The sequence below is a fragment of the Trifolium pratense genome, linkage group LG3 (assembly GCF_020283565.1).
Source record: "Trifolium pratense cultivar HEN17-A07 linkage group LG3, ARS_RC_1.1, whole genome shotgun sequence".
NCBI classification, from domain to species: Eukaryota; Viridiplantae; Streptophyta; class Magnoliopsida; order Fabales; family Fabaceae; genus Trifolium; species Trifolium pratense.
Window position 1 is genome coordinate 33,949,032 of NC_060061.1, and position 116,136 is coordinate 34,065,167.

The 116,136-nt window shown below is 33.9% G+C and overlaps 8 protein-coding genes and 1 long non-coding RNA gene across 16 annotated transcripts; 8 read left to right on the forward strand and 1 right to left on the reverse strand.

Moving 5' to 3' along the window:
* Nucleotides 1-22,575: 22,575 nt before the first annotated feature.
* LOC123916576 lies at nt 22,576-24,953 on the forward strand. Its single transcript, XR_006812208.1, has 3 exons — nt 22,576-22,856; nt 23,403-23,610; nt 24,713-24,953. It is a non-coding gene; the product is annotated as an uncharacterized LOC123916576 (long non-coding RNA).
* A 12,248-nt stretch (nt 24,954-37,201) lies between these two features.
* LOC123916238 (ethylene-responsive transcription factor ABR1-like) lies at nt 37,202-39,553 on the reverse strand. Its single transcript, XM_045967650.1, has 2 exons — nt 38,806-39,553; nt 37,202-38,256 (listed from the first exon to the last, which is right to left on the reverse strand). The coding sequence occupies exons 1-2, from the start codon at nt 39,200-39,202 to the stop codon at nt 37,562-37,564; spliced, it is 1,092 nt and encodes a 363-aa protein (XP_045823606.1). The 5' UTR covers nt 39,203-39,553; the 3' UTR covers nt 37,202-37,561.
* Nucleotides 39,554-46,194: 6,641 nt separating this feature from the next.
* LOC123916764 (protein LIKE COV 2-like) lies at nt 46,195-51,227 on the forward strand. Its single transcript, XM_045968294.1, has 7 exons — nt 46,195-46,621; nt 47,536-47,588; nt 47,680-47,789; nt 48,349-48,516; nt 50,096-50,193; nt 50,581-50,707; nt 50,958-51,227. The coding sequence occupies exons 1-7, from the start codon at nt 46,502-46,504 to the stop codon at nt 51,056-51,058; spliced, it is 777 nt and encodes a 258-aa protein (XP_045824250.1). The 5' UTR covers nt 46,195-46,501; the 3' UTR covers nt 51,059-51,227.
* A 3,533-nt stretch (nt 51,228-54,760) lies between these two features.
* LOC123913961 (RNA-binding protein 39-like) lies at nt 54,761-62,987 on the forward strand. Its single transcript, XM_045964904.1, has 13 exons — nt 54,761-55,587; nt 57,902-57,980; nt 58,072-58,128; nt 59,003-59,058; nt 59,895-60,123; nt 60,343-60,429; nt 60,513-60,587; nt 60,680-60,760; nt 61,444-61,508; nt 61,580-61,763; nt 61,848-61,936; nt 62,053-62,167; nt 62,761-62,987. The coding sequence occupies exons 1-13, from the start codon at nt 54,992-54,994 to the stop codon at nt 62,800-62,802; spliced, it is 1,755 nt and encodes a 584-aa protein (XP_045820860.1). The 5' UTR covers nt 54,761-54,991; the 3' UTR covers nt 62,803-62,987.
* Nucleotides 62,988-66,453: 3,466 nt separating this feature from the next.
* LOC123914987 lies at nt 66,454-67,089 on the forward strand. Its single transcript, XM_045966147.1, has one exon. The coding sequence runs from the start codon at nt 66,454-66,456 to the stop codon at nt 67,087-67,089; it is 636 nt and encodes a 211-aa protein (XP_045822103.1).
* Nucleotides 67,090-73,270: 6,181 nt separating this feature from the next.
* LOC123914437 (ribonuclease P protein subunit p25-like protein) lies at nt 73,271-76,605 on the forward strand. The gene is made up of 9 exons (XM_045965594.1): nt 73,271-73,446; nt 73,578-73,700; nt 73,951-74,031; nt 74,123-74,211; nt 74,562-74,636; nt 75,258-75,319; nt 75,410-75,472; nt 75,770-75,955; nt 76,317-76,605. Exons 2-9 carry the CDS (start codon nt 73,578-73,580, stop codon nt 76,382-76,384), a joined length of 747 nt encoding a protein of 248 aa, XP_045821550.1. The 5' UTR covers nt 73,271-73,446; the 3' UTR covers nt 76,385-76,605.
* Nucleotides 76,606-78,639: 2,034 nt separating this feature from the next.
* LOC123914436 (ribonuclease P protein subunit p25-like protein) lies at nt 78,640-82,281 on the forward strand. Of its 8 annotated transcripts, none has more exons than XM_045965590.1 (9): nt 78,640-78,721; nt 78,900-79,022; nt 80,115-80,195; nt 80,279-80,367; nt 80,461-80,535; nt 80,839-80,900; nt 81,001-81,063; nt 81,212-81,394; nt 81,839-82,281. In XM_045965590.1, exons 1-9 carry the CDS (start codon nt 78,671-78,673, stop codon nt 81,898-81,900), a joined length of 789 nt encoding a protein of 262 aa, XP_045821546.1. In that variant the 5' UTR covers nt 78,640-78,670; the 3' UTR covers nt 81,901-82,281. The 8 variants fall into 8 exon arrangements, with proteins under 8 accessions (XP_045821546.1, XP_045821541.1, XP_045821542.1 ...); XM_045965592.1 differs by having other exon boundaries at nt 78,691-78,785; XM_045965591.1 differs by having other exon boundaries at nt 78,694-78,785; nt 78,895-79,022.
* A 4,864-nt stretch (nt 82,282-87,145) lies between these two features.
* Nucleotides 87,146-91,236, forward strand: LOC123914438 (ribonuclease P protein subunit p25-like protein). The gene is made up of 9 exons (XM_045965595.1): nt 87,146-87,304; nt 87,420-87,542; nt 88,513-88,593; nt 88,683-88,771; nt 88,861-88,935; nt 89,978-90,039; nt 90,129-90,191; nt 90,378-90,548; nt 90,864-91,236. Exons 2-9 carry the CDS (start codon nt 87,420-87,422, stop codon nt 90,929-90,931), a joined length of 732 nt encoding a protein of 243 aa, XP_045821551.1. The 5' UTR covers nt 87,146-87,304; the 3' UTR covers nt 90,932-91,236.
* An 11,748-nt stretch (nt 91,237-102,984) lies between these two features.
* Nucleotides 102,985-105,031, forward strand: LOC123917366 (the record flags this gene model as incomplete). The annotated part of the gene is made up of 2 exons (XM_045969066.1): nt 102,985-104,469; nt 104,738-105,031. Coding segments are annotated over exons 1-2 (1,779 nt in total), but the record flags the coding sequence as incomplete, so codon positions are not given.
* Nucleotides 105,032-116,136: the final 11,105 nt, after the last annotated feature.

Here is a 116,136-nt window from a genome sequence, read left to right on the forward strand (position 1 = left end):
TTACAAACACACTAATCATATAGTTTCACGTCTTCTCGGACACTACCAAAGTGTTCATTTTATAGTCATGACAGACTCTACACTTGTTCATTTTATAGTCATGACGGACTCTGCTCACATACCAAGTCATGGCAACAATCACAGTATTAAACAATTAGTAAATACCAAAGCTTAACACATACGGAAAACACATTACAATCCAATCAGATATTGTCACATAACAATTATCAAATACATGTGCATTTACCCTAATGCATCTAATGTCAATTATCCAATGTCATGTCATCCCTAGACACGACTAATGCATGTGGTACCCATTTACATTGTTCAGATTTCAGTCATGACGGACTGTTCAGATTATAGTCATGCACGGACTGTTCAGATTATAGTCATGCACGGACTCTACATCAGTTTTACATCATGCAGGATGCTGGCCAACTTAGACCATCTCATTCAGTTTTACATCGTTGCTGGATGGTGTCAGTTTTAGATCATGCAGGATCATCATCAATACAGTTTGAAATCATGTCGGATCTCGGTTATCATCAACCATCTCACTCATAAAGAGGAGTCACACAGTTTTATATCATGTTTGGATATGGACTCCAGATCTCGGATAACATAATCCCATCTTCGGCCACTTTTCATAAACATAGTCCATTTTCATCAATTATTGGAATTCACATGATTCCCATAACACAATTATTCATGAATGCATGATTACTTTTAAACACATCAAATACATGACGCTATCTAGCTCGAAGCTATTCATTCACTGATGCGGAAACACAATTCCAACATCTAACACATTAGGATAACACAATATCCTATCACTCCAATCATAATTATTCACATGATAATTATCTGCATAACCATTTTTATACACATGAGGTTTCATTTACACTTATGTCATAAAACACACATTATTTCCTTAACATTGCAAATTAATGCTAAAACATCTCATTGCTCAATTTAAGCTACAACTTATTGCATACACGTTTATCAATCATATAACGATTAACAATAAGCATTAACAACATCAACATGTATCAACAAACATGTAAGGATACCCTTAAACCATGTTACAAGTGCCTAATTACACTTACAAACATTAACAAAAATTGCTGTCACAGAGGCCTTCGCTAAGCGAGGGCTTAGCGAGACATGGCGAACCTCACCAGGGGATCACCTTCTCATAGCGAGCTTCGGCGAGCTTCAGCGAACCTGTTCGCTACAGCGAACTCCTGGTCGCTTAGCGAACCTCACCAGAACAGAATATCTGTTCTTGAGTTATCTAAGGCGGTTTAACCTCAAATCAACTCAAAAATCCATCTAGACATGTTATAAATTCTTATAAACAGCTAATTCAAGCATATATGGTATCAAGGAACATTAATCATCCCTTCCAAACATCCAAATACATCAAACAATCAAAATCATGCCAATTTCTTGCAAAATAAGCAAAGTTGCATAAACATGCAAATCATTGATCAAACATCTACATATTCCCATTTTCAACTCCCCAAAGTTGTTTACCTCATCTATCATGAGTTCACTACACATGTTAGGATCAAAAGAATCCATTTTCCATTAAGAAAATCACCCACAAAACCCACAAGAAAATAGAGTGGAAAGAGTTTGGGAATGGAGGAATCGACATCCTCCCCTCTTTCGAATCACTCACGAATATGTAATCTAACTCTCGTACCTTAGCTCGACGAATCCACAAGCTTGCTCTTCTCTTTCTCTCCCACGAGCTCTACCTCTCCCTCATGAGCTCCTTGCCCTAGCTAAGCTCTCAATCTTCCTTTCTCATGAAACATAATTATGAGACTATTCATTGGTTTGACTTGCTACTTATAGAGCTCCCCTTGTCTCATGGATCCAAGCCCACTTGGCTTAGGCCCAATGCCTATCCCACGCCCAAAGGCCCAAACAACATAACTTCTCGCTCATTAACTTACGTTCTCGCTAAATGATTATTCGCCGCTTAATAATTTAATTATAAATCACGCCCTCGCGTAATAAAATAATTAAATAACGAATACTAAATTTTGGGTCGTTACACCGAGTCACAACAATTGGGCAGGTTATGGGCGCGTTAGAGGACCGACTGCATAGAAACCCAAATTCTAGGCATCAAAACAATTTATACAATAAATGAATACGATTTAAATAAGATTTTAGTTCTACCAATTATTGTGTTTATATGTTTAAGTCATATTAAGTTTTTTTTGCTTGAACTCAGTTTCTAAAAATTCAAAAGATGTTATTCTTTTAGTCTCTCCCGTTAATTTAAATCAAGTTTTATGATTTTGAGAGTTCTCTTAATACATTTCATTATTTTTTTTTTAATACACACGCATTTCTTCTAAAATATTATTGTTGCATCTACAAGAGTTTTTTATAATTATACTTGTTAAACCATAATTTGTATTGTGATCACTGTCGTTCCGTGATCAAAATAAATTCAAAATAATAGTAGTACAACGTGGTTAACCTTGGTCGTTCTCAAGGACTCACAATCAGTTTAACAATATTAGAACCAAATTAAAAACATCTGTTAACAATATATGCCTAAAAGCACTCGGATAATAAGAAAAACAAAACTAGAGATCAAGGAACAACCATATTGGCTAATGTATTCGCCAGCTAATTAGTTTTATGCTATCTTCCCAATCTAACTTCAACATACGACGAATCTTCTTAACAAGTGATCTCCTACGGTCTATAGGGATACAAAAACCAATATTTTTTTAAGTGTAAACTGAATATCCTCCGCACGCAACTTCAGAGATTAATCTTTCGCGTCTTGTGAGACTCAAATGAATGACAAACTCTCCCTAAAAGTTCTAACGCTATTGTATAACCAACAAGGCCCTAACACTAAGTTTCACTTTTACCCGCACAACTATCTCTAAACAACAAAGCGAATGCAAAACTATTCCTAAGCGAAACTAGTAATTCTGGCACAATCCATGTGGAGAACGATAACTTATCACTTTATTACTTGGTTGCGATTTTGTGCACTTGCAGATCCACCATCAATAATAAAAATACCTGAGTTATATTAGTAATTTCCCAATATATTATGAGCAAGAATTGAGCTCAATACTTTTAAAACACTCAACTCTCATAACACAAAAAAAAATTGTGTTAGTGAACTGAGGCGTTAAAAAATGATAGTCTCAATGGTGAAAGTTCAGCTGGTAGAGCTCACGGTTGATGGTGATTGGTGTGATTCCACCGTTTGGAGGGGAAAAGTACCTGCTAAAATGTTAACACTCTGACGCTCAAGTCAATATTTGAATGAGGTAAAGAAATGCTATATTGGAGGCGCATATATCATACATTGAAATTTGTGTATGAATGCTTATATAAAAGAATATTAGAGTTTAATTGTAGTAGGGCCCACCATGTGTAGAGGATCAGCCACACATATAATCTGGAGTGTCCAGCTGGGATAGCTTACAAACATATGCGGTGACTTTATGTGGTCGCCTTATAAATTTTGCAATTTTATCCATGCTAACACTAGTATGAGAGAAGTCAAAAATATATAAATATCGACGGCTATTTAAATGTAATAAATATTTTCCAACTAAAAAATAGTAACAATTATAATAATAATAATAATAATAAAAATAATATTCAATGTATCCTTGTAAAACAATAATATTTCAATGTATAATTCTTTTTTGTGTACATATTCGATGTAATATTACTATGATTCTCAATGTATTGCTATAACATTGAATATTTCAATGTAATATTACCAGTTACATAAATTTTATGTTATTCTCATATTTAGTAAAATCACCAATTAACTAGGTAGCTAAGATGCTGCCAAAATGCGTGTGTGTATATATATATATATGACCTAAAGTTAGCATATCCATATAGTATATTCAAGAGAAGAGGAAAAAAAATCATAGAGCTAGAACGTGCAAGTCTATATTGTTTTAAGATGGTTGCTACACAAAACAAATGCTTTCTTGTGATTTTTGTGTTCCTCTGCTTCTTCTCAATTCATATTCAAGTTAGAGGTATTTTTTGCTTCAAATGTCCATAGCTAAAAAAATATTATAACATTGGATTTCGAAAATTTAAAATTTGTTATTTCCTTGTTAATTAGTTTGTATTAAGTTTATTTATTTTTTTATGCAGCAAGAGTATTAAAAGAAAGAAGCAACCAAAGTAGCGAAGATGCCAACAAAGCTCAAGAACATAGTGAAGTACATGCTGAAATGTTTAAGATAAAAGTAGGGGAAGATAATTTGGATTCTGGATTTTTCTCCATAGATTATGCTCCAATATCAGCCGAACCACCGAGTCACAACAATTGGGCAGGTTATGGGCGCGTTAGAGGACCGACTGCATAGAAACCCAAATTATAGGCATCAAAACAATTTATACAATAAATGAATACGATTTAAATAAGATTTTAGTTCTACCAATTATTGTGTTTATATGTTTAAGTCATATTAAGTTTTTTTTGCTTGAACTCAGTTTCTCAAAATTCAAAAGATGTTATTCTTTTAGTCTCTCCCGTTAATTTAAATCAAGTTTTATGATTTTGAGAGTTCTCTTAATACATTTCATTATTTTTTTTTAATACACACGCATTTCTTCTAAAATATTATTGTTGCATCTACAAGAGTTTTTTATAATTATACTTGTTAAACCATTATTTGTATTGTGATCACCGTCGTTCCGTGATCAAAATAAATTCAAAATAATAGTAGTACAAGGTGGTTAACCTTGGTCGTTCTCAAGGACTCGCAATCAGTTTAACAATATTAGAACCAAATTAAAAACATCTGTTAACAATATATGCCTAAAAGCACTCGGATAATAAGAAAAACAAAACTAGAGATCAAGGAACAACCATATTGGCTAATGTATTCGCCAGCTAATTAGTTTTATGCTATCTTCCCAATCTAACTTCAACATACGACGAATCTTCTTAACAAGTGATCTCCTACGGTCTATAGGGATACAAAAACCAATATTTTTTTAAGTGTAAACTGAATATCCTCCGCACGCAACTTCAGAGATTAATCTTTCGCGTCTTGTGAGACTCAAATGAATGACAAACTCTCCCTAAAAGTTCTAACGCTATTGTATAACCAACAAGGCCCTAACACTAAGTTTCACTTTTACCCGCACAACTATCTCTAAACAACAAAGCGAATGCAAAACTATTCCTAAGCGAAACTAGTAATTCTGGCACAATCCATGTGGAGAACGATAACTTATCACTTTATTACTTGGTTGCGATTTTGTGCACTTGCAGATCCACCATCAATAATAAAAATACCTGAGTTATATTAGTAATTTCCCAATATATTATGAGCAAGAATTGAGCTCAATACTTTTAAAACACTCAACTCTCATAACACAAAAAAAAATTGTGTTAGTGAACTGAGGCGTTAAAAAATGATAGTCTCAATGGTGAAAGTTCAGCTGGTAGAGCTCACGGTTGATGGTGATTGGTGTGATTCCTCCGTTTGGAGGGGAAAAGTACCTGCTAAAATGTTAACACTCTGACGCCCAAGTCAATATTTGAATGAGGTAAAGAAATGCTAAATTGGAGGCGCATATATCATACATTGAAATTTGTGTATGAATGCTTATATAAAAGAATATTAGAGTTTAATTGTAGTAGGGCCCACCATGTGTAGAGGATCAGCCACACATATAATCTGGAGTGTCCAGCTGGGATAGCTTACAAACATATGCGGTGACTTTATGTGGTCGCCTTATAAATTTTGCAATTTTATCCATGCTAACACTAGTATGAGAGAAGTCAAAAATATATAAATATCGACGGCTATTTAAATGTAATAAATATTTTCCAACTAAAAAATAGTAACAATTATAATAATAATAATAATAATAAAAATAATATTCAATGTATCCTTGTAAAACAATAATATTTCAATGTATAATTCTTTTTTGTGTACATATTCGATGTAATATTACTATGATTCTCAATGTATTGCTATAACATTGAATATTTCAATGTAATATTACCAGTTACATAAATTTTATGTTATTCTCATATTTAGTAAAATCACCAATTAACTAGGTAGCTAAGATGCTGCCAAAATGCGTGTGTGTATATATATATATGACCTAAAGTTAGCATATCCATATAGTATATTCAAGACAAGAGGAAAAAAAATCATAGAGCTAGAACGTGCAAGTCTATATTGTTTTAAGATGGTTGCTACACAAAACAAATGCTTTCTTGTGATTTTTGTGTTCCTCTGCTTCTTCTCAATCCATATTCAAGTTAGAGGTATTTTTTGCTTCAAATGTCCATAGCTAAAAAAATATTATAACATTGGATTTCGAAAATTTAAAATTTGTTATTTCCTTGTTAATTAGTTTGTATTAAGTTTATTTATTTTTTTATGCAGCAAGAGTATTAAAAGAAATAAGCAACCAAAGTAGCGAAGATGCCAACAAAGCTCAAGAACATAGTGAAGTACATGCTGAAATGTTTAAGATAAAAGAAGGGGAAGATAATTTGGATTCTGGATTTTTCTCCATAGATTATGCTCCAATATCAGCCGAACCACCGAGTCACAACAATTGGGCAGGTTATGGGCGCGTTAGAGGACCGACTGCATAGAAACCCAAATTATAGGCATCAAAACAATTTATACAATAAATGAATACGATTTAAATAAGATTTTAGTTCTACCAATTATTGTGTTTATATGTTTAAGTCATATTAAGTTTTTTTTGCTTGAACTCAGTTTCTCAAAATTCAAAAGATGTTATTCTTTTAGTCTCTCCCGTTAATTTAAATCAAGTTTTATGATTTTGAGAGTTCTCTTAATACATTTCATTATTTTTTTTTTAATACACACGCATTTCTTCTAAAATATTATTGTTGCATCTACAAGAGTTTTTTATAATTATACTTGTTAAACCATTATTTGTATTGTGATCACCGTCGTTCCGTGATCAAAATAAATTCAAAATAATAGTAGTACAAGGTGGTTAACCTTGGTCGTTCTCAAGGACTCACAATCAGTTTAACAATATTAGAACCAAATTAAAAACATCTGTTAACAATATATGCCTAAAAGCACTCGGATAATAAGAAAAACAAAACTAGAGATCAAGGAACAACCATATTGGCTAAAGTATTCGCCAGCTAATTAGTTTTATGCTATCTTCCCAATCTAACTTCAACATACGACGAATCTTCTTAACAAGTGATCTCCTACAGTCTATAGGGATACAAAAACCAATATTTTTTTAAGTGTAAACTGAATATCCTCCGCACGCAACTTCAGAGATTAATCTTTCGCGTCTTGTGAGACTCAAATGAATGACAAACTCTCCCTAAAAGTTCTAACGCTATTGTATAACCAACAAGGCCCTAACACTATGTTTCACTTTTACCCGCACAACTATCTCTAAACAACAAAGCGAATGCAAAACTATTCCTAAGCGAAACTAGTAATTCTGGCACAATCCATGTGGAGAACGATAACTTATCACTTTATTACTTGGTTGCGATTTTGTGCACTTGCAGATCCACCATCAATAATAAAAATACCTGAGTTATATTAGTAATTTCCCAATATATTATGAGCAAGAATTGAGCTCAATACTTTTAAAACACTCAACTCTCATAACAAAAAAAAAATTGTGTTAGTGAACTGAGGCGTTATTAAATGATAGTCTCAATGGTGAAAGTTCAGCTGGTAGAGCTCACGGTTGATGATGATTGGTGTGATTCCTCCGTTTGGAGGGGAAAAGTACCTGCTAAAATGTTAATACTCCGACGCTCAAGTGAATATTTGAATGAGGTAAAGAAATGCTAAATTGGAGGCGCATATATCATACATTGAAATTTGTGTATGAATGCTTATATAAAAGAATATTAGAGTTTAATTGTAGTAGGGCCCACCATGTGTAGAGGATCAGCCACACATATAATCTGGAGTGTCCAGCTGGGATAGCTTACAAACTTATGCGGTGACTTTATGTGGTCGCCTTATAAATTTTGCAATTTTATCCATGCTAACACTAGTATGAGAGAAGTCAAAAATATATAAATATCGACGGCTATTTAAATGTAATAAATATTTTCCAACTAAAAAATAGTAACAATTATAATAATAATAATAATAATAAAAATAATATTCAATGTATCCTTGTAAAACAATAATATTTCAATGTATAATTCTTTTTTGTGTACATATTCGATGTAATATTACTATGATTCTCAATGTATTGCTATAACATTGAATATTTCAATGTAATATTACCAGTTACATAAATTTTATGTTATTCTCATATTTAGTAAAATCACCAATTAACTAGGTAGCTAAGATGCTGCCAAAATGCGTGTGTGTATATATATATATGACCTAAAGTTAGCATATCCATATAGTATATTCAAGACAAGAGGAAAAAAAATCATAGAGCTAGAACGTGCAAGTCTATATTGTTTTAAGATGGTTGCTACACAAAACAAATGCTTTCTTGTGATTTTTGTGTTCCTCTGCTTCTTCTCAATCCATATTCAAGTTAGAGGTATTTTTTGCTTCAAATGTCCATAGCTAAAAAAATATTATAACATTGGATTTCGAAAATTTAAAATTTGTTATTTCCTTGTTAATTAGTTTGTATTAAGTTTATTTATTTTTTTATGCAGCAAGAGTATTAAAAGAAATAAGCAACCAAAGTAGCGAAGATGCCAACAAAGCTCAAGAACATAGTGAAGTACATGCTGAAATGTTTAAGATAAAAGAAGGGGAAGATAATTTGGATTCTGGATTTTTCTCCATAGATTATGCTCCAATATCAGCCGAACCACCGAGTCACAACAATTGGGCAGGTTATGGGCGCGTTAGAGGACCGACTGCATAGAAACCCAAATTATAGGCATCAAAACAATTTATACAATAAATGAATACGATTTAAATAAGATTTTAGTTCTACCAATTATTGTGTTTATATGTTTAAGTCATATTAAGTTTTTTTTGCTTGAACTCAGTTTCTCAAAATTCAAAAGATGTTATTCTTTTAGTCTCTCCCGTTAATTTAAATCAAGTTTTATGATTTTGAGAGTTCTCTTAATACATTTCATTATTTTTTTTTTAATACACACGCATTTCTTCTAAAATATTATTGTTGCATCTACAAGAGTTTTTTATAATTATACTTGTTAAACCATTATTTGTATTGTGATCACCGTCGTTCCGTGATCAAAATAAATTCAAAATAATAGTAGTACAAGGTGGTTAACCTTGGTCGTTCTCAAGGACTCACAATCAGTTTAACAATATTAGAACCAAATTAAAAACATCTGTTAACAATATATGCCTAAAAGCACTCGGATAATAAGAAAAACAAAACTAGAGATCAAGGAACAACCATATTGGCTAAAGTATTCGCCAGCTAATTAGTTTTATGCTATCTTCCCAATCTAACTTCAACATACGACGAATCTTCTTAACAAGTGATCTCCTACAGTCTATAGGGATACAAAAACCAATATTTTTTTAAGTGTAAACTGAATATCCTCCGCACGCAACTTCAGAGATTAATCTTTCGCGTCTTGTGAGACTCAAATGAATGACAAACTCTCCCTAAAAGTTCTAACGCTATTGTATAACCAACAAGGCCCTAACACTATGTTTCACTTTTACCCGCACAACTATCTCTAAACAACAAAGCGAATGCAAAACTATTCCTAAGCGAAACTAGTAATTCTGGCACAATCCATGTGGAGAACGATAACTTATCACTTTATTACTTGGTTGCGATTTTGTGCACTTGCAGATCCACCATCAATAATAAAAATACCTGAGTTATATTAGTAATTTCCCAATATATTATGAGCAAGAATTGAGCTCAATACTTTTAAAACACTCAACTCTCATAACAAAAAAAAAATTGTGTTAGTGAACTGAGGCGTTATTAAATGATAGTCTCAATGGTGAAAGTTCAGCTGGTAGAGCTCACGGTTGATGATGATTGGTGTGATTCCTCCGTTTGGAGGGGAAAAGTACCTGCTAAAATGTTAATACTCCGACGCTCAAGTGAATATTTGAATGAGGTAAAGAAATGCTAAATTGGAGGCGCATATATCATACATTGAAATTTGTGTATGAATGCTTATATAAAAGAATATTAGAGTTTAATTGTAGTAGGGCCCCCCATGTGTAGAGGATCAGCCACACATATAATCCGGAGTGTCCAGCTGGGATAGCTTACAAACATATGCGGTGACTTTATGTGGTCGCCTTATAAATTTTGCAATTTTATGCATGCTAACACTAGTATGAGAGAAGTCAAAAATAGATAAATATCGACGGCTATTTAAATGTAATAAATATTTTCCAACTAAAAAATAGTAACAATTATAATAATAATAATAATAATAATAATAATAATAATAATAATAATAATAAAAATAATATTCACTGTATCCTTGTAAAACAATAATATTTCAATGTATAATTCTTTTTTGTGTACATATTCGATGTAATATTACTATGATTCTCAATGTATTGCTATAACATTGAATATTTCAATGTAATATCACGAGTTACATAAATTTCATGTTATTCTCATTTTTAGTAAAATCACCAATTAACTAGGTAGACAAACAAATTAAAAGTAGACAAACATGTTCTTCCAAATCCTTAACTTCACAAAACACAAACATTCCAACAAAGAAAATCACAAAAAATTGCAATTGAAAGAGCATAAAAAAGGATAAGGGTACATACCAAGCTTGTCCTTGACGCTGAAATGCATCAGCTTTAGAACCCAATTTCACACAAGCCATTTAGGAAACAAATTGTACTCAAAATTCAGTCTTGTACTGTATTGTATCTAACAATGTAACTCCTTTCAAAATCAATTTCAATTTCCCAAAAGTTAGAACCTTTAGAGAAATTCCCCGAAACCCACCTAAAAAAACAGCCCCAAATCCACCAAAATCAGATTCAATTCAACAAAACCACTTGAAAACCCTAGAACCACTCCATTGTTAAAACACAAAAAACAAAAACCACAACAAATGAAATAAATAAATGTCTACTACCTAATCAAACCAGTTTAGGTCACCAACCAAATTCTGTTCAATAAAACAATTGACAACTCACAAGGGTCGAAACAAAAACAAGTCTCATGTAAATAACAGTGTTGTTGTTAAACAAAAAGTCTCTGTCATGAAAATGATTTAATGGGACACAAGCATTGACTCTGCCTCTAATAAAAAAGAATGAATTTTTTGGGGGTTTTTTGTAATGGGTATTGAATGCATTAATTAGTTAATGGAATTGGCATCTAAAAACAGCACATGTGGGGTCATAGTAGTGAAACACACTCATTGCACTTTTCTCGAGTTAAGAATCTCTTTAATCACTAATCAAGCACACTACTACTAGTTTGGTTTTTGACTTTGGAAGAGAGAGAGAAGAGAGAGAAAAGGGAACAGAGTGGAATGGAAGGAATAGAAACGTAATAAGAAAAAGGAACAGTACACATGATCCATCGTCGTTTTTGTACTGTACTGTAATTTGTTTATTAAGATGAATTTTTGGATTGTTTAATGTTGGCTCGCTTTCTTCAATTTTTTTTTTATCTCTACATTTATCTCAACATATTTTAAAATATTCTCATTATAATATTTTTTTATTTTAGTATTTTTTTTTATCTTTTACTATATCCCATCAAACACAGTTCTGGTAAATTTTTTTTTTTTTGATATGTTAATTTTATCGGAACACTTTTTTAAAAGTCTTTCGGTATACAAAAAGTTTTTGGAATCGTTCTACTTTTTATCGGAACACTTTTTTAAAGTGTTCCGGTTTGTATCAGTGTTAAGTGTTCCGGTTTGTATTAGTGTTCCGGTTAATACTAGTTTCAGTACAATATATTTCACCATGTTTCATGTGTCTCCTTTGACCTCAAAGCTTATAGTTATCCAAACAGGTTGAAACCATCCTCAAGCTTCAAAACAACATCAACATCATCACCCTTCATCACCACACAACCTCCAATAATTCCACCACCACTACAATTCATCGCCACCAATCCAAACAAAACCAACATTACCTCCACCATCTTCAAACTAACACCATAGCCAATCTATCACAAAATCAATAACAATCACCATAACCATTCCTATTAACACGAAATCAATAACCACATAAACACTTCATCATCATTCATCATCACTATTTCCAAATCATAAACAAAAGACTAAGAATCTTCGATTATCTAAACTTATAACTCATTCCATCAAAACCAAAAATCATCAAACGGAGCAAGAGAAAAGGAAAAGAAGGGAGGAAGAATCTTTGCCACCACAAACAGAACACCACCGCAAATCCGGCCGCTGCCACCAAATCCGCCCCAACATAATCTCCGAACGACCTCTGCTCCATCCGGACCTCTACCCGTCGGCCTTCCACCTCTCTCTCTCTCTCTCTCTCTCTCTCTCTCTCTCTCTCTCTCTCTCTCTCTCAAATTATCTGATGAAGTTTGGACAGTAGAAATTATGTATTTGTGCTGGTTACACTAATCTTGTTGCATCATATGTTTAATAGACTTTGATTTAATTATGATAAAGGACATTATGACATAGAGTAGTTCATGTTGCCAACTTTGCCTAGTGAAAAAAGTTTATTTTGTTATTATATATTTGTGCTGGTTACAAGAATCCACATTGAAAGTTTATTGCACTACAACTCCCTTTGTCTGTTAAAATTATTGGACTTGTGTCTAGTAACATTTTTTTGACATAAGTGAAAAATGTAACACCCAAACCCGTTATTTAATTAACTCTGCCTTTATAAAATCTTTTTCGAATATACGCAGCGGAAAAATTGAAAATCTGATTTATAAAGCGCTGGTTTGAATATCACAAACTTCATTCAAAGATAATACTAATATATTTATCTAGTAAAATATTCGAATGAACTAAAAACAAAACCTCGCATCGAACGATGCGTTATTAGTTATACAAAACGGATACTTTTCAAATGAAAGCTTAAGACCAACAGAGTATACTAAGAGGACTACATGCATATACATATAAAAACCCCTTTTTCCCGTGTCTCAATCAGAGCAGAGCTTCACCATTGCACTCGGACGAGGCTAACACATAACCTGTCAACCTGGACCCCCAAAGGTCCAGCAATTAACACAAAGCAGAGAGTTAGAAAACATAAACATAAATATAAGTGTGAGTAGTATACTACACACTTCACACTCTATCATACATTTCTAACTCACGCACATACATCGTCAAATGCGACTACCAATTAATCATTCATTTACAAACACACCAATCATATAGTTTCACGTCTTCTCGGACACTACCAAAGTGTTCATTTTATAGTCATGACGGACTCTGCTCATATACCAAGACATGGCAACAATCACAGTATTAAACAATTAGTAAATACCAAAGCTTAACACATACGGAAAACACATTACAATCCAATCAGATATTGTCACATAACAATTATCAAATACATGTGCATTTACCCTAATGCATCTAATGCCAATTATCCAATGTCATGTCATCCCTAGACACGACTAATGCATGTGGTACCAATTGCCTTTTACCCCTCATGGATAAGTTAAACAGTTTTACATCTTGCCGGATTGTTCGGAACTTACCAAACCTTCATATCCCTCATGGATAAGTTAAACAGTTTTATATCCTGCTGGATAGCAGCTCTAGATCTTATGGATTCATCTAATCCGATCCTCGGCTTCCTTATGGACTCAAAAATCCATTTAAATCTATTGGAACCCTAGTTTCCAATTCAACATATATATACATGAATGCATGTATGTTTACACATATCATCAATATGATATTTCTCTAGCTCGAAGCTACTCTTTTATGAATGCAGGAACACAATTCCAACATTTAACACATTAGGATAACACAATATCCTATTACTCAGTTCATAATTATTCACATGATAAATATCTCTAACACATTAGGATAACACAATATCCTATCACTCAAATCATAATTATTCACATGATAATTATCTGCATAACCATTTTTATACACATAAGGTTTCATTTACACTTATGTCATAAAACACACATCATTTCCTTAACATTGCAAATTAATGCTAAAACATCTCATTGCTCACTTTAAGCTATAACTTATTGCATACACGTTTATTAATCATATAACGATTAACAATAAGCATTAACAACATCAACATGTATCAACAAACATGTAAGGATACCCTTAAACCATGTTACAAGTGCCTAATTACACTTACAAACATCAACAAAAATTGCTGTCACAGAGGCCTTCGCTAAGCGAAGCCTTAGCAAGACTTGGCGAACCTCATCAGGAAGTCACCTGCTCATAGCGAGCTTCGGCGAGATCCAGCGAACCTGTTCGCTACAGCGAACTCCTGGTCGCTTAGCGAACCACACCAGAACAGAATATCTGTTCTTGAGTTATCTAAGGCGGTTTAACCTCAAATCAACTCAAAAATTCATCTAGACATGTTATAAATTCTTATAAACAGCTAATTTAAGCATATATGGTATCAAGGAACATTAATCATCCCTTCCAAACATCCAAATACATCAAACAATCGAAATCATGCCAATTTCTTGCAAAATAAGCAAAGTTGCATAAACATGCAAATCATTGATCAAACATCTACATATTCCCATTTTCAACTCCCCAAAGTTGTTTACCTCATCTATCATGAGTTCACTACACATGTTAGGATCAAAAGAATCCATTTTCCATTAAGAAAATCACCCACAAAACCCACAAGAAAATAGAGTGGAAAGAGTTTGGGAATGGAGGAATCGACATCCTCCCCTCTTTCGAATCACTCACGAATATGTAATCTAACTCTCGTACCTTAGCTCGACGAATCCACAAGCTTGCTCTTCTCTTTCTCTCCCACAAGCTCTCCCTCTCCCTCATGAGCTCCTTGCCCTAGCTAAGCTCTTCAACTTCTCATGGATTGCAACTTATGAGACTATTCATTGGTTTGACTTGCTACTTATAGCTCTCTCTATTCTCATGGATAAAAGCCCAATTGGCTAAGCCCAATAACCACTTACACGCCCCAAGGCCCAATCAACATAACTTCTCGCTCATTAACTTACGTTCTCGCTAAATGATTATTCGCCGCTTAATCATCTAATTATAAATCACGCCCTCGCGTAATAAAATAATTAAATAACGAATACTAAATTTTGGGTCGTTACAATTCTCCCCCACTTAAAAAATATTTTCGCCCTCGAAAATGGCTCGACTAAGAACAACCTCGGATGAACTCTCTCATCCGACTTTCTAATTCCAACTTACACTCTAACCAATGGGTTTCCTCATACTACTTTAACCAAAACATACAAAACACTTCATGCAAATTCGCCCATGATGGCGGCAAAGCAATCCTATATGTCACTTTTCCGAATCATTTTACTTCCCTCGGTATTCCCTTATACCTTCTCCGGTCAAAATAACACTTATTCTGGATTCACACCAACAATCATTCAAATTCCAAACAAACCAAGTCTGACAAAATCAGTTTATTCCAATCTACACAATGAAGTTTACTACCAACAATAGATCAAGGATAGCTAATCCCTCGATTTGTCGGTAGATAGTCAACAATCGTGATGATGGCATAAACCATTCTCATCAAACTACTTAAAATTTTCAACTTAACCTCTTACGGTACTCACAGCACCGCCCCAAAAACAAATTCTACTCCGTCTAATGCACTCCGAAAAGACACCTCTGCTACATACTCCACAACTTTTCAAATTCCATAAGTTCTCAACTGCGTCGAACCTCACTCCAACCATTCATTCGGTAGCACAACTTCTACACTCCTTTGTTGTCCAACTTCTCAAAGTCCTTAACACATTCCAAAAATATATTATCTCCAACCGTCAAATTCCTTTTTCCTTGCAATTCCCCAAATCATTGCGTCGAACATTCAACCTAACTGTTTTATTTTCCAAATAATCTCTTATCCAATTTCTGACTCCCTTAACATGACCTTCCCGATATCATTTCCGTCGAAATATTCTTATCCAAAATATTACCTTAAGTCACTCGTCGACTAACTATCATTTCATCGTCCATGATGAAAATATCCAAAATATTTTATTTCCTTACCACATAGTATTACTATACTACTCCAACCTATACGATGTTCCCAACATCACTTAGTTTCCAATTGCTACAAAACATCTCTGATACTTACTCCAAGCATCACTTCCAAATTCTCAACACACATTTTCCAAACACAACAATCACTTATGTGTGAGATAGTCTTTTCCGCAAATTCTTACTTGACATAAGTCACTTTCTTACGTCTCTCTAATACTCGTGCTCGACACGTTTCCAAAGGCTAACTTTCTTATCCCCAAACATCCAAAGGTAACACTTCGCACTTAGCTTCTCAAATCCTTTCAAGAAATGACTACTCGGTTCAAACATACTCAACCTTTATAAACCCTTCCTAGGCTTTTCTTGATCACCTAGTAATTCTGTATTTAAATCTCAGCTACTATCAAAAGTTGATTTCCAAACAACCATGATCTCCGTCTTGTTGATTCCAACACAACTCTCATCAGATTCCTCTGAAAACTTTTCATCAACAAAGCTTCCATCTTTATCACTCTTCCTCCTCTTTGAGGATGAACCATCAAGTGAAAGACAACCAAACAATGGAACATTCTTGCTACGAGTTCCGCTAGAAACACCACCAGTCCCACTTATTGTAATCGGGTTTTCAGTTCCCTAACCACACCTTCAATCCTTAACATCAATCTCCCACTTAACTTAACCCTCAAGGTATCCATCATTCGCATACTCGTCGTATGATCATCACTAGGTTTTCTTACCCTTGACGCACACGTCTTCTCCGTTTCCCAGCAACGGTGTTCACTTAACATTCAATCTGCTCCATCGTTCCCCAATGGCCACATTCTCCCTACGGCTAAACAACTTCATTCCGACTCACTCCGAAATGATCATCTGATACTTCCTCCAAAGTATTCTCCAAATAAGAACTCCACTTCGAACAATGCTACTCAATCTTAAACAATCCACTTCAAGAACATCTCTATTCGTCCTTACTTCTCGCGTTCGAAACATCTTGGAGAGACAAAATCTTCTCCCCCACTTATCTCAAACCCACCTTTACACTTCCACTAGAACATCCGGTGTAAGCACCTAACCGTCCTATCGATTCCAAATTTATTCCTCCCAAGAGAAATCTAATACCGACAGCATTCACATGCATGTCGTATGCAAAGGGTAAACATAAGGTAAGATATCTAAGCATCTACTCAAAACCCCGGTGCAGTCCTCTTGACATACACACCACTACAAAATACATAAACACACTATTCCCATCTATGCTAATGTAACAACCTACGTAACAACTAGCATACATAATTACTACCACATGTCTATACATATATTTATAACTAAACTATATGTAAGACAATGAAACATCCATGTACACAAGACATCGAGTCAAGTACATGCATTACATTTCGTTTGTTCGCATACTTACAACATCTACTCAAACATGTATAAAACATAGCATGCTCTCAAACAAGTTCTCATCATGAGAATACATTCACATAGTTCAATTAAAGAACCACACTAAGTACTAGTAATCAATCTACCACATGTTATAAACAAACATATAACAACACACATTAGGATCTACTTACATCCTACTCCTTTCTCACTCTAGTGAGAAAATTCATTTTCACTTACTCAAAAGAAAATAATCTTATGTTTTCAACAAAATCTTCATCACATGCAGTTTTACATCATGCTGGATCATTAACAATACAGTTTTACATCATGTCGGATCATCAACTATTAGCAATAAGCATCTACAAACCAAAAGTTCAAACCACACAAATTTTTTTAAAACTTTAAGCATAAAAATACTCAACCACTACTTGACTTGATAACTTATAACAATGATAAGTATCAATCGCATCAAGTACACACCACAAGAAAAGACAGACACAACTGGCACACACGCTCACTCGATCTGACTGCACAGAACGGCTCTGATTGACACATAACCTCACAGTCCGAAGACAACTGCTCTGATACCACTTTGTAACACCCAAACCCGTTATTTAATTAACTCTGCCTTTATAAAATCTTTTTCGAATATACGCAGCGGAAAAATTGAAAATCTGATTTATAAAGCGCTGGTTTGAATATCACAAACTTCATTCAAAGATAATACTAATACATTTATCTAGTAAAATATTCGAATGAACTAAAAACAAAACCTCGCATCGAACGATGCGTTATTAGTTATACAAAACGGATACTTTTCAAATGAAAGCTTAAGACCAACAGAGTATACTAAGAGGACTACATGCATATACATATAAAAACCCCTTTTTCCCGTGTCTCAATCAGAGCAGAGCTTCACCATTGCACTCGGACGAGGCTAACACATAACCTGTCAACCTGGACCCCCAAAGGTCCAGCAATTAACACAAAGCAGAGAGTTAGAAAACATAAACATAAATATAAGTGTGAGTAGTATACTACACACTTCACACTCTATCATACATTTCTAACTCACGCACATACATCGTCAAATGCGACTACCAATTAATCATTCATTTACAAACACACCAATCATATAGTTTCACGTCTTCTCGGACACTACCAAAGTGTTCATTTTATAGTCATGACGGACTCTGCTCATATACCAAGACATGGCAACAATCACAGTATTAAACAATTAGTAAATACCAAAGCTTAACACATACGGAAAACACATTACAATCCAATCAGATATTGTCACATAACAATTATCAAATACATGTGCATTTACCCTAATGCATCTAATGCCAATTATCCAATGTCATGTCATCCCTAGACACGACTAATGCATGTGGTACCAATTGCCTTTTACCCCTCATGGATAAGTTAAACAGTTTTACATCTTGCCGGATTGTTCGGAACTTACCAAACCTTCATATCCCTCATGGATAAGTTAAACAGTTTTATATCCTGCTGGATAGCAGCTCTAGATCTTATGGATTCATCTAATCCGATCCTCGGCTTCCTTATGGACTCAAAAATCCATTTAAATCTATTGGAACCCTAGTTTCCAATTCAACATATATATACATGAATGCATGTATGTTTACACATATCATCAATATGATATTTCTCTAGCTCGAAGCTACTCTTTTATGAATGCAGGAACACAATTCCAACATTTAACACATTAGGATAACACAATATCCTATTACTCAGTTCATAATTATTCACATGATAAATATCTCTAACACATTAGGATAACACAATATCCTATCACTCAAATCATAATTATTCACATGATAATTATCTGCATAACCATTTTTATACACATAAGGTTTCATTTACACTTATGTCATAAAACACACATCATTTCCTTAACATTGCAAATTAATGCTAAAACATCTCATTGCTCACTTTAAGCTATAACTTATTGCATACACGTTTATTAATCATATAACGATTAACAATAAGCATTAACAACATCAACATGTATCAACAAACATGTAAGGATACCCTTAAACCATGTTACAAGTGCCTAATTACACTTACAAACATCAACAAAAATTGCTGTCACAGAGGCCTTCGCTAAGCGAAGCCTTAGCGAGACTTGGCGAACCTCATCAGGAAGTCACCTGCTCATAGCGAGCTTCGGCGAGATCCAGCGAACCTGTTCGCTACAGCGAACTCCTGGTCGCTTAGCGAACCACACCAGAACAGAATATCTGTTCTTGAGTTATCTAAGGCGGTTTAACCTCAAATCAACTCAAAAATTCATCTAGACATGTTATAAATTCTTATAAACAGCTAATTTAAGCATATATGGTATCAAGGAACATTAATCATCCCTTCCAAACATCCAAATACATCAAACAATCGAAATCATGCCAATTTCTTGCAAAATAAGCAAAGTTGCATAAACATGCAAATCATTGATCAAACATCTACATATTCCCATTTTCAACTCCCCAAAGTTGTTTACCTCATCTATCATGAGTTCACTACACATGTTAGGATCAAAAGAATCCATTTTCCATTAAGAAAATCACCCACAAAACCCACAAGAAAATAGAGTGGAAAGAGTTTGGGAATGGAGGAATCGACATCCTCCCCTCTTTCGAATCACTCACGAATATGTAATCTAACTCTCGTACCTTAGCTCGACGAATCCACAAGCTTGCTCTTCTCTTTCTCTCCCACAAGCTCTCCCTCTCCCTCATGAGCTCCTTGCCCTAGCTAAGCTCTTCAACTTCTCATGGATTGCAACTTATGAGACTATTCATTGGTTTGACTTGCTACTTATAGCTCTCTCTATTCTCATGGATAAAAGCCCAATTGGCTAAGCCCAATAACCACTTACACGCCCCAAGGCCCAATCAACATAACTTCTCGCTCATTAACTTACGTTCTCGCTAAATGATTATTCGCCGCTTAATCATCTAATTATAAATCACGCCCTCGCGTAATAAAATAATTAAATAACGAATACTAAATTTTGGGTCGTTACAAAAAATAAAATCATATTGTTATTGATGTTGGTCTCATATTGATGTTGGTCTATAGGGATACAAAAACCAATATTTTTTTAAGTGTAAACTGAATATCCTCCGCACGCAACTTCAGAGATTAATCTTTCGCGTCTTGTGAGACTCAAATGGATGACAAACTCTCCATAAAAGTTCTAACGCTATTGTATAACCAACAAGGCCCTAACACTATGTTTCACTTTTACCCGCACAACTATCTCTAAACAACAAAGCGAATGCAAAACTATTCCTAAGCGAAACTAGTAATTTTGACACAATCCATGTGGAGAACGATAACTTATCACTTTATTACTTGGTTGTAATTTTGTGCACTTGCAGATCAACCATCAATAATAAAAATACCTGAGTTATATTAGTAATTTCCCAATATATTATGAGCAAGAATTGAGCTCAATACTTTTAAAACACTCAACTCTCATAACAAAAAAAAAATTGTGTTAGTGAACTGAGGCGTTAAAAAATGATAGTCTCAATGGTGAAAGTTCAGCCGGTAGAGGTCACGGTTGATGATGATTGGTGTGATTCCTCCGTTTGGAGGGGAAAAGTACCTGCTAAAATGTTAACACTCCGACGCCCAAGTCAATATTTGAATGAGGTAAAGAAATGCTAAATTGGAGGCGCATATATCATACACTGAAATTGGTGTATGAATGATTATATAAAAGAATATTAGAGTTTAATTGTAGTAGAGCCCCATATGTAGAGGATCAGCCACATATCATCCGGAGTGTCAAGCTGGGATAGCTTACAAACATATGCGGTGACTTTGTATGGTCGCCTTATAAGTTTTGCAATTTTATCCATGCTAACACTAGTATGAGAGAAGTCAAAAATAGATAAATATCGACGGCTATTTAAATGTAATAAATATTTTCCAACTAATAAATAGTAACAATAATAATATCCTTGTAAAAAAAAAAATTTCAATGTATAATTCTTTTTTGTGTACATATTCGATGTAATATTACTATGATTCTCAATGTATTGCTATAACATTGAATATTTCATTGTAATATTACCAGTTACATAAATTTTATGTTATTCTCATTTTTAGTAAAATCACCAATTAACTAGGTAGCTATAGATGCTGCCAAAATGTGTGTGTATATATATATACCTAAAGTTAGCATATCCATATAGATATAGTATATTCAAGACAAGAGGAAAAAAAAATCATAGAGCTAGAACGTGCAAGTCTATATTGTATTAAGATGGTTTCTACACAAAACAAATGCTTTCTTGTGATTTTTGTGTTCCTTTGCTTCTTCTCAATCCATATTCAAGTTAGAGGTATTTTTTGCTTCAAATGTCCATAGCTAAAAAAATATTAGAACATTGGATTTCGAATATTTAATTGTTGTTTTTTCCTTGTTTATTAGTTTGTATTACGTTTATTTGATTTTTTTATGCAACAAGAGTATTAAAAGAAAGAAGCAACCAAAGTAGCGAAGATGCCAACAAAGCTCAAGAACATAGTGAAGTACATGCTGAAATGTTTAAGATAAAAGAAGGGGAAAATAATTTGGATTCTGGATTTTTCTCCATAGATTATGCTCCAATATCAGCCGAACCGCCGAGTCACAATAATTGGGCAGGTTATGGGCGCGTTAGAGGACCGACTGTATAAAACCCCAAATTCTAGGCATCAAAACAATTTATACAATAATATGAATACGATTTAAATATGATTTTAATTCTACCAATTATTGTTTTTTTATGTTTAAGTCATATTAAGTTTCTTATTATTATTAATATAATAATAGTGTTCATTAGACACTTCAACGAGAAGAGAAAAATAAGGCTTAATGAGTAATTGAAAGGTTTTGAAAAAAAGGGATACAAGCATACATTGGTAGTAAGTTGAAGGGCATAAAGGACAATTACCATTTTAAGAGGATGTATATACAGTATACGGTAACACAACTTACATAAGAACTCATCTTCCTCATTTTCTCTCTTCAACCCGCGCTCCCTTCTCTCCACACCATTGCCAAAACTCAAATTTTCCTTACAACTCCATTCCTTGTTGCATGCACCATTTCTACTCAAATCATGATCATTTGAACGCTAAGTTGTCAATGCAAAGCTTCAGTTCTCCCTCCATGTCCCTAAAATGGTTAAACCGCCCCAAACTCTCCATTTAAAAGATTCTGCAAATCTGGCCCTTGCATGATGAAATTCTACTTGGAATTGAGATACTAGATGTCCAGAAGTTTAAGGTAAGATGAATCAAACCTTTCCTCTGTGTTCTTTCTCTTTTGTACCAAACCCTAGGACCTTAAATGATGGAAAACGGGATTTTATAAGTTAAAATTGTCTGGTTTTATCATTAATGGACTTGTATACATGTTTGATTCCACAAGTGTACATGAAAGTAGTAGAAATTTCTGTCAAACCCGTATGGACCTATTGTTGGTAAATTAATCCTAAGTTTCGTTACATAAATCGTTTTGACACAAAACCGAAACCATTGGAAAGAAGACAGAAATTTACATGAAACAGTCACTGGAATTATGAAATTTCATCAAGTATAATAAGAGGAATTCTGCTTGCAAGATTGATAAATCATCCTTCCCTGTTTTTGTACCAGCACCCACACTTTTGTTAAACTGGACCAATTGGATGGTTAACTATCAAAACAAAAATTATATTTGTGATCTTGACATCCTTAGCTTTCCAAAGAGTGGTCGTTTACTCAAAATGAAGATCGTTTGATATTTTAATTAAATTGCAAAAGTTGAGGTACTGTTGGTATGTTTGTGCAGAAAAACTGGTTTCGGCTTTCGTTTGTTCTAGTTGAAGATTTCACTTTTCATCGAATCCCGGAACTGTTATTGACACATTGCAGCAGAGGATTTAGAATCGGAGTTGGAGTTGAAGGATCGGTATCGGAAAGGATAGAAGAATGAGGCTGGAACTAGAAGCTTGAAGTTGGGATTAGCGAATCACTACCATTTTATCGGCTAATTTGAGGTGGGTTCCTTTAGGTTAGCCTACCCATTTTAGGTTTGGCCAATTTAGAACTAATTGTTCACTATAGGTTTAGATACAATGACAAATTGGAGTATTAGATTCCCATTGTATTCCTAATGTTCTTCAAATGCTATTTTGAAGGATATTACACATGCATGATAATCTAGTTATCCCCAATTTTTATGCATGTGATAGAATCATTATGAGAAGTTGTGTATGATTAACTTTTCACCACAAAGCTCATTATTATGTTAAAATTATATTTAGAAGTGGTATTTTAATGATGTGATAGATTGGGGATGAATGAAATTGTTTTGAACTTGATAAAAATACTCTTTTTAAGTGTCATTCGATCCTCAACAAGTTTTGGAAAATGCCTACAACTTCTAGTTATAATTTTAGCATTTTATATGCACCTAAAATTTTTGGTTAGGCTAAGTAGCTAAGACTTGAGAATTAGTAAGCATAACTTATAGCAATGATGTGTGATTGATATGGTTACACAAGGGAAATATAAATAGTTCTCCCGATGATTAACATAGAAGGAATGAATTTAAAAAGACCAGCAAGCACTAAAGTAGCGACCTAAGTGGTTCATAATTCACAAGAGGTTTAGAAAACCTATAGAACTTAGACGGTTGATCTTATGGAATTGATTATGGGCCTTGTGCCATATCTAATTATGAAATGTTTTAGTGGGCTTTGGACCATGTTTATGAATAAAATGTTAAGTTATGATCCTAGTGATACCAGAGACTGCCTGATATAGGAGTTGGATAATTTGGTTGGTTTCCCAGAGGGAATTCCACATGACGACAAGATGAGTCAAGGAGTCGTGTTCTAGCCCTCGATAGGGAATTTGACCGACTAGGTAGACCTCCTGAGCCTAACTCACCTCAGTTTGTCTACATAAAAATGAACCTAGATAATTATTGTGTGATACACTTTATTATATGTTATGTTATGTATTGATATATGAATATGATAATGCTTATAAGATGATCAACTGACAGCCAGGTTTCCCCTATGACTACTGACACCCTAGGTGTAGTAGAAACTCGCTGAGGCATAGAGTCTCAACCCACTCCCTTTTTTTTTTCAGATAAACAGGTTGAACAGGACAAGGGTAAGAAGGAAACTGATGTTCGAGGCTGAGCTTGGATTATCTAAAGTTATTAATACTAGTTTCCTTCCTTGTTTTTGTATTAATTAGTTTAGTTTCCTTTATGCTTTTCCGCTATGATGTATTCGTTTACTACGTTGTAATTGTTGTACCTCATAAGTTGAACGATTTATTCTGTAATTTTAATGTATCCAGATTCAATTATATATGTCTCGACGAAATATTCTAGACAATTTAGTAGGGGTGTTACAGTTTCGCAAAATTCAAAAGATGTTATTCTTTTAGTCTCTCCCGTCAATTTAAATAAAGTTTATGATTTTGAGAGTTCTCTTAATCCATTTCATTGTTTTTTAATACACGCGCATATCTTCTAAAATAATATGGTTAAATAAGTTTTTTGTTCCTATAATTTTTCAGAATTTTCGTTTTAGTTCCTGAAGATTTTTTTTTGCACTTTTTAGTCCTTGAATTTTTTCCATCAAGGTTTTTAGTACTTACTTTTCATTCAACTCATGCATATCATTCGAAATTTTAAATTTTTTTCTGCGGTCATGTTTAGTACATTATATGAATCTCTCTTACAAAAGTTTAAATTTTTTTAACAAGAGATGAATTAAATATGAATTATTTAGTTTTTTGCACATAATAATTCATTTTATGTTAAAAAAATTTAATTTTTTTATCAGAGATGTTCTTATAATATTATAAACATGAATATAAAAGATCATTCAAAAATGTGAAAGTATACAATAGTTTGATTAAAAGTATGGACTAAAAAAAGAAAAAGTGGAAATTTTTTTTTTTTAAACAATATTATTGTTATACTTTGGTCGCTTAACTTACCTCCGTCCGTCAAATAAATTATTTTCCGTTAAAATTTTGACAAAACTCATCACTGTATTCATTACATTCAAACACTAAACCCAGAAACTCATACAAATTCATCACATCTATCATACCAAAAAAAAAACCAAAAAATCCAGAATAAAAAAATAAAAACTAGATGTGGCCGGTGACTTTGTTCCCTGTTCCTCTCTTTCTTCTAACAAGTTCATCTTTTTCTTTTCTCCTTCTAATCAACCTAGTTAACCATTCCAACCCCATCTTCTTTCTCTTCACAACTTCCATTCTTTTTTAACCCATTTCTCTTTCACGTAAAGAATCTTAATCAATCATGTGATGGAGGAATTTGGGGTAATTTTCTTGCGATTAGAATTCTGAATCGATTATGGTGATGGGGAAATTTGGGATAATTTTCTGGGTTTAGGGTAGAAAAAATAAATTGGGGAATTTGGGGGAGTATATAAAACCCAATGGCTGTGAATTTTTAGGAATGATTTCAAGGGTTTAAATTTGTAGAAAAATTAAGAGAATCTATGAAATCCAGCAGTTATGATGATTTTATGGGTTTGAATTAAGTGAAAGAATAAACATTGAAGTTTGAAGTTTTAAAATTTTTGGTTTTTTTTTTTTTTTGTAAATGTGATGAATTTGTATAAGTTTATGGGTTTGGTGTTTTTTTTTTTTTTGACATAAAGGTTGCTTATAGCATTTCATTCATAACTAAATCACGAATACATGTTGGTACATCAATGAAAATATTAGAGCTAGCTAGAGATGGGGCTACCCTTGCAAGAGCATGAGCTACCTCATTCGCTTGTCTCTTAGTAAACTCAACACAAGAGTTTTCAAAATATAAACTAAATAGACGTTTGCATTCCTCTACCACATCCCCCACCTCTGTTAAAACACTCCCTTCATTATGGAATTGATCAACAACATTTTTGGCATCCATAGCAAAGTCCACATTATCAATTTGCAGATTTTGAATCCACCGGATAGCATGCAAAAGACCGAGCGCCTCGCCTAAATCCACATTACATATCGGTGATTTCCATATGGTTTTTGCGAGCACAAATCTACCTTCGTCGTCGCGGATGCACATGCCAATACCGACTCGATTAAATTGAGTCGTGAACGACGCGTCAATGTTACACTTGTACCTCCCTTGTGTCGGTTTCTCCCACTTACACGCCATCAGCCCGGCCGTGCTTCTGCTGGATTCGGCCGAATTACCATGTTCTGTTGCTGCCATATCTGCAGAATTCGGTGTTAACATGTTACTGTTATTGGCCTGCACCCACGCATCAAGCAGTTGCATAGCTTTTTCTACTATTTGAGCACATGTCGCTGTAGTGTTTTGCCAGAGTTTGAGGTTTCTGTGTTTCCATAAACTCCACATGATTGCCGCCATCCGAGCACTTTCTTGCAAATTTAACTGCTGCAGTAGCAGAAAAATGGTTTCTGGTGCGGTACTAGTTGTGTTAGCAGCACCTTCAACTCTATTCCAGAGGCCACTCGCACTCCAAACTTGGATATACAAAGGACATGTGAATAAAATGTGAACAGTATCTTCATAATTATCGTCACACACAACACAGTTCGGTGGACATTGAACTCCTTTATCTCTAAGTCGCGCGCGAGTTGGGAAGCATCCCCGACAAATTCGCCACACAAGATTTTTAACCTTTGGAGGAACCTTCAATCTCCAAATGCTAGACCAACAGCCCGGTCTTTTAAGATGAGAGGTGTCTATAAGCTCCTCAACACAAAGACGATACGCACTTCTAACCGAGTAAATACCATTCTTCTCTGCTTTCCACACCAACTTATCCGAGTGAACTTGTTCAACAAGTGGTGTTTTAAAAATAGCCTCTGCTGTCACTTGATCAAATAAAGTATTAACTATATCACGGTTCCATTCTTTTGTTGAGCTATCAATAAGATACTCTACTGTTGCATGTTGGAGAAGCTGTACATTATTATTATTATTAGCTACTGAAATGCACTCTCCATTTTTTAGTCATGGTTCACCTAAAATAGGGATATCATCCCCTGGGCCTATGCACCATCGGGATCCAGCTCGAACAAGAAATTTAGCCTTATGAATACTCCTCCACACAAAGCTCGGATTATGTCCAACAGAAGATGCTAAAAAATTATTGTGAGGGAAATACCTGGCCTTAAACAAGCGAGAGACAAGACTATTGGGATTTGCATGAAATTTCCACCCTTGTTTACCCAGCATAGCAAGGTTGAACGTCGTAAGGTCCTTAAAACCCATCCCTCCGCTATTTTTATGAACCGATAACTTCTCCCAAGACAGCCAATGAATACCCCTATTATTTGCACCACCATGTCCCCACCAAAAAGAATTCATCATTTTTTCAATAGAATCGATGAGTGAAGTCGGAATAAGAAAAATGCTCATAACGTAAGAAGGGATAGCTTGCAAGACCGATTTAATGAGGATTTCACATCCCGCTTTTGAGAGACATTTACTGCTCCACGAGTTGATCTTCTGCCATACTCTATCCTTGATGAAGTTAAATGTGACCTTCTTGCTTCTACCGACCATAGAAGGTAGTCCAAGATATTTACATGTGCCTAACACAGCTTGCACACCTAAAATGTTGGTCATTCTGTTTTTGACTGTTTGCGGGACATTCCTGCTACAAAAAATTTTTGACTTAGGGAGGCTAATGGCTTGACCAGATGCTGCTTCGTAAGTTACCAGAATATTTTTCATTGTGTGAGCTTCATGTTCATTAGCCCTGAAGAACAAAAAACAGTCATCGGCAAATAAGAGGTGCGATATAATTGGTGCATTCGTGCAAATTTTAGTTCCATGTATGTTACCACGTCCTTCTGCCTCTCTAATAAGAGCTGAGAGCCCTTCTGCACATATAATAAAGAGATATGGAGATAGAGGGTCTCCCTGTCGAAGTCCACGTCCCGGAATGATAGGACCAACCATCTCTTCATTCACAATCACAGAGTAATACTGATTCGACACACATCATAACCCACCTAACCCATTGTTGAGAGAAGCCCATCTTAATCATCACCTCTTCAAGATATGTCCAATCAATACGGTCATAAGCTTTACTGATGTCAAGCTTTAGAGCAACATTACCTATCTTGCCTCTGGTTTTAGATTTCATGAAGTGTACAATTTCAATGGCAACCATCGCATTATCAAGGATGGACCTCTCCAGAACAAAGGCAGATTGGTTATCTGAAATACACTTGTTAAGAACTTTCTTAAGCCTATTAGCGAGAACTTTGGACACAATCTTGTAGATAACATTACAGAGGGAGATTGGTCTCCAATCTTTCATAGTTTTCTGTTCTTCTCCTTTAGGAATGAGGGCAATATTGGTCATGTTGAGGGTGGCAGGGAATTGACCTGTATTGAGCCAAGAACAACATTCTGTAAAGATATCATGGCTACATAAGTTCCAAAAGTGTTGATAGAATCCTGGATTAAAGCCATCGGGTCCAGGACACTTCTCCGGTTTCATAGAGAATAAAGCTTCTTTAAATTCTGCTATAGTAAACGGGGCTGTGAGATACTCGTTATCAGAGTCAAGAATGGTAGTGGGGATAACATCAATCACAGGGTCACGAACACTATGCTGCTTTTGAAATAAATTACTAAAATAATTTGTTGCCAATTCACACATACCGGAGCTATCACTAATTCTTCTCCCACTATCGTCCTCCAAGTACGACATGCGGTTTACCTTCTTCCTGGACGTGGCTGACGCATGAAAGAACCGAGTGTTCAGATCCCCATCTCTATACCAGTGTGTTTTAGCACGTTGACGCCAAAACATATCTTCTTGAACCAGCAGGTGTGTCATTCTTTTATGCAGCGCACCTATATAGTTAGCATTGTTATCTCCTCCCTGTTCCCTAACTTGCAGTAATTTTCTTCGGCACTCTTCGATCTCATATCTACGTTTATGGCAATGACTTCTGCTCCAATCAGAAAGCTCATCTGCGTAGGCTTCGAGTTTCGGCACAATGGTTTTATCGGAGTAGTTGTACCAGCAATGATATACAACATCGTCTAAACCAGACTCCAAGCACCACGCATTTTCAAATTTGAATTTGCGCTGCGGCCGGCATGATCTTACAGCAGGATCACGATCAAGAAGGATAGGATAATGATCTGAGGCAGGCGCCACTAAGTTCTCAACCTTAGCATAAGGAAACATTTGGAACTAAGAACCATTAGCTAAAGCTCGGTCTAGCTTTTCTTCCACTGCACGCGGCGTACCGAGACTCTTGAACCAAGTGAAGGGGTACCCTTCCATATGAACATCTGACAAACCAGCATCTATAATAGCTTTCCGAAAACCGTCTATTAGCCAATTAGGTCTCTCATTTCTACCCTTCTTCTCATTAACTGACAGGATATCGTTAAAGTCCCCAATAATGCACCAAGGGAGATGGGAATCCTGAGCTAATCTGCGAATAAAGTTCCAAGAGTCACGTCTCCGCGCTCCTTCTGGGTAGCCGTAGAATCCTGTGAGTCTCCACATACCTCTTTGAGTATCTGTAATTTCAACATTGATATGATTTGAAGAAAAATTTGTAATATTACATTGTATGGAGGACCGCCAAAGGAGTGCTAAACCACCTCCTTGACCTTCTCTATCAACAGCAAAACAGTTCTCAAAACCCAACAAATAACGTAATTCATCAATTTTATTCTTGTGGACTAGTGTCTCACATAAAAAGATAATATCCGGCTTATAATACCGGAGCAGGAATTTAAATTTTGGAACTGCGCTCAGGTTTCCCAGGCCTCGACAGTTCCAGCTTATAATACTCATTTCTCCCGGCAGGCCTGGTTTCCAGGTCCTGCCGATACAACAGAGACATATACAAAGGGTTATTTTTCAAATTCATTACAACATTCATCCCACTGTTTTCACTATCTGACTCATAATTCATAACATTTGTTCCTGCTTCCTCTATATGCATATGTGTGGCACTGTTGTTGCTTGGTGCTCCTTTTATACGTTTTCTTTTTTTCAGCTCCATACCATCATCCTCAGTAGCAGTAATTTCAGAAAATAGGCTTCCTTCAATAGTAAGCTGTTCCGGCCCATTGAGCAGCCCCACAGCTTTAGGTAATGCAGCTGGAGTCATGACATTGTTTTCTTTAATAATCAATGCCCCATTATGGTGTTGATTTCCCACAGTGATGATTGTGTCGTTATTCTTATTGGATGCATTGACACCAACTTTATTAGTTTCCATATTTGTTGTGCTATTCTGATTCTCGCCGTGATTTCTGCCTCCGCCATTAATGTCATTACTCTTTCTTTGTTGCGCCACCTGAGGTTCTTTCAGCCACCCATTCATGGCGGCTCCGCCTCTGCGTTTCTCCGGCTTGATGTCGTTACCCCATTCTCTCACTCCATCATCGACATCCAGCTCAAAAAGTTTGGAACATTTTTTGTCCGTGTGGCCAACAACACCACACATGAAGCAAAAGATGCCAAGTTTATCATATTTGAAATTGATGGTGACCCATCCTCCACCCATAGAACGAACCTTCCACTCCTTTTTCAGAGGAAGATTGACATCAATTCTCACCCTTAAGCGCATGAACTTACTATGGAGATCATTCTTTGCATCATATTCCATGAGGTCCCCCAAGTAACCACCAATAGTCTTACCAACTTTCTCCTGTATAAACCCAAAGGGAAGGTTATGGACTTGAATCCAGATTTCCATCTTGTTGAGAGCCACATCTTTCGGAACTGTACCCGGTGCAATCCGTTGGAGAATGATCATGTTGTTATCCAACGACCACGGCCCCTTATCAAGGACATCTTCCACATCTAGCTTGTGGTGGAATTGAAAGAGATACCTTCCTTGATCTAGAGGTTTGATTGCAACACCTCTGACTGGTCGCCAAAGGTACGCAATTCGCTCTTCAAAGACTTGAAATCGGATCTGCTTATCTGTCATAACTCTCCCAATTAAGCAGTGATCCAAAATCTTGATAGCATCAGCATCTGCTTCTAAATTGAGAGTCATTCCTTCCTCCTCAAGTGTAAGGCCTTCCATGTTTAGATCCATGATGCACAGAGATCCAATAAGGATTAAAATGAAAGTTTGGAGAGAAATAGCACTGTTATGGCTAAGCATAGAAGCACTTAGAGCAAACTAGATAGAAATTATGGTATAACCAAGTGAAGCCAGAAGGGGAAATAAATAGCAGAAAAAAATCAAAACGTTCAGGCCAGGTAAGCCCTAACCAAACGACACCAAGACACACTCACTAGGGTATGATGGCAGCTCAAGCCCTAGGAGAGACAGCAAATTAACACTAAAATTCCAATAGTTATGTTTCAACCAGCAGACATGTAGATTGAGCATACAGGGGTTTCAGCACCAAGACAAGCCCTCAGCACCACAACTCCACCGTTCATATACTCTGTCAAAACCGGTCCCTAACCGAGGGCGCCTCCGTTGCCGGAGGAACCGGGCTAGGACTTTAAACTCTCGTTTGACTAAGCTACGAACAATGAAGTACAGGCTGTGAGGAAAGAACAGAGAAACCTTGTTTTACGCTGCTGAAATAGACCAGATAGATGGAATCTCAACATTACTAACACTCTGACCAAACAATAACGATCTGAATAGCTGCCAAAACGAGTGGACGAGACACATCTTTCCTGGGAGAATTATCCACCTTAACATTCATCTAATTCATCAATTACATAGTAAGAATCAAAGGAACAAACCGATTGGCGAATTGGGATGGAGCGTTTCAATCAGGAAAGGGCTTTTTGATTAATGAAACCCAAATCGAGTGAAACTTTCAGATTGGACTTTTTCCCCGAGCGCCATCGGAGCCGTCGTTCCAGCTTGAAACTTTTTCCGAGTAGATATTCTGAAATTTGAGAAAAATCAAATTCATAAAGCTTCGGGGTTTGGTGTTGAATGTGATGAATAATAGCGATGAAGATTAACGGTTTTGTCAAAATATAATGGAAAATGATTTATTTGACAGACGGGGATAAGTTAAGGGACGTAAGTGTAACAATAAATAGTTAATGGACTAAAATGAAACCAATAAATAAATTAAGACCAAATATATAATTAATTAATACATGACATGTACCCAAAAAAATTAATAAATGACATGGAATTTTAAAAATAAATATAAAATGAATTTTTTTCATGTGTACAAGCTATGTCAGCAAATTTGCACAGTCAGATGTCCTGCTGTACACTTAGGGGGGTAAATGACAGAATCTATTTTTTGCAAGGGGGTAAACAGAAAAAAAATCTGAATAGGTGGGGAAACGAAAATTCTCTTATTTTGCAGGGGTAAACGATCATTTACCCAAAAATAATTTAAAAGGTCCAAATAAAATGGTTAAGCTTCAGGAAAAACATAAAATGAACAAAGAAAAATTTAATATGAAGTTTTGTTTGATGAGTTTACTTCAAAAACGGCTAGAAGTGATGTATTATTTTTACGTAGTTAGTTTTTTTTTTTTTTACGAGAAATGTATTTTGTTGTTACTGATTAAAATATAAATATTTTATATGTTAGTTATAGGAATGATAATTTTTTATATTATTAATGTTATTTAGAATTTAAATAAGGATTTTTCATTTTAAGTTTTTTGCATCTTTTTTAATTAAGGCGTCTATTCTTAATATTTGGAGTCGGGCCTCCAAATAATCAGGACGGCCTTGGTTAAAACATTATTTGTGTTGCTAATGCTATAACACCATGATTCTCAATGTATTGCTATAATACTGAATATTTCAATGTAATATTACCAATTATATAGATTTTATGTTATTCTCATTTCCAGTAAAATCACTTATTAACTAGGTAGCTATAGTCTATAGATGCTGCCAAAATGTGTATATATCAATTGTGTACGAGTATTTTGCGGCGGGGGGCATTGAGTCTTTCATCTAGAGGTACATAGTGAATCTGACCTAAAATAATTTTTTATTACAATAAGGGTACTCTAAGCTCAAAAAGAAAATTTATACTAAAACACCTAATGCCTAAAAGCACTAGGACAATAAGAAAAACATAACTAGAGATCAAAAGAACAACTATATTGGCTAATATATTTGCCACCTAATTAGCTTTACGCTATCTAGATGCATCGCCACTCTAACTTCAACATACGACGAATCTTCTCAACAAGTGATCTCCTACAGTTTATAGTGATACAAAAACCAATATTTTTTTGTATGTAAACTGAATATCCTCCGCACGCAACTTTCACTACAAGAATTTCTTGCGATTATGACGAATAGGGACGGAGGCGGGCAGCAAGTTATGTGGGCACCTGCCTGCACAAACTTTTTGAGAATTTTTTTTTCATATACTACTCCCTCACATTCACCCATCATCAATTAGTAATTTTTACTTTTTATTGTCGATATTTTAACTGGTCCCCACATTCACCCATCATCAATTGAAAAGTAATTAGGCTGAATTCAACTCATCGCATACAACACACTTACACACATTACATATAAAAGCCAATATTACTAGTTGATTGGTAATACAAATGAGTTAGTTTATAATTTTGAGTTCGTTTGGAATAGTTATTTTTAAGTTTATGTAAAACTTAAAAAACTTATTTATTTGAATAAGTTGTTTTGCATGAGCTCAGAAGAAAAAATTATTCCAAACGAACCCATAAGCTTGTTTGATAAAATAAAATTGTGTTTGGCAAAATAAAATTTCTTTCATGCTTATAATTTTTTCTATGTTATTTCAAGTGACATTTGAGCTTATAGTTTATAACTTTTTATCTTTTATTCCAATTTTAACCTTAAGCACTTGATGAATGTGAAAGTATAAATTTGGATCTATCTATAAAAGAAATATTTTTTTAATTATATAGTTAACGTTACAAATTAATATATTTGGTGCCCCTACTATTGAAAAATCCTGGCTTTGTCACTGATGACGAACATTTCCTACGAAAATTGGATTTGTAGGTGAACAGTGTCATTTATGAGCATTTTCTGAGAGGTGCAGCTTTCAATGAACATTTCCTATGAGCTATTTCGTCGAAAATGTACTTTGACCGTTGAATTGTGACACTTCTGAGCAGAGCTACTTCCAAGAAACATTTCCTATACAAATGATTTCGTCAAAATTGTTTTATTTTAAAAAAATATATTAAAAATTGTAACAGTCATTTGCTTCTTAACAGGAAAAGAAAGAATTGTTTATAATATATGACACACGAATTCCTAGAAATATTATCTACCAATTTAAATATTAACTTTTTTTTTTTTGAATTATATCTTGAATATTATGATAAAATCTATTCAATAATTTTATATATTTTATTTTCAATTTAATTTAATTTTTTCGTTTTCAATTAAAATATTTTATTTTAATTTTGCTGAAAATAACTATTTTTATTTTTAAAAAATATCAAATACAATTCCTACGAAAATTTCGTAGGTAATGTGCCGACACATTTCGTAGGTAATGTGCTAACTCGCGTTTCCTACGAAGTTTGTCGGAATGTTGTAAAAATAGTCAGCTTTTTATCTACAAAGCTCTCAGTCGAAAATGTCGTCGAAAATGTTACATTTTCTACGAAAATAGGCTCTACTCCCACGAATTTTTTTGTAGGTAATGCGGAGGATTCTTGTAGTGTTTAGAGATTAATCTATCGCATCTCGTGAGACTCAAGTAGATGACAAACTCTCCTTAAAAGTTCTAACGCTATTGCAAAATAATTGAGCGTATCTTGAATGTAAATGTTTCAAAGAAAATAATTTAAAAGGTCAAAATAAGACCATGCATGCAACCATTCTTAAACGCAAGTTTTAAATTATATTAAGGGATTGAGTCAATGGTCATGTATTATGGATTAAACTTGAAAGTTTATTATTTGTTACTTGCACAACATCATTTGCTTTTCGATAATTTTACACGCCACTAAGCTATTTTAAGTGTGGACAAGTAGCTTAAGTGTGCGGTGCACTTTCTGCCATGCTCATTTGAATAGGACGTGTAAAGGCCTAAAGGAAGCTTTAAAGGGAATATTTGTTCTCTAGTTACGTTTCTCCAACGAAAAGAACAATTATGTTCAAAGATGCCTTGAACCTATGAGAGCCTTTCATTTAGTGCTTTTTTTTTTTGTTGAGAAAGTGCATTTTGGTTCTATGGTTAAAAAAAAGGATTTTGAATGAATTGACTGTAAGTTTAGTTTTACCGTGAGCAAAATTGGTTTTGTAGAATTGACGACAAAAATTGAGTGAAAATAAAGTGATTTATGTTTAGGCTAAATTATATTTTTGATTTTTTAATTTTTTCAAATTTGTAATTTTGACCTCTTGAGTTTCTAATAGTATTTTTGGCCTCTAACTTTAGCCTTTTTTGTAAAAGACTAACTTTCATTGATTTTGACTAAATCAATGCATCCGTGAATAGTGACTCATTTGTCATGTCAGCATGTCTTGCCACATGGACAATGACTCACATGTCACGTCACATCATCATATGTGACAAGACATGCTAATGTGTCATGTGAGTCAATGTCTACATATACGTTGACTTAGTCAAAATAAGTGGAATCAGTCTTTTGCAAAGATGGCTAAAGTTAAGGAGCCAAAAATGTTATTATGAAAGTTACCAGACTAAAATTGCAAGTTTGTGAAAGTTAGAAGATCAAAAATACAATTTAGTGTTACTTGATCAACAAAAATGAAAGTTATCAGACTAAAATTGCACGTTTGTGAAAGTTAGAAGATCAAAAATACAATTTAGTGTTACTTAATCAACAAAAGCAAATCGAATAATTGTCTCATAAAATAGTTCAATTGATAGCACATTATTAAAAAAATCAGAGTTCAGATTTTGAAAGTGAGTAATTAAATTACTTGACCAACAAAAGAATATGTATAAAACCAACTTCAGAGTTAAAATTTACAATTTCTAACCTCAAGTATACTCAATTCTACTCAAGGCATCTTTTTAGAGTTATTAATTGATATTTGGGACCGGGCTTAATTAACTTGGGACCTTAAATTGACAACTCTAATATCAAAAGTGAAACCAAACACAAATTTATTCGTTCTCTGTTACTTTATATTGTTAGCCTCCCTCCTTTATGAAGTAGCGAGCCATGTTTGAACAAATCACCATGTCAACCTATCTATCTGTTTAAAGTCAAATTCTTATGTTGAACCTTTAAATTGTCGTTCGTGGTTCATTTTCAACCTTAATTGTACGAGTAGTTTGCGGGAACATTTTGACAATCTTTCATCTAGTAGTTTGAAATTAGATTCTATAATAATAAATGCACCGAATATTGTTTGAATTATAAGATGTGATAAGGACTAAGATGATAAAAAAATGACATGAAAATAATCAAAAGAGGAGGAAGGAAGAAGATGTCGTTACATGAATACAAATGGTCAAATGCATTATTCTCTTGTCATGTTATGATGCCACTTTTTTAATTACAAAAACTAATGTAACATACTTCATATTTTGCTAGCTAACGCCAATTACTCCAATTAGTAAGGAATCCAATTCCTTTTTTTAATATTGAGTAATCTAACAAAGAAAAAGTCAATTTGTTTATTTCATAAACGTTATCACCATAAAAATATCATGAATTGGATTAACATATAGTCTAAAGGAAGAAAAAAATGTAATAAACTAACAAATTTGAGTCTCAATCTTCATCCGCGCGCCACTACAGAGGCTCTGTGTGATGGCCACAAAAGTTGTTGATGGTTTAAAATTTAAATCCAAGAAAATTACACCATATAAAAAGGACACAACAAGTAATACTGACACTTCTGATCAAAGGTATATCGTAACACCGACATACTTCCAATTTTGGATATTATTACTTGTGTCCACCGTTACTTCTGGTTTTGCATATTAGTACTGATGTCCACTGTTGTATCTGATGTTCATGTCTGTGTCGGCAATTTATAGAAAATGGATCATCTAGAGGAAGAAGAGCTATGATCCGAAGCCGACCACGGAGGCAACTGGGTAGAATAAAACGAAGAAACCGAAGTATTAGCCTGCATAGAAGAAGCAAATGCAGAAGGAGATGACAAAGAAGAAGCTGATGACGACGAAGATTGAAGATGGGAAGCCATTGTAGACGTCAAAATCACATTATCATCATAAACATTCCTTGTAGAAGGAATACCCGGAAACTGAAACCGATCATAAAAATTAGTTGAAGGTTGAGAAGAAGAAGTAAAAGGCCTAGTATGAACAACAGGGTCAGTGGAAGTTGTAATAGAAACAATTGAATTTAGAGAATTCGAATTCAAAACATTCGATTGATTAGTACTACTAGTTGTTGGAGGTTGACGAAGAGTAACATTTTCAGGGAAATTGAGTTTAGCTTTGTTGCCTCGAAAACGAAGAGCAGCTTCATCATATGCTCTAGCAGCTGCTTCAGCAGTTTCAAATGTACCTAACCAAACTCTTGCTGCTTTGAATGGATCTCTTATCTCTGCAGCCCATTTTCCCCATGGTCTCTGTCTTACTCCTCTGTATTTTCTCTTCTCTTCTCCTTCTCTTACTACATTCTCTGTTCTTTTATATTCATATACTGCATTTCCCATTTCTCTTGCTGTTGTTACTCTCGTTGTTGTTGTCCTATTTCTTGAACTTTCTGCATCTGTAACAATTACAACATGAATAATAAGAATAATTAGCTTTGTATTTAATGGACACATCACGGAACCATAAATATATCCACTTCGAACTACTCCCTCTGGTCTCCTATATAAGAAAAGATTCATTTTTCAGATTTATTGAATAACTGATGAATATTAATGATTATGAAAAAAGAATCAGGGAGTATTTTTTTCTATGATCCTAACTTGTAGGATGTTATAGGTTTTTTGTCTTAACCCTCCTATTTTGAGGGAAAACAATTCTATAATTCAGAGTTCGACAAGAAAACCTTGAGAGAAAAAAATTCTATAATTCAAAGTTCAGTAGGAAGATAAGAAAGTCGAATTAGTCATTGTTGCTTTATAATATGTTTCAAACATAGATAGACTTACATATCTAAAGTAATCCGAATCCAAATTACTATAATTGAAATAATTTTTTATTAGACTTTATTTATCTTCTGTCGTGAAGGCAGAAGGTCGGTCATGAAGACAAAAGGTTAAGACAAAAAAAAATTAAAGAAAGAGGACAAAGTTAATTTGGTGCTTACTTGTTGGCAAAGCAGGGGAGTAACCACCTTGGAGCAAGAATTGATCACCAAAGGATCTATCTTCATCTTCATCCCTAGTTCTCTTAAGAGAAGAATTAGTAACATAATTAGATGAAGAAGACAAAGAAGGAGTTGTAGAAGAGGAAGACATGTTGATGTTTGTTGTAAAACCAAGCCTTTCATCAATTGCATTATAATGAATATTATTATCACCAACGTTTGTGTTTGGAACATCTCCAGAGACAATATGAGTCAAAGCTGAGATCATTGCAGACATTTCTCTATCTCTATTCAAACCTGGAAATATCATTTCAGTTGACAATGTGGGAGAATCATTTATATTTTCCCTTTTGATAACAACTTTGTCTCTTGAATTCGCCACCTTTAACATACACATGAAAAATATTCAAAGCTTTGTATAGTTTATGTTCCTTTGTGTTTTTTTGTTATGCATGCAAAAAATATATATGTTTCAATCGCTAACATAACATTAATAGAATTGTTCTTGTATTTATATAGTAAGAATTGAAAGGTTCAAATTGGGTGTGTGTGTGTGTATGTAGCCGCCATAGAGAAGAGTCAGTCGGTGATTTAATGAAATTGAGTAGAGAACTTTTGCACGAAGTAATTGAATAATATTATTATTAACTAAATAAATAGTAAGCGTTTTTGAAATATTCATTTTTTTGTAATTATCTTACCCTTTGTAATTAATTTTACTATTTAATAATAGTAGTATAGAGATGCAGGAATGAGTATGGTACTAACAATTAATTGTGTTGTAAGATTAGGAAAAGAATGAAAGTAATTAAATAAGAATATAGGATTAGAGAGAGTGGAGGTGTGTGTGAAGGCAGCTGGCTTGCCGGCAAAAATGTGTGTGGAGAGAACTTACATGACGGTTGGCAGCTCGTTGAAGCCAAATGCCAATTTTAGTCGGTGAAAAAAGAAACAGAGTTAGCCACTAGGTAGGAGCCGACTTTAAATAAATGACTAATAAAATAAATTGTACTGTCTCCGTTAGCTCAGTTAGTAGAGACATCGCACTATATGTGCAAGAGTCCAGGTTCGAATCCAGAACACTCGACTTATTAACCTTTAAAATGAATTTTCTAGTTACTAGGCAACTTGACAAAAAAAAATTGTACTACTTAACAAAAAATAAATAAAGTGTACTACCGGTAACTAGTGAGTAATATAAAATGTGTGAAATAAGATTGTTCTAGACTGGGCCAAGAAGCCCAAAAGTTGGGGAACTGTTAGGTGGATCGTCGAGCAAGGCTCAATAAGAAGCAGCCACGAAGACCCGCGACGATTCAACGGTCATAATACATCTGCGTATTATAACGGACGACCACATGATGAGCATTAACTGTTCATCATGGTTTTTCAACCGTTTTACGGCAGCCGCTTGATGGTCATCGATGCGATCAAGAGTCTTGACCTAGCGCTTGGGCTATATAAACAACCTTCACAAACTTCACAAAGATACATTATCTTTCTCTCTGAAAACCTCTGCTTCACACTCGAACTGACTTGAACGTTGGAGCACCTGTAGCCTATAGATACACAACCCTCTCCACAACGTCGGACGCGATCACTCTTCTAATCAGGTAAGATCAAAGATTAATAGCAATATATGATATATTATAAGTTTTTTCTACACTATTCTTTAAAAATTTGAGAATATACATGAGAAGTATAAGGTGGTTAAAAGTTAATTGTTGGTACACATGCAAAGTAGGATGACTAGGTTCGAATCATGGTTCCATATATATATAATATAATGTCTCTGCCAACTAAGCTATGTTCATGGCACATTGCACTCTCTAGTATATTATTTTTACACCATCACTTATATTTATTTATGTAATATGGAGAGAAAAGACTAATAAAAAAACGAACACGTATTTAACACCATATATAAAAATACGGCCTTTGGAGAAACAAACTTATCCAAATAACATTACTCTAAAATTTATATAGGTATTTCTAGTCACACATATAAACCAAGTGGATATAGAATAATTCCAAAATACATACTGTATCAATCAAATTTTGAATAAAACTCATCAATCATTGAAACGGATAAAATATAGAGGATTTTTTTTTCCTTCTTTTCATTATTGTTCATTTTTTACGGTGCTGCAAATAATAGGTGATGATTATGGGATGTGAATATAGTTGGGATGTCATAGTTATTATGTGATGTCTATGCACGCTAATGTTTTATATATATATATATATATATATATATATATATATATATATATATATATATATATATATATATATATATATATATATATATATATATATATATATTAATGTTTATTCAAATTTCGGAGTTCAATCACAAGGTACATATAGTGAGTTTGAGTTCTTCCAAATGATTCGTCTTTTGATGAAACTTATTAACCACTTTAACCTAGCTAGTAACTTGGCCGTATAAATAGAAATTTGAATAAACATTAATATATATATATATATATATATATATATATATATATATATATATATATATATATATATATATATATATATATATATATATATATATTAATGTTTATTCAAATTTCTATTTATACGGCCAAGTTACTAGCTAGGTTAAAGTGGTTAATAAGTTTCATCAAAAGACGAATCATTTGGAAGAACTCAAACTCACTATATGTACCTTGTGATTGAACTCCGAAATGTTAGAAAAAACAAAAATCACCACTTCTACAACTCAATAACAAATTCATTCGTTCTCAATTTCTTAGTTAGTTGACCATATCATAAAACATTGAATTTCACCTCAATAATCCAACACTTTTAAGCATGAAGGATGTTCTGTTCAAATCAAGAGATTCATAACCAGATTTGGTAAGACCGACTTCACTTGGTGCAACTGAATGGGATCAATGAACTTAGATACAAAGTGAGTGTAAAACCAACCTAGGGACCCATGTTATATACAATTGATACAGTACTGTTTTTACTTATATATTTTACTAAACAAAGTGGCATATAATATATCGATTGTCGACATCTTTTATTCATGTTGAAAAAGTTATTAGTTCATGTGTCACCATTTTACTGTTCATTAATGGACAAAATGAGCAAGATAAGAAGTCATGATTTTAAAATTGTTATTGGGATTTGGGATTAGACATTAGGTATTAAGAAATTCGACAAAAACTAAAATTATTTTTTACACTGAAAATTACATAATAATTTTTTGTCCTCTACACAAATTTTAAAAATATCAAAATAACTTTTTATCTACTAAACATTGTAAAAGATATGCAAAATTTGTTATATACTTTTTTCCTATGTTATCATATTATGTATTATTCTGTCCTGTATTTATATTTTACGAATCAAATAAATCTTAGTTATTCATTAATGGATTTTTGTTTCACATATCCTATAATTATTGAGACTAATTTTTTTATAATGTAGAATTATATTAATTTGATTCGATGGGGTAACATTACTCATTTGAACAAAAAAGAATGAATTTCAAAATAATAGGTTTACATTTGATCAATGAAATTTGAGAAAAAAAATTGTAACAATATTTTTAGTCTAAATTAGCAATGTCACATTATCAAATGTAAATCCAATTCATTAATACAGTTCATAAAAAGTACAGTAAGTCTCAACTTGAGTTGTGAAAAAATAAAATCTTGAAACTTGTAAAAATCTTTATTCTTGATGAAGCATAATTTTTTTGTTGGACTTTATTTATCCTTCAGTCGAACTCTGAATTATCGGTCTCTTTAAAAAAAAATAGTATTTGAAAGTTAATCTAATTAATAATGGTTTGACTTGTATTTTTAGGACGACGTTAGTTTAATTCCCGTTATGACTTATGAACCTGACAATTTCATTAATCACTTATTGGAAGCAATATCTAGAGAAAAGATTCAATGTTCAAAAGAATTTATAATGGTATTTTACTTATTAATGAGATTTTCATATTGATAACGAGAATTAAACTAACGTCGTGGTAGAAATATACTCCCTCCGGTCCTTTTTATAAGGAACACTTTGGAAAAAAAAATTGGTCCTTTTTATAAGAAACTTTGACCAATTTTCAAATATTTTAAATGTTCAATTTCACTTATGCTCTTATTTATTATGAGAGAGAATTTAAAAATAAGTAAGTTAAAGAGTAATTAATTAAGGGTATACATGGAATAAATTTAAATTTGTAAGAGTATTAAATGAAAATAACTATGTTAAATGTGTTTCATTGGTCTGTGTGATTTTTTCAAAGTGTTCCTTATAAAAAGGACCGGAGGGAGTAAGTCAAATCACTATTAACTAGATTGACTTTCATTAATTAATCAATTACAGTTGGTATAGATGGTTGAATCTTCAGTCCATAGCTACGGTAATTTGGATTTCAATGTGAAATTATTATAAACGATGAAAGTTAGTACTTTTTTTTTTTTGGTACATTGAAAGTTAGTATTTCTTCCTCACATGCACGGAGAAAAAGTCTATAAAAAGAACGTTAGTAATTCACCAAGTCTACATAAAGAGCTTGTCAAAAACAAAAAAAAAAAAAGAGTCAAAGAGTCTACATAAAGGAGACAAACAGATTGTGTTTGTAAACTTTGTATTTATTTATTCATTTATTTTAAGTTCCATAAAAGAGCCGGTAATTAAGCTACCAAGATTTAACGTTATTTTAAGTCCAAAAAAAAAAAGATTTAACGTTATTTTAAAAGTTAAAATACATATATTGAAAATTTGGGCAGCACTATGGTCTATGGATGCCATTTGCTCAATTTACTCATGGTTTTGTCCTGAAAATAACTAAAGTCCATGCCATAATAATAATAATAATAATAATAATAATAATAATAATAATAATAATAATAATGATATACAGGGCAAAGTCAAAGTCAACGCACTAACAGAATGGTGATGGTCGATGGCAAGTTTGAATAAATAATTAACGTTTATATTTATGTAAATGACCCAAAAATGTACTTCAACTTCAACCCATACCTTGTTTAATTTTGCACTCCACATTTGGAGGAACTCTACCCATAGTTTTCAATAGTCAAATTAAGGGAAAGGATTATCTCCTCTCACATTTTAGTTGATTTTCAGGGTTAAGAATTTTTTGAAGAAAATCTTTTCCCATCAATAATACCAACAAATAAAGATTGATCTAGTAGAAAAGACTAATATATCTTCAATAAAATATTTAGATAAAGTGTAAATTATTATTAGAAAAAAGTGTCTACATTTGATTTTTTTTTTACACTAAGTGTTTACATTTGATGTCTAATCATGTTTCTAACTTTCTATCTTTCACAGGGACGGAGTTTGTAAGGCACCGGCAGATGTCATGGTCCCCCCTAAATTTTTTATAAAATATTTTATATTAGTATATTATTTGTTTAATTTTATTTTTGGTCATCTATTTTATTTTATTTTATTTTTTTTGGTTACATGGTCCTCTATTTTATTAAACTCACTAAAATAATCTCCTTTTTTAATTTAACTTTTTAAACTCTATTTATACATTTGTTGTAAGTTTGATCTCATCGGATGATTTCCTCCTTAAAAATTCTATGTTTGTACCAAAAAGCACTAATATTCAATTTAATGACAAAATATCTCTTTTAAGACTAAAATTCATCTTCTTTTTTTTACGCAAAAGTCACAATTTTTATGAAAAAATGCATGAGTTGAGATGAAAATTTCAATAAATGTGAAAATTGAAGGGCTGAAGCAGTGGGACTTTAGTAAAATCACTAATTTATTTTCACATGATGTAGCAGAAGAGATACTAGCAGTACCGCTCTAATTAGAGAAGTGCAGGATAGGTTAGTATGGCAAGAAGAACAAAACGGTGAATATACGGTAAAGTTTGGTTATAGAATATTGATGAAAGCAAAGGAAGAAGGGAGACGGCGAGGAATGGAAGGTAGCTGGAAGTGTTTATGGCAGATACGCACACCACCGAGAAGAGAACTCAGTTAAGACAGCACTATGTACAATGCCCCTTAGTCTGTGAGTTGTGTAGCAGAGAGAGTGAGGATACTTGGCACATGCTTTTCGATTGTGAGATGAGTTGAAACTGCTGGGCTGCTGCGGGATTACAGGTTGTTATCACACCTCGCCTGAATGTTTATAATAATGCAAAAAAGGTTATCTTTGACATCTGCAGCAAGGAAGCTAAGGAGCAGATAGAGTGGCAACAATGATATGGTTGTTATGGAACAATAGAAACCAATGGCTTTGGAATAATGAGAAGAGAGATGCAACACAATTGGGTGTTCAAGCTTTTCATTTGTGGGAAGATTGGTATAAGGTACAAAAGTTTAATAATAATATTTCAGATGATGTACAGGAACAGCAGCATCAACAATGGGTACCGCCAAGACAAGGGTGGCTCAAATGTAACGTAGATGCCGGAATCCTCAACGGTGGAAGAATTATCAGTGACAGTTGGTGCATTCGCGATGAGAACCTGCAAACAAGCTATTTCCAAATTGATGTGGCGCACCTTCTTCTAGGATATAGAAGTGGCACAAATAGTGTGAAACTTTGTTCATCAAATTGATGATTAATTGTTGATTGCAGTAGGTGAAAGTGAATTTTGAAATTGAAGATGAAAGTTAGCACAAATTCAATGCATCTAGCTAGGATGAAGTGATGAACACATTATATGTAATTCTATTTATATAATGTGATAAATTCACACATGGGCACATGGCATTGACATGATGGTGAAGAATTAACAACGGATCAGTATAATAGACTCAACTCGCAAACAATTTATTTAATCACGAAACATTCTGAACTTTGCCCATATGTGTTTGACTAGATCTGCTTGCAATTCGTGATGTACATTTGAATCACGCATCACAGATCTAGCACGGACATGATCCGTAAATGCAGGTAGCACCTCGGTCGAAAATGGCTCTGGTGTACTAGACCCACTTGCCTCAGATTGATCATAATTTGTCCAATGTTGAGCATATGTATCTCGTTCATCCTCAACAATCATATTATGCAATATGATACATGACCCATGATGAGAGCCAAATCGGCTATGTCCCACAAACGGGCTAGTTCACAAATAATTAGTAGAATTTTGGGTGTTAAAAGGGTTATTGTTGGGATCCATTTCACTAAAAATATGTTTAGAGCTATAAACAAGAGTTTATTGAAGGCTAAATAGAAAAATTAGAAGGAAAAATTCATTTTTTTATGTGTCCAAATCAAATGAACCAAGTCTCTATTTATAGAAAAAAAAAATGTTGGGGGATCCATTTCTTGTTTTTTTTTTCAAAAAATAAATAATTAAATATCCTTTTTTGACTGAATTAATTAAATATCCATAAATAAACATAAACATTGAAATAAAAAAGATGAAGAAGCAAAAAGGGTCCCATCACATAGTCCAAAACCACGTTAGCCAGCCAGCGGTGACATTAACATAGCATTGCTTGCTTGGTTTGGACTTTGAGTTGGGTGGATTAGATAGATAGATAGATTAATGCTAATTATCAGGTGAGGATGAGAGTGATCAACTCTTGCTTAATATCCAAGACTAATTATACAGTAACGTAGATTAATCTTCTAAGATCTCCCAATTTCACTTCATACTAATTAAATTAATTAATTAATTAATACTACAAAAAACTCAAGTGTGTGAATAGCAAAGAAGAAGAAGAAGAAGAAGATGGCAGAAGAAAAAGAATCAACGTCAATTCCTCTGAGTCAAGCTGACAATGTCTCTTGCGAAGATCCCGAAGATCCAGCCAAGTCTCCACCAACCTCTCCCAATTCTTCAACTCGCAGGGTGGGTACCCTAATTCCTTTTCCCTTTTCAATTTCCCTATTATTATTATTATTTCCTCATACTCCAAATTAGGGTTTAGTCTTCGATCTTGTTTGTTGCACTGTTTTTTATTAGCTTATTTATAAGTCAACCATTCGTCTTCACTACCATAATGAAATTAGAAACATGCTTCGACTGAAATTGACTTTACGAGCTCAACTTTGAGAATTTGCAATGAAATTTGAGTGATAACTCCATTATCACTTGAGTAATGCATAATATAGGTATTTTTTTTTTTTTTGAAAACTCCGTTTCTAGGATAAAGACCGACTAATTCAAGGGACACCATCTACTAGCGGGGCACAATTGATACCAGAGGTATCAAAGTGGCACGGGAGGATTTGAACCTGAGAACTTGAGAGGAGCACACTCCTAGCTCCCAGGCTATTTGAGTGGTCCCGATTCAGTAATTATATGATTTGTTAAAAAACTGTGTGGGTTTTGCTTGTTCTTTGCTCAGATGAGCCAGAATGATTACTGTGTTGTTTTGCTTAATTGTCCTTACCTAGAAAAATTACTGAGTTTGTTAAAATAGTACACTGAAATATATGGTAAAGTCATAAAATTTGAAGTGTGGGGTTATAATTGAGCCACCAAAGCCTGTTTCCCTGCATTCTATAGACCTTAGAAAGAGGCCTGTTAGCTGCTGGATGTTGGAATTCAAGGATCATTATGTGAGCCTTTCGTCGTATAAAAATAGCCATCTTGCTTTTTATGATACAAGTTCTAAATGATGAAGATGAAGTTTATAGAAATTCAATTGTTGCCCAATATGCATCTGTTTGGCATGATATATAATTTTCCGAGTTTCATATTATTGCAAAATAAAATTCATCTATGGCTCACTAATGACTCATTATGTGCATTTATGTCAGGCTTGCTGCTTTGTTCTTCAGAGTTGGGTCTCAAAGAAATTTATGACTGGATGGTAAATTTATGACTGGATGTCAGACTTATCAAGATGGCTTATTGTTGCCATATTCAGTGACCTAATTATCCATTTATTTTTGTACTTGCAGTGTGGTTCTATTCCCAGTTGCAGTTACCTTTTTTATTACATGGTGGTTTATTCAGTTTGTTGACGGTTTCTTTAGTCCACTATACTCCAGTTTTGGCATTGAAATATTTGGTGAGTAATTTATTTTTCCTCCAACAAACATGGCTTGACAATTATATTTGCTCCCTTGAGAAGTTACAAATGACGGGAATTTTTCATTGTTCTAGATGTCATAGATCCAAAACATAAAAAAGGAAAGGAAATGAACATAGTGCATAAATTCAAAGATAAATAGGTTACTCTTTTGTTTTACCAATTGAGCAGGAAGGTATTTTACTTTCTTCTCAGAGTTTAGTGGCTAATATGGGAACATACAAAGCAAAGCAAATGATAATAATGCATAAACTGGTAAATTCAAAGATAACATGTTATTTTATTGTTAAAACAATTGAGAAAAAGGGCATACTGTTTTTCATCTGAGTTTATTTAAATTGTAGTCTAAATGTTTCAGAGGATATGGTATCCTCACCTTTTTTGTACTTCTCCAGTTTTGTCTAATAAAGTTATTTTCTATCAAAACTCTCATGCGTGGTCATTATTGGTTGCGGAAGCATCTTGTATATTCTTTCTTTATTTTTAATCCCTCTCAATGTGATGTATTAAGTTTAAATGCTCTTGGTTTGTGGTGCAGGACTTGGTTTTATTACATCGCTTGCTTTTGTATTTGTTATTGGTGTTTTTGTTTCATCATGGATGGGTGCCACTGTCTTCTGGGTTGGAGAATGGTTAATAAAGCAAATGCCCCTAGTTAGACATATATACTCTGCATCGAAGCAGATTAGTGCTGCAATTTCTCCAGGTATGCTCTTCATAACAATATAGTCCTATTAAATTAACCCAAACAAAGATTTAAGTCTGGTTAGATAGTTGAATCTGAATTCACATAGAGATGAGCAGTTATGTTATTTGCATCTTAGTTAGTGTTAGTTAGTGTTGTTGCCTTTAAATAAAAAAACGGTGTTTAGAGCTAGGATGTTAATAGCGGCGCTATAGCGTAGCGTTTTACCACCTCTCTGCTATGCTATAAGACTGCTTTCCGCTATTTAGAGAAGCGGAAATAGCGGCCGCTATTTGCAGGAAAATAGCATTTTGTTAGCGGTGGCGTAGCGTTTTGGTAGCGCTATTTGGCCGCTTTAGCGTTTTGGAGGGAAAAAAATTGATGAAAATCTTTATTTTTGAAATAAATCATAAGTGAGGGGTATTTTGGACTTTTCTGCACATCAAAAAGCAACCAACACATCACAACACGTGATTTACTTTTCTATTTGAGTTGTTTCTTCTTTCTTTTCTCACATCACGCTCTTCTCCTCTTCTCCTTCAACGGACTCCTTCACCAAATCACCTCTTCTCCTTCAACATCTCCTTCACCAAATCGACTCCTCTGTTTCCTTTCTCTAAATCAACTGTTCTTCTCCTCTTCTTACAAGGTTTGTTCCTTTCTCAAACCTTAATGTGGTGGACCTTAGAAGTGAAGATGAGGCAGAAGCAGATGTGGTCTCAAGGGCTTCAAAAGATTAATGGCTTGTCATTATTTTGTTTACTTTTAGAACTTGCTTATGCATTTTAATGGGATGTCATTTTGAGTACTTCTAGAATTTTAATGGGATGTCATTTTGAGTACTTCTAGAACTTCATGGAATGTTATTAGTCTTTATTTTTAGAACCTATTTTGATGGTAAATGACAATATTTAGTATAATTATTAAGTAAGAAAGTCCTTTTAATTTTGTGTATTTTTCTATTTTAGTATTTATGTATGTTGTTGGAATTTATGTTTAATTTGTACATGACCGCTATACCGCTATAGCGCTACCCGCTATACCGCAATAGCATTTTTGAGGTTCGGCGCTACGCGCCGCTATCCGAGATTAACAACATAGGTTTAGAGGAAGATGTTTTGTACTCTCGTTAGTTTAAGAGAGTTGGGGCCTTTGGGCATAGGGAGGTTTGTCGACTCTTGAAGATCTGCATTCTAATATATGGTCAGGGGACTCCTTCCCCAAATCTTCTAATAAAATACTTCCTTCCTATCAAAGGCTGGCTTGTTGAAAGAAAACGTTTTACTGTTTTGAATAGATCTTATTAGCTTTGACTTTGACAAGTTAAATGGTTTGGTAATTGATAAATAGGATCAGTTGGACTCTTCATTTATGAATTCACGGTATACTTCAAACAGTTTTTCCCTGTCATTTTAGCTGTCGGTGATTTCTTTTTAGCTTGCATACTTTGCAATCAATAAATTTTAACTATCCTATATAGTTTTATTTTGGACCAAACTATCCTATATAGTTGAGGCATGATATATTGACCGTTTTCAAATATTGGTTACAAGGATGCAATGATTTGTTGTAATTATTATTTTCGAATTCTTCTTTACAGATCAAAATACCACTGCCTTTAAAGAGGTAGCAATTATCCGTCATCCACGCGTTGGCGAATATGCTTTTGGCTTCATTACATCAACTGTTACTCTACAGGTACTTTGAACACGCTGTATTTACTCAACAGCTTTTTAGGGTTCCCTTTTTGAAAGTTGATTAGTAAACTAACGACTTTTGTCTAACTAGAAGTAAAATAGGATATATAGAATACTGGTTTAGCGGGGGATACACAAACGTTAGCTTAGATGCGAAAGTTGAAAAAAATACTATACTAGACACAAATGTTAGCGGGGGAGAGTTAATTTACTGTCAAAAATTTGGGGCTTGCGTTTTCATCTGATAGTTGCTTCATCAATAATCTCAATATGTTTGTGTATCCTCTCCAATGAATTCTGTTATTTTCTGAGGAAACTACTAATGTCAATTATTTGTTATATATATATATATTTAACTTTTGATTTTATCCTTTTTTTTCCATCCCAGAAAGAAAATGAAGATGAAGAGCTATGTAGTGTTTTTATCCCTACAAACCATCTGTATATTGGCGATATAATTTTGGTTAACTCCAAAGATGTTATAAGACCAAATCTTTCCATTCGAGAAGGCATAGGTAGGTTCTCTTTTTTTTTTGTTTTGGTAGGTTCTCTTTTTTATGATTGATTGGAAAGTACACCGTGTGAGTGTTTGTTATGCCTGTTCAACCCGTCTATTAAGAAGAAATTGTTGTTATATGATGTTCTTTCTACATCATCAGTTGCAAATGTGAACTTTTCCATTTTACATTATTCTTGATGTAGAAATTCTTAAACTATTGCCATTTTTTTTATAATGGTGAAACATGTATGTTCATGCTAATGCAGAAATCATTGTTTCTGGAGGAATGACAATGCCACAGTTGATATCTCCCATCGAAAGAGCTGCTCGACCGAATGAGAGAATATCTTTGAACAGAATTGGATAAAGGAATGAACGCACGGCTTAAAATATATGACTTGTAGTTATCATCCATTATATTATGCATGATTCATATGGTGATGAGAATTGTATTCTGAACCTCCTTGTGATGGAATATGTATACGAAAGTTGTTGTTTAATATTTACAGTTTTTATTGAAGTTGAAAAAAGAGCAAGATACGTTATAGTTATTGCAATATTTGTATCCTTTTATTTTAGTTCTACTTCTCTTTTTCATCCTTCATGCATTATCAGTTATCACACCGACACAAACGAGATAAGGGGGTTAAGCATTTCTTTTGGTCACTCGTCATAGCTCATTTCATTTTTGCATGGTGTAAAGTTTATTTTTGTAAAGATGCTAACAAAAGAAAACAAAGAAAGAGACGCAAAAAAGAACTAAGCTCTTGGGTAAGGCACCCTTAGAGCATCAGACAACAAAAGATCATGTATATTCAATGGGGGAGACTCTCATATAGAAAGCTTCGCATCATTTGTTGAGCCTAATTTGGCGAGAAAATCGGCACAAGAGTTCCCTTCCCTCAAGGAACGAAAATAAAGAGACTTCTCAGCTTCAAAGGGTCCTTGAAACTCTCAAAACTGTGTTTGTCACTCAACTCACCCCTTCAACTTTGCTTCCCCACCCCCCATTTATGCCCACCTCCTCCCTTGGTTGACACGGCCCTTGCCACTCTTGCTCCATTATCGACACAATCCAGAGTCTGTCAGCCTCTTTTTCTCTTTTGTTGATTATCGTACCATCGTTAGATCCAAACGCAAAATCATTTACTCTCTCGTCACTATCCTTTGTTGTCACTTTTCTTGACTGTTATGCGTGCTTTTTGTTGTTGCACTTCACCTGCTAAACTATTTATCCCACTATCATTCTTGTGCAATTCTCTCTCATCATAGAGGGATGGTTTTGGGTCATTATCCGAAATCACCCCTCTTCGTCGTTTTTCTCATTGTTTTTCTAAATAAATGTTATTCACATATATTTGAATTTTATTTTTATGTTTTGGTCGCCTAAGTGCGGTGTTGTTGGTTTGTTAGTCGTTTTGTGACGGTTTTTTGTTGTTCCGTCTTTGTGCGGTGTTTTGTTTGTTCGGAGTGACAGATAAGTTTTGACTCATTAAGGTTCAAACAATGATATTCAGAGGCATAGATACTATAGTTCAAGTAAAGGGCTTATGGCGGCTATCACTAAGGTCAATTTTCTCTCAATCGATCTTGCAAATATATTGTCGGTATATGGCAGAATCGGTTATCTCGGAGACCAAATATAGTAATTTTTTTGCGCGAACACATGCAAATATCTTTTTTCTGAAGTTGGATGCCATCAAAGACGGTGGATCTCAAATTACTATTGACCTTTGGTCATATGTTGAAGAATTTAGTCTGATTGTTAAGATTTAGATTTTGGTTTGTTTACGCTATACTGTCGGATGAAAGTTTTAAACATATCTTTAATGGGTATTTAGCTATCTTCATCTCTTGTATTGTTGCTATTTTAACATATGACTGAATGAATTTTATTTTATTATAAAAAAAACATAATTGATAAGCAAATGGATGACAACAACACAATTTACTTGCTTAAAAAAAACACAATTTACCAATGTGTCACCTAATCTATATAAGAAAGTTAATTATTCCGGAAAACTCACAAATAATTTTGCTTCAAATGCTGCCATGTGTCTAAAGTAAGGGTACTTGATGTCCAAAATTTGTGTAACTAAACTGATATTGCTGCAAACCGAGCCATATTGTGAGCCAACCAAGCCATTTTGTAAACTTGTGAGAGAAAAAATTGTTTTTTGGAAAGCCATGATTACATGGAAACTAATTTGGTTGCTTTTGAAACCAAGGCAACCAAACCATTTTTTATGCCAAATATTAAATGCAATTGTCACATGTCATTGCCATCTTTTCAGCTTTGTCATACACTTACCCAATGTGTCATACTCATATTCAACTATTTATTTTCCCACCAAAGAACAATTTGAAATTTGAATAACAAATTTCATGAATAATATCTATATAAGTTATAACTATCATATAAGGTTTAAACTATCATTGTCATTGATAAATATTTCAAAAAAAAATTATCATATGTGAAACAAATTTTAACTATTTTTTTTTTCAAAGAAACTATTTTACACGAAATAAGTTATAACTGACATAAATTTTAATTACCATATATGGGATAACTTTAATATCAAAATTTACATTAATCTATACTTAAATAATTATGTACTAAATGAATCAAACACTGTTGTACCAAAAAAAATAAAAAACTGGATAAAATATGCTATCAGATACGGGACAAATTATAACTGATAAAAAATTCAAAATAATTATCATATATACCAATTAAATCATACGCGGGACAAAATACGATACAGATTCAAATACGAAAAATTTTATTTATAATTACAAAATATATACATTGGTAAAAAATATGCTTTCGCATACGGGATAAATTATAACTTATAAAAATCTCAAAATTTCTATTATATATACTAAATAAATCATTAAATATTAATGAAAGTCTTCTGCTTTTTTTCAAATGACTGTTTTAATGCAATATTTTATTTTTTAATTTTAATTAGCAAAGTGTAACTTTAAAAAATATCTGTGTAACGTTACGACTCGTGAGATAGCACGAGTCTATTATTAGTTTTTTTTTAAAAAAGGTTTGGGCTTAAATGCAGTTTTACCCCCCTGTTTTGAAAAATGCGGAATTTTACCCTCCCTATTTTAAAATGCGGAATTTTACCCCCCCCCCCCCCTATTTTATAATTTGTTGGATTTTGCCCCCCCACCAAAATTCTACACAAAATCTGCTTCTGAGCCTCAAGTTCAAAGCTTCGCACAAAACTCAATTTGAATCAATAATTCACCAAAATGGTACCGAAACGACCGCAATCGAGTTAGTTTTCCATAGAATCAAACTCCACTAAATTTGGAGTTACAGAAAGAGATTAATTACCGTTTTAGTGAAGGTATGTTCAAATTAATTATCGTATGAAACTACTACTGGTATTTTCGTCATGCCTCTCACCATGTAGCTCATTTTTTAATACTATTTACATGTATGGAAAGCTAACGAAATTAACCTTGTTGGAATTTCAATTTCATCGAATTTGGAGTTACGATGCGTTCGGTAGACAATGTTGAATTTGAATGTCACAAGTAGATTTCTGCAGAATTAGTAATTAGACAGACCTTCATTAAAACGGTAATTAATCTCTCTATATAACACCAAATTTAGTGGGGTTTGATTATGTGGAAAGCTAACTCGATTACGGTCGTTTCGGTATCAGTTTTGTGAATTATTGATCAAAATTGAGTTATGTGCAAAACTCTGAACTTGAGGCTCAGAAGCATATTTTAAGCAAAATTTTGGTGGGGGCAAAATCCAACAAATTATAAAATAAGGGGGTAAAATTCCGCATTTTAAAAAAGGAGGGGTAAAATTCCGCATTTTTCAAAACAGAGAGGTAAAACTGCATTTAAGCCAAAAGTTTATGATTTGGTCGGTCACTTTTTAGTTTTTAATGCATCAAAATTGTGTGCGGTAAAATATTTGACACACTCATACAATTGGCAAATTTATGATGGTTGGATCAAAATCGTACGGTACAATTTTAATCCCAATATTTTGATATAGAATAAAAATTACGTGAATATTAATTCAGCAATAAACATACGTAAATACTTGATGTGTGACATCGTCAAATTTTGTTCGCAGTGAATCTGATTTACTATTTAACAAGTTTGATAGAGTACGAAGTGCGCACGAAGCATTTGTTTCATCTCTATATCTGAGTTTGAGGCAAAAGAAAAACCCCCAAAAGACAAAACCCTAGAAATTGAGAATTCTCAGTCTCAAATTCTCAATTTCATACATAGGGATTGATTGAGAGAACAATCAGAAATGGATTTCGACGAGTACGATTACTTGGAGAAGACAGTGGAGGAACAACAAGAAGACAGAGATTCTTCTAAGAAGAAGAGAGAAAGTAGCGACAAAACCGAAAAGAGTTACAGAAAGCGCGATGAGATCGAAGATGGAACCGAAGAGAAGCGGAGCAAGAGGTCCAGCGGCGGCGATGACGAGCATGTTTCCAGGAAGGATAGAGATCGTGATGATGACCGCGATAAGGAGCGTCATAGGAGTGGCAGAGATAGGGATAGGGATAGAGATAGAGAGAGTGAGAGGAGTAGCAGAGATAGAGACAGAGATAGGGAGAAGGATAGGGACAGAGAGAGAGATAGGGATAGGAGAGATAAGGACAAAGAGAGGGAGAGGAGGGATAGGGAGAGGGAGAAGGAGAAGGAAAGGGAGAGAGAAAGGTCCCGGAGGAGTAAGAGTCGTTCTGAGAGAGATAGAGAGATAGAACGAGAGGAGAAAGAGAGGTCTCGGAGAAGCATAAGTCGTTCTGAACGAGAAAGGGATCGAGAACGGGAGGAGAGAGAGAGGTCCAGGAGGAGCAGAAGTCGTTCTGAGCGCGATTTGGATAGAGATAGCCGGTAATGCACTTTTCCTCAACTTAATCTCCCTTATTTTTTGTTAATTCGTTTTTTTAACATGTGCTTTTTGCTCTGATTTTGATTAATTGTGCTTTTGCTAGTGTTTATAGCTTAGGCTTGGTTGTAGATTGTGGTGAAAATTGTTAAATTCGATTGCTAAATGAACAATTGTGTTATTTATCAGCTATGCAGAAACTAAAATTGACTGTTTATTTGATGCATACCCTTTGTAATGAGTTTTATCACTCTGCAAATTTACTCGGCTTAACAGGCTTTCTTTTTTCTCCCGGTTATTCAATTTTTTAATACAATTTTTTACAAGCATACCATTGATGAAAACCATCACCAGCCACCGCCCATAGGATTCCTGTGAAACTTTGTTTACTACTTTATCATTCTGGGAAAATGATACATCTGTTTACCAATTTCTGGAATAACAAAACCATACCACAAAAGATGGAAAAAGACCACATCCCATTTTTGTTTAACAATGCAGTGATATTTTTGCAAAATTATTCATACATAATCTACCTAAATAAACTAGTTTACAGTGATTTCATTTCATTAAATAGAAAAATTGATTCCATAGGCCCATTGGCTCTATAACCAACCACAGCTGATTTTAGGGTGTAGTGGTGTACCCTTGTTAAATGGACACACTTTCAAAATGATTTGTTATATCATGATAATAATCAATAGAGCACTAGTCATGCTCAAGTCATCACACTTAGTCTGAGGAATATGTATGGAAATGTGCAGTTCTGAAACAAAGATTGCAAACGGGGAATTTCAGCAGCTGTATTTGCCAAAATTCTGTACTCTGCTTCAGTAACCGTGCATTCAACGAAGGTCTGCTATTTGGACCACCAAGATACCTGATTTGGGCCAAAGTAAATGCCGGGTACTGAAGTTGATTACTAGTTATTCTGAGTTTGGGGCCCAGTCTGCATCACAATAAGCTTTAAGGACTGGCTGGCTCAAATCAGATGTCTGGTTTCTGCAGCAGCAGCAGCAATGCCCATGGCTGATAGTCCCTTTCAGATACCTTATGATGATTTATATTCTTGACTGCCTTCCTATGATTTTCCACCGGCTACATGAACTGATATGATTTGTTCACTGCAAACTGATCTCAGGCTGGGTTATAGACTTATAGTGGCATACTGTTAGGGCAATCACTCTTGACCTGTAGAAAGTAGGATCATGAAAATAGTTGGCTCCAAATCTGGACAAGTTTAGATTTGTTACCACTGGAAGGGAGGAAATTCCCTTTGAACCAGTCATGTGAGTTCCATCCAAGAAATCCTTGATATATTTAGTTCCAATGCCAAGTTTCGAACCAGGTACCTCTTGGTTGCAAAGTGACTTCTCAACCAAGTGGCTATTTAGTTTGAGATGGCAGAAGAGATCCGTCAAGCAGTCTCTTTATCAAGAAAGTAACAATTAGTATTTCAATTTTCAAAACAAACTCAGTGCAGTTCCGATATCTGTTTCTGTATAAAAGGGAGGTATCACCAGTGGTGATTGTTTTAACCACATAAATGAGATTAAAAATACAGCGAGAACCTTAATGTGAAGTGAACAAAGAGGGGTCACACTTGACTTGCTTGCCCATAAAACAGAAAACCAAGAAGGGCAATAAAAATTATCCCATACCAAGCTCTAAATGCTTGTTTGAGACCTTAGATAGCCTTGTGCATTCTACAAACCAGTGATTTATATATGCAGATTCAAAACCTGGTGGCGGACTCATAGATCTCTTCTAAAAGATGATCTAGGAATGATTTTTTAATATCCAGCTGCTGGTTGTGCCACTTTGAGATGGTAATGTTGAGAATATTCTAATAATATGTTTCACGACTGAGGGAAAGTTTCTGTAACCGTAAACCTTGTTGTTGATGAGCCGATAGCAACTAACCTGGCCGCATTAATGCTCTCATCAGGTTTTCTTTATTTTTGAAAACCCAACTCCAGCCTGAAGGTAGAGAAAACAGAAACCACGTCTGATTTTGAAGCAAAGTGTCATATTCTTCTTTCATGGCATAAACCTAAACCTACTTGGCTATAAACCGCACAATGTTTTCATTTCATTAACTGACTGAACAGATATACTCCAGTAAATGATATTGAGAGGCACAACTCTTACAGTTTTTATGAGAAATCACTTATGGTCTTATAATTAAGTATACTACATAAAATACTAAGCATGGATTATTGACAATTTTATGAATTATACAGTATGAATATTAGGTTCAAATTTATTGAACTTTTCTATGCATGTTTTATAGTGGCTGAATGTTAATGTGAATTGCAGGAGATTTAGGGACAAGAAAGAAGCAGCGGAGCCTGAGGCAGATCCAGAAAGGGATCAAAGAACTGTTTTTGCCTATCAGGTTAATTGATTGTCCTGTTATGTTTTTGTCTTGGATTATAATGATTTGGTGTCCTGTTCTGATTATTGCCAATGTGTTGCCATGATTACAGATGCCCTTAAAGGCAACAGAAAGGGATGTTTATGAATTCTTCTCAAAAGCTGGCAAGGTCAGTTGATTTTAATATTTGCATACAGTTTTGCATGATTTTTATTTTTACATTGATTTATTATATGTTTTACCATTTAAAACTATGGGGTTATGTTTCCATTGGAACTTCTGTCGCCCGAGTGTATATACTGTGTACTGTATACATATATTATTATTTTATGAATAATATGTGATTGAGTGTGATAACACGGCACTTCTGATTGAAGGTGTGTTGGTGTCCGGCATGTGATTACGTTCGTTTATTCATTTTCTGAAATTATTACTGGTGTCGATGAGTCAGTTTTGTGCCAACGCATGTGTCAGTGCTTCATAGATAATCTTCACCTGCTCTAGTTTCAAGTTATTTAGTGACTGTATTATGGGGAGTGCACCAGTGGTTATATTCAAATATTTACAACTCCTGATTCCTGAATGTATAGGCTACATTTTGCCTTTACTTATTCTGGCTTAAAAACTACTTTAAAATAAAAGCTAAGAATAAGAACATTAGAAATAAAGATAATTTGGTAATTATTGTTATTTTTTAGCTTAAAAGGTATTTTTTTGATAGAATGATAGAATGAGTTAAATTATTAAAAAATAGATAACATATCAAAGGTTTCCTACTTGATTTGAAAATCTCCTCTCAACTATTTTTTTAAAAGTTCTTCATGTCTAGTTTTTATTATACATAAAAGATAACCTCCGTTTTTAATTAAGATCTTTTTAATGTGTTTGGCCTAACTTCTTTTAAGGAGAAGTAAAAAATAAGTCAGGTCATACGGAGCTGCATGTAGTTGTTTGGTTCCTTAGTGTGAATGCGTTGTATCTTGACTTACTCTGTCAAGTGATATTTCCTCAGTTATATTTATTCTGATGCGCCTAATTTTCAGGTGAGAGATGTTCGTCTGATAATGGACAGGAACTCAAGACGATCTAAAGGAGTGGGGTATGCTCTTTATTGTAACGTATTTTATTTTATTCTTCATATGCGTGCACTATTGTGGTATTAGGATATCAACTTTCAAGAATCATGTTTAACTGTATTCTTAAATGGACTAGCAATGCGATAATGATGAGGGATGATGGGAATACCTTGCACCCATGTTTAATCAATTCATGCTGCGTACTCAAGGTAGATGACATAATCCTGGTTTTCTTATGCTGGTCCTTTCCCAATTTGCTTCCTCTATGTTGACATACACACACAGTGAGGATTTCTTTCTATGTTGTTGAGCCTTTTCAGTTTATATCACTTGAACTGGTTATGAGGTATATTATCTTGATAAATTTGCGTGGAGAAATTTTCTCCTGCATTCCTTTTTTCCTCCTCTTTTTTTGGGGTGGGTATAGCCAGTTGAATGAGATGCATGTGGACGTGGTTTGTTTGGCTCTTAGATTTGGTTTTGACCCGTGAGTCAGAGGCACTTCGTCAGCTTTAAGTTGGTTATGTTTCCTAAGAATTGATGTTTTTTTCTCTTTACGCATACACATAAGTGAAGATGAATTGTTGGTTGCCTAATCCTCCAAATGTCGATGGTTCCATGTAGTCCTTCCATGAAGATGAAATATATGTTTAATATATGTTTCAGTTTGTATTTTTACTATATCAGTCTAACATTTTCTTTATATGAGTCAGATACATGAAAAGATACTCTCTGGTTGAGCTGTCTGCACTAGAGTTTTTGTTTCCCTACATCTCTTTGCTATGCTTTGTAAGTTTTGAATGCAACTGTTTGTACATTGTCATTCTGAAGTTGATGCAAGTTTTTGATGAGGTTGCAGGTATATTGAATTTTATGATGCAATGTCGGTGCCAATGGCAATTGCTCTCTCCGGCCAACTTCTTCTTGGACAACCTGTAATGGTCAAACCTTCTGAGGCTGAAAAGAACCTAGTTCAATCTAATACTACTAGTGGAGCTGCTGGTGTGACAGGACCATATGGAGCTGTGGACAGAAAACTTTATGTGGGGAACCTTCACTTCAATATGACTGAGAGCCAGTTGAGGGAGGTATTTGGTTTTCTCTGTCCGCTGAGTCTTGTCACTTCCATCCATTGCTAGAAATATGAAATGACAAATTTAACATAATTTTTTTTTGAAAATATACCCTTTAAAACAACAATGTAGTTTTCTTCTGAATTGATTTAGCCTGCTGTTAATTAAAGTAGAATATTTGATTTGATAATTTGTCACTGATTTTCAGCTTCTGACATTTTTTATGTATTTTAGATTTTTGAGCCATTTGGTACTGTGGAGGTTGTGCAACTGCCTCTTGACCTTGAGACAGGACATTGCAAGGGTTTTGGGTTTATTCAAGTTCGTTACTGACACTTAACTTAAAAAATTGTTTCTGATAAAATACTGTTACTTACGTTTTTTCCATACCAATTCTTGGACAGTTTGCCCATCTAGAGCATGCCAAGGCTGCCCAGAGTTTAAATGGAAAATTGGAAATTGCTGGCCGAACTATCAAGGTAGATTTGTTCACTTTATTTTATAATTTACTTTTGTGTGTGGGTTTATTTGCTTGTCCTTATATTTGTAACTAATGCTGCTTATCGGTCAGGTTTCATCTGTAGCAGACCATGTTGGAAGCCAAGATACAACAGCAAAATCTGCAGACTTTGATGATGATGAAGGTGGACTGGTAGGTTTACATATATAAAACTAAATGAATAGCTTCCACATGACTAAATGAATAGCGTCCACAGAACAATGTGTCATTTAAATCTGTATCTCCTCAGACAATAGAATTAGTTAGGTGGAAGATTATTTACTCAGCTTGTTAGGTTGATTGCTAGTAGTTTTTTTTTTTTTTTTTTTTTTAATTTCAAATTTTCATTATAATTTTAGTTAACTCAATTCTAGCTTAGAAGTGTTTTCATAGATTTGAAAAGCGTATTGAAGTTTTAGTTCTATTGAGTGTTGACCATTTTTGCTCTTTTCTTAGTAAATAAGTTCTGAGAACTGAGAAGGCATCACATAATTGAAGATGCCAAACAAAACAAACTCATGGATGTTTATGGTGTTTATTTATTCTAGATTCACTGAACTTAGGTTAAACATTACAGCATTCCATATTTCACTCTTTCCTTATCTGGTTTGTGATCTGAAGGTTTTATTTCCCTGCTTCCACGCTTTATGCAGTCAGAAACTGCATTTTTTGCCCCCTATCTTGGGCCAGGTGTTTTGTATTTAATAACTACTATAATCCCCATTCCTATCCCCTTTTCCACTATTTTTGCAATAAATTATATCAATCAGTCAATTCTTTTCCTAGTTGAGTTTCTTGCTCATTTATTGTGCCTTTTCTTACTTTTATACAAACAGGCTTTAAATGCCCAATCAAGAGCATTGCTTATGCAGAAGCTGGATCGCTCTGGAATTGCTGCAAGGTCCGTCTAAATATTTTACTCTTATATTCATTAAATGTGTCCATTATCTTAACAGATTCCAAACTCTGCAGCATTGGTTTACCTATAAATGGGTCAGCTCCTGCTCCACAAGCATTTAGTTTGCCTATTAGTAATCCTGGATTAATACCAGCACTAGGTCTACCAAATCAAATTATGCCTACCCAAGTTGCCGAACCTGTCGGAACCCCCAGCAACTGTTTACTGTTGAAGAATATGTTTGATCCAACCACTGAGGTCAGGATTAACTGATTGATTACAGTTACTCTATATAGTCTTTCATTTAACTGAATTACTAATATCAATTATTACGATCTGCAGACAGAGCCAGATTTTGATCTAGACATTAAAGAAGATGTAGAAGAAGAGTGTTCTAAATATGGGCGGGTGAAGCATATCTATGTTGACAAGTAAGTTTATGAATGTGTAGCACTCATACATGTGTACTCCGTTCCATATTTTTTATTTCCGATATCACTTTCTACATATCTGCGATTTGGTTAATTGATTCATTTTTTGTATACAGAAACAGTGCTGGTTTTGTGTATTTGATGTTTGAAACGGTGGAAGCAGCAAGTGCTGCTCAGCGTGCAATGCACATGAGGTGGTTTGCACGCAAAATGATTTCAGCTATATACATGGTAAGCATAGGTCCTGAGGATCCTGCTGAATTTTTTGTTCTCGTCTTCTCGCTTTTGCAAATTTAACTAGAGTAAATTACTCTTAGATCCTTGTCTCAAATATGGGGAGGATTTGTGGCAGGAAAAGTGAACTGGGCATTGTTTGATGACATGATACATTGAGATCAATGTCCATCCAATTTGTAAAATAAGGACAACAGTGTGATTAAACAAATATACTGGCCTGTAGTAATATTCTAAATATATAAGTAATTCATATTTTAATGAAATAGAAAAAAAAAAAAAAAAAAAAAGAAGAAGAACTCAACGTAGTAATAATTATTGACCATGGGATACACATTCTTAACTTCATGCTAGACTAGAGATGCTCTATTATGTTACTACTGATAGTTGTTCCTTTCTGTGTAATACTGTACAAAATCATATTGTTAGTGCAGAATTAAGTTGTACGGGAGACTTTTGGCTTGTCAATTTAAATTAAAATGCTTTTTTGTGTATAAGTTTAAAAGTGGTGTGAATATATTGAGGAGTAACATGCCTTAACTTTTGCTTCCACACGTCTTTTCCTTTCAACAAAATTTTTTATTTTGCAGCAACCTCAGGTATATGAAGCCAAGTTTAAAGGGGAAGTTTGAAGAACTGCTTGCAGGCTTGTGGCTCTTAAAGACGACAATCTGCGTATTTTCTCATACTAGTTTCAGAGATCGAGTTTTAGTTTGTGAATTCTGATTCATGACTTGTATCATTAGATGTATAATTACAGAAATTCAACTGTGGTGATATTCATGATCAATAATTAACTATTTTGTAGCTTAATGTATTTTACCCGTTGTTACTCGTGGCTACTATACTCACTACCGATTTGGTAGTGTAATTTTTAATACTGGACAGCTAAGTTGTAAAATTCAACAGATATGTTTAATTGGCTTCAAAAATTGATTGAAAAGAGCTAAGAGGTTGAGAAAAGTGGTATCAACTACTAAATGAACGTGATGTTAACTGTTAAATAAGGTTTGGTTGTAATTTATCTCAAGTCAAGTATACTTTCTAGGTGTTAAAGGCAACATCCCTAATCAAATTGATACTTTTTTTTTTTTTTTTTTTCTAATTTAAAGTTCTGTAAAAAGCTTTTGAGAAAGTGTTACATTTGTAGCAAAATTTTATTTTTCAACATTTTTATTCTAAAATTAGTTTTTGAAATTTATTTAATTTTATTATTATGCAAGCCTTGCTGGTGGGATTTATTTTCTTATCACAATCTCACGAAAAAACATTAGAGGATGAAATGTTTGTTTTTTTTACATTTGAGAATTTCGGATTTGGATCCTTTTTTTTTTTTCTTCTCTCCAATGCTCTCTCCTTTGTTCTTTAATATGAGTGTGAAGAGAGAGAAATTAAAAATAAACAAGTGATGATGAGAGAGAAAGACACATAAAAAAAAGGGGAGAGAATTGGAGAGAAAAAATGAGAGGATCCAAATCCGAGAATTTCATTAGGAAGCTAAAATTTTAACTACAGCACCGCTATATCACACGACAACTAATTTCACGAAAACAAAGAAATTATGCGCGCTCACGAAAATAAAGAAATTATGCGCGTTCAGTATTTTTTCTTTATTGGTGTGGGCCAATATGTAGATTAATCTTACTTTTTTACTGATTTGCGAGTTGACTCGGTGTTTGACTCACCGCCTTAATTCTCATTCGCCTATTTTGGTGCCATCGTCACTACCTCTATCTATGCTTACTGTTTAATGTGCTCTAACAATCAGCTTATCATCATCAGTAAGCGTTATGTTGTCCTCAACAGTCAGCTTATCATATATATAACTCATCTTCATATTCTCTGATGTCTCAGAATTCAAAACTCAATAAAAGAAAATTATGAAAGAGGTGCCAAGAGCCCAAGACAGGATTGTAATAAGGAGGATATCAGTGGAATTGTGGAAGAGAAAGAGATTAAGATGACGGTGAAGCCAAGGAAAAAAAAAAGGGTTGACCAAGGTTTTACACTTTGAATGTCTATTCGTGGATTTCGTTGAAATGATATTCGTGGAATTAAGCATTTCTCTTTTAACTATTATGTTTTAAAGATTGCTTTTATGTTTTTATTTGATTTGATTGGCAAGGATTTGGTGGAAAGTAAAATAATTGTATTTTCAATAATTTAGATTTGGTTATTGAACAAATAAAAAATTACATGTGATGGTGGGTCAATCATAAAGGTTTTAATTTGTTTATGGTGACCCAATCCCCTATATTGTATGAAGTTGGGGGTTTTTATAATTAGAAATTCGACCTTAAAGTTGAATAAGTGAAGTGTTCGGGATTTGAATTTCGGCTCTACTCACATATAGTGTGATGTCTCTACCAAGCTCACGGGAACTTTCGATTCAATAGTTATAGTTTTTTCTTAGGAGAATATATTTTTTGTTAAGCAGCTTAGTGTCTAGAAATTACACTTTAAAAAGTGAATAATTGAAGTGTTTAGGTTTCGAATCCAACTCTTGCATATATAATGCGATGTTTCTATCAACTTAATTAAACTCACGAGACTCTCATGAGAATATTTTATTAATGGAACTTTCTATTCTACCTAATCAAGTATCTTAATAATGAAATTACTATTTTTATTTAATCCGCACTACATCTATTTAAATGAGATCCGAATATTTTAAAATGAGTAATTAACTTTAAAGTATAAAATGAGTAAATCTCGATCAACCATTAATTTATAAATCAAAAGTAGATATCGTAGATACATCATAATAAATAATTAATTTTTTTTGTTACATGAGAAAAGAAAATGAAAACTAAGTCCTTGAGAAGACACACCTAACACATCATCCAATAAAGCATATGATAAACATTGTGGGAGTTCATTGAACGTGACAAGATGATTTGAACTATTAGCTCGCAACTTAGCGAGAAAGTCTACACAAGAATTTTTCTCCTAGAGGATATGATGAATAGAAATTGTTCAATTCTTAATAAGATAATTTCATGAGTTCCAAAAGATTTGCATAATGATGAAACCACAGAGTGTTCATCTTCATCAATTGTACCACATTCAGCGAGTCAGAATAGCACATAAGTTTTCTATAGCCCACTTCTCAATATATTTTGATTCCTATACAAAGAGCTTGAATAGTATGGAGAACAATAGAGATCCCCGAGCTGGCACTGGCAAAGAAACCAAGTTGATAATTGCCATAGTGCATACAGATTAGACAATTATAACCCTCTTTTATTGGATTTATCAACACACTTGTATCAACCTTGAGAATCATGGTATCCTCATCTCATCTCATCTCCATGTTTGCTGTTAGACAATAAAGTATTGGGCTTTAGTTAGTGAGTCTTTATACTAGTAAGTTAGAGTCTATTAGGTATGATTATAAATTCTCTTGTAATCCTTATTTTATGTTAAGCTATTGGTATTCTATGAAACCCTAGCCGTGTTTATGTTTCTCTTTGCATTCTACTCTATTTAACATGGTATCAAAGAGCTTGATCGATTTCGCTATTATTTGAAAGAAACTTACTGAAGGACGACGAGAGCAATAATTATCGCTGTGATTGTTGCAGTTGTGGAAAATTAGATCGTTTCACAATTTCGGGTACTACTTTTTCTTTTCTTTGAATTTTGAATTCTTTGATTGATTGGATTTTGGATCGCTGCTGCTTGTTGAATATTGGGTACTATTGTTAGATAAGGAGGGCTAGTGCCACCGTTCTTTTGTTTTATTTTGGATTAGAGCAAACAAAAAAATTGGAATTTGAGACAAAAGGAGGGCCACGGTTTCCAATTGGTACTTGGTATTTGAGATAAAATATTTTGACATCCGGTAGTGTTTTTTGGTTGTTTCATAGTTGATAATAATGAATAATGATAAAGATGATTCTCTTCAATCTATAAGTGTTCAATTGAATGGAGAAAATTATCTTTATTGGAGCTATGTAATGAAGAATTTTTTGATAGGAAAAGATATGTGGAGTTATATTGATGGAACTTCTGTTAAGTCAATGGATAGAAAAGATGTTGATAAGTATGCGGAAGCTTTGAAAACATGGAATAAAAATAATTCAAAGGTTATTACTTGGATAAATAATTCAGTCTCTTAGTCGATAGGCATGCAGTTGGCAAAATTTGATACTGCTCAGGAGGTTTGGGAGCATTTGAAACGTTTGTATGAGCAGTCCAATTTTGCAAAACGGTATAAGCTGGAGAGTGATATCAGGGAGCTTAAGTAGAATAATATGACAATTCATGAATTTTATTCGGCCATGACTAATTTATGGGATCAGTTGGCTCTTATGGAATCACCTGAATTGAAAGTTGTTAAAGCATACAATGACCATAGAGAAGAACAATGTTTGGTTCCACTTTTGATGGCTCTTCGTGATGATTTTGAGGGACTTCGTGGAGCTATTTTGCATCGTATTCCTCTTCCTAAGGTTGATTCAGTGGTTAGTGAATTGTTGGCAGAAGAAACTAGGCTTAAGTCTCAGTCTAACCCACATCAAGCAAGAGGAATTATCTCGAATCCTTCATCTGTTTTTGCTGCTCCTTTTCACAAAGGAAAACCTCAAGGGAGGGCTGCTATTGGTTTTGATGAATGTTCATTTTGTAGGGGAAAAGGTCATTGGAAATCACAATGTCCAAAATTGTTAAAGGTAAGTAGAACGGATTTTAGGTCTCCTTCATCCAATGTTGTTGATATTGCTCCTACTATGGTGGGTTCTAGCATTGGTCACATATACTCACCCGAGACTATTTCACAAGCATTTGATCTTGTTGAGCAATTTCAAAAGTTTCTCTCTACCCAGCCTCGTGCTATGTCAGCCTCCTCTGTAAAAGGTTTGACTCTCCCAAATTCCTCGGGATCCACAATTCAGGAGGCTGATTGGGACATACCGTAGACATGAGGACTTTATGTCTTTGTTGAGCTAAGGAGTTCTGTTTATTGTGATTTGAATTTCTTTCTGGTTTGATTCTTCTGATTGATTGCATTGCACTTCTCCCTTCTATTGCACTTCTCTTCTGATTGTATTACACTTCTATTCTGATTGCATTGCATTTCTCCCTATTGCACTTCTCTTCTGATTGTATTGCATTTCTCTTCTGATTGCATTGCACTTCTCCCCCTATTACACTTCTCTTCCGATTGCATTGCACTTCTCCCTATTATTTCTTCTGATTGCATTGCACTTCTGATTGCATCTCTCTGTTGGTTGATTCTTTTGTTCGATTGGTTTTGTTTTGGTTAGCTTGGACTGGATTGGATGTTGGATTAATTTGTTTTGGTTTCTCCGTTGACTGTGAATTGCTCCTCTCTGTTGATCATGATTTTAATTGGTTTGGTTTGTTTTTGGGGTTTATTTATAACAAGCTTAAAGCTTAGTATGAAGGTGTGAAAACACAAGAAGGGGGGGTTGAATTGTGTTTTAAATATGTTAAAACTTTTTCAACTTTGAACACAAGTACTTAGCAGCGGATAAATAAATCAAACACACAAAGGGAATCAGAGAGAGAGAGAGAGAGAGAGAAACACACAGCAGATTTATATTGGTTCCTCTCACAAAACGAGAGTAGTCCAGTCCCCTTGCACTACCAAGGGATTTCACTATAATCACACAAGATTACAAATGCTCAAGCACTCAGCAAGAGACTTCTACACAATGTTCAAGCACACAGCAAGAGACTTCTCAAGCTTAAGAATGTAAATAAAGTTTGTTGAAAGTGTAATACAATACTCTTAAAGAACCTTAATGATAAAATACAATGAGTACACAAAGACTTCAAAGTATTTGAGTATGACTGAAATTCTCGGTTCAGAGGATGAGAGTTTGTATTCTTGGATTATAAGAATAATAGCTTGTACGTGCGTGTGTTGTATTTATGCAATCCACTTCATCTAGTATTTATATCACTAAGAGAAGTAGTCGTTGCATATGACCGTTGATGAAGATAAGCTTGTCTTCTTGCATATGTCTTGATGCAATTTGGGTGTAATCCAAAATAGAGTAAGAGTTTCAGTAACTTTGACCTGGTGCAGAGAAGACTTTCCATATTAAGCTAAGAGACCAGACAAGTCACGTTCTCTCCTAGAGACTAGGAAAAATGTAAGATGCTGTTCTGATCTTCTTGAGAGGTCGTTTTCTTCATTGGTAAAAGTGTTGACCTTCATGGACGAATCTTCACAGAAACCAAGATCAATTCAGAGTTTAGCTAGCTTCTGAGTTATCAAGTCCTGAAGTTCTCAACCTCTGATAGTCATAACTTCTGACGTTGATATCCTCTGAATCATTATGAACCTCTGAGTGTTCATCTTCTGGCCTTTCTTCAGAACTTGTCTTTAAGTTAGTTATGCACACTTAAAATAAATTTTTAGTATCTCCAATTGTACATTTAATACTTTGTTATCATCAAAACTTTAATAAGCTCAGGGGGAACATTTTTAAATCAATTTTGTTCCAACATAGTAAGCTTTAGCTTTAGGGATGATGTTAGAAGTTTATATTTTTTTGTATGTTAGAAGTTTATTTTTTTTAGTATGTTTTTCGTATTTTGTTTGACAAACTCATAATGCTTCTTGTTATGAGTTTGAGGATAGATGTTAGACAATAAAGTATTGGGCTTTAGTTACTGGGCCTTTATACTAGTAAGTTAGAGTCTATTAGGTGAATTTTTTTTTTCCTACCCCAACATTTATCTTTATACCCCAACATTTAAAATTGAAAGGACTAATATGTCCTCATATAGAAGGTAAAACTATAAAAAATAAAAAAAAATAAAAAATCTACCCATTTTAGAAAAAGTGTGCCGGTGTGAGAAAAGGAAAAAAAGAAAGTAAGTGTCAAAATGCATACCAGCACACTTTCATATGAGTGTTCCGGTTTAAAGTTGTTACCGGAAAACTCATACAAAAGTGTGCCGGTAACAATTTCAAACCGAAACACTCATATGAAAGTGTGCCGGTACGTTTTTTAGTTTTTAAATTAATTTGCATACCGGAACACTCCAAACCAACCATTCCGGTATGCAACTTTTCTGGGTTGTTTATATTTACCGGACAACTTTAGCCAAATGTTCCGGTTTGTTAATTGGTTTCCTTGAGTGTTTCTTCAACAACACCTCTGTTTCACAACATGTGCAACCATTTTAATTTTCACCTCTCGCTCAACACCACTTATTCTCTCTTCCCCCAATCCCATCCGCCTCAATCCTTCACTCATAACAACAACAAGACCGTCTTCTCCCACCACTCCACCACCACCATCTTCCTCCAAGTATTGCCGTCCGGTACGAAGCTCGCCACATAACTATCTCCCAACATCTCTTGTTTGCGAAATACATTCCTTAGCCTTCGAATCTGATTTCCGTCATTCAAACATTAAAGCCAATCATCATAAAGAAAACATCAACAAAACAAAAACTTTTAAAAACAAGCCCAACAATGGTGGTTGGAAACTTGGAACTTCCTTGATGCTTTCAAATATCTCTCAAAACACATCAAGCTCATAAAAGCCATGACAATCTTCACCTATGTTTTTTGACAAATCAAACTACTAAAAAATTTGACCCGGAATAAGAACAAGAAGAAGATGGTGGTGACATTAATGATGGTATCATAGATGAAAATTAAAATATTGGACATGATACTAAAGAAGAAAAAACAGAGGACAAAACAGAGGAGGAGGAAGTAGAAGTATAAGATGTTGTTTCATTTGAGAAGATAAAATGTAGTGACGTAAGAATGGAAAACTATGACAGCGACAAAAGTTGCAACTTGCAAACAAAGTTAATAAACCGGAATACTCCCTCCGGTCCTTATTATAAGAAACACTTTGAAAAAATCACATAGACCAATGAAGCACATTTAACATGGTGGTGTCTAAGGTGAGGGCTCAATTAAGTCCCTCACCGGTATACCACTCATTCTAACCACTAGATTAAATAATTCTACAGGATCTTATTAGACACTACCACACTAGATCTTGTACTCTCTTTCTCTCTCCTTTCAACTTTTGTATCTGGAAAAAAATGTCTTCATCATCCTCTGATTTAAATCCAACTTTCACAACTAAAACCAACCTGAAAGAAAGCATTAATTTGGTTTACTCAATTTCAATTTGATCTTGCCTGCGAAAAATTTTTGTTTGGAGAATTGTATGGATAATTTTTTCTTAAAATTTTTGTATTGACAATTTTTGCTTTCTTTCATGAGTAGTACATCGTTTCCTTATTCTCTAATCTCCCAGCAGCAACCCCTGCAAGGAGTGTAGGGAGTGAAGATTGGATTTTTTTCCTGACCATTAGAGTAAAAGAGTAAAATACAAAGTGTTAAATTCCGGTTTTACTCTCAAAACTCATTTCATGTTTCCCACAAATTCCTTTAAAACCAAAATCCAGTTTTTAATTTTGAAGAAAAAATTGTCCAAATAAAATACAAACCAAACCTATAATGTTTTTTTAAGATTGGATTTACATCCGAAGGTTGAATTCGGGGGACGGAGATAGAGTATGTTTCTTTGCCATTTGCCACGATGAAGAAGTTGAGAGGAGAGAGATAGATCAAGTGTGATAATGAATAATGAGATCATGTGGGATTATTTAATCCAATGGTCAAATTAAGTGGTACACCGGTGAGGGACTTAATTGACCCATCACCTTAGAAGCAACCATTTAACATAGTTATTTTCATTTAATACTCTTATAAATTTTAATTTATTCCATGTATACCCTTATTTAATTACTCTTTATTCAACTAACTTACTTATTTTTAAATTCTCTCTCATAATAAATAAGGGCATAAGTGAAATTGAACATTTAAAACATTTGAAAATTGGTCAAAGTTTCTTATAAAAAGGACCAAATTTTTTGCCCTAAGTGTTCCTTTTAAAAAGGACCGGAGGGAGTACTTGGTATAAGTGTTTCGGTAACTGTTTTTCTGGAAAGTGAACAACGAAAAAAAAACCGGAACACTTTTTTGAATAGTGTTCAGGTAAAATTAACATATCGGAAAAAAAATGTTCGGGTAAAATTTACTAGAGTAAAATAAGGGTAAAATAGGAATATTTTAAAATATGTTGGGGTAAAGAGATAAATGTAGGGGTAGAAAAAAAAATTCCCTATTAGGTATGATTATAAATTCTCTTGTAATCCTTATTTTATGTTAAGCTATTGGTATTCTATGAAACCCTAGCTGTCGTTTATGTTTCTCTTTGCATTCTACTCTATTTAACATTTGCTAGCTCACCATCATTGTAATATGGGCTTTGTCTAAGGTGAAAGAGTCACCTAAGTCTTGCACCGTGCAAGACTTGTTATGTTCGTTGGATCAAATTAATCTACAAGATTGTACATGTACCATAGTATATCATATTAATTAGTTTTTTATTAATTTTTTTGACACAGTTTTTATTAATTAGTTAAATAATTATTTTTTGGGTGATGTTAACCTGTGCCCTAAGGGTACATGTTAAGCTACCTAAAAATAGAAATATATCATTTAATAATACAAATAATTTAATATTTAGATAATTGAATACACCACAAGTTCAATAAATTTTTTTCACATTTATTTTCTTAACATGTGCCTTAAGAGCACAAGTTAACATTCTCCTTATTTTTTTCTTTCTCTCTCCTCTGTCACTTGAAAAGTCCACCTCTTCATCTGAAACTCTTGCTATTCTTTTACTAAAAAAAAATTAAAAACTTCTAAATCTTATATTCCTTCTTGATCATCATAGTTTGTCTGTGCCTTCAGAAAATTACAAACAAATTGGAAAGACATAGTCCAAATTATGACCAACATTAAAACAAATTAATTTTATACGTAGCCACGCGTGGGAAAACAGAAAATTAAAACAAATAATCCTTTTTTATTAAACAAACAAAACAAAATGATTCTTAAAATTTTGTTATCATTAATTTTACAATTGCAAGACAATATCACTTTGTAAAGTTCTAAGGAATTATTTGATGATCATGAAAACGCAGATCAAAACAATTTTCTTACTATTTTTCAAATTCAGTATGTATAAAATTGTAGTGTTGCGTCAAAATAAAATAAAAATGCAGTGTTACACACTGCTGGATCTATAGGAAAAGAGGATTTAAAATATTTTTTTCTTACTATGGAAGTTCTTGATGTGAAGGCATGATGGTGGTGAGAGGTGTTGTTTTGCAGGTGAGTGGAGGAGGCACAAAGATAGAGGTGCGGTTAATTGGATGAGAGAAAAAAAAATCAATTAGATGAGAGAGAAAGAAAAAATATTGGAAATTATTTGGTGTTGAGGCTGTAGGATATTCTGATAGATCTTAATGCATCCAACGAATTAAATAAAGTCTTGCACGGTGCAAGACTTGTGCTGCTCTTGCACAATAGACTTTGCGGTTAGTTCCAAATGCTTGATGAGTGAGTTGAAGTTGAGAATAAATAATTGCAATCATCGAGTGCATATTTATTTGGCTAGACGTTGTTAAAAACCAACTTGTTTGTTGTGCACAAAATATTCCACACAGTCAAAGTAGCAAGTATCCCAATCCCAATAGCACTAATTATTGAATGGATTATCTTATTATCCAAATAGCACTAACTATACTAAACATTAAACATATACTAAATCATTAATTTTTATAGTTCCCCCAACGACTTTTCTTTTTTGTTGTCATGATTTTGGTATGAAGTTTATATCGCCGTTATCGATGACTAATATTCGTTGGGGGAACTTGTAAGGCACACAAGGTGAGTTCTCCCCTGTTAACCAATTTTTTTGCCAAAAATCGAATCCATGATCATATACTTAAGAAAATCAAAACTCTTACCACTTGAATCAATTCATTGTTGGTATAATGTTTTTTTATTATTCAAAAAAAAAAAGAAAAGAGCAACCTTAATTAATTAAAAAAAATAAAAGAAGAAAGAGAATAAACAACCACTTTAACTGTTATTTGTAATGAGTGGGCTTGTCCATAAAAGCCCATTGGGTAATAGTAATGGTCCAGATGAGTTTAGCGGTCTAATCGGATCGGCAATAAGACCGCGACCAAAAACCCTACTCACACGGGCCTTCATCTATAGATAGAGCTTACAATCTTCACGTGTATCTTTTTTTCTCGGCCTGAAATTAAAACCACAAATCAAATCCATATCCCCAAACCAAAACCTGTAAACACTGCGTGAGAGAAAGAAAGAAAAAGTACTATCTATCATTCCTTCATTCATTCACATATTCGCCCCCAAACCCATCCACCCAACCTCACAAACCACGGTATCTATCTCTTTCTGTTTTTCTCTCTTCAATATTATAAACCCTAGATTCATCAATTAATGCTTCGATTCAACGCTTTTCGCTAATTGATTCTTCTGATTTTGATTTTGATTTTGTTTTTGTTTGTTCAGATGGATAGATATCAGAGGGTGGAGAAACCTAAAGCAGATGGTCCTATTAACGAGAATGAGATCCGCATTACTACTCAAGGAAGGATGAGAAACTATATCACTTATGCTACCACACTCTTTCAAGTCAGTAATTAGTACTTAATTAATCCATTCTTATTAGATAATTTCATATTAATTACTGTTTTAAATTTAATTTCATGTTAATAATTGTTCTTCGATAGAAGTATATTCGATAGGATTAATGCCAAGCGAATGTTTTTTTCTTTCTGATTTTACAATGATTTTAGCGATTTATCTTATAATGAACTGATGTTTTGTTATTTTTTGTGACATTTAATTTAATTTTTGCGTAATGTGTGTTTTTCTTATGTAGGAGAAGGGAACTGATGAAATCGTTCTGAAAGCAATGGGACGTGCGATAAATAAGACGGTAACGATTACTGAGCTAATAAAGGTGAGAGGGTAGATATATTTATGGATTGAATTGGTTTGGCATTTTGTTTATTTTACTATATTGTGACTGATATGTTGTTTACTTGTTTCAGAGAAGGATTGTTGGTCTGCATCAGAACACTGTAATTGGATCGACTGATATTACTGACACATGGGAACCACTTGAAGAAGGCCTTCTTCCGTATGGTTTATTGTTTTTACTATGTTATCCTGTCGAATAATTTTTAACAAACTATCAATTTGGTCTCGTAACTATATAAATATAATAGGGAGTCCCTCGCTGAAATATATAATATCCATCAATTGAGTCTCTGCTATTAAAGATGTTTGAATCTAAATTGACGGATTTCATAAACTTTGGAGATCAAATTGATGGATTTCTTATACTTTAGGGATTACTTATGATGTTTAGATAGTTGATGGACTAAATTGGAGAGTGAGGTTTAGAGACTAAATTGATGGTTTATTTTATTCAATAATTCATGTATGCGTGGGTGTGATTCGTTTTTGTTTTGTGTTTTACTTGCACAGTTTGGAAACTACTAGACATGTTTCAATGATCACAATTACGTTGTCCAAGAAAGAACTGGATACATCCTCTACAGGGTAAGTACCTCTAAATTGTGCGGTTAGATGCGTTATCTTTTAATAGTCTTAGTTATTTGTTAAGCAAACTACTTGAGGACGATGAAACATGTTAGCTATGTCCATGTGGCACCGACCCTTCAGGTTGAATGTGTATTCGGTGTATTTCACCATCATAACGCCAATACATACATTTTATGTATTAAAATTGCATTTTACCGCATTAGTTTCTCAATTTAATACTGGTCGGTGTCCACATGTTCATGTTGTGTTTGGTGCTTGTGTTAATGCTTCATAGCATGCTAAACCCTTGACTTCACGGAGTGTAGTAACTAGTAACTACTATGTCTATCGAGCTGCTGTATTTATTCTTACCTGATGAAGGGTTTGGTTTCATTAACTTAGTAATCTTTTAGTTTCTAATGGTTACAATTTTTTACTTTTTATTTTTTGCTTTTCTAATTTTGCCTTCTACTAATAAATATTCAATCGAAGTATTCAACTCCCTAAGTATTAAGGTCCAGTCATGATTTACATTTTACACAAGTCTGGCCGTCATTCCAACTATGTTTGGAAATTTTGTATTTTGTTCATTTCTTTAATTGTGTTCTCTTTGGGTCTAAGTTGTTTTTCCTCATGCAGATATCAACCTCCTCTTCCAGCTGATCAAGTAAAACCTTTAAATGAATATGAAGAGGATGGAGGTGAATTAATAGTCTTTTCTTTGATATTTTAAAGAGTGAAACTTGTGATTATTATGGCATGTGTAGTTGTTAACTATGATTTTGATGCAGAAGGCTCACCAAGGATGCGAGGAAGGGGACGTGGTCGTGGAAGGGGCAGGGGTAGAGGTAGAGGTATTGCTCAATACTTTGTTTTTCCTATTTAACTATAATTGGATGACTGACTGAGAATAAGGGTTTGGTGCCGAATGATTTGAGAGATTAGATCTCAACATGTTGTATTTATAATGAAATTTGTACAAAGGAAAATAAATAAATATAGGGATTATATATGGCCTATATCCAATTAACTACATCAGAGATGTATGCAAGAAAATAAGAAATAGTTAGTAGACGAAAATAAGGAAGATAATATCTCAATCTAATATTCTATTTATTACGCCATGTCTCAACAAAATTTATTGTTTGTAGGAATGTACAATAATGGTGGTATGGAATATGGTGGTGATGGTTGGGATGGTGGACGTGGTTATGGTGGCAGAGGGCGTGGCCGTGCATGGGGTCGTGCTTTCCGCGGACGAGGACGCGGCTATGGTGCCCAGCCGGCTGGTTATTATGACAATGGTGAATATGATGCACCACCTCCTGCCCCACGTGGTAAGCATCCAAGAGCACACATTTGATTAATTTTATTCATGTGTTATCATGAGATTCGGTAATACCAGTTATGTGCTAGTCCAGTCAAATAGTTTGTTTTGTACTATTTGCATTACACATGCTGCAGAAGCAAATTAGTTTTTTGAGCTCACCAATTGTTTTCCATTTGTTAGTTTTCTTTGCCCCTTGTGTTACCTTGTTTCGGCATTTTAAGTTTTCTCCCTACTTATTTGGACATTGTAGTAAAACTTGCAAGCACTTGTGCTGCTGTTTGCTTATTGTTCAATTCAAATAATAAATAGTCACCTTTTTAACAAAAAAATTTAGTGGTTGATAGTAAACTTTTTTTAATGGTTTGCAGGCCAAGGTCGTGGAAGGGGAAGAGGCCGTGGACGTGGTCGAGATGCTGGCCGTGGAGCAGCTGCTTAGTTAGAAGAGGGTGCCTTTCTGCTTAGTTATTTGGTATTATTTGAGTCGTTCAGTGTTGCGGCCATGTTCCTGCAGTTTTGGTTTTGTAGTTCTTTCCCTTGTAACATCTATAATTTTAAGTTGGAGAGGTTGAGTTAGATATATTTCTTTTGTTTAGACTTTGAAAAAAGAGTCGAATTTGTTAATTTTCTTATATAGAAATAGAAATGATTGCATCAAAATTCAAGCTTGCTTTGCACTTGACGTTTCATTTCTAAAATTGAAAAATTGAAATTTTGGGTAGGAATCTCTGTCGTCGTATTATTAGGTTTTTATATTAGGTCGAACTTATCCTTTAAAAATTGGTTTATATATGAATGATGGCACTCTTTATACATCCATTTCAGTCATTATCTCTATTTTATGTGGTATTTGAGTTTTTCTCAATAGTCTCTGCCAACAATACTGTGTTTGGTGGTGGGTGACCTATGAGTGCTACTCTTTATATACTTATTCTAGACCTTAATACTCTTTGTATACTCTTGTCTGTTTTCCCATATAATTAGTACTAGTCTTCCTTTACTCATCATCTCTTTAACTCTTAACCTCGAGTCTATTGTTTTAAAAAAAATTCAATTGTATGCAAATGGAAATTTAAATCTAGCACCTGCTTTATTGCAATTTGCATCCTTTTCGTTTAGGACTTCAAGAAAATAGTGTATATATATTACATTTACAATTTGAGTTGTGTTTTTTCTTGGTTTCGTAGTTACGAGACATTTTTCTACAAGAGGTAATTGAATTACTAACGATAATATGGGTTCTAACTTCTTACATATTGTAAAACTTCCGATTTGTGATGTGTATAATTTGCTCGTTCAATGGTTCTTTAGGTTTAGCGACTGTCTGGTTCAATTTTTAGGATGAGAGGAAAGAGGAGGGGAGCAAAATTCCTCATAAGCTCATTTTTTGCTTCCCCCAAATTGGGGGGATTTGGAGGGGAGGGGAGCTCTCTAAAGTTTTATTATATGGGCAAAATTATCGTCAATTTATTCTAAAATTCCTATATTACCCTTATTATAACTTTTTGACAAAGTAACTGCTAAAACATTTTGATGTTTCTACGTTGGTATTATTCATTTGATTTAACCAATTTCAAGATACAATTTCAAAATTATCCTCAATTTCCTACGTTGGTTTTATTCATTGTCCCTGTTTTGGTTTCGTTTTTGGCAACCTGTTAGGGGACTTTTCTTCCTCTTGTAAATTTACATCTTGTAAAGTGCATATTGTACTTGCTGTACATCTTGTAAGGTACATATTGTACTTGCTGTTTCTAATAAATCTTAGCCTTCATCAAAGTTCAGGTTGAATGTTGGGGCAGCACAGCACTAGCTCTAAGTACTTTTTATTTTTATTTTTTTCTGGAAAATAGTACTAGCCAATTACTCATACATGTATGAAGAACAATATTAATCAACATTTCTTTGTTGATTGAAAATTATTCAAACCGGTTTAAATATTTTGAGCTAGATTTTTTTTTTTTTTGAGCTAGATTCATCTATGATTGTTATTTCTTACATGTAAAATAAAATTTTAATTAATATTAAGTTTTTAAAACACGAGTGTTATAAAATTTTAAGGATAAAATGGTAAATTTAATTTAAACCCCTCGCTTCTTCTTGTGAACTAAACATATATTTAATTAAAATCCTTCACATCCTCACCCTTCATTTGATCCAAACATATATTTAATTGACATATCTTTCCTCCCTTCCCGCCCTCTCCTTCGTTGAACCAAACATGCCCTTAATGCTGCATGGATTCTCGGTTCTTTTTCGACATTCATTGCCAATGAAGCGTGACATTGCAAGGAAGATTTCCTAATGATGAATTGCATATGTAAATGCAGTAATGGATGTTAGGAAATCAGTGCCTTTCATTCACTTCAAAAGGAGTTGTATAGTTCAAGATATTGTCAAAATACAAGTAAATGTCAAGTATGAAGTACAATATAGAAATGTATACGGAAGTCTGACAAAAAATTGTTCACAAATCACTCACATTAGGAATTGGACTCGAGATCTCTCGAACAATTCGTCTAAGAGGGAGTTTACTACATGTCACAACTAATATTTTTATATTATTGCAATACTATTACAGTAATATTTCACCAAATCAATAAAATCGTAGTTGTTTTTTTTTTCTTAAACATGTTAGTATTTCTTATTTTATAATGAGTGGGCTGGGCAATTTAAGCCCATTGGGTAATTTGTTAGAATGGTCCAGGTAGCGGACTAATCGGCAATGAGACCGCGAACACGTAACCCTACTCATCAGACTTTTTCTTCTGCTCGGGTGCGTGTAAAATTTCTCTCACATATTCGCTTCCATCTTACTCACTCACTCACAAGTACAAACGGTATCTGTTAGACATAACTGTATAAACCCTAGATTGAATTAATGCTTCGACTTTAATAATGTTTATCATTGTTAATTGATTGATTATTATTTGATTTTGTTTTTGATAGTTCAGATGGATAGATATCAGAGGGTGGAAAAACCCAAGGCAGATACTCCTATTAACCAAAATGAGATCCGTATTACTACTCAAGGAAGAATGAGAAATTATATCACCTATGCTACCACTCTCTTTCAAGTTAGTAATTGCTTAATGCATTCTTTCTTATTATATATACTAATAATAATAATAATTGTTTTAATTAAACTAGGGTTTTAGTTTTAGGAGAACCTAGAGGTTTAACCAGAGTTGAGAATGTATCTTTCACCAAGGGTTAGAGACCTTTTACAGGTGACGGTTATTCGGTTACTAGTAAACTAGCGTGTGTGAGTTACAGATCGTCGTTGAATTGTCATTAGGGGGCCGTGATTTGATCACGGGGTAAACTCATGTATTGTTGAACATTGTGTTCTCTATTTGGTTGATACATGGATCCTTCGCGGATTGGGTCTTGGCCTAGTCCAGAACACGAACAAGTCAAAATGCAGTGTTTAGAAAGACTCGTGTCGTGTATATATAAAACCATAAATTGGAAATGGGTGCATTGAAAAACAATTTCATGTAAAGAACTGGATAACAGGAGGGCTATCAAATTGAAGAAGATACTCGGTAAAGCAAAAGTGGATTTACTAAATCAATCGGTGAAAGGAATTTCTTGAAAAAACACGTTTGATGCAAGAGAGAAAAAGCAAAGAGAGGGAATGCGAGAGACAGACAGAACAAAAGTCATAGTGACGCACACAAGAAAATAAGGTCCAAGATAGACGATAGACAGACAGAGCAAAAGTACATTCAAATGCGAGAGTGATAGAATGAAGGTTGGGAGGGAAATAGTTCCTCATTTTATCAAGCCATAATCAGGGGGAGATATTCTTTCTCAACAAGTCTCCTAACTTCCAATGCTATTGGGCCTGATGGATAATATGGTGGGTGGCTCAACAACGGATATAGGATTGGATTTGATACCATATAGGATTGCCCAACCGGATTGATTAGATACTACCTATAGTCAATGTGGAATTTGGTTTGTCCAATATCCCTTGAAGCACTTTCTTATTTTTGATGTAGCCAGTTTTTTGCCATATATATTTTGTTTTTTGTTTAATGTATACTTCACTCACAATTTTATGCTGGTTTTAGGACTTATCTTTTGTTTGGTGTGATCCATTCCATGCATGCAAATATCAATTTATTTGGAATCGACTAATATTTTACATTTGTTTTCTGTAGGAGAAAGGATCTGATGATATTGTTCTCAAAGCAATGGGACGTGCGATAAATAAGACTGTGATGATTACTGAGCTAATAAAGGTGGGGTCGATATCTCTATGCAATAAATTGGTGGGCATTTTCTTTTGTCTTACTATTGTGACCGCTTTGTCTGCTTGTTTCAGAGAAGGATTGTTGGTCTGCATCAGAACACTCAAATTGGATCAACTGATATAACCGACACATGGGAACCACTGGAAGAAGGCCTTCTTCCGTATGGCTTATTGTTTCCTCTATGCTGCCCTGTGAAATTAATTTTTCTATGCATGAGTGTGATTTTTTTCGTTTTTGTGTTTTACTTACTCAGTTTGGAGACTACTCGTCATGTTTCAATGATCACAATTACGTTGTCAAAGAAAGAGCTGGATACATCCTCCACAGGGTATGAACTTTCATGATATTGCACGACATCTCTAAATTATGCTGTTAATTGGATGCTTTATCTTTTTATAGGCTTAGTTATTTTAATGCACACTACTTGATCACTAGTTAAGGAGGGAGGGGGAGAGGGAGGGATGGGGAAAGGAAGGGAGTCAATTAAATATACAAGTTTGCAAGCATTAAGGTCCAGTCATGATATACACAAGTCTGGTTGTCTTTCCCACTGTGTTTGAAAATTCTTTTTTTGGTTATTTTTATTGATCTCTCTGTTGGCAAGATCTAAGTCGTTTTTTCTCTCATGCAGATATCAACCCCCTCTTCCAGCTGATCAAGTAAAACCTTTAAATGAATACGAAGAGGAAGGAGGTGAGTTAAAAGTTTTTTATTTGGTATTTCAAAAAGTTAAAAATTGTGATCATTATGGGTGTCAGACTGTCAGTAGTTGTTAACATTAATTTTGATACAGAAGGCTCGCCAAGGATGCGAGGAAGGGGGCGTGGTCGTGGAAGGGGCAGGGGAAGAGGTAGAGGTATTGCTGAGTACTTAGTTTCACATCTTTAACTGCAATTGGATGCAGTATAGATCATAGATTGATCAAACATTCTTTCTTGAATCCTTTTATGGTTCCTATTAAAATACAAAATTTTCTCATTTCTACACAAATTTATTCTTTGTAGGAATGTACAATAACGGTGGTATGGATGGTGATGGTTGGGATGGTGGGCGTGGTGGTGGCTATGGTGGCAGAGGGCGTGGCCGTGCATGGGGTCGTGCTTTCAGGGGACGAGGACGAGGCTTTGGTGCCCAGCCGGTTGGGTATCATGACAATGGTGAATATGATGCACCACCTGCCCCACGTGGTAAGCATGCGAGTCCACCAAATTCAGGTTTCTAGATATGGATAAGCTGTTATATATAAATATGTTATGAAATGAAGTTTTATTAATACCAGTTGTGTTCCACCATACAGAATAAATTTGTTTATTCTAGTCCAGTCAAATATTTTGCTGTTTGCTATTTCTTTTACATGATGCTTCCAATTTAATCAAGCTACAGAGAAGAATTATTTAATTTGAAATCAGCAATTGTTTTCCTCATCTTATCTGTTGGTTTCCTTTGTCCCTTGTGTTACCTTCTTGTTTAGGCATTTTATAGTTGTTGTTTTTCAAGTTACTTCAATGGACGTTGTAGTAAAATTTTAAAGCACTTATTGTGCTGCTGTTTGCTTATTGTTCACATAATATTCTTTTGCCTTTTCTTCAAAAACTTAAGTGAATGGTGTGTAACTTTTTTGTGGTTTTCAGGCCGAGGTCGTGGAAGGGGAAGAGGTCGTGGACGTGAGGCTGGCCGTGGAGCAGCTGCTTGATCACCTGGGTGTTGGTTGTCATGTATATGGTCTTGTTAGAAGAGTTATTTGTTAGATTTGCAGTTATTATTTTTATATTATTTCAAATGCCCAGTGTTGCAGCCGTGTACCCGCAATTTTGTTTTTGTATTCTTTCTCATGTAACATCTATAATTTTATGTTCGGCAGCTTGAGTTAGAGGTAGTGTCAAGTGTTAACGGTAGTGTTAACGTTCAGAATGGTTCTGTCCAAAAGACGACAGTCGTGGTTGCAGTGGTATGCAACTGTTTAGTTATAGTTTCAGCTATTTGTGTCCTATTTACACACTTGAATACCAATTTGTTGTAATTTGATTTTACTCCACAAATTAAATTTAATCTAAATTTTTAAATGTTTCTCCAATTTAACCGCAACCGGACTGGCCAGTTGCATCCGAACCAAGTTTGGTGTGGAAAACTCTAAAATTTGGCTTTGTTGCAGGACTGGTGAAAAATCGGAAAATGAGGTGGTATTCTTGGTAAAATAATACTAATACATGATCACGTGTATTTCAAGCGTCGATAATTTCAATATGAAAGTTAAAAAAAAAAAAAATCAATATGTAAAAGTGAATTTAACAATAATTTCATCTATCAACTCCAAGAATCCCTCAAAGAATCCTTCAAGACTACATCAAGATGTAATCCTCTTCTTCACCTAGTTTTGTAGTGTGTTGCTATAAGTAGATGAATTGATGAATTTTGTTTAGCATCCTTGTGATTGCTCTTGTGTGAATCCTCTCTAATAAAATGATAAATCTTAAAGAGGTTGATACTTCATAAGCGCCTAGTTCATCAAGCAGTTGAAGTATCAGTCTCTGGTTCATTAATCTCACTAATCTTGTATTGTTGATTCTTTGATCAACCTCTTTTCTTGGGATTCCTTTCTCTCTTCCCTTCCTAACTACGTTGTTATTATGTTGCTTTCATTGTTGAGTTGCATAAGCGCCTGAAACACAACCAGAGTGTCGCTAGACACATCGTAGATGTTTTGGGTTTTACATCTTACTTTACGATTTGTCATTTTATTAGAGAGGGTTAACTAGTCTGGGCCAATGAATTTTTCTTATAGTATGTTGTGTATTGGTCGAGTCTTTTTTACTTAATTGAGGGCACACGTTTGACTTTTGTTTTTGGTAGAGAAAAAGAGGGTGAATGGATGACAAATAATTTTACGATTTGCCATTTTATTTGATAGAGAATCACCAGTCTGAGCCAATGAGTTTTTCTTGTAGTGTGTTGTGTATTGGTTGAGTTTTTTTTTCCCTTACTTAGAGGACACAAGTTTGACTTTTGTTTCTGGCAGAGAGAAGAAGGTGACTGAATGACAAAAAAAATTATGAGAACTTTATTGGAAGTTGACTATTCATATAATTATATATAAAAATACATATTTACCTGTTTTTTAAAGTTATTACGTAGTTCTTCTCCGGTCGTTCTTGATTTTATTAGAGAGGATTAACTAGTCTGGGTCAATGAATTTTTCTTATAGTATGTTGTGTATTGGTTGAGTCTTTTTTACTTACTTAGAGGACACAAGTTTGACTTTTGTTTCTGGTAGAGAGAAAGAGGGTGAATGGATGACAAATAATTTTACAATTTGCCATTTTATTTGACAGAGGAATCACCGGTTCGAGCCAATGAGTTTTTCTTGTAGTATGTTGTGTATTGGTTGAGGTTTTTTTTTTCTTACTTAGAGGACACAAATTTGACTTTTGTTTCTGACAGAGAGAAGATGGTGACTAAATGACAAAAATATTTATGAGAACTTTATTGGAAGTTGAATATTCATATATTTATATATAAAAGTATATATTTACCTGTTCTTTAAAGTTAATGTGTAGTTCTTCTCCGGCCGTTCTTGATTTCTTTTTATCCAATTTATTTCGTAGTTATTGCGGAACATTGATTGTCATTTAACCATACTTGTCTATTTGGTCAACTTTCTAACGACTAGTTTTCATCCATAGCAATTTTGTTTAACCGACAACTGGTCATGTATCAAAGGACAACTGGTTACACAACAGTCACATATCAAAGCTTTAATACCATGTATTCTTTTACCAAATAGGTCATGTATTCTTTTACCAACGAGTCATGTATCAACGGACAACTGGTTAACAACAGTCACATATAAAATCATAGTCGTACTAGATTGTATAAGATCATAAAATTGCAACAGACAATTGGTTATCTCTCAACTGCTACATTGTAACGGCTCTATTTATCTCAAGATAAATATAAGTCCAACCACACTTAATAAGAAGCATGAATGTATGTGGACGTTGCTGCAAAATAAAAAAAGTGTTGTGCTATCAGGATTTTGTATTGCTAAAGGAAAGCATCCCTATGATAAAACATTGATGTTTATAGCGAAATAATTCAACTTGTGTACTCGGTTTTACCATGAATAACAAATGAGGATGAATAAATGAAAATTACGAGGATGAATAACAAATGTGTTTTTTTCTCATTGAAATGCAATACTTTAGAGTTTGAATTCTCTAAAGTGTTTAATCAAAAATTACTCCAATTTTAAATATAAGCAAAAAAATAATTTCTTAGATTCATTAAATAAAATATGTATGCAGATACATACTTTATTTAATAAACTTATAAAATAATTTTTTTCTTATATTCAAATCCGGAAGGAGTATAATATATACTATTTATTATTATTATTATTCATATTTCACAAAAAAAATTGAAAAAAATTTAGACGAGTTGGACCATATTGCACATGATCTTTACCCATGAATTAATCGAAAATCCTCACTCATTATTTACATAAAATTTGCTCAATAAAGTGGGTTTTGGTCTTTGTGCTTAAGTCTCATGAATCAATGAAACTCTACCAAATGCGTCAAAAAAAAAAAATTAAAATGAAACTCTACCAAATAAGGGAGTATAATCAAAATGAAAATTAAAAATAGGATATAAGCTAAGAACATGAACATTGGTGTGAAAGGAGACTTGCCCAATCGGTGGAAAGCATAACCAGGTCTTAATGTCTTCATCAAAAATTTAGACTCAACTCATTACATGCAAGCTTATCACATCACACAATGATATCAAAGCATAATTAGGTTTTAATGTATTCATAAGAAATTTAGACATTAATATTTTCAAAAAAGAAATTTAGACATTAATATTGTCAAAAAAGAAATTAAGACATTAATGTTAAAAATTCAATGGATTTGATTTCACTAAAAAATAAGAAGCGCTGGTGTTGTAATATAGTAAAAGACATAAAATAGTAACAAATAAGAACTAGACAATTGCCGAGAAATTAAAATGAATAAATAACGAGCCTACAAATAGCTTTGAATTGAATATATAAGTTGGTACCCATATTTATTAAAAATAAAAATACAACAATTATTTATCAATGATCAAATTAAACTCGCCTTCACATTACACACTTTATTTAGCTCGCTGTAAGATTATCATACTAGATAATCACTCAATACTAATTATACTCTTATCATCTGGTTGAACCAATTATCCCCAGCTGTTTTTTGACTAAGAAACTTGTTGAAAGTTCTCATCAAGCACATACCTTTGTTCCTTAATTTTTTGGAATAATGGGTTTTGTCACCGCATATATGTCTGCAAGAGATCGATATTTCATCTTTTTTGGTTCATCAATCTCACAGATCTTATTACTAACGAGTCTTTGAGGATTAATGGGTTTTGTCACCGCATATATGTCTGCAAGAGATCGATATTTCATCTTTTTTGGTTCATCAATCTCACAGATCTTATTACTAACGAGTCTTTGAGGATTAATGGGTTTTGTCTCCGCATATATGTCTGCAATAGATCGATATTTCATCTTTTTTGGTTCATCAATCTCACTGATCTTATTACTATTGAGTCTTTGATCAACCTCTTTCTTTGAAATTCTTTTCTCCCTCCCCCTCATAACAACATTGTTGTTGTTGTTGCTGCTGCTACTGCTTTCATTTTTGAGTTGCAGAAGCCCCTGAACTACACCGAGAACGACACTAGACACATCACCATTGTTTTGGGTTTCACATCTCACTTTACGATTCCCCATTTTATTTGACAAAGGAATCACCGGTCTTAGCCAATGAGTTTTTCTTATAGTATGTTGTGTATTGGTTGAGTTTTTTTTCTTCTTACTTATAGGACATAAGTTTGACTTTCGTTTCTGACAGAGAGAAAGAGGGTGACTAAATGACAAAAAAATTTATGAGAACTTTATTGAAAGTTGAATATTCATATATCTATATATAAAAATACATATTTACGTGTTCTTTAAAGTTAGTGCGTAGTTCTTGTACCGTCTATCCTTATTTATTTCTAACCCATTTATTTTGTAGTTATTGCAAAAAATTGAGTGTCATTTAACTATGCTTGTCTATTTGGTCAAATGTCTAACGAGTAGTTTTCATCTTTTTTTTTTTTTTTTTTGAACATTTTAGTTCTTGCTTTTTACACGGTCGAACCAATTATCCCTAGTCTTGTTGAAATTTTTAATCAAGCACCTACCTTTGTTTCTTAATATATTGGATTAATAGATTGTCACCGCATATACGTCTACAACAAATTGATACTTCTTCATCTTCCCGGTTCATCAATGTGATTAATCTTAATATTAAGTCATTGACCAATTTCTTTCCTTGGGATTCTTTTCTCCCTCTCCCTTCCTAACAACATTGTTGTTGTTGTCGCATTGTTGAGTAGCATAAGCATTTGAACTGCAACCAGAGCACCACTAGACACATCATTGTTTTCGGATTCACATCTCACTTTACGATCTGCCATTTTATTCATGAGATAATTCACCAGTAGCCAATGGATTTTTCTTGTAGCATGTTGTGTATTGGTCAAGTTGTTTTCTCCCCTAAATTAGAGGACACACGTTTGACTTTTGTTTATAAAATACCTATTAAATAAGCAACTCGAAGGTTCAAATTTGAGCTATTTTTCCTAGTACATTATTTAAAGATCTTCTTTGTGAAAATTGATCATCTAGCCCCTTGAATTGCTATCAGCCCCCAAAAACCCCAAAATACCCTCAATTTTGGGGGCAATTAAGGGGCGAAAAGAGCAATTTTCCTTCATTGAGGTGATGCTTAAAAGCCCATATGATTGGTGGGCTGAAGCATAAAAGCCCATTGGGTAATAGTAACGGTCCAGATGAGTTTAGCGGTCTAATCGGCAATGAGACCGCGACCACATAACCCTACTCATCAGCATTTTTAATCTGCTTAATTAATTAATCGATTTTCTTTCTCCTTTTCTCTCCCTCAACATTCAAACCCACCATATCCCCAAAACCTGCAAACTCAGAGAGAGTACTATCATCGCCATATTCGCCCAAATCTACCCTCCCAACCAACCTCGCCTCAACGCTAACGGTATCTCTTTCTGTTTTTCTCTCTTCAATATTATAAACCCTAGATTCATCAATTAATGCTTCGATTAAACGTTTATCGCTAATTGATTCTTCTGATTTTGATTTTGATTATTCAGATGGATAGGTATCAGAGGGTAGAGAAGCCCAAAGCAGATGCTCCAATTAACGAAAATGAGATCCGCATTACTACTCAAGGAAGAATGAGAAACTATATCACTTATGCTACCACTCTCTTTCAAGTTAGTAAATAGTACTTAATTAAACCATTCTTATTAGATAATTACATTCTAATTAAATTTGAAGTAGGTTGGATAGATAGGATTAATGCCTAACTGAAAATTGTGTTTCAGATTTTTTGAGAAATTGTGTTTCAGATTTTTAGTAGTACCAAACTTTGTTCTACTGTATGTTTATGTAATGTAATGTAATACAGTGTGTAACTTTTAAGATTTGAGTATTAATAACTTGTTAATTTTTAGTGTGCTGTTCATGAATAAATTCTCATAAGATAAGGAACTAGTACTCAGAATGGAGTATATAGGAAAGTTCACGCTGCATATAGAGAAAACAAGTTGATTGAAATGTAGTGTCATCGGAAATGCAATAAAACCATAAACCTAGAAAAGAGAAGGTCATACAAGTCATAGTGTCATCCACGAGTAAACCGAGTCCAAGATAGACAGACAGAGTGAATGTATATTTGAATGTGAAAACTGAAAACTGATTGCCAGAGTGATAGAATGTAGGTTTGGAGAGGACAATCATTCCCTGCCAGAGTGAAGGTATATTCAAATGCAAGTTTTATGTGGGGGGGGAGATATTCCTTCTCGACAAATTCCCTTATGTTGAATGCTATTGGGCCAAATGGATAATGTGGCGAGTGGCTCGCAATGAACCCATGATAGGATTTGATACAATCTTAATTTTTAGGCCCAACTGCAAAGTCAACTCCACAAAACCAACTTATTAAACACTATCTCACCATTTGCACTTCCTTATTTTCGCTTTAGCCAACTCTGGTTTTTTGTTTTTACTAGGTTAGTTTTTACTTTATCATTTTACATGAGTTTTTGCTGTTTTCAGGACTTTTCTCTTTTATTTTGTTTGGTGTGATACATGCATGCAAGTATCAATTTATCTCTAATCAACTAATATATTTTTTCAATTTTTGCTTGACTTTCAATATTTACCTACATGTGTTTTCTGTAGGAGAAAGGATCTGATGAAATTGTTGTCAAAGCAATGGGACGTGCAATAAATAAGACCGTAATGATTACTGAACTAATAAAAGTGAGGGGTCGATATCTCTAGCAGTAAATTGGTTGGCTTTTTGTTGTTGTTGGTTTCACTGTTGTGACTGCTCTTTCTACTTGTTTCAGAGAAGGATTGTTGGTCTGCATCAGAACACTCAAATTGGATCAACTGATATAACTGACACATGGGAACCACTAGAAGAAGGCCTTCTTCCGTATGGCTTATTTTTTCCTCTATACTACCTTGTCAAACAATTTATGTGCATGGGTGTGATTGTTTTCTTTTTGTGTTTTACTTGCTCAGTTTGGAGACTACTCGTCATGTTTCAATGATCACAATTACCTTGTCAAAGAAACAGCTGGATACATCCTCCACAGGGTAAGAACTTTCATGATATTGTATGGCATCTTATCTTTAAATCATGTTGATACGTGCTTTATCTTTTATGGGCTTAGTTATTTTTGAAGCAAACTCTTTTGGCACTAATTAATATTAGCTTAATCATATTAAGGGTCTTGCCGACATGTTCCCTAAGTTAGGGCACATGTTAAGGAACCCCAAGTAGAAATTTTACTTTGAAAAAAACAATAGTTTGACTTTTAAAAGTTGAATGCACGTGTTAGCATTTGCCTTATATTAAAGCATTCATGGTGTTTTTTTTTTTTCCTGAACTAAATGTATCATTTTATCTTTCTATGGATGTCCAGAACAATTTTTACTATTTATAGTTACAAGATTTATATTAGCTTGATGAATCGGAAATGAGAAAGGACCAAGGTTTTAATGAAGCACATATGAATCAATTATGTAAAATATACTCGTGATGTTTTAGCTTTCTTATATCAAACACAATTTCCAAGCTTCTAAAAAAATAGAGATTTTTCTTAAATTTTTATCCCTTAAATCCCCCTTTGTCTATTTAAATTCCCGACCAATCGTGTTATTTTAGAAAAAAGTTTCGTATGTATAGGTTCACTAAGATTTATTTGCATGTTTCCTTTGGCATTCGACTTTTAATTGTACTTGGTTTTTCAAAAGCAACATCAAGTACGACTGAACATATTAGACCTCTGCTCAAGTACGACTGAACATATTAGACCTCTGACTTTAAGCAGTGCGACAAATACTATGTTAATCGTGCCTTTGTACTTATGATTATCTGACTTTGATGTAAACTGATGGAAGGAAGGGCTTGATTTCTTTAGCTTATTAGTTTACAATTTTACACTTTTAATTATTTGCTTGAGTCTTACTAATGCATGGGTTCAACTAAATATTAAACTGTTATCTCTAATTAGTTGCAGTCATGATTTACAGATGTGGTTGTCTTTCGCACTATGTTTTAAAATTCCATTTTTTTTGTTTTGATTTTTAACTGTATTATCTGTCGGCTAGATCTAAGTTGTTTTTCCTCATGCAGATATCAACCTCCTATTCCAGTTGATCAAGTAAAACCTCTAAATGAATATGAAGACGAAGGAGGTTAATTAATAGTCTTTTCTTTTGATATTTCAAACTAGTGAACACTTCTTATTATGCATGCTTAGTTGTTGAATATAACTTTGAAACAGAAGGCTCACCAAGAATGCGAGGAAGGGGGCGAGGTCGTGGAAGGGGCAGGGGTAGAGGCAGAGGTATTGCTGCGTCTTTTGTTTTGCTTATTTAACTGTAATTAGGTGCAGTGTGGATTATAGAATTATCATAAATGCTTTCTCTTGTATTTAACATAAAAAATTATCTGATTTCTACACAATTTATTCTTTATGGTTTCTTTTAAAAATAAAAAATGATCTTATTTCTACACAATTTATTCTTTGTAGGAATGTACAATAATGGGGGTATGGAATATGGTGATGGTGGACGTGGCTATGGTGACAGAGGCCGTGGCCGTGCATGGGGTCGTGCGTTCCGGGGACGAGGACGGGGATATGGTGCCCAACCAGTTGGGTATTACGACAATGGTGAATATGATGCACCACCTGCCCCACGTGGTAAGCATTTGAGTCCACCAATTTCAGGTTTCCGGATATAAATAAGTTGTGATGTATAAAGTATTATCAAATGAAGTTTGATCAATACCAGTTGTGTGCTGTCATACAGAACAAATTTGTTTATTTTAGTCCAGTCAAATATTTTGCTGTGTGCTATTTGCATTACGCGATGCTTCCTATTAAATCAAGCCCCATAAGAAAATTACTTAATTTGAACTTGCCAATTTTTACTCTTGTTGTCGTGTTACCTTCTTGTCTTGGCATTTGAAAATTATTTAAGGATGCCTGTACTAATTTTTGTTTGATGATGTGCAGGCCGAGGTCGTGGAAGGGGAAGGGGCTTCGGGCGTGGTCGTGATGCAGGCCGTGGTCCAGCTGCTTGATCACCCGAGTGTTGGTTGTCATGTATATGTTCAGTTAGAAGAGGGTTGCCTCTCTCTGCTTAGTTATTTGTTAGCTGTTAACTTGGTATTATTTGAAGCGTTCAATGTTGCAACCATGTTACTGCAGTTCTGTTCATCATAATTTTAAGTTAGGCAGGTTGAGTTAGGTATTGTTTAGACTTTGAAAAAAAGTCAAAAGTATTCCAAATTTTCAAATAGAAATTATTGCAGTAAGTTTTTCTAAGTTTTCTTTGTAGTTGACGACGTTTCATTTATGTACTATAAATTTTGGGCAGGATTCACGACGTCATATAGTACTATTTTTCTCTCTTACAAAACTGAGCATTTCTGTACTTTAAGATCAGTTTGGCTCAGTCAAGTCAAGGGAAGGGAATCATATATTTCTATGTCACTTATGCTTTGATTGGTTGTAAAAATAAAAAGAGAAGAGAGAAAGAGGTGAGAGAGAGTATGAAAAGAAAGAAAAATAAGAGAAATAGAGTAGATTTAATATATTGTTTGGTATAAGAGAAAGAGAGAAGAAATAGGAATGAAAGAAGAGACTTCTTTCATATTTCTTTTGTTTGGTTGAATAGAGAATGAAAAGAGAGAAATGTAATTGAGTTCAAAAAGACAAAAATATCCTTAACCAAAAAACAAATATTATGGTTGTAATAAAATTATTATTTTTTAATAATAATTGAAATTATTTCTCCTTTATATTGTTTAAGTTTAACCACCAGTCACCCATTGATTAATAAATTAATAAATCAATTTTACGGATTAATTATTATTTTTTATAATTTAATAATTTAATAAATCAACTCCCCACCCTCACTATCTTTCTTTGTCCACCAACGCTTCTAGTTTCTTCTTGCATCTCCCATGGTAACACCGAACTCATTGAGCTTGACCCTATAATAACAACATCACCATTTGTAAAAGAAAATCATCTCCCAAACCAGATCCAAGTATTGCTTGAGTTAGAATGTTGGATTCCTTGTTTTTTGTCTTCTCATATTGCAGTTGTAGCTCAATCGGAGCTTTTCAATTTTGTTTTTTACGTTTCTCGTTCATAGCTTGCTAGGGGTTTTATAACTGGTAAAAATGGCTTGTTATGTCAAATAAGTGGTCTTCGTTGTGTTCCAGTGCATACATGGAGAGAAGACAGGGGCAAAAATGGAAAGCTGTAAAAATGAACGGTTTCTCTCTCGTTTCTTCGCACATATGAGAAGATTGAAATATTAGTGGGTCCCATGGCTTGATCCTTCTCTCTTCGATAATTCTCTGATAAACCAAACAGATGAAATTCCCACTTTCTCCTCTATTTCTCTCTCACTTGTTTCTCTCGTCTGAAAATCACCTCAACCAAACACATTGTTAGAGTTGGTTTGGTTCAAAAGAGGGAATGAAAAGGGGAGAGGAGGGGAGACAATGATTTTTTTTTTTAATTATTATTTGTAAGAGGTGAGAGATTTTTTTTAATTATTTTGTCCGCAGGGAAAAGAGTAATTCTTTAAAGCTAATTTACATTTGTATTTTTATAATTTCGTAAACACAAATCAAACCATCTATTATCGAGTTATCATCATTTTGTAAAATTTACACTATGATATTCAACATGTACTACTTTTGAATGAAAAGTTCCAAACAAATAAATAAAAACAATGATGTACCAAGAGAAGAATACAGCTATTTGATAAAAAAAAAAATTACAAAAAAAGGAATACTATCAAAGAAGATAAAAATGAAATGATGTCACAAATAAAAAGAAAATAGGAAAAGTCACATTAAAAGCAAAAATGAAGAATAAAGTCAATTATAACAACATCAAAGCAAAAATAATAGGAAAATGTTAGTGCTGAGACCAATGGAAAAAGAAAACAAAAGAAGAAAAGCTCACAAGCAAGGAAATGGTTAAATTAATACTACGTTTCATAAATGACTTTTTTGCCCGCTTCAGCCGAGCTTCAAATCTCAAGATTAATCTGTTGAAGTCTCGAGCTTTTTACTCTGGAGGTATTTCTCAGGTCAAAATCCACAAACTTACCTCCAAAATACCTAGGCTTTCATATTCTCAAAGGGAGAGCCAAGAGAAGTGATTTTCACTTTATTATTGACAAAATGCAATCTCGGCATTGTTCACACATCACATGTGGATTGAGGGATTTCTCATAGTTGGTGTTGCTGCACATGCAGCCATTTTTATGGTAAGAGACTATGATCCAACTACTCGATACAACGATCTATTAGATCGTGTTCTTAGACATCGCGATGCAATCATATCACATCTCAACAGGGTGTGTATATTTTTACTTCTTGGAAGAACAAACTACTTAACAAACCGGGCCGTTTGGCACTAGCATCTTCCGTCCTCACCTCTATTCCCACCTACTACATGCAAATTGCTTGGCTTCCTCAAAGCATTTGTGATATCATAGACCAAACTACTCGTACTTTCATATGGAGAGACTCCAACAATAAAGGAATTCACTTGGTGGGGTGGAATAAAATTGCTCGTCCTAAGCAGTGTGGTGGTTTGGGCATTCGACCAGCAAGGGATGCTAATATCTCTCTTCTGGGGAAACTGGTCCGGGACATTTTTCATCATTCAAATTGTTTGTATTTTCACGACATAACATACTAATCAATTATTTAAAGATTCATAGCGGAAAATACTTTAAAAATTTAATAGCAACTTTAATTATCTTCTCGATTAATAAACTTTATAAAGGAAAAATAATATTATTTAATTGAAAAACAAACAACAACGAAATAAAACTTAGATAAATTTACCCCTCTCAATATTACACTATGAGAGTGACTCAGAGAAATAACTGACTTAAATACTTAAATAATAAATTAAACGAAGACGGCCAACTACGCAATCATCCGCAAATAAGAAACATAGATTACTCCTTTACTTAAGTATCTGCACCATAAAGTAAGACACAACAAGAAAACAAACATGAGTAAAAACATATTCATATGAGATATGGTGCATAAACAATAAGGATAATAATAATCGCGTCAAAAAAAAAACCAAGGATAATAATAATATCAAAAATAATTCATCAAACATACAAACATATAGTAAATATATTCTGTAAAAAAAAAAAACTATGGTAAATATATTATTCAACTTGTCTCTCCATTTTTTTATAAGTAAATATATTAAAAAGAATACAAAGATATTTCAACTATAATTCTATATTACAGTTATAGACAAATGCTACCTAGTTGTGAAATATTTGCATGCACTACGTACTACAACCGTTGTATTGTGCCGCAATCGTGGTTTGCAATTTACTATCCGTTTAGTGTGTATGATATGATCATGATAAGATAGAATATAAAATAGAATAAAAATATGAAAAGATATAAGTGGGATAATAGTGATTCTATCATGTATTTTGTGCACACAAAATAATAAACATGATAAATATTATATCATGTTTTTTATACACATTTCATCATAATATATTAATATGATAAGAAACATTATATTTAAATGATAAAATTACCTTCGTAAAACAATTATTTTTCCTAAATGATTCCGTACTACTTAATGTTATAAATATAAAATTTAAATAACTAATCATATACTTTTATATAACTTTAAATAAAAATCATGAGCAAATAAACAAGTTAAAATTTTCATATATATATGTTAGATAATATATATATAAATAAAACTCCCATTGAAAGAAAATTATGTTTAATGTGTTATAAAATTTAAGTTAATAACCCTATTTTTCAATTTTTAATAATTATTTTACTTTTAAATATTGTAATTTTAATAGAATTTTGATTTTTTAGATTTATATAAATTATAAAATTACCTTTGTAAGAAAATCGTGTATATATTTAAAAATTAATTATTTATATTTTTTTAATTTTAATTTTTTATTCTAAAATATATTTTATGAAATAAATCAGTAAATTATTTTCTTATCTTATCCTACTGATAACCCAGCTCAAATTAAGAATTAATTTATCATATCATGTTATCTCACTAAACACTGAATTGAAACATAATATGATACTTATCCTATCATATCTCTTATCTTACGCATCAAACTCGTATACAAAGTGATAAAACTTTATATATACCTTGCATAAGATAATAGCCAGCCCCAATATGAAAATTAAAGGTTCAAAACTAACATAAATATTGAAGCCTCCATCATCGTTAATTAACTTGTCATGAAACCAGTTAACATGTATATATGTGTGTGTGTGATTGCACATGTTTCCAATTGCTTATGATCTATGAGTGTCTAAATCTAAACCGATTCAACTATTTAATACTTCGTTTAACAATTTAATCTTTAATTTAAATTTTTAGATAAATTACTAATAACTGAAGATTAAATAGTTTAATTATCATTTTAAGATCTTAATAACGACATGTTTTTCAAAAAAAGTCATTTAAAACATGATACGTGAAGTTTAAGGGAAAAAAAAAATAGGGATTAAAATTGAAAGCATAAAATTTGGAGGGACTAAAGTTTGAAGGAAATTTTTTTAGAGGAACTAAAAATGATATTTGGTATATTTATAGGACCTAAAATAATATTTAACTCTAATACAATATTTAATAAAAAAAATTACAATTTGGGTATCAAAAATCAATCCAAATTTAACCGCACAAAATTGGATCAGATCATATTTTTTTAATTAGCCATCCAAAACTGAACTGCGAATAATTTTATGTTTAGTTCGGATGAGTTTTTGCCTCAAAACCAATCCAAAACAAACCGCGAACACCCATATCAGATCTACACAAAACCGATTGATTTTTTTGTTGTCATGTAGCCTAATGACTAGAAATTCACTTCTTGAGGTGAATATGTAGGAGATCCCAAGTTCAAACCCCAACCATGTATATATTGTAATATTCATACCAATCGAACTATGCTTACGAGCACAACTAAACTTTTTTTTTTTTTTTTGACTAAAACTAAACCATTTTTTAAAACAAAGAAAAATCATCATCATCATCATCATCTCACGGTTATTAAAAGATAAACGAAAGATATATTGAGCTGTACAAAGTTAACAATCGAGACATGATTGTATCAACAATGCAACTAATAATTAAGAAAAAACTATATATCATTAAGATTATTGTTGAGAGTTGAGACAGATCTTAATTACCTACCTGGTTTAGGGTTTTCATTAATTAATCCCTTGTTCATATGGGGGTAGTCGTCTTGTATATATCAACAAGAGAACGATATTTCTTTTTCTTCTTCTGGTGATTCTTTGGCTGAGGTTTCATCTTAGCTATGGCTTCATCATCAACCTCTAATTCCTCTTCCAATGTCATCATATTCTTCCTCTTGCAGCTACTAAGTTGAATAAGTTGATTAGCAACTTCAATCTCTGACTCGGACATCTCCTTCTCATTGGAGCTTGTAGATGATTCAATTGGATGTGCTTCTGCCATTTTAGTGATGATGGATTGATTTTGATTCAACTATAGCTTAATGTTTCCAAACTTTTTTATTAGCTAGCTGGCGGTTTGGTGTATATACGAGGTACGTTTTTGCATAGCAGGTTGTTTTGTGTATTTTCTGAGTGCATGTGATGAAGGAGTTTGGTTTCTGAGTGAGAGAGAGAGAGAGGGAGATAACTGATGAAAAGTGGGCTCTATTGTGTCATGCCGCTCGAAAAAGCTCCGGAAAAACATAATTTTCAAAATTGGAAACAGAAGTTCATTTTTTGGTTTATTCGCGAGAGAGGGGAAAAGGAGAACAGATGAAAAGTGGGCCCTGGGTTGTGCCCCTCGGAAAAAGTTCTATAAAAAGCACGATTTTCTGGTATTTGAAACTCGGAGATTTGTTTTGTGAATTTATTTGAAAGTCGATATACCACACACACACACATATATATATATATATATATATATATATATATATATATATATGAATAAATGATATTGATTAATAAGCAAATTTCAAATATATTCTTATATTTTCTCTTTACTCATTCATGTACTCGCGCGTCTTCAAGATTTCATTTTGTGTTTTATTATCTGTCATTGCATTTAAGAGAGGTTAATTTCGTCAGCCTGAGTTGACTTGTGTTTTCTACAATGTACATTTTGTTGTTCGACACACATTTTTGAGTGCATGTCAAAAGTGTATCCTAGTGGATGTACCTTTCGAAAATAGCTTTGGTAAAAACACAATTTTCTTATGGTGACAACCGAGAGGTTAGTTCTATAAATTTATTTGAAAGTTTATATTATTATCGTTCATCTTTACTCTATCATGTACGTAAAATAATTGATAAAGTAGAATATAATTGAAAAAAAAGTAGTTATTGCGAGCTTACAAAATTGAAAATGGATAAATAACCATTGCTGCTTACCATTGAATACTTTCTTTTGTGTTTTTCACTTCTTCAATCTCGGGTCACAATCCATTTTAGCTTAATTAACTCCCTCTCTCGATCCCTTCTCCTCTATAAGTAAATATATTAAAAAGAGTACAGAGATATTTCAACTATAATTGTGACATGTTGCATACACGCCTAAAACCGTTATATTGTGCCACAATTGTGGTTAGGAACCTGTTAACAAGCTGAAACTACTTTCCTAAAGGAAAGCATAAAAAAACATAAAGAAAAGACAATAAAAGATATATATAAATTGGTGTCACAATCCTTTAGTTCGATTCCAACACAACTAAGACGATTTTCTATAAATTGTAAGGATTGAGTACCCCTTGTATTCTTTATAATTCATCTTTTGCTTATAAAAAAAAAAAAAACGTTATTGTATTTTTTGTTTTATTATTACTCGTCTTTTAATTGACCTTTTAAATTGACCGTAGCAGTTTTTTTTTTCTTCTTTTTTTGCTAATTGACCATGGCAATTATTATACTCATTTCTTTTTTTTTTTTAACAGAACAATTATTATACACATGGTAATAAGAAATTTGTTCCCTTTGGTGGAAATGCTTCTGAGTTCTGACGGTTTAATTTGTTACATTGGACTGAGAGGGGCGAGTTTCTATTGCCAATTTATTTTCAATTTTTATACTTTCATTAGTTTTTTTTAATTGCCTATATTTTTTTTATAAACTAAATATATTCTCCACGCGGAACTGCATAGACTATTCCGTAACTGAGATTAATCTAACGGATAAGCTGCCTATACTTTCATTAGTTCATATATATAGTTTTGGGTTTTTTGAAATATCAAGATAGCAGTGACTAATATTCTTCATTTTCAACAAAATTTTAATTCATATGTAGGATTAATAGTTTGAATTCCTAACCATCTACAATTTGGAACAATTTATTGTTAATAAATAATTTTGGGGTCAAATCAAGAGAGGGACGGTTACCTTTACCATTTGACAAAAAAATTTGTTCAAGGATAAATTTCTTAAATAAAATGTGTATTGGATTAGGATTTTGAAAGATAATTTTAACAAAAAAAATCATGAAGATTTTAAAAGATTTTGTGGGATTATATTGATTTTGTGAAATTTTAGAAGATTTTTTTTAAAGACTTTTTATAATCAGGATTCTTAACTCATGATTGTAATGGATTTGTAACAAAGACTTTTAAAATTTTAAGGAACTTTATGAATTTTTAATATTTCAAAAAATTCAAAAAAAATTAAGAAAAAATAAGAATAATAATAAGGACAAAAATTATATGCATTTCTTTAGATGCAGTTTTTCCTGTTCCTCTCACGAAAATGTAGTTATTTATATTTTTTAATTAAAAAAAGAAAAAGAAAATTGTTTTTAAATAAAAATAACTTCCCCATGTATCTAGCACAGTAAGAACTGTGTATATGGAACTGTACATAAGTTTGGTCCTAATAATAATATAGTGGTGCTATATAATGAAAAAATTATCGTCGCAAAAATCTCATGAAGTGGTAAAGGCACACTAGGAATTTTGTAACCTTTCTGTTTGTCAATACTCTTTTGCAGTTTTACTTACAAAGCCACACAATTATAAATTATTATTTTTTTAATCGAAAACAACATAAAATATCTCATCTTGCTTCAAAATATTCCAGAATAATCATCCCTACCGCCATCGCTGTTTAACCTTGTCACCAGATAGATGTAAAAAAACATGCTTTTGCGAAAAAGAAAAGAAAAAGAGAGATGCCGGCACGAAGAAAATTAGCATGAAAAAGTTTGTAAGAGATTACACAAGAATTGATTGTGAAAAGTGATTAATGAATTGTGAAAAGTTTGGAAAGATTATGAAAATTATCAAGGATTTGAGTGAGATTCTTAGATGAGTGTTTCATTTGTATTTTAATTAAAAAGTTCATCAAAATTCATCTCAAAAAAGAATCCGTCAAAATCTATAGATTTTTGAATACCGATAGACATTTTAAAAGTTGTAAGAAATCTCAATTGAATACCAATATATTTTATTGCCTTGTAAAAAATCGTGATTGTCTTAATTGAATACTACAAAAAATTTGTGTAGATATTATTGAAGATACATTACATGTCTTAAGGGATTGCCCTTTAGCTAAAAGTGTATGGTGCAACTTATTGAATAATGCTGCTCGTGAAAAGTTTTTTACTGCAGAACTCAAGACCTGGATTCACATGAATTTGCAGCAAGATTTGGGAAGAAATATGCATATGGAATGGTCTAGTGTTTGGGCAACAAGTTGTCATTCTCTGTGGACTTGGCGGAATAGAGAAACACATGATGAAACAAGGTTGCGTCCCATTCATCCATGGCGATACATTCTTGACTGTCATTTACAGTATATGGCAGCAAATGTTAATAATATCGCCCTCCCAACTCGACATCAGCAGGAGGTGGACATTGCGTGGCAACAACCAAAGATGGGTTGGGTTGTTCTGAATACAGATGGCGCGAGTAGACGGGATGCGGCAGCTGGTTGTGGCGGGTTACTCCGTAATTCTAACGGGCAATGGTTAGGTGGATTCTCTCGTCATTTAGGAATGTGCAGTGCTTATCTTGCCGAGTTGTGGGGTGTGCTTGATGGTCTTAGGCTTGCGCGGGAATACGACATCACCAAGTTGAAGGTGCAAGTGGATTCTAGAGTTGTGGTCCAGACGCTAAACAGTGCTAATACTGGTAGTATTGCCGGATGGAGGCTTATTCAGGAAATTCGTCAGCTGTTAGCATTGGATTGGGAGATTAGAATTTGTCACACATACCGTGAAGCAAATGCTTGTGCGGATGCTCTTGCCAACATGGGATGCGACCATGGGCCTGGACTACGTATTTATGAACAATGTCCGGCTAGTTTGAGTAGTTTGTTGCTTATGGATGTAATGGGGGTTACTACCCCTAGAGTCATCTCTGTTTAGTTTCTTCCCTTGGGCTTAGGCCCCTTTTGTATCCAAAAAAAAAAAAAATTTGTAACCAAAAAAAAAATACTACAAAATTTATTTAACTTTTATAAAATTCTTGATTGAATACCACAAGACTTTTTTATTATAAAAAGATCTTTTAAAATTCAATAATTCATTGAAATTTCAATCCAATACACCTCATATATCTCAATCACTTCCATTAATTACTAATTAGTATATGCAATTGCGAATATCTTCCTTAATTGAAACTAACATAAAAAAGAGTAGAGAAATATCTAATAATTTAAATCAATAGATAACAAAAGGTTAATATGGCTAAATTATATTTATTTTTTTACACTTGGCTAATTTATTTTATATTTGGTTTAAATGATATTTTGGTCCTTGTAAGCTAACGTGTTTTTGCTTTTAGTCCTTGTATCTTTTTTTTTTTTTTTTAAGAATTCATCCATGTAAGTTGAAGTGTTTTTGCTTTTAGTCCCTAAAGCTAAAATCCGCAGTAAAATCTGCAAGAAAATTCGCAGGTTTTCCTGTGGATTTTCCTACGAATTTTAGATTTAGGGACTAAAACCAAAAGATTTTAATATACAAAGATGAATTGCTAAAAGAAAAAGACACAAGGACTAAAAACAAAAACACGACAACTTTTACAGGGACCAAAACACCATTTTATATTTTTAGAAGACTGTGGCTAATTTATATGAGGTGGCCTCCCTATTGGAAGCAATCGTCACTGTCATGCTATGTGGTTACCTTATTACTTATTAAAATTCAGAAACAGTTATCTGGTTAGAAGAGTAGGCATTTGTCGATGGGTGGACGGTTATATTGCTCAAATTTGTCTTGTTATCATTATCGGTTTACTTGCTTTCCTTCTTGAAGGCACCTGCATGTATAAACTGGGACAAAATTTGTCACGATAGAGAGGTTGGCGGATTGAGGGTCCGAAGGGTTAGCGAATTTAGTGTTGAGGACAAAATCCTTATTTGATGTTTTAAAGATAACAAACATATTAATTAATTTTAATTATGATTATCTTGTTATCTACTAATGTGTTTTGTGAGAAATGTTTCAACGATAATGATATCATCTGTCAACGGTAACGTTATGGATGAGCAACCAATGGACAAGCAAAACATATAAGCAATGAGTAGAAACAAAAGAAGCATCTTAAAGTCTTGGCATAAATGATGAAGTGCTTCACAAAGATATTATTCCTTTGCCTCATCAAAAGTGGTAGTATTTTAAGGAAACACTTATGTAAGGAATATGCCAAACATGGCATAAATTGAATCATGGGCCATAAAGCCTTTTTGGACTAAAGTGAATAAAAGCCCCTTTGGACAAACAAAGGAAGCTTCCATCAATGATTGAAGAAGATTTGAAATTCAAATGAAAGCCACATCACACAATGATGGCTTGGACGAAAATTGGCCAACAAGGTGAAGTCACACCATAAGCCAAGTTGTAGCAAGCCTCTTTCTCTTCAAGGGAACATAGAGGGGACAAGAAAACAACAAAGGACATGAGTCACCAAAACAAGTACAATTATTACATGATATTTTTTCCCACTTGCATACAAGTTGTCCAACCCTAAATTAGGAAAGATTCCTTCTTATGGACATATATGGGCCACGTAAATGCAGTGGTTGTCATTGGATTAAAAGTGTAGTGCAGATTGCCATAACGGTAATGTTACTGAAGCAACGATAACGCACTATTCACAGCAAATTGACAGCACAACATTGTGACATGTCAAGTTGGATTTGAAATTCAAATCCCTCTCTCATACGCTCCTCCAAGGTTATATTTGCCTATAAATACAATGGAGCTACATGAAGAGAAGATTAAGAGTTTGCAAAAAGAATCAAATCATATACTTAGTTGAAGCAAAAATCAACAAGTAATAAACTCTTCAAAAGCAAAGCAAAGCATCAAAGATATCAATCATAAATTTATGAAAAACAAATAGACAAAGCTTGCTATTATCAATCTCTCACTTGAGTTGATTTAACCCATATTCCCCACAAATATTGTAACCCTCTCAAGTCTTTCTTTCATGTTAGATTGAGTGTTTGTGAGAAAGTCTTTTCGAGTGAAGAAAAGCATTTTGAGTGAAAGTCTTTTCGAGTGAAGAAAAACATTTGTGTGAAAGTCTTTTCGAGTGAAGAAAAGCATTTGTGTAAAAGTCTTTTCTAGTGAAGAAAAGCAGTTTGTATTGATCCAGTTGTGATCAAGTTTTTGATGCGAAGCAGAAGGTTCTGATCTGAGCATTTATAGTGGACAATCTCACAAGGACTGTGAGGACTGGACTAGCCCAAGTTGGGTGAACCAGGATAACTTTTGTGTGTTTTTCTCTTGGACTCTAAAATCCTTAAAACATACTAAACTAACTAACTGAGTAATACCAGAGTGCTCTGGGCCTTAAACATTTACTTATTCAGCAACTAACTCAGTATTTATTTTGTTCATTTATATATTGTTTATTTTATTGTTGCTAACTATATTTCTTTGTTAATTGTTAACTAACCAATTAAAAGAAATATTGTCTTGAGTTATTTTAAACTCACATAAAATAATTTTAAAAAGGGTCACAATTCAAACCCCCCCTTTCTTGTGACATTTATTGCTACTTTAATTGGCATCAGAGCCTGTCTCTACAGGTTTATACACTTAACAAGTGTTAGAGGAAAAAGATTCAGGAAGAAAAATGTCAAAAGAAAGATACATTCTAGAAGGAGGATCTGCTTCAAGACCACCTTTGTTCACTGGAAAGAATTACTATTTTTGGAAAAACAAAATGCAATTGTTTTTAAAATCTCAAGAAGTAGGAATGTGGCGCATAGTCACAGAAGGAGATTATGTTCCTACTATAACTTCTGCTGAGGGAGTCATTTCAGACAAACCTGAAGATGCATGGACAACTGACGAACAACAAAAGGTACTCCTAAACTCTAAAGCTCATTTATTTCTATCCTGTGCTCTAAGCATGGAAGAAAGTGAAAGAGTAGATGAATGTGATACTGCTAAAAAGGTTTGGGACACTTTACAAGTTCACCATGAAGGAACTAGTCATGTAAAAGAAACAAGAATAGACATAGGAACTAATAAATTTGAAACTTTTGAAATGATTGAAAACGAAACTATTGATGAAATGTTTTCAAGATTTACTACTATCATAAATGAATTAAGATCTCTTGGAAAAACTTTTTCAACTAATGATAGAATTAGAAAACTTTTGAGATGTCTTCCAATCACTTGGAGACCAATGGTTACTGCCATTACTCAAACTAAAGATTTGAAAACACTTCCCATAGAAGATCTTATTGGTACTTTAAAAGCTCATGAAGTTATTCTTCAAGGAGATAAACCTTTAAAAAAGGAAAAAACCATTGCTTTAAAAGCTTCTCAAAAAGATATAAGTTTTTTAGAAGATGACTCTAAGGAATTAGAATCTACCCAAGAAGAGGCAGAAGGAGAACTAGCTCTCATTTCTGGCAAAATCCAACGTATGTTAAGAAGAAGAGATCAAATTAGAAGAAACTTTTCTTCAGGAAAAGATATGCAGAAAAATGACTTTGACAAAAGTCAAGTGACCTGCTTTGGTTGCAACAAACTTGGACATTACAAATCAGAATGTCCCTTAAACAAATCACCCAGAAATTTTCCCTTCAAGAAAAAATCCATGTTAGCTACCTGGGATGATGATGATGAATTTGAAACAAATAAAGAAGAAGAAGAAGCCAACATCTGTCTAATGGCAGATTCAGAAAATGATGAGGTATTTCTCTTTGATAAAACTCATCCTTATGAAGAATTAGAAACTAATTTTGATAGTTTATTACATGATTCTGAATTCTTATCCAAACAATGTTTTTTATTACAAAAAGAAGTTTCTGAACTAAAAGAAGAAAAGAAAAAACTTCAAATTGATATTCTTAATTTTGAAAAAATTAACAAAGACTTAATTGAGTCAAAAGAAAAACAAGTTTGCTCTAGTGTTTTATCTAAGAAAATAGATGAAAATGTTGTGTTGAAAAATGATATAAAAGAACTGAGAAATGATCTCACTGGGTTTATAAAATCAACTGAAACTTTTCAAAACATTATGGGATCACAATCTCAAGCTCTTAACAAAAATGGCTTAGGTTTTAATGAAGTTAAAAACAAAATTTTTGAAAATGTTGTTTTGCCAGCAAAAAGAGATTTTAAGTTGAGATGTTCATTTTGTAACAAAAATGGTCATCATGAATCAATTTGCTATCAAAAAGAAAGTTGTGAAAGTTTTTACTATGAACCAAAACGTTATCGTCACTTGGAGAGAAAAAATAAACATTGTTCATTTTGCAAAAACTTTGGGCATCTTGAAAAAGAATGCTATTTTAAGAATAAACAAACTGTGAAAACTAACCCTCAAGGACCCAAGTCATTATGGGCACCTAAACGAAAATCTCAAAATGCAGGGATACTCTCAAGGTGCAAAGAAAAAGCCATGGTTTTTGGACAGTGGCTGTTCAAAACACATGACAGGAGATAAAAGGTGTTTTCTCTCCTTCATCAAAAAAGAAGGAGGGTCAGTTACGTTTGGTAATAATAATACTGCACAAATAAAAGGAAAAGGTATTATAGGTAATAATGATTCTGCAAAAATTGAAGATGTTCAATATGTAGAAGGTCTAAAACATAATTTACTTAGTATTAGTCAATTATGTGATAGTGGTTTTGAAGTTATTTTTAAACCAAATATTTGTGAAGTCAAACAAACTTCATCAGGAAAAGTTTTCTTTTCCGGATCAAGAAAGAAAAATTTGTATGTTTTATACTTAGATGACATTCCAGCTGAATCATGTTTTATGTCTATCGAAAAAGATAAATGGATTTGGCACAAAAGAGCTGGTCATATAAGCATGAAAACAATTTCAAAATTATCTCAACTTGATCTAGTAAGAGGTCTTCCAAAAATTAAGTTTGACAAAGATAAAATCTGTGAAGTTTGTGTAAGAGGAAAACAAGTCAAAAGTAGTTTTTATCCAAAAGATTTTATTTCAACTAAAAAACCTCTAGAACTACTTCACATTGATTTATTTGGTCCTGTCAACACCACTAGTCTTGGTGGAAAACAATATGGTTTTGTTATAGTTGATGATTTCTCCAGATACACATGGGTTTTGTTTTTGAAAAATAAAGATGAATCTTGTGATGCTTTCCAAAACTTTTGTAAACTTGTTCAAAATGAACAAAGCTCAAATATCATCTCTGTCAGAAGTGATCATGGAGGAGAATTTGAAAATTTATCTTTCAAATCATTCTTTGATGAAAATGGTATTTCTCATAATTTTTCTTGTGCAAGAACTCCTCAGCAAAATGGAGTTGTTGAAAGGAAAAATAGAACTTTACAAGAAATGGCAAGAACAATGTTAAATGAATCAAATGTTGAAAAATATTTTTGGGCTGAAGCCATAAGTACCTCTTGCTATATTTTAAATAGAGTTTTAATAAGAAAAATTCTAGACAAAACTCCATATGAACTTTGGAAAAATAGAAAACCAAACATATCATATTTTCATATTTTTGGATGTTTTTGTTATATCTTAAACACAAAAGATAATCTTGGTAAATTTGATTCAAAATCAGATAAAGCTATTTTCTTAGGTTATGCTACTAATTCTAAAGGATATAGAATTTATAACTTAAAAACTCAAACCATGGAAATAAGCATAAATATTATCTTTGATGAATTTGATGATCTTATAATGCCATCAATTGATGATGAGCAAGAATAACTAACTTCTCAGGATATTCCAAATCAAAAGAAAGAAGATGATCCTCTTCTTCCTCCAAAGAATTGTTGGGAATCATCCTCAAGATCAAATCATTGGAAGTTCCACTGATGGAATAAGAACAAGACTATCATTCAAAGACAATGATAACAACATGACAATGATCTCTCAGATAGAGCCAAAATCCATTGGCGAAGCCATTATTGATAATTCATGGGTAGAAGCAATGAGAGAAGAACTTCTTCAGTTTGAGAAAAATCAAGTTTGGTTACTTGTTCCATCTCCTACAGATCATTCAATCATAGGAACAAGATGGGTTTTTCGAAACAAGCTAGATGAAGAAGGTAAGGTTATTAGAAACAAGGCAAGACTTGTTGCTCAAGGATATAACCAGCAAGAAGGTATTGATTACGATGAAACTTTTGCTCCAGTTGCCAGGTTAGAAGCAATAAGAATTCTTTTAGCATATGCATCACATAAAAATATTAAATTATTTCAAATGGATGTTAAAAGTGCTTTTTTGAATGGTTTTCTAAATGAAGAGGTGTATGTTCATCAACCTCCTGGTTTTGAAAATGAAAAGAAAAAAGATCATGTGTTCAAACTTTCAAAAGCTTTGTATGGTCTAAAACAAGCTCCAAGAGCTTGGTATGACAGATTAAGTGCATTCTTAATCAAGAACAATTTTTCTAGAGGAAAAATTGACACAACTCTTTTTACAAAAATTGATAAATTGGATTTATTAATTGTTCAAGTCTATGTTGATGATATTATTTTTGGATCAACAAATGAAAAATTATGTGAAGATTTTTCCCATCTCATGCAAAATGAATTTGAGATGAGCATGATGGGAGAACTGAGATATTTTCTTGGTTTACAAATTAAACAAGAAATGAATGGAATTTTTATTTGTCAAGAAAAATATATTAAAGATCTTCTCAAAAAATATAAAATGAATGAAGCCAAAATTATGGCAACTCCCATGCATCCATCTACAAATTTGGATAAAGATGAGGAAGGAAAAATTGTTCCTGAAAAGGAATATAGAGGTATGATTGGATCTCTATTGTACTTAACTGCAAGTAGACCAGACATAGTTTTTGCAGTAGGTTTATGTGCACGTTTTCAAACTTCTCCTAGAGAATCGCACCTAACTGCTGTTAAAAGAATTTTCAGATATCTTGTCGGTACTACTAATCTTGGTCTTTGGTATAGCAAAGATTCTATTTTTGATTTAATAGCTTATTGTGACGCTGACTACGCTGGAGACAAAATTGAAAGAAAAAGTACAAGTGGTGCATGCCAATTTCTTGGAAAAGCACTCATAAGCTGGTCATGCAGAAAACAAAACACGATAGCATTATCTACCACTGAAGCTGAATATGTATCAGCTGCAAGCTGCTGTTCTCAAGTTTTATGGATCAAAAATCAGCTTGAAGATTTCTCAATAAGGTACGAAAATGTACCTATTTATTGTGATATGATAGAAACTGATGAATTCAGAGAATGTAGAGAGAATATTCATTGATTGAAAATTGTGTTTACAATGATGTGATTCTAACTTTATATAGAATCTAGAGTTTGTTACATATGTAACTAACTCAAACTAGTGTAGATAGAATCTAGAGTTTGTTACATATGTAACTAACTCAGTTAGGCTAAAACAGAAAGCTAACTACTTATTACAATAACTAACTAGAAGCTTCTTAGCTCTAACACTATATACTCTAACATTCCCTTGCTGAATCTGATGGTGTCTTTGCCAAGCTTTCCTTGTCGAACACTCTAAGTTTGGCACGAAGGGGACTGAACTTTGCAGCAGACAATGGTTTAGTAAGAATGTCTGCCCACTGATCCTGGGCTGGCACATGAGACACAACCAGACTTTTGTTGAGAACTTTTTCTCGAACAAAGAATATATCAAGCTCCATGTGCTTAGTTCTGTGATGCAGAGTAGGGTTGTGAGCTAGAGAGACAGTGCTCAAGTTGTCACATAGGATCTTGGGAGTATAGAATCTGCAACTCAATTCAGTCAAGAGAGATTGAAGCCACAGTATTTCAGCAGACAGATTAGCAAGGCTTCTATATTCTGCTTCTGCACTGGAACGTGCCACCAAAGTTTGTTTCTTTGACCACCATGAAACAAGATTAGGTCCAACATATATGCAAGCTCCTGAAGTAGATCTCCTATCATCTGGGTCAGAAGCCCAGTCAGCATCACAAAAGCCAATCAGAGATAAGGGTTGATTTGTAGGAGCAGCTTGTAGCAAAAGACCATGATTAGTAGTGCCACTAAGATATCTAAGTATCCTCTTTACAGCTTTCCAATGGTCTTCAAGCGGGTTAGCAAGAAATTGACATACTTTGTTGACAGAGTATGAAATTTCAGGCCTAGTTAATGTAGCATACTGTAGTGCTCCAACTATGGATCTGAATAATGTAGGATCTTCAACTGGTGCTGAACCAACCTTAGACAGTTTTAAACTTGATGCCATAGGAGTTGTCATCCCATTTGCAGTTTCCATATTTGCTCGTGCTAACAAATCTCTAATGTATTTGGCTTGAGAGAGAAGAAGACCACCATGTGGTAAGTGAAACACCTCAATGCCTAAAAAATAGTCAAGAGAGCCCAACTGCTTGAGAGCAAATTCTGCATTAAGTTTAGAGATAAGCTGTTGTATATGAGAGAGGGAGCTGCCAGTGATGATTATATCATCAACATACACCAGAACCAACATTTGCAAAGTAGCAGAGGTCATGATGAACAAACTGGGGTCACATTTGCTTGCCTTAAATCCATAAGCAACCAGTGCAGCTTTAAGTCTGTCAAACCAGGCCCTTGGTGCCTGTTTTAAACCATACAGGGCCTTGTTGAGTTTGCATACTAAACCTTTCTCTTGAACTTCAAAGCCTGGTGGCTGATGCATATATACTTCCTCTTCCAAAACTCCATTTAGGAAAGCATTATTAACATCTATTTGTTGAATAGGCCACTTGTTTGTTACTGCTATAGTCAAAACAGTTCTGACAGTTACAGGCTTAACCACTGGAGAGAAAGTTTCAGTAAAATCTGTCCCTGCTCTTTGATGAAAACCTTTGGCAACTAGCCGTGCCTTGTATTTTTGTATAGTACCATCTGAATTTTCCTTGACTCTAAACACCCATTTGCACCCGATAGGTTGTTTGTGAGAAGGAGAGGGAACTAGTTGCCAAGTGTTGTTTCTCAAGAGTGCTTCATACTCTTCTTTCATGGCTGAAATCCAATGGGTGGACTGGAATGCCTGTTTAACAGTAGTAGGTTCAATATGTGTTAGCAGAAGGGTGGGGTTGGCCTTGGTTTTGGATCTGGTTAGCATAGAATGACTGTTTAATTTCTGTTTGGTAGGTAAAGGAGGAGGAGGAGGAGGAGGAGATATGGATGGTGACACTGAAGTGGGTGAAAAAATGTGTTGAGAAGCATTGGACCTTTGAATGGGGGGACTGTTGTCAGAGTTATAAGAAGATAAGGGTGTGAATGGTGATGTATGCAGTGAAACATCATTATGAGATTGATGTTCTGATGGTGGTGTAGATGGTGAAGAATCAGGCATAGTAGATGTTGCAGGGATGGTTGTGAGAGGTGTAGGATTCAGAACTTGGGTTGGGGTAGGTGTGTGGGCTGGAGCAGGTATATGGGTCTGGATAGGTATAGGAATTGGTACTTGTGATGATGAGGTAGAAGGTGTAGATGAGGCAGTTGTAGTAATAGGTTTGGTAGTAGAAAAGAGATGTGGATAAGGGAATCTCTGCTCATTAAACAAGACATCTTTGGACACATAAATGCGACCATCAGAACCAAGACACTTATAACCTTTGTATGTGGAGGAATATCCTAGAAAAACACATTCTTGAGACCTGAAGGCTAATTTAGTTGTGTGATAAGGTCTAAGAAACGGAAAGCATGCACAGCCAAATATTTTAAGGGCTTTGTAATCAGGTTGTTTGTTGAGTAAGACATAATATGGTGATTTATTTTGAAGCACAGGGGTGGGGAGTCTATTGATAAGAAAGGCAGCTGTGATGAAGGCATGATCCCAATATTTCATAGGTATGCTGGCTTTGGATAACAGTGTAAGGCCAGTCTCAACAAGATGCCTATGTTTTCTCTCAACTAAACCATTTTGATGGTGAGTGTGAGGGCAGGTTAATCTGTGGATAATGCCAAGATTAGCAAGGTGTTGGGTAAGGGGTCTGAATTCACCACCACCATCGGTTTGAACTTGTTTAATCTTGCAATTAAATTGTAATTCAACCATAGATTTAAACTGGATAAATTTGCTAAGAGTGTCGGATTTTAGTTTCAAAGGATAGACCCAAACAAATCTAGAAAAGGCATCAACACAAGTAAGAAAGTAAGTGAAACCACTAGAGGATTTGACAGGGGCTGGGCCCCACAAGTCACAGACAACAAGTTCAAGGGGTGAACTATAAGTAGTGTTAGATGTTGGAGCATGAATTCTGTGGCTTTTCCCTAAACAACAATCAGAACAAAAGTGATTTTGTGGTTTAGATGGAATGTGTATGTGACAAATTTTGAGTGCTTCTTTAAGTGAATCATGATGAGGGTGTCCTAAGCGAGCATGCCATAAATTGTAACTATTTAGAGACACATTTGAACAATCAGAAACATGTTCATTTATAGCATGTTGAGAAAAGTTTACAATAGCATTTGACATACTAGTGTCATACAATGAGACAGAGTTACATTGTTTATTCAAAGCAGAAATAGGCAAACTAGGACTAAGCAAAGAAACAGAGTTGCACTGCTTGGATTTATTGAAAGCAGAAATGTCTAAAGGTGAGGCAAACTTGTAGAGTCCATCAGCTCCAACAGTGCCATGCATAAGGACTTCAGAAGAAGCCTGAGATTTGACAACACAAAAAGTAGGGTGAAATTCAAAGTACACATTATTATCTTGAGCAAATTTTGATACACTCATTAGATTCTTAGTTATGGATGGAACTAAAAGGAGATTGGTAAGGTTAAGGGAGGTATTAGGGTTGGTTTTAGAAGTAAAACACATTGAACCTATAGAGTTAATAGCCAAACCTTGTCCGTTGCCCATGAGGACTTGATCAGATCCATGAAGAGACACAGCATCTGAAAGATTGGAAGGATCTGGTGTGACATGATGAGATGCTCCTGAGTCTGGATACCACCATTGGTTGTTAAATGTTGAGTTTCCACCAGTAAGGAGAGCTTGAGGAGGACGCTGAGATCTAGGGTTTCCACCATAGCCATAGGGATTGAAGAGAGGAGGATAAAATTGAGGTTGTGGTGCTCTGTATTGATAACCATTCATAGCTCCAGAATGACGATAGTGGCAAATTGAAGCGTCATGATTTGGTTTGTGACAGATTTGACAAGTAACACCACTCTTGCCTCCACGTCCACCACGTCCAGAGCGTCCTCCACCCCTACCAGACCTTCCACCACCACGATTATACTCAAAACTTCCTTGATTTTCCTGTGCATTGACATGACTAGATCCAGATGGAAAGTTAGGATAGGAAGCAGAGTGTTGTGTACTGTTTTCCGTGGAGGAATTTTGAGATGAAGGTTGTGGTGATGCAGTTTGAGTGAGATTCACTGTTGCTGCATCTTGAAGATTTGCTTTCTTGTTCTTTACAAGACGCGTCTCATGAGCCAGTAAGAACGATTCAAGTTCATCAATGGAGATAACGAAGGACTTACTGTTGATTGCAGCTACAACAGGATCGTAATCTTCTGGAAGAGCATCAAGAACGATTTCGATGAGATTGCGCTGCGGAATAGGATCATCAATTGAAATAAGCGATTCGTTGATTACACGAACGCGTTGGATGAATTCATCAATCGTGCGATCACCTTTGCTTAGGGTTCGCAATTCAGATCTGAGTTGTCTGGCTTTGGTGGTGAGAAGAGTGCGAAAATGACGCTGAATCTCGTCCCAAACTTGCCAAGAGTGTGTGTAATCAACGAGTTTCGCAAGAAGTGATTCAGAAATGGTGGATAAAAGCCAGGTACATACCAACGCATCGTGTTTTTCCCAATCTTGATGGAGAGGATTCACGATTCCAGCGGTGCGATCCTCATCAGTAAGAAATTTCTCTGGAATTGAAGGATCGGTGATGTATTTCTGCAAATCGAAGGCGCGAATCACTCCGGAAACTTGTTGTCGCCATTGCTTGAAGTTTTTGTCTTCAAGCTTAACAGAAATTAAATTTGTGATCTTGTTTTGTGCAGACGTAAAGCTCCCTCCATTGTTGAAGGGATTGGAATCCATGGATCAGTTAGAGAAGCTCTTAGATACCATGATAGAAACTGATGAATTCAGAGAATGTAGAGAGAATATTCATTGATTGAAAATTGTGTTTACAATGATGTGATTCTAACTTTATATAGAATCTAGAGTTTGTTACATATGTAACTAACTCAAACTAGTGTAGATAGAATCTAGAGTTTGTTACAGATGTAACTAACTCAGTTAGGCTAAAACAGAAAGCTAACTACTTATTACAATAACTAACTAGAAGCTTCTTAGCTCTAACACTATATACTCTAACATGATAATACTAGTGCAATTAATTTGTCAAAAAATCTCATTCAAGATCCAAGCATATTGAGATAAAACATCATTTATTAGGGATCATGTTAATAAAAAGGAAATTGAACTAATTTTTGTTGACACAGATAATCAACTAGCTGATATCTTCACTAAACCCTTAGTAGAAGATCGTTTTAATGTGTTAAAAGTTAAATTAAAAATAATTCAAAATTCCATTAAAAGCTAGTAATCCAGAAATATCTAAGGTGAATTAAAAAATTATCCTTTAATAAAATGACAACCCATTAATGATTTCCTTTCTTATTTAAAACTTTTCATCTAACCTACTTTACTAAGTGTGATCATTACTATCTGAAAAGGGATATCTTTTCAAGATATCACATCTAATCACTCCCTCCCTCGGTTACTTAAACCAACTCCCACCATTAATCCTCATTCATTAACTCTTCCTCTTCTCACTTCAACCGAGTTCATCATCTTCTCCAAACCCTTCTTCTTCCTTCATCTTCCTCTCCATCACAATCATGAGAACCAAACAAACAGCCAGACGAGCACCACCATTCAACCGTTCACCACCACGATTCCGCAACCCTTCACCACCACCATCTTCATCGTTACCCTTAAACTTAAAACCCTTAAGAACCTTGTTTCCTCCTTACTATGATCAACCACCACCAAATCCAGTTCAAACATCACTAAATCAAAATCAAACTCCACCACATCTCAAGCCAAAATCAAAGAAAAAACCTTCTTTTTCTGCTCCTCCTCGCCGTTCCCAAAGGTTGAAAGAAAACTTTGCAAACCAAAAAACTCAAAGCAATGCTGAGAAAGTTTACATTAACCGTGATTCCACAGAAGAGGATGAAACTGATGAGGAAGAAACTGACATCTCTCCATCTTCAAAATCGTATTCAAACCCTTCTTCTGACTCCTCAAGTGAGGAAACCAAGTCTGACTCTTCCATTCCTATTCAACCACAATCTGAGAAAGGAAAAGAAAAAGTCCATGAAACTACTTCAAACAAGTCAAAGAACAGAACACAAAAAGAAAAATCTGTTAATGCCTTGTCCAAAGATGAAACACCAATGTACTCATTAGAAGCTGAAGAAAAGATTTTTCAAGACAAATGGAGAACCAAGCCAATAGCACCAGGACGGTTTTTCAATTTTGAAGCTCTTCAATCACATCCTCTTGAGATAAAAGCCTACACTGACTTTCAAGGTTGGTCCTCTTTTCTATCTCTTAGAGAAACCTATTACCCTAGGTTAATTCAAGCCTTTTATTTTAAGGCCAAGTGTGATCGTGAAAATTGCACAATTAGAGCCAATGTTAAGGGAGTAGAGTTTGAACTAAACCCTGACATAATTGCTGACATTTTCAAAATTCCAAACAATGGTTTTAGAACTTATGGTAAGAACTGGTATAGCTTAGCTAAAACCACTTTTGAGGAAGTAAGGATCCCTATTTTCACTTTAGAATCTCCAAAAGACTCTCGAAAAACCTCTGACCTAAACTTTTTGCCTAAAGTCTTTCACATCATGAGTCAAGGGAATGTTATGCCTAGACAAGGCAAGTATGAAAATCTGGATGATAATGAAATTATGGTCATTCATCATCTTTTTGAAATGAAAAAGCTAAATCTACCTTTCATCATAATCAATTTCATGATAGATATAGCTAGCAAAAACAACAAGAAATTCTGTGTTTCTTATGGCATGGCCTTAACCAAAATATTTGAACATTTCAAAATTCCTTTTGAAGGAGAAACCTCTGCAACCTTTTGCAAAAAATTTCACTGAAAAATCTCAAACACTTCAAGAGTGAACCTATCTCCCAAGCTCCTGTAAAAGTTTACACTAGAGTCAAGAGAAAGAGAAATGAGCAGTATGATGACACTGCACAATCTCAACAAATTCCTGAACCTTTTGTTGAAAATGAAATTATTCCAAATCCACCTTTTGTGCCACATTCTGTTGAAACAGAAATTCCTCAAAATGAGGCTTTTAATTCTCCATCCTCATCTCAAATGCTAGGCCCTAGAGCTGAGATAAACTTGAACATCCCTCTAGCCTATCCACAAAATGAATCACCAGTTGCAGCTGCACCTCAACCCGAGCCACAGCCTCAAATTGCTCCAAATTTAGCAGTCAATCAATTTGTGAACCAACCTGACCCTGACTCTGTATTAAACCATCTCACCTCCTCATCCACCAGTAGTGCTCCATTGTTTACTTCTCCACCAAGCTTCAATCTTTCACCTATGTTCAATGAAAGCTTTAACAGTCAGTTCTTTAACTTTTCACCACCTCAGAATCCTATTTTCACTCAAAACATCTCCATTCTTTCACCCACTTTGAATCTCCCAAACATCTCAAACTTCAATGCTGGACCATCAAATGCTGCACCTAGACCTTCACCACAATTACCAAGATCCAAAGTTGAGAGAATCACCTCCAAAACTAGGAGTGATGTGAAAAAATTGTTCCAAGCTAATCAACTTCTTGATTCTCATCTAACCTATATCACTCTTGAAAACTCCATCATGAGGGATTGGATTTCTAATGTTTTCTGTGAAAGGTTCAATCTTCCAAAACCTCCAGTCAATCCATATCCCATTCCTGTTCATGTTATGCCTCAACCTTCAACATCATCATCATCAGATGGCTCATCACCATCAAGGCCTGCTCCTTAGATCACTTTTTGATGTGACAAAGGGGGAGAAAAGAACAAAGAAGAAAGTTGTAGATGCTAGCACAACAAAAGGAGCGCACCTCTTTTGATTTCTTTTAATTATTGTTCTGTTTTACTTATTTTGCATTGTGATGTTAAAAAGTATGTTTTATGATGCATTTGTATTTTGAACTAGTGCGCCAATATGTTATGCTATGATAGCATGCATCTGCAAGTTTATTTTGAATCCATATATGAAAAAACTCTTGCTACTGCTATGAAATGAATGGTTTATATGTTATGTTATAAGCAGGTGTGTGAGTCATTAATTTGATCACAAGAAAACAAAGCTATGCTTTGAGAAATTATGCAATTGAGAAATATCTCAAAATTTTATCATGATCTCTTTTTTTTCTGTCAAGAGATAGTTTCAGGATTCATGATTGAAATATGTGATAAATTTCATATTGTTTGATTCTCTGAAACATGCTAAGTTTTTGATCCATGTTATGTTTCTGCATTGAAGGCAGGTAAAAGATATTCAACCAAAAGGATAAGTACTGCTCTAATCAAAACATACAAATGTTTTTGAAAATATCCTTAAAAACTCTGATATGAAACTCATTCAAATTTTGAGCAAAATCATCATAACCATAAACATTCACTTTGGTAAAAGAATGACTTATTTGTCATATTATTAATCAAAGTTTAAACTCAATTTGCTATTGAAAATAGAATGCTTAAATTGAGGGGGAGTTATTGACAAATCAAATGCAAAAGATTATCAAAATCTTTTATCAAAAACTCAAAATCAAAATTAAGTTA

Bases quoted from the DNA above. Each gene is read 5' to 3' on its own strand.
- LOC123916238 (XM_045967650.1), bottom strand. From the start codon at position 39,202: ATGTGTATGTTAAAGGTGGCGAATTCAAGAGACAAAGTTGTTATCAAA. The intron at 38,257-38,805 runs GTAAGCACCAAA...TAATTGTTACAG, and splicing joins CTCCCCTGCTTTGCCAACAA to ATGCAGAAAGTTCAAGAAAT.
- LOC123916764 (XM_045968294.1), top strand. From the start codon at position 46,502: ATGGCAGAAGAAAAAGAATCAACGTCAATTCCTCTGAGTCAAGCTGAC. The intron at 46,622-47,535 runs GTGGGTACCCTA...CATTTATGTCAG, and splicing joins CCAATTCTTCAACTCGCAGG to GCTTGCTGCTTTGTTCTTCA. The intron at 47,589-47,679 runs GTAAATTTATGA...TTGTACTTGCAG, and splicing joins AAGAAATTTATGACTGGATG to TGTGGTTCTATTCCCAGTTG.
- LOC123913961 (XM_045964904.1), top strand. From the start codon at position 54,992: ATGGATTTCGACGAGTACGATTACTTGGAGAAGACAGTGGAGGAACAA. The intron at 55,588-57,901 runs GTAATGCACTTT...TGTGAATTGCAG, and splicing joins GATTTGGATAGAGATAGCCG to GAGATTTAGGGACAAGAAAG. The intron at 61,509-61,579 runs GTCCGTCTAAAT...CAAACTCTGCAG, and splicing joins CGCTCTGGAATTGCTGCAAG to CATTGGTTTACCTATAAATG.
- LOC123914987 (XM_045966147.1), top strand. From the start codon at position 66,454: ATGACTAATTTATGGGATCAGTTGGCTCTTATGGAATCACCTGAATTG.
- LOC123914437 (XM_045965594.1), top strand. From the start codon at position 73,578: ATGGATAGATATCAGAGGGTGGAGAAACCTAAAGCAGATGGTCCTATT. The intron at 74,637-75,257 runs GTAAGTACCTCT...TTCCTCATGCAG, and splicing joins CTGGATACATCCTCTACAGG to ATATCAACCTCCTCTTCCAG. The intron at 75,473-75,769 runs GTATTGCTCAAT...TATTGTTTGTAG, and splicing joins GGGCAGGGGTAGAGGTAGAG to GAATGTACAATAATGGTGGT.
- LOC123914436 (XM_045965585.1), top strand. From the start codon at position 78,671: ATGAGACCGCGAACACGTAACCCTACTCATCAGACTTTTTCTTCTGCT. The intron at 80,196-80,278 runs GTGGGGTCGATA...TGCTTGTTTCAG, and splicing joins TGATTACTGAGCTAATAAAG to AGAAGGATTGTTGGTCTGCA. The intron at 80,536-80,838 runs GTATGAACTTTC...TCTCTCATGCAG, and splicing joins CTGGATACATCCTCCACAGG to ATATCAACCCCCTCTTCCAG.
- LOC123914438 (XM_045965595.1), top strand. From the start codon at position 87,420: ATGGATAGGTATCAGAGGGTAGAGAAGCCCAAAGCAGATGCTCCAATT. The intron at 88,772-88,860 runs GTATGGCTTATT...TTACTTGCTCAG, and splicing joins CTAGAAGAAGGCCTTCTTCC to TTTGGAGACTACTCGTCATG. The intron at 90,549-90,863 runs GTAAGCATTTGA...GATGATGTGCAG, and splicing joins TGCACCACCTGCCCCACGTG to GCCGAGGTCGTGGAAGGGGA.